Source organism: Manduca sexta, chromosome 24 (assembly GCF_014839805.1).
Source record: "Manduca sexta isolate Smith_Timp_Sample1 chromosome 24, JHU_Msex_v1.0, whole genome shotgun sequence".
Taxonomy (NCBI): domain Eukaryota; kingdom Metazoa; phylum Arthropoda; class Insecta; order Lepidoptera; family Sphingidae; genus Manduca; species Manduca sexta.
This window is the reverse complement of record NC_051138.1, coordinates 4546362-4690540: the sequence shown is the minus strand read 5'-3', so window position 1 is coordinate 4690540 and position 144179 is coordinate 4546362. Positions and strand designations below refer to the sequence as shown.

The window sequence follows — 144179 nt, the reverse complement described above, 5'->3', positions numbered from 1 at the left end:
GTTACGTCATTTCCTAGTTAAGCAATGGAATGCGTACGATTAATTAAAGATAGCCTACATGTAATGAGATGTACTCCAACTAGCTGATTAATATGGAAGTGTCGTGGTTAGTAGCATGCAACGATTAAGGTTTCGTACAATTTTTAACATGAAATAATTCGGTTATTTCAGTTTGGGAATTATGGTTGACATTTCTTCTTTCTTTATTTAATTTAGGGACATTTATTCATAACGTATGTCTGTTCCATCGTACCTTAATACACAGTTAATTTATAGTTGACGACATTTCTTTACTTAAACCATTTAATTTATCTAGTATTATTAGGCACGAACCAATATCTCGCGGATTCTCGATTTCAAAGTCAGATAATCCTTTCTAATTTTTATGGAGTTTTCTTAAAGCTTTTTCTGTGATAAATATAAACCAAATCTTTCTGAACAAAACCCAAGATAGAAAACACGTAAAAGCGCACATTTTGAAGACATAATAACATAATTGATTAATGAAGGTCAAGGAAGTGAGAGAAGTATGAAAATATCGTGTAAAGTTGAAATCCATAGTTTCTGCCTACCCCTATTCGATAGAGGCGTGATGTAAATATGTTTAATAACATAATATAGTACTATGCAATAATCTATGCAAATTAATTCACAGCTATCTATTGTTAAAGCCTACGGAATTAAAACCCATATAATTACGGCCAAGGGTGTTAAAGATACTATGATAACTGCAAAAAGTTTTTGTTCATATGCGCGAATACTTCTCGTGACCGCGATATGTAAAAAGCGACCTTCATTGCTTCGCGGATTGTGGGTGAACGACCTATTTTGCAATTATGGAGTGCGTTTATTAGTTCCGGGGATTATAAGGTTTATTTTTGCAAAAACTATCTACCGTCACATGATATCTCGTGCAAGTGTTAATACTGTTACGAATGATTACTTCTTTCCGACTAATTAAAAAGTTATCTACGTAAAGAAATACATTAGTATTCAGAATATTAATAATCGTTTTGTGGATATAATTGTCACGCAATGTTTTTTTATTAAATTATCCACCTATGATATTTCGTGTTCATAAATACAATTAAACGTATAAAGATATAAAAAAACTTAACCCTTGCAATAGTAGGCCTATCAAACAGAACAAAACAACTCAGAACAATTTGATGTCGATGTCGAGACGGTGCCCAAAATAATAGCACTTTAATGATAGGGTTTGGGATGTTAAGAGCGCTGTCGCAACAATTGTGTAACAGAAAGCGCTTGTGCAGTTCCAAGTTATATCTTTGTAGAAAGCGAAAATCTCGGCATCGTTTTCCAGAACATTATGACGTTTAAGATGTTAATACGAATGACTTTGTCATTTTCCTGGTTATTTCTTTGTGTTTACTTTATATTCTGGCCTAAAACGGCGTATAGATTTTACTGGTCATTTTGACTATCTATATCAATGAGTACACTGTTGTCATTTTCCTGGTGATTTCTTTATGTTTACTTTATATTCTGGCCTTAAACGTCCTATAGATTTTACTGGTCAATCTCCCTATATATATCAATCAGTACACTTTCATTGACCATGATGGATAGTTTAACAATTATATTTATTCGTTGCGTTACAACCTCTTGTATTATTGACAAATCCGCAGTCATACATTGATGTTAAAACAATTTGACATTAAGATATGATGAGTAATTGTCAGAGATTGAGCAATCATCAATGATTAAAACAAAATGACTGATTGATGATTGCGCAATGACGGAATTTTCTCAACGCCTTTGTATTAGCCTTCATATATTTTAAGAAGGGTTTAATATTAATAATTTTATAATATATCTATGATTCGACTGAGACATTCCATCACATAATTCATTTTTTCTGAACATGTTAATAGTAATCGTAAGAAGAAAATTTGTAACAACATAAAATAATGCTAAGAAATTTATTAAAATATGTGTTTACAAAACTCAATCGACTTGAGCAAGACATTTTTGAGAGTGAAGCAAGGATAAAGGCGGCTTGAAAAAGACATTTTGAGAGTGAAATCAAAAGATATTGTTATTATAAATAAAGTAATATTAAATAAACATTCATGTCACATCGGCGTTTTTTTAATGAATATATAAAAAATAAACTTACATTTTTTCCTTCAAGAAAGGGGCTTCCAATATCATTCGTTTTGTTGACAAATAAATCCGAGGTTTAATGATTTATTATGTCATATCTTAAAAAACGGTAAAAACGATATTTTCATTCCATTTCGACGCATTTTGATAAATTATTAAACAATTTATTTTAGTCAGAGCTACAATATTAACATAACGACATCATAATATTACAGAGGCTTACAATTAGGTTAGGAAACTAACTGCTTTTTATTTTTAACATCAAATGCTTGAAGAAATGCCTATCAATCAATATAATCATTTCATCAAACACGAACTTTAACTCATCAATCTATTTTGACGTTACTCAAAGATTCTGACGCAAACATGCGTATTACATTTTTTATTGAAATAATAATTTACACGCACCTCAGATCTGTAATTATATCGAAACAAGGAAATTGATGGCAATCGCAGACACGCTCCATACGACCTCACGATCCATTTAAGGGCGAGTGTGTTTAAGCCTATTTCTTGTCACATGCTATCAATGATATTCAAAAATCTGCCAATCAGTGGCGAAAGGCGAAATTTTCTCGACACAACTTACAGGTACATTATACATAAATGCGGTTTGTAAACTGTTCTAATGATAATTGTATATAAATAAATCAAAAGCCTTTCTTGCCAATTACATAATATATTCAATATATTTAAATGATAATTATGACATTCTATATAAAGGGAAGCCAGCAGGAATCGGTTTATATGGACTTCACCATTGCTGCCAATCTTAATAAATCAAACGATAAAAGATACATTCTTGACATTGACATGTCAGATGACGTATTAAATACAAATAAAATACAACTAGTATTGTAATTCGCGTAGCGTATATAAACATCTCAATTGGGACCATGTCGGTCTGAACTGTGTTTGTTAACGACAAATCTATTACTTTTTGAATACCATGGCACGCCATTGACCACGAAGGCAATTGTTACTTCCATTGTAGACAACGAAACTTCCTTTCGTCGATTCGGTCGCGTCGTAAACGAGTCAAGGTGATTTTAAATACGTAGTTGTAGTCTTAATGTCCAATGAGACCTTGTCTTTGTATGTATTTACATAATCGACGGCCTCGCTTCCAATCCTGTACATGTTCCATCAACATTTGAAATATATCTGTGCATCTCCGTTTCGACCTTTTGTTTGTGTTAATTTATATGCCAACATGTCATACAAATGTGTGATGACATATTGTATATATCAGTCGGCATACCTGAGTAATAATTTAAATTTAAATTTATTTATTAGTTAATTGTTTTGAACTTGAGTAGTGTAATATTTATTATTTGTATATCGCTTTGTATGTGGCTGTAGTTGATAAGTTTTAATATTTTCAATCAGTCTTTATTTATATTGGTTAATTTACCCGTTACGTGCGTTACATAAAAGAGTTTCTCGACTTTTTACTCAGTACAAATGTTTACGTCTCATTTTGTAATAAGAGGTTATTAGATAACTACGCGAGATGGCTCGTGTTGCTCAATTTCGAGTACATCTCAAGTTTCCAATTTATTTTTCAAACCGATTATCATAATATATATTTCGTATGCTTTAATGATCATTATATCGTCTGTAGTGTCTTCGAGAAAGTTCGCAATCGGCCGCAATTGGTCTTCGAATTCGGTTATCGATAATTAATGAGGTATATAATTTATAGATTATCGTGGGTCGAGATTTGTTACTTAGTGAACAAAGAAAATGAACTGCTGAATATGAAATTTATGTTAATGTTTCGTAACATTTTGATGATAGTTTAAAACATGATTTTTAAAGTGAAGTCTATAATTACAAGATGAAATTGTTTGATATGTTAATCAGTACAAATGACAATACTAATAAGTTTTTGTATCACTTTCTGAGCGAGAAACGAGTTCATTACCAAGTCTATGAACACTGTTAGTAAACGCGTCAGCCCTTTTCCTTAAGATAAAAAGTTGATATTAAATATTAGCTATAAATAAACGTGTGCATGTGCTGTCGGAAGGCGGAAGTTCATTGGCGCGACCGGTCTGCGCGCGCGCCTCCCGTACCCGTATGTTACACTTATGGTTATCAAATGTGTGAAAATTAAAAGTAAATATTATAGTATCAATTTGACGACGTGAAAAGAGAATTGGATAATTTAGTAGTGTTCTTTTGGTATTGAGACGGTATATTGCTGAAAAGAAATCTTGTTTATTAATTAGATACTGCCGTTTTCAATAAATAATTCTAATCCTGATCTTCAATCCCATTCAGAGAATGAACCAATCAAAATAACTCATTTGTAAGTATTAAACAAAAACTGTATTCTGATTGGTCCATTTTTGAGATAGATCGAAAAAGCGATTGGGATCGTTTATTGAAAATGGCAGTAATTAGTAATTTATAGCAAGTTTATTAAATGTTAGAACAACATCTCACTTGAAATTTTTCAGTTCCATCCAAAATGAAAAATATCGTAAATAAATTGTCTGCGATGTTAGATCTGAATCCGAAATAAAAACTAAGCTAAGATTATCTTGAGCAGATATTAATACCTAAACTTTTAGGCATCGTACAAGCCCTATCAACTTGTTGCCGAAACTATGCTTCTATGAAATTTACAGTTGCTTCAACAATTTAGCAACTGTACTGCTTGGCAACAAATTGATACCTTGATATTTTAGTTCATAACCTCCGTGAGTCGTTTCTTAGTACATTTTTTATAATTTGACAAACTTGGCAACCCTATTCGCAGTCGTCGGCCGTCGGCCGTCGTGTTTCCCGCGTCATGTGACGTACGCCGTTCCATTCATGGCTGACACACGTTTTTACATTTCATGATGTAACTCGTTTACTCGTGAATGTTAACTTTTAATTTTTACGCTCCTATCACTTTTAACACCGCCGTGCGATTATTATATCATTGTCCAATACAATGTGCAAGGAATTTTCACTAATGACGTTACATTTTTCGTCACTACCTTACGCAATTTGAGTATTTGACGTTGGATATGATGAAAAGTGATAATTTAAAGTAAATAGTAATATAGACTGAGATTTTCGAATCGAAAAGAGGATATGAGTTTAAAAATAGATTTTTAATTAATTTGGCATTATATTATGTATTGCCTCTTTGTATAGATGTATATTGGTAAAAATATAGCATGATTATTCTTTGCTAGTGCTTAAATCGAGATAGACATAAAATGAACCTTATTGATGTCATCTTACATGCGTACAGAAAACATTTAGCATACCTTCAACACATATTGCGTAAAAACGACAGAATTATCAACCGTTACATTTAGAAAGTAAAAAAAATTGCTTGGTCTAATAGATAAAATTGCCTAACTCTAGTTTTAAATAATGCGGTGCCAACTCGTTCAGTAATTCGACCCTAGTATATCGAAATATATCGAATTATATTTCAGCACTAGCGATAGTAGGAAATCAATGACCAAACGTAATAATAATAAAATTCTAATTTGCATGAGCAACGTGAAATTTTAAGATCGTAAACAAAACATTAAGGTTATAATTGGATTAGCTGAGTGAGTATTTACGTATCATAACCCAATTAAGGCGCGTTGGGGTAAGATCGTAGGAGGTGTAAAATCGTATAAATCAAATAACTCATAATTGTTTTATAATTTTTGTTTTCGGACAACACTACCTGCGACCCCATCTTGTTCCCTACGTTCCACTAGTTCACATAAGTGATTCTGTCAAGTAAATAATGTGTACAGTGCTAACAAACAGAATATCGGTATTTCGTCGTTCCCTGGCAGATCCGGATTAACCCCATGCAAGAATTTGCTTAATTTTAATTGAGTATTTACTGTTTTTAATTAATTTTGTAGCTATATAGTATCACAAAGCAAATAAATCTTGTGACTTGTTTATTCAAATTTGTCGAAACACTTATATTCCCTGAGATCCGATCTTTACACATACAATTATTTGTCGTTAAAGTACGGATTAAAATCGTTAGATCTAGCACTTGTAAAATATTGCAAGTTTTTGTCAAAATTTATACACGAAGACGTCTGAACTCATTAATTATGTATTTTTTTTTAGTTCAGGTGAATGGTCTATTTTGTTTATTTGTTATTTATTTACACGTGTACGTACTATTTCTTCGAATATTTTAAAATATATCTACAGTTTCACTCATATGAGGTAAGATCGTATGCCTAGAACTATTAAAAAAACAAAGTGCGCTTCTAAAAATTTCTTAAGATATTTATTAAATTTTTTGAATGTTTAGAAATATCTATCTAGATCAGAATATGCTCTTTTTATGGATTTTAGAATCCCTGTATCATAGACGGTTTTAGATAGTAGTCCGAACTATACCTGTGAAGGTCCTATCTTTCTCACACATTTCTAAAAGTATAGTACTTATTTAAAGCCTTATAAAAAATTAACTGTTATATATAAGGAATTCAAAAAATATATACCATTTAGTATATTTAATAACATATAGCTAAGTTAATAATTCATTATGATAACTTCTATAGAATTTTTGTAAAAAAATAATTCGAGAACACTGTTTAACACGTCGAAAAAGCGTCCGATTTAACCCCAACGCACCTTATTTAATTTCTCGTTGGATTTTCGTCCTTATAATTTATTTAACTCGACTTGAGAAATTCTGAGGAAATACATTGCGATGAATCGTGGAAATTGTCGTAGTAAATTGGACATAAATTTATGATAATTATAGAGGTTATGTTTCATTGGCATGCTGTTTTGAACACGTTTAGTTTTTGGCTGTGATTAATAAGTTTTTACAAGTTAACTAAAGTCAGTGCTCTATTTATCAGTGTTCCAATATTTTGTGTCGACATTCCTTTCGGAAAATTTCACTATTCGCCACTGGTTGGTATAGTCCGTAGATTCATAAAATTTAAATAATTCTTTAAAATTAAATTCATTACACTCGTAATTCATAAAACAAGCAAACTTTACAAAGTTTATAAATGTCAAAGAACATTCTAGAATATCCAACAGAGAGTTCAAAACAAAATGACCTCAATACGTGAATGTGCTCAGTGCCGAATAAAAGAATAGATACTTTCCACTCAGAATGCATTGTCATTGTTATACATAATATCTGTTTTCAAGAAAGTTGCAATGTTGGACAAACTTCAGTTTAATTGCATCCAAAACCAGACATTATATAAATCAGAAAGTATCTTCATATTGCAGTATAATTAATATTACACTAACCAATTTAAAAACAATTTGCTAGTATTAAAACATCGGTACAGAACATGAAAATATAAGTCTTATTATTTTGTTTATTTAAATTTTAACAGAACGGATTAATTAAGTTTAAATTATAGCGCGTCGAATTTTTGCTACAAAACAGTTTTTACATAATAACATTTTCGGGGCCGCGGCCTTCAGCCACTTTCGATAACTTTTATACACAATTTTATAATAGATTGTAACACTGAATAGCTATTATCGTTGCCGTTACGGTCGAAACGGTTTGCAATTATGTAGGCGCGAATGGAGATTCGCGTGTCCGCCATTATACGACCTTCAGAATATAGGTGACATTCGCTTACAATCATAGTAAACAATTAAGGAAATAATAAAAAATATATGGTTTTTTGCAATCACGCCTTTTTATATCACTCTAGTAGCGTTATACGTGATTAGGAACAATAGGAGACTTTCGACACATCAGAATCCATTTCTTTCCAGCACTGTAGAAGGTTACTAGGATGGTCTTGTCCTACTTTACCAAAGACCATACAGATCCATCTTATTTCCCAATACACTGGTCAATACTTTTGTATATGCGATATCGTGAGCCCATCTAATAGCCTTAACATCATGACCTAAAAGGGACGCGTCGAAGCATTCTACCGCGACGTGAGTAAAAACAAAACATCACTTACCGTTGCATAGTGCATCTAGGTTGCACGTGAATCGGCTGCAAAGGACATTGCAACAGTCTAGGGTAGATTTTATAGTTTTAAGGACTATAATGGCATATTTCGATAGTATAGATACTTTCGAAGGATCGAAAACTATGAAATATTTGGAATTCAATTCTGTAGCATCGAATTTTATGTTTGATGATTTGAATTTTATTTTGATAAAAAAGGTGCTAATAAAAAATATTATATTATAAAAATATGTCCATTGCAATATCAAACACTTAATAACTACAAGTAACTTTAGTACGCAGGCATATCTGTGAAATTAGCATGTACGATATTTAACAGAGGAATTCCAAACTATGCCTATATCCTAGGAAACTAGTGCAATGAAAATCAAAACCTAAACCTAAATTAAAATTCATTTCAATAATTAAGTAATTCAATTATAAATTCTAAGTTATCTGGAAACTAATGGGTATTCGCGTGTGTTTTCCGAAATCATGTTAATGTATGTATTACTGACTATGTATAATTTTATGTGACTACAGTATGTGAAATTAATGTAGCAGTTTGTAGCAAGGCGTATCATTCACTATAATCAAAAACATAGCTTATGTAAATGTTTTTCATTTAGCTAGCCGACAATAATGGAAAATTGTTATCGGTAAAATTACTATAAGTACCTTACAAATAAACGTTTTATCTTGAATGTTTAGTGAGAGATAATTCTGATTTATTATACAGGAATTTGTAGCATAATATTTTCGAAACAGTAGCATATGTGAGTACATAAATTAAGTATTATGTTGTAAGGTGACCGAAGACAGCCCGGTTCCTAACAAGGCCCATCCATGTTTTTGGTGTATTGTAACTTACTACGAATTTTTTATACTTATTTTATTGTATTTGATTTTTTTAAATATTTTTTCATGTAATGATTTTAAAATTAGGGTGGCTTTAAGGGTTCCTTTACCTTAGGAATTATTGCCATACCTGCATTCAATCGAAATTAATACTTTATAATTCTGTTTTGTTATTTATGAACGATTTAATTTATTTTTATTCTATCTTATAATTTATATCAGTAGTTGATCCTGTTGCGACCGCTTATTTTCATAACCAGACTTGTATGGAATGGGTAATTGTTTAATCCGCATACATAATAGTTCCGCATTGGTGTTGAATACCTTATAGTTTCTAATCCTCACACATAGAACGACATACAAGACTTAATATTTTCTATGTGAATAATGAACTAAATAGGACGTTTAAAAACTGAATTTTCTAAAGTATAAAGATACCTGTGTATTTTACATGCTTATTTTACTGTCAGGAGTATTTATTATTATCGAAAGTAATATTAAAGTTAAGCAAAATTAATATACAGTTAGACACAAAAGTAGCTGAACGAATTCGCTTCTACACATCGAGATATACTTTTTTCTTGATTTAAAATGAAGTTATCGCTTTAAGCGTATGGTGCTAAAAACACCATTGTTGATAGAAAAGTTTAAAGGCGATATGCAATTTTGAATTTCTTAAATTACTTTTGTGGCTGACTGTACATAGTAAGGAAATGACAGATTTCCGATATTACAACGTTGTACAATATCCCGCGTAAAGATAAGTTGGTACAACCAATTAAACTGGCCACTATCATTGCCACAGCACCTGCTATGAAAAAAAAGTTAAACCCAATGATCAAAATGTAATTGTGCAACACGATAAAATCACTTTTATGTTCTCACGGTCAATGACTAAATTACATTAACGTGCGGTCTTCCCGTTGCAAATTTAACGAAATAATCGATGCGTAAAAAATGCAATTAAATTAAATACGCGCTATATAACGCAATAATTATAATTTAATAATTACAGTTCGCATTCACGCCTTTGATGGTATTACCATAATTATATTGATCTTAGATAATTTAAATGATTATTCTAAATGCGTTAATAGGTGAAATCGCACGTGGCCGAGATGTTGGGTGCATGACCGTGAATCCGGTTTACGTGATGCTGTTTTGTTATTAAATTAAAAATCACGCAAATTTGAACTTAATGTCCATATTATCACGCAACATAGCGGATGCAGTCATGTATAATACAGATAATGTTTCATTGATCTTAATCGTGCAATTGTTAATATAAACGTTGTATTTCGGAAGTGATGTCGAACGTATTACTCATATAAAGTTCTATGAAAATTGATACTTGTATGTAGGGCTGTGTTCTGTTAGCAGTTAGTGGTTTGTCATTAATTAGGGATGTCGATTACGGAATGCGATATGCAGGCCTTTTTAGAATTTATATTATAATGTAATAAATTATTTTTACATAAAAATATATTTATTTTGTTTTGTTAAGTATGTATGTCAAAAAATATTTCAAGTACTGATCATATTAAAAAAAACAGGAATACATAAATTGATAGAATCGGTAAGGTATTTATAGTGTCAAATTCAAAGGTGCGAATAATGTAAGATGAATTAGTTTCGAAAGTATTATTTATGTGTTCTAAATTAAACATCGCTGATCGTGCTTAAAGTGTTCGTTTTGCTCACGTCTAGCATAATTCATATGAGTGCTGTTAAATATAATGGCTTATTTATCTAAAACGACGTGCGGTTGGACTTTGCTATAAACTACCCAAATAAGTATTCTAGAGATACTGAGACTTCGCCAACCAATTAATGAGCGACAAAAAAATGTTTTCCATTAAAACCCTAACATGTGACGGAATGTCAAAGATCTTGTTAAAATCCATACAATAGGCGGCGCGGGCGCACGTTGCGTCACGCTGTCGCAACCCGACGTGGTGCGTTCACACTTGATTTAGTTTCACAGTGGCACGCATACGCGTGATTTGTGAATTGTTCACAGCCAGCGCGGCCGCAGGCATGCGATCCGGCCGCTTTTGATCATTATTGACCTTATTCAACAATATATACGTTATTATATTAATGGAGCGAGATGAATTGCCTAAATATGCTGTTTAGTGTAAAATGGCTTAAATTGCAGACTTTATTATCTTAACAACAGATCTTGGATACCATAAAACATGATTTGTCTCAGATTTTAATTTGGCCTTAGCCAATAACATGGTATGATCGTTTACATTACTCCATTATGGTGGCGTAATATCAAGGCATTTATGGCACTTCTGTAAGTTTTGTTAGGACTAATACAACAGTGCCAAGTGTTAACTTTTTTAACCTATATATTGTCCGGGTTGTCAAAAATAGACTTTATTTCGTATCCGTTAAAGTCGCTTTCAAAGGGCTATCGGCAGCCGCTTTTCAATTGACAGTCAAGTGATGGTACAATTATTAAATACTAGGTTTTACTCGCTACTGTGTCCGCGTGAAAATGTTTTACCTTGATGAACGTTGTATATAAAAAGTTGCCTATGTGCTATTTCAGATGATAATCTACCTCTGTTCTAAATTTCATCCAAATTCGTTCAGCCGTTCCGGCGTGATTTAGTGACAAAGATCGAAACTTTCGCATTTATCTATACATATTATACAACAAAGTCCCCTTTTCTGTCTGTTTGCTATGGATTCCCTCAAAATTTACTGAAAAGATTTTTATGAAATTTGATATGGACATAGTTTAAGATCCTAAAAATTTAGGAATAGGTATATAGGGAATGGCTACTTTCTATCCCGGTAAAATATATAACAGGACTTTTATCCCGGAAAACTCATTTACGCGGGCCAAGCCGCGAGCAAAAGCTAGTATTAAATAGATCAACAAACATTTTGTATACTAATAACCTAGAACACATTTATTTAGAATATGATCGCGTTAGTACTACAATATTTATCTTAGTCCAAAATTTTAATTTGTTTCCAGTCATAATCAATCATGTTTTACTTTATAATGCAATTTGATAATGATTGTTAATGAAATATTTGGCATTAAGTAAATTAATTTTGTAATTTATAGTGTACATGATCACAGCTTAGACTAACTATCCGAATGGTTGGAGTAGAATGGACGCGATATTAAAATTTAAGCATTGAGCTCGAATATCGAGTATATCGCACTCTTAATAAAATAATGACGTATTACAAAAATGTTAATTTGTGGCAGTTGTCGGAAAACTAATTTTTGTGAGCTACCTTTTCTTTGAAGTCGCTAAAAAATTGAGCTTATTAAAGATAGGTAAAAAATGAAACCTATAGTATGAAAAAAAGGGGAAAAACTAAAAGGTAGCAAACAGAAATTGGTTGTTTGACGATTCCTACAAATTGGCAATTTTGGAATGTGTCATTATTTTATTAAGAGTGCGATATTTTCTTATAGTTTTGCTTGCTGTTCGCTATGGTGGTCCTTTCCGCAAAGTTGTCTTAATTATACTTTAAAGTAATTAATCCAAAGAATGATTCATTAAAGTTTAGCTCTTGGCGAAAGGTAAAGTTTTCCAAAAAGTAATCCGACACAATATATTATAGACACTAATTTGCATATATCCGGTGTGCAAGTCGTTCTAATAATGGTTAGATATATAAATTACGAAAGTGAAGCTGGCAGGAATCGGTTCATATGGACCATTTTCCACTGGCCCTTACTAATATAATGGCTAGATAAAAAGAATAAAAATTAGTGTGTGTAACTACATGAGATTAGAAAAAAAGTCTTTATTTTCATTGTAAATTGGAGATTTTTTGTATGAGATTCTGCATTAGTAGGTGTATGCTCCATCTATATTTGTAGCATCATAAAAAGTTCTAAGACGCGTTATTCTTATAATCAGTCGACAGCTCATGTCGTCTTTAAAAATTTTAACTTAACCTTACAAATCCGTTGATTTTAAATCATATTATTGGAATGAACGCTTAACATTCAAATCACCGACTATAAACATGTATAATCATAATTAATAACGACTCTGTCCCACTGCTGGGCACGGGCTTCATCTACTACTGAGAGGAATTAGGCTTTAGTCTACCACGCTCTGTGCGGATTGGTAGACTTTACATACCCTCAAAATTCTTATAGAGAATTTCTAAGTATGCAGGTGGCCTCACGATGTTTTCCTTTACCGTTAAAGAAATCGACAATTCACAAAGAATACACACATTTTAGAAAAGTCACAGGTGTGCGCTTGAGTTTTGAACCTACGGAGATTCATCTCAGCAGTCCGTTCCACAACCGATGAGGCCATCGTCGCTCATAAACGTGTGAAACATATAAAGCGATAACTTACGACCTACCACAACATAGTTTAAATAAGACGCGTCAAATAATTATGATAAATCTACCAAAATGAGTCCTTTAAAGTTCATTTTCAAGTGATCTGGATACACCTTTAGCAACGTTAATTACAATGTGTATAATTATCTTAACTTTATAAATGGAATATTTCTGATATTGTTTTTAACTTAACTAGGTTTGGATCGTGACTCCGCTTGCTGTCTGTTCTTAGTATAATCCACTATAACGATGTACCGGGATAGACAGTAACTTATATAATTTTCTGGTAATTATATTTTTATCCCAGAAAAATATGTGATGTGAGTAAATATTTTCGCGGCCGTCCGCCAAAATTAGTAAAACGTGGCCATAACAATAGAAATGTCACAACACAAACTTCACGTAAAGGGCTCATTTGTATGAGATTTTCGAAACTGATGCAAACAAATGCGGTCGGAATCGGAGAATCGCTCTGTTATACCGAATACTAAACAATCTCGGTTCTAAATCTTGACCCACGCATATATTACGGCGGACTGTTGTGAAATCCCTTTGACTTATTTAAAGGTCCAAAGGTAAACAATCAAATAGACAGTTGTATTATTAAAACAATTTCAAAGACCGTGAGACCAAAGTTTAATGTAAAATTTTCGGTGTTAAAATCAAGTCACACAATGAGGCTTTTGGAAAAAAATACTTGATCACCTAAGGCAAGAACCCCATCTTTACTCCACTTAAGGCTGCTCTTAAGATCCTCTCGTATTGTGCGAAATACGCAATGAAGGTCTTACTATTAGGTGCCGAACTATAAAAACAATGTTTGATCATTGTAACGAATAAAAAAATGAATATGAATAAGTGCACAAAAAAGGAAACCGCAATCAAGTGTGCCTTGTAAATGAACATTTAACAGTATATTACGATGATTACCGGATGAATTACGTGTCAGTCTATACATACATATTATGCTGTAATAACGTCAATTATATCATTTATTCGTGAATTAAAAGCAAAGGTTCATGATTATGTTCTCTGCATTAAAATAACACAAAAATGTGATTACTGACTGCCTCGATGGCGTAGTTGTATTGCATGTCCGGTACAATACCGCTCTGAGGTCCTGGGTTCGAATCCCGGGTCGGGCAAAGTGATATTTGGGTTTTTCTGCTCAGTATCAGCCCGGAGTCTGGAATTTGTGTCCGATATGGCGATAGGCTCGCCCCCTATCACATCATGGGACGGAACATACTTGGCGAAAAGTGGGTGCACTAGTTGCGCCTCTGCATACCCCTTCGGGGATAAAATGCGTGATGTTATTATGTATGTAAAAATGTGATCATAAAATAAAATATAAAACACGCACATAATTCCTAAATGATCAATTTTATTTACGATCATTTTAGATTATTATCTTATATAATTAAATTAATTGAAATTAAAAAAAACGCATTTTAAAAATCAATTTAACTTGGTTTTAAATTTTATTCACTTACAGTTTTAAAAGATTGCGTACATACCACAATAAAATTAGAAAATCGATAATGCATTCATAACGCCCTACAAACGGCGGTATTGCAGAATTCTCTATAATTGCATCCAAACCACGTGACATTGTGGACAGGCTGCAATACATTTTGTGACCACACGGTCTTAGAAAGCCGCCTTGGTATGTAGGGAACTACTTCTTAGACCTTGGAGTTGGTATGCGACCACAGTACCCTTAGTTCGGGGCTGCTATTACGAAACAGCGAAAGCATGCACATAAAATACACGCAGATTAGGTAATTTAGTATGAAGTTAAGGCTAAAGTTAAATGAAAACAATTTTTTGTAGAAATTATAATTTATAATATGAAATAAATCTCTGGCATATTCATAAATGGAATCCCATTCCCTCGAATAAATGGAAATAAATAAAGCCACAAAAATAAAATCAAAAATTAATAACAGAATTATAATTAATTAAAATTAATTCAATAGTTATGTGCTGACTTAACAAAATTGTACTAGTCTATTAGCGATAACCTAAGTATCCAGATTATAAGGATTTGCGCAATATTCACACTAAAGGGCCGAACTGGTTTGTTGGTTACGTTGGCGTATATATCGAGACTTATCGTCACAGTCTTATCAGCAGCATAGTTTCATCAATACACGAACTTCCTAGACATAAACACCGTCGCTTACCAACTTTGAATATTTAAGTTATTTCAATGCGTTTAATATTATTTATGTTTGTTTCATAACATTTCAGATTTCGATAATAGTATAGTATGTACTGTTTTGCGATTTTGGAGTTTAAAGTTCAAAATATTTGTATAAAAATTTTGTGAAATTTTTTAAGCTGTTCAACATGGTTGTATGTTTTTTTGCAGATTTATTAATACCAAAGAGCAATAAATATAAGAAATTATGTCTATGAAAGAACCTTAAATGTTTGGAGGTAGGATATTTCCCAAATGCTTTGAGTATTTGTCAACCATAAACTAAGATAAGTAGTAATTGATGCTTTATTGCAAACAGGAGCTGCGTATCTCACGCTATATTCTGTCGATATTAATCGCGCAGTCGACAGATAAGTGAAACTTATGTTTATTTCAGTAAGACTGTATTTACAACGACATAAACGTAAATTATTTCGGAATTAATTCGATATTATGAAATATTAAACATCTTTGTTTAAAAAATAAAAATCTTAAAATTAAAAAGAAACTCAAGTTGTAGATAACTTCATAACCTAGTCGTAATTGTATTTTTAGTTCTATAATATGCCAATATGTAGATAATGGTGTGGGTTATGTTTTTATATATATTTTGATTAGTCTATAATATAGGTATGTATATGAGCTCATTGTCCCTATAATTAACAAACTTACAATAATAGGATTAGATAATTTTATATAAAATTGAACCAATAGGAAATTATGAATGAATTCATTCTTAAACTTATAGGAAATTATGAATAAATTGATTCATATGCGACAAAAAGACGTTGCGAAATCTCATAAATCACAGTCGCAATATACGGAACACAACAAAAACTAATAAAATTTGTCACAGTTTACAGCCGTGTAAATAGCTTACCCATTACCATACTGAGAAAGCAGTTGCAACAACTGAAACGGTAAAAGGGACGTTGCGCAGGAGGTTGACATAGACGGGCGTAAGGCCGCTAACGAGAGCCGTTTCGAAATCTCTATTAGACGGATTGTGTTCGAGATAATCCTTATCGTTTGTACCACGTTTTGTATTTGTCTAATGGGATATTGCTTTCATTTTATTTACGTCACTGGATGTAGTACTTTCGTTTCGTCCAACACCTAACATTTTGATTTATTGTTACATTACTATTACAACCGAGTTTGCATTATTTACATGATATATAGTGATGTTGAGTTATATTCGTTGTACGTACTATCATGTTCCGTTGTAACGCGCAATAAATTTAAATATATTGACTTACAGTATGCACACACAGAATAATGATAATTTTTCTGTACAGTTGCACAAGTCAATCGCTCAATCATATTTGAGAAACATAACAACAATTAATGTGACCAGCGATCGGAGTGATGTTTTTTGAGAATTACATACAAGAATCTTATGCCTTTTGTGTTTTTGTGAAGCAATAATTGTTAAACATGCAAAAAATAGTTTGGTAACACGAGGAAGTTAACGTCATAAATAAATAGTGCGTGTTGTTTGCCGCCCGTGTGCATTCGCTTCACACGTGTGCATACCTCGTTGAACTATACAGCTGGCTGTTTAGAGTTCATACGTCCGCCTCCGACGCGGTCCTTACTTGAGGTCACATATCAAGTTCACACACTTGCCCGGACCTGTTCTACGTCAGCAAATTGAATGTGTGCAAGTTACGTAACAATCTCGTTTGCGTTTCCGTGGTTTTCCTTCCTAGTTTGCAGATAAAGCTCTTGCGAAATATTGCGCTATGTATCCTTTTGTCTCACCATATAATTATAGCTTCCTTATTTACCTACATTACTGATGGTAGGTCCGTCGTATGTGTGGAGCCCTTTGGATAGGTGCTACCGCAATGTCTATTTCTACCTCCAATCAGCAGCACGCATGCGCTGTTGTGTTCCGATTTGAAGGACATTATAGCTAGCGTAATTTCTATGTATTACGAGCCTCAGGATCTTATGTCTAAGGGTGACAGCGCAGTGGAGTACCACACAGTTGAAATTCTGTATAGTATTACTACGATCTATGGGCGGTTGCATGGTTTACCATGACGCGGGATGCGTCATTAAACTGGAATAAAAAAATAAAACAATAATTAGTTCGTATGATAATGAGTTACAGGCGTTGATTTAATAGTGATAATTACTCGAGATGAACAATTAAATCAATTCTCGTCATTAGTTCATTGTCTAGAAATTGTGTAATAGTCGACACTGCATGCCTCTGCCATTTACATCATTAAGATTTACCGTGAAGTTAGAATTTACAGCATTTTAAAAGTTGACAATTTCAAGTAAAATACAAGATAATTAAAATTCAAATTACATAAATACAAGTAATTGAAATAGATAGCAATTTTAAGCAATGAGTCTTGTTCGGACATTTTTGTTGAAATAAGGAAGTGTTTAGATAAGTTTGAGCTCTTTACGCCATAGTTAATTCTAAGCCGCGTTAATACTTAATTGATATTATTAATTGCAAAATGGTATTGGATGTTTATGGTCCAGCCACGCCTTGTGCAATTATGATGAAAATTCGCTCAGAGATAGTTAATAAAAGATAATGATTTATGTGAAAATGATCTGGTGGCAGCAAACAATTATAAGTTTTTAATTGCATTTACTTTGCGGTGGTTTTACGCTTTTACTATCTGTGGATTAGTTAAATATTGTAATAAAACTATTAATCGGGTTTTTATATTATTTTCTCCCAACGTTTCGAAGATTTTGCAACTTTTATAATCATAGTGAGTCTGTCCCTATGGCTATGAAGGTTGCAAAAATTGAAAATAGATTTATTTCAATGTATAAAATTCGCGTAAACATAAGAAATCATTATAGAAAACAATGATATCAAGTTGGAATAAGTTTTTAAAACAACAATTGCCATAAAAAATAGTTTTTATAACAATCGTCGTATTGTAGTAATTAATGTTAACTGATTTTTTTATTTGTCACTGTCCTTAAATTGGTACTAGTTCAGAGATCAGTTGTAGCTTTTTTATAATCGATTATTCGGCACTACGTGACATTATAACCGGTGTCATAAATGACTTATCCCTAGTTGGATGACTTTGTTTTATAACATTCTAAATACGAATATTTGTATTCTTTTATTATTCGTAGACGCAGAAACATCAAAATTGTTATGGATGACTTTTTCTAGATCAAGTTTTGGAGTAACCTTTATTTATTTAATGATTCAAGTTATGGGCCCTATTGTTACATTACGCTTTTGCCTGCGTATTATTTTTTTAACTATACGGCTACCAAAACTGCACTTCGAATACAACGCCTTTAATTGCAAAAATACGGATACGCCTCCGTAAACAAAATGGCTCCCTAACCTATTATTTTTAAGTACATATTTCGTTGTTCGTATAACTTTAAATTATGACAGTTCTATGATTTAGCAACAATTAAAACATTATTGTCCTTCTAATATAAAAGACAATCAGCAAAAAATACATTCGAAAGTACTGAAGGCCACGGAAGACCTACCGCTGAGTTTATTTATGTATCGACAGTTCTAGATATAAACGATATGTACTAAGTTACTTAATATCACCGAGTGATTAAAAGGTTTATTGTTCTTATGATAAAGTATCGTAATGTTTTAGACATGTGTGTAATATTTAAGTGTTTTATAGATGCTATGTGGTAGGTATTTTATATAGATTTTTAGGAAGAACAAAAAGTTTTGGCTATGCATTCATGAATTGTGTTTTTATTAAGGCTTTATGTTCCTTTTTATAATTATAACAAGGATTATAAAACAGTTTCTTTTATGTATGTCTGTATGTTATTGATTTTCTCAAAAACTACTGAACGGATTTTTGTAAAATTTTGTATGGAGATATATTAAGACCTAAGGAAGGTTACAGGCTGCTTTCTATTCCGGGAAAACATATAGCGGGACTTTTATCCCGGAAGATTCTTTCACGTGGGCGAAGTCGCGAGCAAGAGCTCTCATGTATAAAAATTTAAGATAATATGCATAGAAATCAAAACTCAAAATTATAATCGCGTGGTTAATTTTTTTAAATTTCGAATGCTGATAACATTTTTGACCACAGCACTATAATATAAATCATGTCAGTTACTAAGTAGCTACATTCTATTTCGTTACTATTTAAACGCATTAAAATAATATTGTGATATTTGTCGACCTTGTTGTTATAGTATGATATAATCAAAATGCGATTATCTATTTTTATGTTTTAATTCTCGTATGGTTGCATTATATTTTGATATAATTGCTTGGGTGTTACTGAATACATAAATATTGTGAACAAGAGCATTACTTACGATTTCATCACATTATACAATTTTATACGAGGTTATAATTCATTTTTTAATCTATATTCAAATTATTAAGTCTTCGTTTATTATTTTTAAAATTGGAACACAATTTATTTGCATTCCTTTGTTTATAGTTTTTAAATTAGGAGATCTAAATATTACATTTAATTAATCTATTATTATTTATAAAGAAGTGCACAAGTACCTAATTAAATATATTCTAATTTAATTTACAAGTAATAAAAGGTATAACAATTTAAAGTTAGGAAATTTATTTACAAAAAGCGGGTTCGGTTATCTCCAAATCACAAAGATCACGTAAAGTTTTTCAAATGATGTTTGTCCACAATTTTACTAACAAACCTTTTCTATTTGTCCTCAGGCTTTAGTGCTGTGCGCATGCGTTGCGCTCACGTCAGCGCAATTCAACCACTTCGGAGACTTTTCAGACTTCGCCACTAGCTTCGGTTCCAACTATAACTATCTCTCGTCTGCCGCAGCGAGAGACCCTAGGGCTAACACGGGTAAATATAGCATTGAGTCTTGATCACTAATAAGCCTTTTAGATTTTCTAAAAGACTGGCAGCTTTAATCCAGTATTTATGAAATTTTAAATATGGTGTCATATGTCAATGACAAGGAAGAGTATATAATATAGAGGGATAAAAAAAATCTTTTCAAGTCCATCAAAATCCATACTTGCAAATCTATCTATAATACAGTGTTATATCAACCAAAGAAAAAAGAGTTGATTAAACGGGTTCAAAAGGGCACTATACGGCCAACAATCCACGATCTCGTACGAAGGTCAGAGGACCTCACGGCCGATGTTTATCGTGATGATAGTTGCGAAAATAGTTTCGTTTACATATCGGACACTAGGCATAGCTCGCGGCTCTGCGCGAAAAATCCAAAAAAAAATGACCCTTTTTATGGTTAAAATACGTACCAAATTTCATCAAAATCGTTTATTGACCTTAAAGCGTAATCCAGTTGTTATAAATAAAATGCTTTATTCAACACGTAGGCGAATATAGTTGCACTTCTGATAAGTCAAGGTACATGACAATATTTAATCATTACTTAATTAAATTAGCTTATATAAAAAAAGACAATATATATTGAAAATAAAATAAATGAAAAATATAGGAAACAAAGAAGCCAGCTCGGGCTGGCAGGAAAAAGTTACTTCAGCATTATAGGACTATAGATTCCTCAATATTGACATTGACTTAAATTCTGGTTAAAATGCATTTACTTTAGCATTTTAGGAGTATAGATTCCTCAATACTGACATTGACTTAAATTCTGGTAAAAATTCAGTTACTTTAGCATTATAGAAGTATGGATTCCTCAATATTGACATTGACTTAAATTCTGGTTAAAATGCATTTACTTTAGCATTTTAGGAGTATGGATTCTTCAATACTGACATTGACTTAAATTCTGGTTAAAATGCATTTACTTTAGCATTATAGAACTATAGATTCCTCAATATTGACATTGACTTAAATTCTGGTTAAAATGCATTTATTTTAGGAGTATGGATTCCTCAATACTGACATTGACTTAAATTCTGGTTAAAATGCATTTACTTTAGCATTATAGAACTATAGATTCCTCAATATTGACATTGACTTAAATTCTGGTTAAAATGCATTTATTTTAGGAGTATAGATTCCTCAATACTGACATTGACTTAAATTCTGGTCACGTGAAAGCCTTCGGCGGGCTCTGAGTCAGCCAAATAGTTGGTTAGATTTCTTAAAACAATGTTGCTGTCGTAAAATCTTGTCTTGTTGTGACAGGCTCACGTTTTATTGTTAGATACAATGTGAATTTTAAATACATGGATTTTAAGAGTATCCTGTTCTTGGACATGTTTTTACTAAGCCTAGGTTAATATTTGTAAACACTTACATCACGCATTTATCTCCGAAGGGGTATGCAGAGGCGCAACCAGGACACTCACTTTTCGTCAAGTGTGTTCTGTGATGTGATAGGGGCGAGCCTATCGCCATATCGGGCACAAATTCCAGACTCCAGACTGATTCTGAACTTCTGCATTAATATTTGTAGTTTGTTTATTTTGACTATAACTTTACTAAACTTTTACCGTATTGTTCTTTATATATTTTTTAGTCTACAGTCACAATATGCTTAATAATTCTATGTTAAAAGATAGGTCTTAACTTGTCATAGGTTCGTAAATAATAGTACTTCGTAAGATTCTAAATAAATATTTGCTACAATCGATTCCACAACGTTGCTTTACATCAAACTTTTCTCCCATAGCGCAATATATAAACAAAGAAAGATTTTTTTTTAAATCTAGTAAATCTTCTTATCTTCAAATAGATAAACAGATTCTCTTCAAGCAAGCTTGCTATTACAATAAGATTGTATCGTATCGCATGCCTTTGATACATAGATAACTGTTTGATTTATGGGTAATGAAGTTGTTAGTTCACGTAATGATTCAAATTGCACTTCGTACTAAATCTCGTCGGACAACCTTGCAAGTCTGGCCTTATATGTGAAAATTGTACTTAATTACAAATTACAAGCCGTCAGTTTAATATCAAAATGTCGCTTTCATTCCAGATCTGAATATGATATTGATACCATTAGTTTTTATGATCAATAGAAATTAATAAAAGCTATGAAACAGCCCTTTAATTATAGCTGAAATTCTTAAGAAATTATATCTAATCACCCCAGTTTAATGGCATTAAATAGATGTGTTTATTACGGAAAAGCATTTGCATCATTACCTGTTAAGGACACTTTAAACACATTGATTAGTGAGTAGTAACATGGCGGTTTTAATAGGTCTAATTTAGTCGAAACACGTTCAGTTCAGGGCACGAAACCAGACTTGCTGGGCGTCGAAGCGTTTGGTCACTATCGGCGATAAATTATTCACAAAGATAACACATTTCACTTAAATGTTCCTATTTGTACAGTACCTGATCAGGGACATAAATCTGTTTTGGTTTTGTTTTTTCGTTTTGTAGATCACGTTGTTGGTACAAGAAATGAAATCCATTGCGAGGATTTTTAATTTTCTCGTCCGGTTATCACTACATAGTATAAAACAAAGTCGCTTTCTCTGTCCCTAACTTTGTATGCTTAAATCTTTAAAACTACGCAACGGATTTTGATGCGGTTTTTTTTTTATAGATAGAGTGATTCAAGAAGAAGGTTTATATGTATAATAACATCCATTAAATAATGGAGAAATATTGCACCCGTGCGAAGCCGGGGCGGGTCGCTAGTATTGTATATAATAATGTATAGCTTCCCTCTTAGATCTTTAAACAAAATATATCAATACCTATTTTAGTTTTACATAACAAATTGGCTCTTGTAAGTGCATAAGAAACGCGTTTATTCTAATTCAGGCATGACTCCATTTCTCATGCGAATGTAATATCTTAAGCAATCATTGCAAGTTACCCAATGGTAGTTGTTTCATAAACAAAGCAACTCCGAATTAGTCTACTCGTTTCACATAATATTTAAAATGTTAACTACTAGAGTGACCTTCGCAGTCGAGTCATGTTTAGGTTTCATTTCACAATGAAGGTCCGCCCATGGTAGTCACCTGTTTTGATATTTATCTACAATGTTTGTTCCAATTGTATACATTTTTTAAATCTGATGTAATCGCAATGATACATTTGTCTCTATGTCTGAAATTATATTCTTACACGGGTAATGTAAAATAAAGTTTGAACGTGATAAACTTAAACTACCAAGACAAGATAGAAGATAAAACTTAACTATCAAGTGGATTTCAATGGAATTTCGTATGGAGATTTTTTGAAACCCGGTGTAGGGAATAGGCTAGTTTTTATTCCTGGAAAATGTATAGCTGGACTTTTATTCCAGAAAAAATCATTTATCGGGTGAAGTCGCGAACAAAGGCTAGATTTACACAAAAATGCATATTTCGTCAATGATACCATTTTTAAGGGGGTTAGAGAATGAAAACTATTTAAATAGGTACGGGTGGGTAGTCTTAATACTTAGGGTTAGGTGCTGCATTTTCGAGATGACAATATACATTCAATTTCTCTGTTTTTAGGGTAACGATTAGGAACTTTATTCTGGTTGAAGTGTGCAAATTATACAAGAATATGTTTTTTAAAAACAGTATGAATTTCGGCCTAATAATAAAAATGTAAATTGGAGAATATTTTTACTATCCTATTATCGAAATGACGCTGTAATGGTAATTAAGATATAGACAATATTCTCAATACTATGAATATTTAAAAGGCGTGCAAGTATCTTAATTTCTTACTCTATCCACTACGTCTCTTAACTTAGAAACCTTAACAAACATATGTGCCATTGAATCCCAAATAAGTGAACTGTTTTGAGCAATAATTTTATGTAGAGCAGTAATTACAAATACTGAGAAATGTTTTATTATGCATGTAACTGTCATAAACATGATGGTTACATTTTAGCAATTATATTTGGCGGGTTGTGTAAGTATTAACAATTTCCTTCGGGCGCGGCTGACGTTAATGTTTGTGCAAAGAAGTGGGAGGAAGTAATACAGACGGCCAGGGATGGATTTAGATTAAAGATGCTTGAGACAAAAACTTAAGAAATGAATGTAGTGTGTTAGTATTACTTATATTTTAATTGTTTGACATTGAAGTATATTAGGGAGAAAGTATCTCATAGATAAATTATGACAACGATATGAGTGTTTGGAAAGTTAAATCATGTTTCTACATAATAATAATATGATAGGGATTCATTTCAAAAAAATAACAGAATAATAAATGTGAATAATAAAATAATATTTATCAAATGCAAATAAAAAATAAACAATAAACCTTATTTTGGCTATTTCAATTAAGATGTGTGCATAAAGTGGTTCAGTTTTTTTTGAGTTCATATCTGGATTGCACTGAAACTAATTGCAAATTGCCTGAAATATGCTTATGCACGACAAAGGCAGCCAATGTTTTTTTATTATTCGTATAAATATTCCAACCATTCATTTTTATTAGCCATTTTGTTGGTTATACGTTTAGTTAATTAGGTTTTCTTAGGAGTCGTAAAGTAGTCTATGGCTTCGATCTAGAATCTTAACAGTTGCAAATTTTTTATGTCACTATACAGAGATGAAAATTTCACAAAACCCCTCACTTCTCTATCCTCTAGATAGAGCTAGACAGACGTGTATCTAGTTGTATCTAGAACACCTTTTCGCCTTAAGATTTATATTATAATTTCAATTTTACCCTTTGCTTTTTCCAATTACTTTAATATCCTTCTCTTTTATTTAATCTATGTTTTAAAGTCTATATTAGCAGGTTCGATCTTGTATTAAACGAGAATAATTCCAACGGGAGCATGGCATCATTCCACTGTAGTAACATCAAATACAATCTAAGATCAATGAATTCATAATCATACTTAATTTGCTTTGTCAGATGAGTATAGGCAAGTTAGCTGACAACGTAATGTAAATTTACTTGTCTTGACTAAGGCTAGGGAAGGACAGATCCAGTTCCATAACAATTAATTAACCACCGTGCCCTCAAACAGATCGATATGCATTAATTGACATTAATAACTGTCTGTTAAATTAATTGTTCAGCCTTGTTGACATTGTTTTACTTATATTATGAAGAGTTATTTACTTGCGTTAAAAATTAAATTAATTGCTTTCTTTCATGTTTGCTAGTGATTATTTTTGTGTGGAATAGCACATAAATTTTAGACTGAACGAAAGATATCAAGCCCGCCATAGTGGCCCACGTAAGCGCCACGTTGCGGGATTAGCTTATGTATATTCGGTTTCGCAAAGCCGGCATTATTGTGTCGACTGGCGAGACTCCACTCTACTTACCATCAGCTGAAGTAGGTCACTTTGACGTACCTGTATATAAAAAAATATGTTTAAAAAGAATTATTTTGAGGCCACGTTGGTGTGAGATATGAACAGGAGGAAGAACTTGTTGGTATATGCAACGGGATTGTCAGCACCGACATATAGTCACAGGCCTTGTTTAATCACTTTGCCGCGTAAGGATACATTAATAGTTAAGAATTTAGGCTTGTATGAGCCACGAAGTCTATAATTCCTTTCTGATATAAATATTTATGACTAATCAAACTTGTTTGTTGCTTCCATTGTGATACTAAATTTCGGGTAAATATCAGATTTAGTTTATTATCCATATCAAGATAACAAGATAAGATTCTACATTTATTATTAACAAAAATACAAATAAAAATTCTAAAGGAAAAACAAACACTAAGAAGTAACTAAGGTAAATATTGAAAGCTATCGACGTTCAGTAACATTATAAAGTGTATAATTTAACTTTAACCAGTTTGCAGCCCATACCGTCAAATGTCTACGCTGGTTTCCAGCAACTATGTGTAAAGTAAGGGTTTTGTTGCATTCTAAAGTACGGAGAGGCACAGACGCCTTTATATTAGCCGCTGCGCCTGCGCCGCTTTTTGCTTTTAATTTGAAGGCGCACGTATAACAGGTGGTCTGCTTAGGTATTTATTTGTATCTAGGTACTGTTTAGGCTTTGGTAAGCTAGTTTACTTTTTAATTGGCATGGTTATTTAGTTTATATTTAGAGCGTATTTTGCGATGTTTTTTTAATCTGTTTCGACATTCGTATGTTTATAAAATAATAGATTTAAACATAATAAAATGTTAAGCTCTTTAATCCCTCTATAAATATAAATATCTTATATATTTAAATATCAAGATAATATATAAATCATACAATTCAAAGTATACGATTATAAATGACATTTAAATGCTAATGAAATAATCTTATATTATTGTTTGCATAAAAAAATATGAACCGTAGCCTTGATTTAGATAGGAACTTATAAACGACTATTATTAAAATTTTGCAAGCCTTTTTTGCGGTACATAATGGATGAAAACTGGGCCTCGAGGCACCATAATATGTTAATATCATAGACATTTACAAAAACTTTGTTCATTTGTCCAGCCAGTCCTATGTGCAATAAATATGCTAACGCGTAAATAATATTTGTCGAATAATCCATACGATATATAATTATAATATCAATACTCATATATAAACCTATGTTTGTAAGTTTGTAGAATTATGTTTTATGAACAAAGTTTTTACAATATCCATTATGTTTGACGCAAACTGTCTGTCATTTATGATATCAAGCAAATTAGTATAGGTATATTTTAAGGATTTTTTTACGGTAAAAACGAATCAGTTTTTGTTCTTCCGAGTAATTCCCAAGAGAGCTTCAGTTAATGTATTTAAGAAGTCTCTAGACATTGATGGCATATTTAAGTGAAAATTGTCGATGTTAAAAACATCTATTATATTTTTAGGCGAATGATAACAAAACTTATAGCTGATAATAGATTCATCAATCATTTACCTACAATTAAGGAAACTGTTTATTATTACTTAATTTATTTATCTTTTGATTCTTAGTGCTACTTAAAGATTCGAGTGGTTCTCTCATTTTGAATTATCTTAATTAAGCTCTATCAATAGTAATTCATGAATAAAAAGTAAAAATGACTAAAATAAAACGGGAAGCCGAAGTATTTCAAATTGGTAAATTTCGACTTTCATCATGATGATAAAAAATATATTACTAAAGCTAGTAATAGGAAAATTAAACCACAATTTCTCATGAAGTAACAACTAGGAAATATTAGTGATCAATATTTGGGTTAAACGAGTGATTTTGTTTCATACGAAGCCGATTAATATAATTTGCGGTGTAGTGTGGAAGTCTATAGGGGTCTACTTACCTTTGTAATGACAAATCATGCTCAGTCGAGTAAAAACCGAGGACGCACCATCCAGCCGGTAATAACCCTCTATTACAATTAGTTACTACTTTGATAATTAATATAAATATGTTATCTAACTAATCTATACTTAATAAATGCGAAAGTAATTCAGTCAGTCCGTCTGTCTTTTAGGGCTAAACCAATTAATCGATTTCGATGAAATTTGGTATGAATATAGACATCCTAGAATGAACATAGAGTACTTTTTATTCTGGAAAAATATATAGCGGGCCGCGGGGCCTGTATCCCGGAAAAACATTTTCACGCGGGCGCAACGGCAACCAAACGCTAGTAGTATTATAAATACAAAAAATTAAGAAGATGTTCGAACGGTTAGATATGAACGCTGTAAGCACTGAACGAATTTCGATGAAATTTGGCATACTGATAGAGTAAGTCCTGGATTGGTGTGGCTGAGATAGAGCTGCACATTGATTAACCTGCCTCCTTCAGAAATATATACTTCACTAACGGTGTTTGCAACTACTTTCGTCCAGTTTTAGATTCTTTAGAGGTTAATTTCAAATGACAGGTCTTAGAAATCAAAAGTCAAATCTTGTAAGTCATTTTATAAAAACATAATATCTTAATCGAATATTTTGTTTTAATAGTTTTTATTCGGTTAAGTCATTTACTTATTGGTACAACTTCTGATATCATCACTATTTACGATGATTATACTTTTTGTGGCAATTTTTCACTTACTAGATAAGTTATATCGTGTTACTTAGTTTTTCTGCTTTTGTATAATAGTTATTGATTTTTTTTAATAATAAATTTTTGTTACCTTTTTTCTTTAGTATTCTAATTTGATTGGAAACAACAGCCAATTCTAGACGTTTTCTGCTGCAAGTTTCGAGGGTGCATGTGTGACAGTATTTTATATATTAAATACGTATCGTAATATATTGACTATAATAATAAGGTCCAGTAAAAATAATTCGACCGATGAAAGATGCAACGTCTTACAATCTTTTATTATTACTTATACCGGCTTACTACGAAAGCCGACTTATTTGTGTATTTTTGCGACATTAAAACAGACGACTTGGATCTTCACCATATAAACGTCAGTCATTGTCAATAATAAATAATAATATCAGCCCTGTATTATATACTGTCCCACTGTTGGGCACGGGCCTCCTCTATAAGCCGACTACTACTGAGAGGGATTAGGCCTTAGTCCACCACGCTGGCAGTCATCAGTTTGGTATAAATTATATACGCGACAAATCACGTTCACTTAACACGAAACATTGTAAAATTTAAGTTTCAAAATAAAAGCGTTAGCATCACAGTCGTGGTTAATTTAATTGCGTATGTGGCGGTAACTGCACCAAGAATTACGGTTACAGACATTGCTTTGTTACATTTCAATGTCATGGCAAGATTAGGACATTAACAGCTGGTTTCTTTGAAAAGTATAACGGCGATAATAAGGCCGATTTGCCACAACATAAACGGCGTTAAAGCAAGAGGAATAAGAGTTACCACAGATAAAAGTAAAAGTAACTTTGATACTGTCAATGAAGATACCTCCATTAGTCTGGCTATTGATATATAACCCTTATTGTAACATAATAGAGCTTAAGTTTCATGTGGCTCTCTTTCGGAGATGTGTGTACTAAGGCTTGTAATTATAATAGGCCTTATTGATTATTAGTAAATAATTAACATAATAAGTGTTTTGACTTCTTTATTTTAAAATATTTTGAGAAAGTGTGAAAATTCTCTTTAATCAAACAACTAATTTCTTTGGGCTTCACTTTGCTTGAAATAAAGTACAGTGAAGCCGTTTTGCCGAGCTCCGATATAAAACCTGTCTTTTATTTACTTTAAGAAACGGTATATTATATTAATTATTTAAATAACAGATTCTCAAGTAAATTTATCACTGGTAGTATTATTTTTTGCCACTTTACAACATTTGTTAATTCGCTATTGTATGTTAATAGTTATTAATAGTCTTATTATGGGTACAAAAAATGGTTTTGCGAGAATTTAGGCGTGTTTTTCTTGTATGTGTTTACAATAGTAGATTAACCAAGTATAATTAGTAAGAGGTTTTATCAATGGAGAATGAGTGTTGGTACAATTTTTTTTAGTTACTGATAATGAAATCTAGCAAACCTGGATCTTCATGCCGATTTATATATAGTAGTAGTAAAAACTACCAATCCAGATGTTATCTACCACACAAGAGATATTGGTGGCGATAAGTATCTATAACCTTACCAGGAAAATAAAAATGCTCACCATGTTAAAAATATGGCGCTAATTTCTTGTACTGACAACGTTTCAAACAAAACAGCAAAAGTGGCGCCCGCAGAGACGATTTTTTATTTCGCTGGTCAGCTTATAATATCAAACCAATATCAATGAGATAACAATTGAAGTAAAACTAGATGCGAACAGTATGCGTAATTATTGTATTGATATTTCTATCACTTCGCTATAAGTAAGGATTTATAATATTTAAAAAAAAAAATTAAACCAATATTTCATATCACGGAGCGTGACCGCGAATATTGTTATTAAATATTGTTATTCGATACTCCAGACTGGAATTTCAGAGAGGTAAAAGGCATTAAGCACTAGAAAATGTAAAGGTCAATAACATACTGAAAGTAATGCGCCATCTAGACTCAAGTATTTCATACGTAAGATATATTTAAACAGGACCAATTTGATATTGCGTTAATAAATGAAACCACATACTGGTCTACACCTCTGCTAACAATGTGTAATCATAGATGAATGTCCCAATATTGTTATCAAAATTCCTAGTTTTATTTTTCTGTTCTTTTTTTTTATTAATTTTGTATATCAGTGCGAATAAGGCGAATACGTGTATTTTTGGAAGTGTGATGTTGCCGCTGCGACCAATTCTCTTAGAGTAGAAGCAAAATAATTATAAAAAAAGTTCGAATTGAGTTCGAAATTTATATTTTTTATATTATATTTACGGTTCGAGTAACTGAATGTCGCGTCTTATTTTCAAGAAGCTCCCTAATCGAATAATTAGCCTGTCATGGAACGGAAAATACACGGTGAAAAAAAAGTAAACGCATCAGTTGCGTCTGTCTCCCCTGCCCCTTCCCCCTGTCTCTTAGGGGATAAAGGGCATAAGTGGATATTAGCGTAGTTTATATATACTAATATTGACCATTCATAAAGTGGTTATGCGAATATAATGTCAGGAAATCGCTTTAAGTATTTGATAGTAACAATAAAAAATCACTACCTGTTCCGCTAATTAAAATAATGAACCATAAACTTTAACAAAATAAATTTTAAAGCAGTTCGATTCAACATTAGTGACTTGTCAACATTCAAACAAATGTTATGCAAGATAAGGTATATTTTTAAATGGCATGGACCTTTTCAAATGCCACGGTAGCTAGGGCAGGTTTTATCTGCCAAAAAAAAAAATGTAGCGTAATATAGTGTCACGAGATACTGGTTGAGTTTAGACATTCATCATTATATAGCAGCCTATACATATGTTAATATAGAAATTTATTTTTATATGAGAACGGCAAAGTGACACCAATGCACCTAATTGTAAGTGGAGTGGGGCCAAAAATGTCGATTGACGAGAGATGATTGCCCCTGGGCAGTCGACACAATTATGCCGGCCTGTTGGAGCTGGATATCTATTTATGTGATCAGTTTCACTCAAAATTGTTCAAAGGCTTCTAAAAACATCCGAACATAGTCACAAATATTCGTATTAATTATATTAGTAAGGTATTAAAGCGACAATAGCCTAGTTGGTTGTGGAACGGACTGCCGAGACGAATGTCCGCAGGTTCGAAATCCAAGGGCACACTCCTCTGACTTTTCTAAATTATGTGTATATGCTTTGTAAATTATCGCTTGCTTTAACGGTGAAGGAAAACATTGTGAGAAAATCATACCTGAGAAGCTCTCTATAGGAATTTTGAGGGTGTGTGAAGTCTACCAATCCGCACTAGGCGAGCGTGGTGATCTAAGGCCTAATCCCTCTCAGTAATAGAGGAGGCCCGTGCCCAGCAATGAAACAGAATATACAGGGCTGATATTATAAGATATAGCCCACGCTACCTACGACACCAATTTAATATCACTTCCGAATCAACAAACTCGAATATACGTAGATAGAAGTGCCGCAACAAACCAGTTCATAAATATTCAACGTTGATAAAGGCGAAAAATATCACACGTCAGGTTTTACGTGCTTCCTTTAAAAACTGCATGGCAACAAGAATATCCAGTCGCAAGGCCGCCTGCATACCACGAAGGCGGCGTGGATAACCATTAAATGGTTATGTTCACGCTAAGTTAGAGAGCGGGTAATAGACTCGTTATTGACCGTGGTTTCGAATGCGTTAAACTTACATCATTAGTCACAGAGAGATTTTTCTCACTCGCGTGCAATTGTAGTATAAAACACACATTATGCATTTATCTCCGAAGGGGTATGCAGAGGCGCAACCAGGCCATCCATTTTTCGCCAAGTGTGTTCCGTCTCATGATGTGATAGGGGGCGAGCCTATCGCCATATCGGGCACAAATTCTGATAATGAGTAGAAAAAACTGAAATTTCACTTTGCCTGACCCGGGATTCGAACCCAGGATCTCAGAGCGCTGTCGTACCGCGCATGCAGTACAAGTACGTCACGGAGGCATAGTATATCCACCAGCGAACATAGGCCTTCCGCAAGAGTAGTAGGCGCTGTTTAGAATGGTTAGAAACAAGTTTTTTATATAGTGCGGAAGTTGAAGGACAATAGCCTTTATTGTGAAATGCAAAGGATATTTTTCACAATACTAATTGTATCAGATAAAAAAAAACCGGTCAAGTACATTTACTCAACCGTCAGGAGTTCTGTATGTAATTAGCGATCGTAAAATCTAACGTTATCTCATATGGAAGTTAATTAGCTTATTTAAATTACGAAGGATTTGCGAAATTTGTTCGAAGGTGCTCAAAATGCAGTTCTTCCGTTGAATAAATATTGATAATTTTAAGTATTCTATCTATAGGTTCGGTGAAAAATTGTGTCAGTAAGGTTATTGCTAACTCTGGTAATAAATATATCAGTAAGTCAAAAAAGGCAGATCTGCTTTATTACATAACTAACTAGATTGTCTTATAGTTCTTACTGCTGTTTATCAAGCAAGAAAATGCATTTCTTATATACGTAGATGTATGAAACCTAAATAGGATGAAAGTTTGTTTAATATACATTCCAAGTCAAATAAAAAATTGCCCGCCTTTGACTTACTGCACTCTCGATTACCACGGCAGAATTAGTTTTGGAGTCTTCTTACTACTTACCTGATTTTATATTAGCTTAGCCTTACCACTTAGTACATATTATACCTGGTCGCTTGATTTTCTTTTGTTTACTAAATGTCTAGAAGAGGAACAGTCAGCCATAAAAGTAGCCGAATAAATTAAAAATTTCTGCACCAACTTCAAAATTAAGAAATCAAATCTTGTAAAAATTATTTTAGTGATGAAAAACGATTGTTTATACGAACACAAATTTAAAGGCGATTTTAAATTTTGAATTTGTTCAGATACTTTTGAGCCTGACTGTACAAGACATAATGAGAACACACGTGGGGATCTGGGAATTAGTCCCAAACATTAAATTGTTGTAACTCAGACAATTACCGAAGAATATATTGATAAAAACATCGAAATACATTCGAGTGAATTTCGCAACTATTTGATAACAGCAGTGACATTTATAAGAGACCCTAGCATTACGGTTATTACTTCATTCGTTTAACAATGTAATTGTCTGACGGACTCGATTAGTTTTACAATAGTTACAACACTATTCCACGTTTGCAAGCATTCGATATTTTGCTTCGATTTGACGGATTTAAATTACATGCCATTATTTTGTTAATATTCGTGTTTGTTTATGTTTTAGTTTAAATTGTTACCTTTTCTTTTTTCTATGTCTTTTTTAAATATTGATACAAAGAGTTATCTAGTAAATACGCAAATTCTAAAATAATATTAATACGTAATAAGATAATTCTTGCTTAACATGAGCAACATACCAGATTTAGGAAATAATCAGAATTCGTTGATTTATAAATAAAATTTTGACCGACACAAAACCATATCTAATTCGACACAAACGTACGGAATTGTAACAAAAGCAGATAATAAATCGGGCACTATTTGTAATGTTCATATTGCTTCGTTAAACTATTTGAATATCCTTGAATGTTGGGTCGGCTTGGAGCAATTACTGTCCACTTATTGGTCCCATTACTTAGCTATGTAACATCTCAGTATGGGCACACATAGCTATGCTACGCGAAGCGATAATTAACAAAACTAATTTCAAGACACTGCAGTGGCCATAAAGGGAAGCCGGTAGGAATCGGATTATAAGGGTCCATATAATCCGATTCCTGCCGGCTTCCCTTTATGTAGAATTTATGTAGAATCTAACAATCATTAGAACGGTTTGCAGACCGCATTCATGCATATTCGTACCTATACGCAGTGTCCCTTTCGGAAAATTTCACCTTTCGCCACTGAGACACTGTGAACTTATTCTGCGTAGATCGCACCGACATCAACATATTTATGTATAATTGTAAAATGTAGGTAGATATTGATTCTTCTTTTCGGACGACCTACAGCTCAGTCCGCCCCGTGATCATGAAGGCTGAAATGTTTGCAAACGTCGGAAGAAAATTATAATATAAAAAACCGCGAAAAAAAAACGATAATAATTAGTTTAATCTCGATGTCCAATTTCGCAAAAGAATCAAATCATTAAGAAAACTCAATAATATATTCGAAATAAGGTATTTGAACTATCGTATGATATGCATACTTATCGTCATTTTTATGACTGTTACGTTATGGTACACGAAGTTAACTAACAGAACTCTATAATATTAGTTGCATATCTATCGTATAGCTTTGTGTAAAACAAAGTATTACCTTAATATCTATGTCCGAATTGTTTTTGTCAAGTAGCTCTAATAGACGAACCTTCGCAAAGGTTACATTAAGGTTATCAGTACGACAGTTGAATAAACAAACATTGTACGTGTGTTAAAAGTTTAAGTGAGTATACGGCAATTAAAACCTTAGTTGAATTTATAGACCCATAAAACTAAAGCTTAATTTGCTCACTGTCTCTATATGTTTCATATTTAATTAATAAATTATACATGTAATTGTGTTTATACGTTACATTTGCTGCAAATATTATTATGGAGGCTAAAATGATCGTTTGCGGACAGCCGTAAAATTAATGTGCATTGTGACTGTAACAAATAACAGTTAATTTACATCCAGTTGAACTTTATAAATTAAATAAAAAATCAATTTGCAATTGTAATTTAATAAGTCTATATTTTTGAAATAAATTAATAGCATTAAATTCTCAATGTGCTCAGGCCATTACAAATGTTTTTATTTTAGACCCAGTTTGACAAAGCCTATATAATTTAATATTTCTATAATTAGGATACTGTATACGGTAGAAAGTAATTATTTGTTGATTCAAATTGTAATTGCTTGTGTAATGTATCTTAATTTGTGTAGGTAGCTAATATGCAATGATTAATAGTTTTTTCATTATACGGACTTCGAGGTCTTTGTATTTAATAGCTGCTTGTTAGCATAACAGTATTGAACTAATAATGTGAGCTTTGATTTGAGGAAAGTTTTACATTGAATTTAATATACAAAAGCGAAGATATTTATTTATATATAATCTAGTGGTGAAGGACGAATTCTTCCGAAAGGAAAGCCGGCACAGCACATAGGTACTAATAATATATATATAAATGCAATCTGCAAGTCCTTCTAGTGATAATTAGATTCTACAAAAAGGGAAGCCGATAGGAATCAGGCTTTATGGACCTTTCGCCACTGATATATTAAGCAATGAGGAGGAACAATTTAATGACCCGCTATAATTTTTGCTACCGTCGAGATAAACAACTTTTTTTTGCTAGTTGGTATTTTTAACTTGAAGTGTTTGTCCTCCCTAAATAACCTAAATAGGGCAACAATTTGAAAATGTCTGCGCCATGATATTGCAAAATCCCCTGGCTTCACGGACATGGAGACAATTAAGATTGACACCAGTGAACAGGGGAATGACAGGATAAAATTCAGCCTGTACTGTACAATGTAGTCTTCCTGCAATTTAAATCTCATGGTATTTCAGTTGAATATCATGAGATTTTAGTAGAAGGTACAATGTATTATGTTAATAATATAATTATACCATCTAGTGAATTGGTTAGGACTGCTTAACGTGCCACCTTTCTAGGAACTAAAAGTTATATAGAAAGCTTGTGAATGGCAATCGCAGTTAACATTTGCTGTGGTTTCCGGGATATTGTTTTGAAGTTTAGTGACTAAGCTTTTTGGTTTTCGTTGCCGAGTATTAAACACCATGAGGTTATGGATAAGTCGAAACCTTCACTGATGCTAATGTAAATGCGAAAGTTAGTAAACGTGTTTGGATGTTTTTTAGAAGTGAATTAACAAATTGCTGAATCGATATAAATATTTTTTTATATAGACATACTGTTACTGTAATTTTCACGTTGGTGAAACGAAATATATATTTGCTAAAGTTTCTAACAAATATATATTGAGGAAATATCTAGCGTTGTGTTCTATCTACCTATTTTTAGTACAATAGTCATATTTCGTTTTAAATTTTCATTCTTAAAAACTTAGAAAATAATTCTATTTTTTTTTTCGTCAACCAACCGGATCTGCAACAAAGGTCACTAATACTAAACAGTCTACAAGGATTGCAGTGTTATCGATGCTTTATTATACGGTTACTAATCGTCTTCAAGTACAGAGATCTAAGTAGGGCAATTTAAATTCCGCAAACAATAATTGTTCATGCACAGCGCGTAGTCTGAAGTAATTTTGCTTCAACTATCAGTTTATGTAACAAGATTCATTTGGATATAGTCGGAATATTCACGTATTTTCGGTCAAAAAATGGTTATTTGATTTTTGATTGATGGATTTTTATACTGCTTTGTATGACGAGACGAGCTTGCCGTTCGCCTGATGGTAAGCGATACGACCGCCCGTAAACAGTAGAAACACCATCCAATACCTTGAATTACACAGTATTGTTTGGTATTTCACTGCGCTCGCCATTCAGAGACATGAGATATTAAGTCTTATGTCCAGTAGTTACTTACTATAGTCCTTACGTAAACGGTGGCAACACCATCTAGACAATGGATGACTCTGAACTGCTCGTTTTCTAGGCTGAATGAAATAAATAAATATCACCAGCCCTTTATATAGTTTCTTCTGCTGCTCCTCTACTATTGAAGTGCTTTAACGCCTTAGTCCATAGTCTTCGCTCAGTGCGGGTTAGTAGACTTCATATACTTTCGAAATTCTTATTGCAAATTTCTCAGGTATGTAGGTTTTCTCACGATGTTTTCTTCATTGTAAAGCTAAAGATAATACACACATAACTTAAAAAAATTAAAGGTGTGTCTTGGGTTTTGAACCTGCAGACCGTTCGATTCCCGACTAAGCAATCGATCCTTAAAGGCCAGGCTGAGTATACTGATTATTTCATTACAATGTTAACATTTCGGCCCGTAATACTCTTATGAATTTCATGTTAATTAATATACTTTACTAAATATATTGCATATCGATGAAGATACAATATTTTTCCATACAAATTTATTACCAATAAATTCTGTTTTACGATCTTTAATGTTAATTAATAACGGACTGAGGATTCAATCGTGATCTGATTGTTTTCATTACGTAAAATCTTGCATAATAAGTCAGCTGATGTTTTTAAAATATTTTGTAGATATTCCGATTATTATATAAGTTGATAGGAAAATCACAATGCGAGACAATATTCTATTTTCGGTTGAGTATTATTACATAATACTAACAAAATTTCGTATAATTATAATTTTATATGAGATTTTGCTCATGCCGCAGCAAAACATCTTGCTGAGTGGTCACCTATGTACCTGTCACTGCCTTGACATGCAGTCTTGAGTTATTCCGAATAGCAGAACAAGTATTAAAAAAAAAATATTAAAGAATCGACTGTTAGGCGGTACGAAGTTCGCCGGGTCTGCTAGTTGTTTATAATATTAATTCTCTTTTTTACTCCATTATACGTTTGTACTTACGCATGTCTGACAAATAAATTATTCTTCTTTCTTTATTTCTTTTGTCTAGTCGCGGCATAATGTGACTGACAACTTGAGATTCTCAGTTTGATTTCCAAGTTGAGTAGCAAAATTTTCCATAATGAGGATGTAGAAGCGATAAGGTCGCATATTGTCAAACGGATTTGTTTATGTTTACATTTGTTTCCTTGCAGGACTAAGCATAGAATACGTACCTCTAATATAGCGTGCTGATTGGCGAATTGTGAGAATTTTAAATACCTCGTCCTAAAGTCAAACGTTCAGTATCAGCGGTTTTTAAGTAAAATAACTATTGTGTCAAATGAAAATTCATTTTTCAGTAATCCTTCATACTTAAAAAATCATTACAATAGTAGCTTTTCAATATGGCCTCGCTTGGCTGTACGATAGCTGATAAGGCTTATTCATAACTGTTAACTGAGCAATGTCAAATAAGATATTATTATTTGCTATTGTCAAACGAGATAAGATCATGACAATTGATTCAATTGACCGTCTGTTCGTCGACAAATAAATAGTTCCATGCATGAAGGTATCAATTGATAGTTTAATCTCATCTAGATAACGTTACGGTTTTTGACAAAATTAATATTTCTAAGTAGTTGTAAATTGATTTATCTAGCTTTCTATAGTTTCTTTGTAAATTCATTATTAAGTCTAATAAGATCTGAGATAATACGCAATTGAATAAAAAAATATTTAAACCGAAATGCTGACTGAAAAAATGATTTTGTGATTACGAATATACAATTATTGTATAATTTTTTATTTATGATTAATATACGATAGATATTGTGCTTGACTATTATCGGTGTCCAGGGAAAACATGATTTTTAGATTTTCGGTATATTTTCGAATACACAACATATAATCAAAGTCAATAAGTAAATTTCTCATTTAGGTTTTAAGAAATATTATTGATTTGTAATAAAACAAACTTAGGAACTAAATAAAGTGTATTTGGAAAGGAGGAACTTGACGTTATAAACATATTGTTGAGTCATTTAGAAAGGCAATACAGTTGGTAGATTAAATACTTTGAATAAAATTGTTAAATAAACTATTAGGCCTACAGGCAGTTCCTTCATGACCTGCAGAGCAAAAGTAGCAACTAAACAACAAGAACAACACAAAAAGTTATTTATTATTAAATTCGTGTACATATTCAACACTTATTGTAAGGAGTAACTTACCCTAACGATAAACATTGTACAATGATTTTCTGCCCAAAGATCTCAGAAAGTATATTGATACCAACGTCAAAACTAACAAGTCTAAATCTTTGAACTCTTAGATTGGAGTTCTTGGAGAGTCTTTGGAGTTCATATAGTCGAAGAGTGGCGTGTCGTCTACCTATAATACTGCCTACGCCAGTCAGTGGCTGTCACGCGACCAGTTTCAAAGACAATGACGCATTGCTACATTCCAGGTCCGGTGTTGTTCCCCCCCTCCCCGGCCGGCGACCCCTCTCAGACCAGTGGCGTGGTTGTCGGCGCTTCCGGCTATGGTTTTGTGCCGCCCGGCTCCCAAGGTAAACCCTACGGCCGGTGAACCTAGTCTATGTAGTTCGCACTAATATTGTACGTAATGTAACGCTAGCAAATTTTTTCATGGTTATTTTGTATTTTAGTTTAATTTATTTATCAGCTAGCAATAATTTATTTATTAGCGGAATTGTGTTACACTACGTATTAATATGTTATTCTATTTACGTGGAATGACATATTGACAGTATATTGTTAATAATTCTGTAGTTACAGTTTAATATGCATGGGTTGCATGACGTAGAAGTTAGAGCTTAACCAAATTGGGATATTGTTAACAATAAATATATCAAAATTGAACCAATGATAGCCGATGGGCGTTTTTTTTAACAGTTTTGTAATGTATTGTAGTACGTATTGATTGTTATTGTTATAAGCTGTAAATAGAGCCCATGTTAGTTTAATATTTAAATAAATTAAATGAATTCGATAATGTTTTATTTTTGCCCTTAGTTTTAAGTTGCACAATACGCATGTATGCACCGAGGCAGTAGAAAGTCTGTTGGTACTAATTCACCATCGGCAATTCATGCACACAATGAAATTTAAACTTTAATAATATCGCTTTAAATTATTAAATGAAGCAATACTGCTCGAGGCGGTAGCATATTTTTAGCATTAATAAGCTAGTCGTGGCGATGTACGAAGATAATACATTTAAAAAAATATATTACATTTAAAATTTTAGACGGACTGCTTTGATAGCTATATTTAGGTAAGAGTCAAAAAATCCCCTTTTACTTATACGTCCTTTAAAGTTATCCTTCGATTTGAATGCCCGTAATTAAAAGACGGATACGCCCTTGAGACGGAATAGGGATTTCCTGACAATTTATTATGGTAATCATTGATGGCAGCTAGTATTTAAAAAAGTAAACGCAAGAGACAAGCATCAACAGCTTACTCCGTAAGTTATCTTCGTGGCAAATTATAAGTTTTTTTTTACCTATTACCTATAGGTATATATTACCTCTTTTGGCGTATCTAACAATAAAGCATCTAAGTAAACGTTTTGACTTTTTTTACTGAACATCCTTTGAAACATTCCCATTATTTTGAAATGACCACACATTCCTTGTAAGTCAGCAGCGGACTTACAATTTTCTGGTAGTTTAGGAAATGTGTTTAGACTGTGAAGAACCCACTACCATCTCAATTTTTATCGTCTTCAAAATAAAACACGAATTGGGAAGATATATGACATTGCTTGTGTTTTAATATTTTTTATTAAACTTTATAAAGTTAGATTGTTTTTAGATCATAGAGGGTTTTGGAGTCGTATTTTTCCTTTTTATTACTAGAATTTTTTAAATTGCATTTTGAATATTAACCGGAAATAATAAGAAATGGCGATAGCAGTCTACAAATCGTTTACATACCATAAACACTATTATTTCACAAGCAATTCCACAGAATGGTCACTGGCTGTCGTGTGCAAAAATTCGTGATCAATCTGACAATAGTCAACAAAAGAAAATAAATAAATTGTATAGGGAAACGGCTGTCTGGTCAGACAAGGTCGCCTTTCGTTGCACGCTTGCCGGAATGATTTGTCGAAAGGCATTTTTTGGTAGCTTGGCCTCAGGAGTCAAGTTACTGCAGTAACAAAGGATATGGGTTAAGCTGCTACTCGCTACCCAAAGGCCTATTTTGGGGGTAGTGTTGATAAACAGTATAAAGATACGCCTTTATTGGAGTAAGACAAAGATATACTTATGTACCTATCCACATTTCACCGAGCTTCTTTGTATACTGAAGTCTGGATACATACCCAATGTTAAATTTAAATCCCTACCAATTTAATCTTTATGTGTATGATGTCAGAAAAATACACAGTCAACGCTACTCAACTAATCAAATCATAGCCCAGTTAATCTAATAAACCCAATAGTTGCCAATGAATTTAACGAAAAATGTAGGTATTATGACATTGCCGGCTTCTTTGCAGTTTATCAGAAAAGACCAGTGTTTTTATTCCTTATTGTTGTATAAAAAATAATAAAAGATATTAAAATATCGACTATTATCGAAACTGTAACACAAAAGTATATGCATAGGATATTACATATTTAAATGTAATTAATAAAGAACTTACTGCTGAACGTAATTGTGTTAAAAAAGGCCTATAACCATCGCATAATGAATATGAATCGATAGACTCTTCATTTGTCAAAATCGGTTCAGTAGGAACGAAGCTACAGTTTTAAAATGGAAACGTAGTAGGTAGTCGGATAAAAAGAGATGATTTATTTAGTCTATTATATCAAGCATTTCATGAATATTATAATTTGAATTTTATTTGATACATTTATTTATCTCCTATAACCGAACTTCAATCTTCGTAAACATATTTAGGACCTGTTCCACAATTTCTGAATAATGAAATTAATGTTACTTGTCATAAATATATAAATCGACCTAATACAAAAGTCACACTGTAATCTATGGTACCAAATAAATGGTCATAAAATGAGTACTACAGCAGTTGTTAGCGATAACTGTCAAATAAAATTTACTTGAAGCTTTTGAAACAGGTCATTAATCGATCAAGAATAAAATAAAATTTATTTCCTTCTAATTAAAATGTTAATTAATACTTCCCGAGAACAAATTTTTTGCAATACCTCAGGTTCCGGAACTGAACATTCTAAATTGTACGCGGATGAAACAACTGACAACTTAAAACAAGCGTGGATTGACTGGTGTGACCGCCTCAGGGCATTGTTTACGAATGATTAGTCAACGGTCATTCTGATACGTATGGTAATTACAATAAGGAAGTTTTGTTTCATAATTACGGTGATCGCACACTTGCTATACTGTGGCATAGTGAAGGATTCAAGTAGATGGAATAGATTTAAGGACCTGGTTTAATGATACTACATAATCATAGTATGTATCATTCTACAGAGGCTGTTGATAGGGAAATAGTTGATTGTAAAAAACAGATGTTTCTATAATATGCTTGAAAAGTTGCCCTGACTTCACATTAGAATGGGATAAGTACAGAAGGAAAAGAGTTTATTGAAAACAGCGGGTAGTAAACAAAATCCAACGTATCGTGGAGATTCTTATCAAGGTCACTGCACAAACACACTCGAGCTAAAGAATATCGTCCGAAATCATGAATAATGTATGAGGAAAGGATTAAAGGAACTGATATTATTAATTACAGAGCGGTGAAGGTAAAGAGCGAGGAAGTCCGGATTTATTTGCGAATAATTTATTCACATGTACCTAATGTGATCAATGTGCGGTCATATAAGATAGTATCAATCTATAAAGTAATCTGACTTGTGTTAACCTCTTGGACAGCCGATGTATTACTGGATGACCTTATGAGAATAATTTATTTAATGACTCAGTGTGATGCATTTTCCTAGTTCTTTAGTCCAAGATAATGTCCACTAGAATTCTATAGGTTATAGAATAATGTTGTCTACTAATGATAATTAGGATGCAGAAAAAGCGTTTAGTTATAAAGAAAATGATTCAGAATGATTTGATTCAAATTTGGCTATTAGCGCGCTACATGGAGAATTAATTTGTTTAAATAATATATGAGATTGGCTGGTGGTAGGAGATATATTTTATATCCGTCCGGATAGCAAGCCTGTACATCAGGTATTAAAATTTGCCATAGTGTCCCACGTAAGTGTCGCGTTCCGGTATCAGACTGTGTATAACCGGTTCCAACAGGCGGGTACAATTATGTTGATTGCTTAGGGGTAATCATCTTTCGTCAGTCGACATTCTATTGGATCCACTTACTATCAGGTGCTGTCTGTAGTGGGGTCACTTGTGTTCGTATAAAAAAAAGAGATTCAGCATACGAAATCTTTATAACACAAGTGTATGATTCACTACGAATATAAAATATAGGTCATGTTTAAAAGTTAATCATAAAAATGATTAACCTCCTTTTTGACGTAGGCGACTTCAAAGGCCAACTACTGAAATTGATCTTGGTTACTCACCCTGTAAGCTGTGACGATTGATTCTAAGACAAGTTGAGGTCCTTATCCCCAAAGGGGTATGCAAAGGTTCAATTAGCGATGCTACAGCCTACTGAGCTTATTTTTGTCATCTTATAGGCCAGATGAACTTTTCACCAAGTGGCACTTTCAGTCAAAATTAGTGAACGTATTTGGAATTGACTAACTTTAAATGGTCAGTTTCGGGATTGTACCCAGGGTCTCGATAATTTTAAAGCTTAGATATAACTGTGCAGACGATATTAAATTCAACAATGGTTTTTAATTTAGAAGTGTTGTTGCGTACTAGCACAAAATAAGTGATAAAATGAAAAATATATTTAATTATCCCCTCACAGGAAAGCAAAATGTGTGCTTACACATAATTCATAAAGGGCCTTTTTGATTGTGTTTAACGAAAATTTCTCGATGACTTCATTTATTTTCGGGGCACAGTGAACCCATTCAAACATTCAATTAGAGCACGCTTCTAATCTCCGGGGCGTTTTGGACAACGGTCAAACGCATTTTAATTATGAAATTGACATATCACAAGTCTACGGAAGGCGGGGAGTGAGCAGTCGCGCGTACATTTCATTATTTAATAAAACTGTTTAGGACGCAAATTAATTGGGCCGCCATCCGGCTAGCCTCCATCGTTTTAGTCAACCTTTTTGATATTTATCCTATGCATATTTATATGTTTGCTCACACAAAAATAAGAGGGCGTTGCGACGTGTGCATTTGTTAAATTAATTCATATTAGCTGGACCTTTTGTGTTTTTCAAGTTGAATAAATACAAACAAAATGTATATTGTTTTACTCAACTTTTTGTGAAATGAGTTTTGTGTTTATTAGGTTTGTCCTTACGAGAAAAGAGTTGTACGTTGCGATGTTTTATATCAAACTAAGTTCCAAATATAATATTATTCTAGAGAACCAACTCCACTTGTCACGTTTGGTTTTTGTGTAAATAAAAAATAAATTTAGTGTGAAGTCCGCCCGATCCATTGTCGTCTCTATTTTTATTTTAGACTACATGTATTTGAAAGAACAAAAGTTTAAAATTACAGAATTGTTTATTGCGATGTTCGTAGTTTTTTGTTTATTGGCCTTTTTAGAAGTATCTCTTAGAGAAACAATTGTTTTAAGTGAGGGTGGAAAAACGGATATGTCTCGGAAAGTTTCCGTTCAGTTTCCAACTTGAGAGTTTCATAAGCTTTTTTGCTGTGACAGCCAAGACATGTATTCTCGTTTTATAAAAGAATGTTTGTTTTGCGTCATCGTTGTTTGAAATGGATGGATTCGATGTGATGTATTACCAAAATTGTTTTACTTGGAAGTTCGAGTACTTAAACGTAACAGCGGAAACTTTGAAAATTGCTGATAGTTATCTGTTTTCAATATTTACTTTTACTAGATTGTATCTTTTGCGAATAGTTGTGCAATTTCCTTGTTAAATTTTGAACGACGTTAATTTCGATATATTCTTAATGAACATGGATGCTTGTCTGCCTTTAAACTTTGCACGTTTATGATACCTACGTACAATGCTTGCTCCGTTGTAGTATGAGATTTTATTGACAGGCGAAACGGAAGATATAGCGACAGCGATATTAATAATGAGCTTAAGAATTATGATTCGCTGAAATAAGGTGACGATAGAGAAGAATAAAGACAGCTTATCAATAATAATATAGGACGACTTTGCCGTTCGCCTGATAGTAAGTTATACGGCCGCCCATAAACAGTAACACCATCCGACACCTTGAATTACAAAGTATTGTTCAATATTCCATTGCGCTCGCAATCCTGAGACGTGAGATGTTAAGTCTTATTATGTCAAGCCGTTACACTGGCTACAATGTTCTTATAAACATTGCGGTGGTATGTACCAAGGCGGACTCTCACATATGAGAGACCTCCCACCAGCGAATATAGATGTCCCAGAAATAATTTTACCATCGTATTTATAATTATTATTCTTGTTTTTTGTAGTCGTGCATATTGCTTTTAGATGGCATAAAATAATAATAAACCTGTTTTTAATAGAGTCATAATAAGATTTGGAATTTTATAATTAAAAATATAATTTTACAATACTTACTTAACTAGAATAGAATTTAGGAAAGTTTATCTCAAGTTGCCTATGGAATAAAATATACCAATTATTATTTAATTGCCAGGTATTCATAGCTAGGCAAACGGCGATTCTAAATTAGCTAGCAACGTAAATCGCTCCCGCTGTCACCTTTTACTAAGCCGCGGCCTCGTGGCGGAAGTGACGCGTCTCGCCGCTGCGGCGCCACGCCGGAACCCGGCTGAAGGGTTGTGCCGTCACAAATCAAGTTATGAGAAACGCCACAAAAGGAAACTTTGTGCATTTCCGAACCGACGAGCGTGAAATCCGACACAACGACGACACAAGCGACTTTGTACCCTAAACTGTACAGTTTAAACATCTTTATCAGTCTAAGCATGCGTGGAGTACACTCAAGTTATATAACCCCAGTCGAGTGATTATTCATTTTGGTCATATTGAAAATGTTTTTGTTTCTAGCTTGCACCAAATAACGCTTGGTTTCACTAACAATTGCCTTCGGTGTATGACTTTGACGCTTGTTGTAACAATGGTTGTTTGTTCATTTTGTGGAAATGGTTATATATATCATTACGGTGTGGCATAATATGTACGTTAGAATTCTCCTTTTCAAATAATTTTACAAAGTCCATATTGGCTAGACTGTTTGTCTCTATAGGTCAAATTATAAAGGCATTAGTGTTTGGTCCCGACTAACGAACTGAGACGAAGGAGGGCTCGACGAATGTAGGTCAAGTCAAACAGATGTAGTTATTGCAGAACTATGACCATCGACTTAATGATTTTACGACTAAGCACTAAGATCTTTGGATAATCATCCGTATATTGTGGATGGGGTAACGTTGGTAACTTCAATATAATGCAAATAAAAAAAAACACGCAACAGCAACTGAAAGTCGTCGAACGAGAGACGAAATATTACATTTGAACAAAATACATCCATAGTTTTTTTATAATAAAAAACTGATTTTATTAGAAACTAAAATAAGAACTTTTGTACCAAAAAAAATTAATCATTACCTAAAATCGTACAATTAATAACTGGCCAGTGAAATTTAAATGCAAAGCAAAAAGTCTATTGCAATTTTAAGCTTTGACCTTGCTCTCGATTTACGTTTATATTATTTTAATACGAACATTGTGCGTAAAATAATTGGAAGTTAAAAATAGGTTACTGGTATCTTATATCACACAGCTATAAGTAGTTATTATTAATGACCACGGAATTGGCACCAATAAGTAAATATATTTTTAATGAGTACATACTTATTCTTGTATTAAGGTCTTGCTAAATGGGTACATTTAGAGCCGTCATGGTCATGGCTGCGACATAATGATACTTTGGGATTTGTTTCATCAGCTTTTAACATTGGTATAAACTGAAGAAGTTCAGGTTTTTATTTATTTATTTTATTGTACTTCATACAAATCATGTAACGGACTTAATGCCAGAGGCTTTCTCTACCAGTCGACCTGAGGTAGTTAGAGATAGAACATAGTAGGTGCACATTAATAAAAAAGTATATTTAGGGTAGTGCCTATAAAAATAATAATAATAATTTATGTTGCTGCAGACTTGGCTTTGGCCCGTCCGCACCATGCAACCCGGTCTATAAGCCGAGATTCAGTCATGATACAAAAAATAATAATAATAATAATATCATAAGCAGGTTATGAGTGTATGTATCAGGGCAATCAAAAAGTAGAATTTCTCTATAAGACTGTTCCCTAGATGTTGACATTGGTTGTCCATTTAATTAGTGAGTTTGCTTTAAAAATATCAAAATAATATTAGGAACCGAACACAATATCGCTTCAGGAAGTAGTGTGTCATAGTAATTTCTTGTATCTGCCATGTCCTATTATCTATAATAAAAAGTATGTTCGTAATAATTGTGCGTTTTGTTTCCAGGACCGGCTATACCAAGATTTGTCTATCGAAGATTGTATTATAGATAATGTATAATTTAGCTGAATTTTGTTGCGAGCGTTTGAATGGATGGGTAATGTGTACAGACTTATATTTATACATGCGTGAATGTATACAATTGAATCTATAAAAATCTGTGATAAAACTATTGTAGTTACAATCCAAAAATGTATATAAACTTGTAATGTAGCTAACGTTACGTTGCCTTGTTTGAATAAAATATTTAAATTGTGTTTGATTTATGTGAACATGTAAATCTAATCCTATGTAAATATAAACGCCAGCCCACTGAAAGCTTTGCTTTTTATTTCACACAAACCTCCAACAGATGGCGTTGGTTGTTGCGTTTAATGAAAATATTGGAGTATGGAGGCAAGTATATTGTTTTATGTGTCCTGCTACTATTAATAATGTGTAAGGCAGTGATAATGTATGGGTGCTTCTTAAGAATATATGAAAACACCGCTAAATAAGTTTATCTTATTATTAAATAAGGTGAAGCAGCTTCAGGGTACTAGGGTACAGACTACTTTTTATCCGTGAATAGTGCGATTTATTACGATGCAGCAGTTTCATGCTAGAGTATTAGTAAGTAAAAGCTATTTTATTATAGGTGACGAGCAACCACTGTATGAAAGGCAACATAATGTATTTTTTTATTGCTTGGAATGACGAAACGAGCTTGCTGTTCGCCTAATGGTAAGCGATACGACCGCCCATAAACAGTAGAAACACCATCCAACACCTTAAATTAAAAAGGATTGTTCGGTATTCAACTGCGCTCGTCATCCTGAGACATGAGATTTTAAATCTTACCTATTATGTCTTGAGTTACACTGGCTATAATGCCCTTCAAACCAGAACACAACAGTGACTACACACTTGCTTGGCGGCAGAAATAGATATTGCGGTGCTACCTACCCAGGCGGACTTTCACATATGAGAGACCTGCCACCAGTATATAGAATATGGTGTATGTTGTATATAGAAGGACTTCGGATGGACCATGCCCGCCTCAGACCGGCGTGGTGTCCATTCATAGGATTTTGATGTATCCTACTACTGCGATAATTTTTTAAAACGATCTAAATTATCAGATCAGACCTACACACAAATCATTTTATTTTTTAAGTTTAGAACACTGGCTCCTACTGGAAAATAACTCGCTACGCTCATGACATGGTGTCATTATGTTTTTTTTTTATGAGACAATGACTACCCTATCAGGCTGGCCTATTTATCACAGCAAGATGTAATCCTGTATACTCGTGGTATTTGCTTATTTAGGAGCACTGTAAACGCTGAACCAATACAACTGGCACGAATATTTGCGCTATAGGATACGTTTGCTTAGAGTTTCGTTTAAATATGTTTTTTTGTATAGACATTTTAAACAACGCTCATGCGTATTTGGAATTAAAACTCGGTAGCATATTAAACGCGTTAAACTAAACATATTAAATAGTAAAACCATAGAACAGAATCGTTTTTACGTACAGCATCGTGTAATTACTAGAGAAATAGATACTTAAACGTAATTATTAATTATTACTCGTGCTCAGCATTGAGTTTTAAGGCTATTTTAGACACATAGTTTAATTATCCTATTATTTTTTAAGTGAAACTTCTTTAGAATCTTTGTGATTTGAAACTCGATGAAATATTTGAAATTGCGTCACAATATTTGAAAAAGGAACAACGTTCAGTCCAGTGTTGCCAGGGCCCTTAAGTCGTAAGTTACATTTCGTTTCCTGAAATGTTACATTTTTGCTGCAAAAGTTACATTATTGTTTTTTTTTAATTTACGCGTTTTTGGGCAAGCATTTCTGTAGCTACGAAACCGCGGGGACTCGCGAAGTAGGAAATGTGCGCGCGCATACACAAGCACAATCAAGTTTTAATATATGCAAGATTCGTTTCATTTTGTCATGGCGAGCTATCTCTAAGTGTGATATGAAGTGAATTACTTTTTAGACCCGCCAGTTTTAGGTGCGTTTAATTTGGATGCGTTGAATAGAAATGCGTTCGTAATCTGTTTACAATAAAAAAATTGTATTACAAATCTTGTTCTCAAAAGTTACGAAAATTGCTTTAAATATAAAAATTACTTAGATGTTACGCGAGGGGGTCAAAAGTAACGAAAAATGTAAGAAATGTAAGCTTCTGGCAACACTGGTTCAGTCAGCCAGCATGCTACATTTTGCATCAATTTATTCTTTTACTAGCTTCCGCTCGCAGCTTCGCCCGCCTGGATTTCGGACTTCACAAATGGAGCCGGTCGCGAACGTTCGAGAATGTTCGTTTTACGAAGCTACTCGCTAGGTGATTCGCTAGCCTCTAAGTGCCAAGCAAGCCGCCTGCCTGTGCGTTCGCGACCTTATATATATACAAAAATAATCCTCACGCATGATGGCTTATTATTAGCGTATTTCATGTATAACTTTGGTGTTACTATACCGATTTCTAAGATTCTTTTTTATGGAATATTTAATAATGTTAACTTTTTTAATTAGGGATGACTGAGAGTGTTATAAACGTAACAGTAGACAAATATAATGAGAAAGCTTCGAACTGCTAAGCTATCGGGAGTTACACGTGTTATTGTGAGTCAACCATAAAAGATAGACATATGCTGTCGTGGGATATTTTTTTCTGCTCCTATTAATTGTAGCGTGATGAAAAGTATACTATAACCAGCACAGGAGTATGACAAATAATTGTACCAAGTTTCGTTAAAATCCGTCGAGTAGTTTTTGTTTCTATAACGGTTATACAGACAGACAGACAGACAGACAGACAGACAGACAGACAGACAGAGACAGAGAGACAGACAGACAGACAGACAGACAGACAGACAGACAGACAGACAGACAGACAAAAATTTTACTAATTGCATTTTTGGCATCAGTATCGATCCCTAATCACCCCCTGATAGTTATTTTGGAAATATATTTCATGTACAGAATTGACCTCTCTACAGATTTATTATAAGTATAGATTAGTATGTTTTTCATACATGTGATTGCGCCTGCGTATTACAAAGCTCTAGATAAAGCAATCGTTGATGCGTGTTGTATTATTTCAGAATTTTTATTTATGCGAATAATTTAATTTCACTAATAAATTAATTTTGCAACTAAGTTTTAGTATTATGCAAAAATAATCTTATATTTATCCTAATACTTCTGATATTATATATCCATCTCGATCTCTCGTAGACTATTTTACAGAAGTTTTGCTTCTGTCATGTGTGAATTGCATATACACACTTATTTTATATGAATGAATAACTAAACCAGTAAGCGGTTACCTGATGGTGTTGATAGTAGTCTCGTATTTACACTGGCTAAAATATCGTTTAAAATGGAATACAATCATCCTTACACTACATTAGAAATAAACAGTATCTTTATAATAACTGCTAATTATTATTTTGGTTCTTCGAGCCAGGTGAATGCTTGACTTGTAATTGAACCATAATCTTTACATCATTCAACACAATACATCCCATAGGATGGATTGGTACCATGACTGAAGCATGCATTTTAAACTGGAGATATCATCCCCCCAATCTCACCCTCTGAAGGCGTGTAGTAAAGGTAAATGAGATTTGCGCTCAGATGTAGTGAGATACTTCTATCGCTTTACCCGGCTCATTTCGTCGGCTAAACGAAATTCGCTTTGTATTGCCCTCGCATATTGGTCTGAAAGAATATCTATGATATTTATGTATAATAAATAGGGATGGATTGTATTTTGATAGTCTCTCAGTGGTACAGGAAGTCTATTTCCATTTATAATAATAATAATACTTTATTGCAGACCCATGATCCATATCACAAAAATGTAATTTTAATGTCAAACTTACTCTATTTAAAAAAGGAATAACTATAATAGTCTGGAGGTCATCTCCACCCAACGCTGATACGTTGCCGTCATCATCAGCCTATCAGCTAGACTCATAATAATGGAGTTCTTACTTGAGGCAACTCTCGCCATAAAGGACGCGGTGCGTTTTCGGTGTATCGCGTTAAATGTATCAATACCCACCTCCACAAACATTTCAGAAGCACTACAGTGGCGTTTGAGACCCATTAGATGCCTAAAGATGTTGTTGTAGGCTACTCTTATACTGCCATATGACTTTTTTGTATAATTAGTCCAGAGTTGACACGTGTAGAACGACTGGCAAAACGATCTAAAAAGTGTCAACTTCACGTCAGGTGATGATTTATAGAACTTCCTTGCAATCATGTTGCCCACAATACAGAGAGCCCTACGTTGACGTTCAATATCTGCATCGTCCCTTGCACTGGAAGTGACGATATGGCCAAGGTACTTAAAGCTTTCAACTGTTTTTACGGGCTACACATTACATACATTACATACATTTATACAAACAATGGTTAGCTTGCGTTGATGCTGCCTGTAAGTAGATAAAGAAGAAGGTAGTTTCAAGCATTTACTTGAATCATAATGGGAAATAAAAAAGTGTAAGTTACGTTTTAAATAAATATTATTAAAAAATATTTTAATTTTACAAGCTCTAATGCCATTACTACTCTAAGAAAATTCGTCGCAGCGGCAATAACACATTTTCAGTCAAAAATATACTCACGGACACGCCATGATCGCATTAAACTTAAAAATAATAAAAACAGAAAATTAAAACTGCAGTTTTTTGTAAAAATATTCATGGATAATTTTTGGCAGAATTTCATTTATTAACGCAATATTATTATGATCCTGTATTAATCAGTATTTTACTTTTAAGAGAACTGTATACGTAAGTATAAATCTGTACTGCGGTGGCCAATATAAAAATTAGAATAGCTAAGTGAATAAGTGTTAATATTTATGTCTTTTTATACTAAGCAATTTTATTACGAACTCAGTGAACAGTTCATTTATTGTACTTACCTATTTAAAATTGTTAACATATTAATATTAGAATTAATTTATTAACCCATGCAATTGGAATACTTTATTTAAAATAGGTTTAATTTGCATTAGCCAATGATGTTTCGAAATTAATTTAGAAATATAATATAATAGTAATATTATAAACTGCCATAGCTAAACACTGCTTTATCTTACTTTTTATAAATCGTTTGCTCACTATTACAAAGTCCTATGTTAATTTTTATTTATATCAAAGAAATGAGATTTAAAAAAAAATATGTGAGTAAAAAATAGAAAAAACTATAAGCCTTGGTTGGTATCTCCGTTATGTATCTTTCGAGATTATTTGGAATTTTTACTGAAATAAAAACAGAATTATGTGAGATATATAATTCAATATGCAGAAATAGAACATGGAACCTTGTAATAGTGTGTCAGCCAAAAATCACTCAACAAGCTAAAACAGAACACAATTGTCACACGCTCACAACCTTTTTAAGATGGTAAGTAAACGAAATGTAACCAAAGGCTACCGCAAGGCTATTTATCTTTAAATTAGATTTGGTATCGGATGCTCCTTTTCTCTTGCCTTTCCCATCTGCTTTGTATTCGATACGTTGCCATTATGAGCGAATCTGTCACGTGGATTGAACATCCACTACCTTCAAAGAGATACGCAAAATTCACAATGTATTTTGCTGACGAAATTCTTTTGATATTCAAATCATGGAGCGAATATGCATTCGGTGGCATTAGATGGCTTTGCCGCTGAAAAAATGTGTTAGTGAAGGTAAAACAAGTAAAAGTTTTTTTATTTTTTATTTGGGTGGTGGTTTTTGTATAAGATTTTAATTACTGTATTCTGAAATGTTTTGAGTTGCGAAAATTTTTAATTTTTACCAATTATAAATGCGATTTATCGAGCAGAAGACGGGATTTAGGGATTATATTTTGATAGGACTTATTGTTTCTTTAAATCTAATGGCAATGTTGAATGGGGGATTTGTCGTCGCCATCTTCAGTTTGATTTACAGTCCGCCTCCCAAGATCCGTTTAACGGAGTCCAGTGCGCAATACTGAAAATAAACGTGAGACAATTGATTATAATTCATGTCACTCACACATTCACACAATGACGACTTTAATCTTTCTTTTCTGCCGAGCGTATTCCGTCTCATGATGTAATAGGGGAGAGCCTACCGCAATAACGGACACAAATTCCAGACTTCCAGCTATTACGGAGTAGAAAAACCCAATATCATTAAAATTAAACAGTTTTTTGGATTTTATCACGGATTTTATATTTTAATTTTCTCCTGAAGTTTCAAAGACTTTGCAGACTTGGTGGTCACGGTGCGGGTGTTCATCCGCAAAGTCAAAGTTACAATATTAATGTCTAACATTCGTTTAAACATAAGAAATCATTATGCAACCCAATATCACTGCACGAGGGGATCGAACCCGAGACCTCAGCACAGTAGTCGTACCGTAATACAACTACGCCAGGGAGACAGTCGAATCAAAAACAAGGTAGAACAATAAAAAAAAGCAAATAAACTTAATATGTGTTCAAAGACATACCCCCTTATTCATAGACGTTATTTATCTAAGGACGGAGCATTGCTATGATAACAAATCTGTTTCTCAGCTTTGTTTATCTGACGGCTTGCTGTTTGTTCAGCTTTGTTTATCTGACAGCCAATTAGATTCAAGTTGTATCTCAATATTAGCCAATCACAACGGCCCTATGTCTACGCACTGCGAAGGCTGCCATGCCGTCAACACAGAAAAACAGACTTGTTATCACAGCCATGCTCCGTCCTTACATAAATAACGTCTATGAATAAGGGGGTAAAATTGCAATATGCACGGACGGTTAAATTATCAGTTGTTGAATAGCCGATGTTATCACAAAAGCATATTTCGTAGTATTTTTTCATATTTTATGTTTAGGGATGGTTTTAGGTGCGTGGATGGCGGTGACTTCCTTAGTGGCGTAGTTGCATTTGGGTGTGCTGAACGACAACGCTCTGCAGTTTTGGGTTCGAATTCTGAGTCGGGAAAGTAATATTTGGGTTTTTCTATTTCGTATCAGACCGGAGTTTGGAATTTCTGCCTGATAGGCTCGCCCCCTATCAATCATATCATGGGACGGAACACATGCAGCGAAAAGTGGATGCCCTGGTTGCACCTCTGCCCACCCTCTTGGGGATAAATTCGTGATATTTATGTCTAGCGGTGGTGCATACACTTTACCATATTACAAATCACCCGAATGCGCCTACTTTTAAGCAAAGGCAAGGAACTCAAAACTTTTAGAGCAAATTCGCAGTTCATTGTCTTTTAAATCAATATAGATGTAAAATTAACATATTGAGTAGGATGATCCGTGTATTCTGTGTATTTGTGGGTGCTTTTTTTATTGAATTAAGACTAAATAGCATAACAGCAGTATCCTAGTTGGGTGTGGAACGGACTGCTGAGACTAATATCCGCAGGTTCAAATCCCAAGGGCACACACGTCTGACTTTTCTAAAAATTATGTGTGTATTCTTTGTAAGTTATCGTTTACTTTAACGGTGAAGGAAAACATCGTGAGGAAACCTGCATACCTGAGAAGCTCTTTATAGGAATTCTGAGGATGTGTGAAGTCTACCAATCCGCACTAGACCAGCGCGGTGGACTAAGGCCTAATCCCTCTCAGTAGAGGAGGCCCGTGCCCAGCAGTGGGACAGTATATAATACTTATATTATATTATTAATACTAAATAGTACATAAATAAATACTTACAATGAAACTGAAGAGTGAATACTGAAAAGAAATATCTATATTAGTGGAAACTTGTAATTACTTATATAGATAATAAATTTACCTAATGGTACAGTAGTTAGTTAATGATTGAGAGACTATACGTTCGATTCCCGGTTAGTGCTCTACTTGTGTACAAGTTATTCAAATATCCTGTCAGTATCTCATCCAACAATTAGTGGTATGTAATTATATATATATTTTCGGAACGATTTGCAAACTTTGTATAGTTGCATTTTAATAAAAAAAATACTGTATGACTTTGATTTGGCATTGAATTTAACTTCTTGGTCCTTCTCACCTATTTTCTTGTTACAAGGTCAACAAAATCGATTAGAAATATTTTCAGGATTTCTTTTTTATTCGCCATTAGGCATCTTCTTCTTACACTTATCTCCATACACAATTGTTAAAATAAAATTAAAAAATTTAAATCAAATTAATGTGACGATTGAGTCAACCCCATATGTCATACGCACAACTGTGTTGGGTCCGCAGTACGATTTTGGCTGTGCAGGAACCCTTTCCACTGGAACGTAGGAATAATCATAGTCGTAGTCATATCCATATGGACTATATCCATATCCGCCGGAACCATTACCTGCACATAAGAACACATTTCAATGATTTAGAGCCTTATTCTCTATGCCACACGGTATTTTGATATAGCATAATAAGCACTAACGCGTCGTCGCGTTTAAAACAATAGAAATTGGTATAATGAATATCATTCCACGCAGATTTCTCGCAGATAACACGGCCGAGTTATGAGTTTTTACTGGTGGTAGGTCGCGCATATGTGAGAGTCCGCCTGGGGTCGGTACCATCGCAATGTCTATTTCTGCCGCCAAGCAGCAGTGTGTAGTCACTGTTGTGTTCCGGTTTGAAGGACATTGTAGTCAGTTTAACTACAGGACATAATAAGACTTAACATCCCACGTCTCTGGATGGCGAGTGCTGTGGAATACCTAATAATACTTTGTAATTTAAAGTGTTGGATGGTGTTTCTATTGTTAATGGGCGGTCATATCGCTTACCATCAAGCGAAAGGCAAGTTCGTCTCGTTATTCAAAGCAATATAAAATTATAGAAATTGTCGGACAGAACATCATTCCACGCTAATGTCACGAAGATAATAACAACGAGTTATGAGTTTGAAACCCTCCTTGAAATCAGCCAGGTGCGCAGGAGATATTATAGTACACAAGTGTGTGCGCAATACACAGGTGCACTCTCTGATCCTTCACTCTCATTGTCCGATGAGACGGCAATCACGCATGACCAGAGAGAGATCAGGCGCAGGACCAACGTGTTTTCCGAGGCACGGGGGTATCACACCGCCAACTTCCTGACTTTGAGCTGCGACTGAGTAATTTTTAAGATGGAAAAACCCAGTCACCATTATTTTGGCTCGACCTGGTATTTGAACCCAGGTCCTCAGCGCGTTAGCCCTACTTGTACCATGTATAACTACAACTACGCCACCGAGGCATTCGTTATGAGTTTACACTGACATAGAATAAGGTTCCTTATAATGATTACTGATTAAGGTTGGTAATAGTTTATTTGTACCGGATTATTGTTATAATAAACTCCAAACATTTCCGCAGGTGACAATATTATATTGAATGTATATTGGAATTAGATCTTTAATTCGTACTAATAAAGGTTAGACTGCACTAAATATTCCATGACAATTACTTCATTTTTTCGGAATAAAATAGCACGAGTGGTGAAGAGTCCATATAACCCGATCCCGGCTGACTTCCCTTTCGTAATTGATGTAAAATCAACGACCGATCCAACGATCATTAAAAAGATTTTCAGACCGCATTAATGCTTTTTATTAGTACCTGTATGTTGTGTCGGGTTCCTATGCGAAAAATTTCATCCTTCGCCACTAAATACCACATTATATTAATAAATAATTTTGTTTATTCGTGTGCCTCATTTTACCCATATCTAATCAGCGGTTTTACAGTTTTGAGTAACAAACATCACCACAAACACTTCCATTATTACAATTGTAGGATTACAAATAACTCATAATAATATCACACATTACCTATTTGATTGACATTGTTTATTTCTACATTAACACCGCCCGGTGTTCCCTTGCTGTTTTCGGTACTCTTAGTTTGCCCACCTAAAAGAAAAATAAAAATAAATTAAAAGGATATTCACAATGAAATTTTAAATAATGGTTCAAGAGATGGTGGTTTTTATACTGTTCATGCCACTAGGAAGCCCTTGTTGACATAATAATCTTAAAACAATAATTGAGCATATTTTTTAAATAATTGTGTGTAACGAAATAGTTTTTACCAAATATGAATTTTACGTTTTTTTTGTTTTAAAACACTTTTTATTAATTAACATATGGCCAAATCAACATGAGACGGAAAAAAACGTAAAAATATTTCGTAATAACTATTTCGTTACGCACATTTATTTTAATACTCATGTACATTTTTTACCGGCACAGTATTCTGTAACTTTCAATTGCTATCAAAAGATGGCGTTAGTTATCACTGTCATGGGTGCGAGGGAGCCATAGTAAGCTTATGATAAAACATAATGAGCTGGAATATTCAGTGCAATCTAAATTAGGACGTTATATAAATAATTATCCAAACCTCTGGCGAGATCTTATTATGGTTGGAATATGAGAAAATGTTTCCAGCAATGTTTAGTTTAAAAAGAGGTTAGGCAGCCTACATATTCTACTAAGATACAAAATATTATCATTATTATAAAAAGATTTTTGGCACTTTGTTTACCCGATTTTCTTGACCCTCCTTTGTTGCATGGAATAGAATTTCCTTAAATAAAAAATATTATTAGTAAAGTTATAAATTGTTAAACTACGCATTACACATTATGTCATGTTATCAAATGTCGCAAGAAGTGACGTATGAATTAAAAAAAAAAAAAGAAATATTTTGAAATACGAGCTCGCGTCGGTTTTTCGAATCAATATTTTTTTATTTAGAAATCTATAATATAATAATAATAATACCAGCCCTGTATTATATACTGTCCCACTGCTGGGCACGGGCCTCTACTACTTAGAGGGATTAGGCCTTAGTCCACCACGCTGGCCTAGTGCAGATTGGTAGACTGCACACACCCTCAAAATTCCTATAGAGAATGTCTAAAGTATGCAGGTTTCCTCACGATGTTTTCCTTCACCGTTAAAGCAAGCTATAATTCACAAAAGATGATAACTAGCGTGATGGCCTAAAGACCTAAAACTATTAATAAAAGAGATCAACTCCTATAATGAGAAACGTAATAATATAAAGTTTATACGTTTCCATTAGTGCTATTTTATTGAGTCTTCACTTACCAGAAATAAAGGCGACAGTTAAAAACAATATCAGTATACGTATTCTGTTGTGGCCCGTCATGGCGACAACTTTGAACTGATGTACCTACTCCGTCGATCCGCCGCTGTTTGGAAATTTTACTGTGGTATCGTGAACATTTATAGTATGTTATTATTGAAGTCGTGATTTAATTTTTAAAAGCTTTGGTTCACGTCCTTGGTTGTCGAAAATGGTATTTGCGCGAATAGTGGATAGCCCTATTTTTCTTTCTTTTTAAAATCATTTCTATTTTTAAGGTCACCAGCTTTTGCTTAGTCTGTCATTGTTTAAAAGTTCCGGCCTCATTTTTTTATAAAGGAATTTAAAAAATATACTAATAAATAAAACAAAATAAAAATCAGTAAATAGTATTATAATGAAATTTGTTTGTGCGCGGTTCTTCTGATTGAAGCTCTTTGTGAAATGTGCTCTACCGGTTTATTTATTAATTTAAATAGTTGAAAGGAGTTAAAACCCGCCATAGTGGCCCATGTAAGTGTGTCGCGTTCCGGGATCAGTGCATATCCAGTTCTCTCAGGCCGGCATAATTGTGTCGACCGCCGAGGGGTAATCATCTCTCGTCAGTCGACATTCTATTGGACCCCACTCCACTTACCATCAGGTGCAGCTGGCTCACTTTGCCGTGCTCCTTTATAAAAAAGGTATTTTTTCACATCAGTCTACCTAAAGGTACTCCTCCTCCTAATTTATTCGAGTACAAAGCGATGTTTTATATGTAGTTATGAGAAGGTTATAAATTCATGAAATAAATAAATATGTTTGATACATCAACCACCCCTAACGTACTATGTATTTATTGAACATTGGTTTATTATATTATAGCTTATTGATAACAATTCCTCGTGACGATTTGACTAATTTATTTGCTGTATTAAAAGCAATTAACACAATTTTATTGTCTATGTGCAATTGTTATCGCATACACGAGTTGTAATAAAAATAATATTTGTTATTCGTTGATATAATATGAAACTTATAGAATGTGTATTTCTTCTAATAATTAATAATACAGCTTCGGTGGCGTAGTTGTATTACGGTACAACTGCAGTGCTGAGGTCTCGGGTTCCATCCCCGGGTTGGGCAAAGTTATATTGGGTTGTCATACTTATTCTGAGCCCGGAATCTGGAATTTGTGCCTGATATGGCGATAGGCTCGCTCTTTATCAGTTCATGGGACAGAATACCCAGTGGGTGCACCAATAGCCCTACTGCCTCCCCCTTCAGGGAAAAAGGCGTGAGTGTGTATATAAAAATAATTGGGTGGTAAGTCTTATGAGAGGTACCTTTTTGACGCCAAGCGGCTGTAGATAAGCAATGTTGTATTCCAGTTTGGAAGACCTTTGAGCCATTGTATATTCTAGGACATTTAACCAATGGAATAGCATGGGTTCTTGCTGCTTGAGGTCCGAATTTTACCGCCCCAAGGAATCTGGGTAAAGCAAAAAACGAAAGAGTATTCAACAAAACAAAAATAAGTCTCACGCGCACCCTCTAGTCAATGGTTCGGGTACTAAGAGTAAAAAAATAAGGTTTTATAATACGCATTTTGTCCTAACAACAATCCCACATCCCTCCCGCCGCTACAATTTCGTTATGGGTACAGACGTATAAGTTAACAGATCCCACTCAATTTCAATCTCAAGTGCCTTATTAGTTGACAGTTGACACGTTGTGACATCAACGTCAGCATCTTAAAATCGCGTCGTTGCTAATTAATAAGCAAATGTCGGCAACTGTACTTGAAATCTTACTAATTTGTAATAAAAAAAAAAAAATATGTCGGAGTTAAGTTTATAAAATAGGGCCGACTCAGCTGAAAACGGGCGTTCAAGATTTATTTATAAAATAAAAAGTTTGGTATCTTAAATCTTTACTCAAAGGTGAGATCAGATTAGTGTATTAATGCGGTCTTAAGCATTTAATATCTCAAGAGTCTCTAAATCGTCAAACATTGTGTCGTGGCCTTTTCATTCATTTTAAATCTGGAATCTTCATCTTTATATTGTTTATCGACATATATACGGCAGCGTTCTTGCAGTCAATGAACTGCTTACTAAATCTTATTATTTCATTTATAGAAAGAAATACAATAATTTTTCGTAGATTTCCATTTCTATAAAACTTATTCATCTGTTAATATTATTTATTTATATTGACACGTAACAGGAAAATGTACCCATTTTTAAGGACATTGCCCGCGCGGAGGACTGAGAGATTTAGCATGATCCAAGTGAAGTGCAGAAAATCAATTATTTAAAATAGGTGTTACAAATAGGTAAGTATATAGAACCCGACGATCGAATTTCGACCATCAGACGATCATTACAAAATTATCTATATATAAAAATGAATCCCTAGTTCCCTTGGTCACGCCATCACGCGTGAACGGTTGAACTGATTCCACTATTTTTGTTGTGTTTGTTATTGTCAGGAGAAGGTTCTTATGAAAGGAAAAAAATCAAAAAATTGCGCGAAAAATGAGAAAATTTAAGAAAACAACGAAAATATTAATTTTATATAACTGTTAATTGTTTCAAATAACTGTCAGCGATTGACAGAATGTGCGCTGCAAATTCATTATTCAGACGAGATAACGGCTGCCGGTCAACTAGTATAAAATAAAATGCTTTATTCATCACGTAGGCGAACATAGTTGCACTTATAAGTTAAGGTACATGAGAATATCTAGTTATTACTTAAATTAAGTCGTTTATATAACTACAGACATTTAACATTGAACATTATAAAGCTGAAAGAGTACATAGTAAACAAGTCAGCTCGGGCTGACAGGAAAGAAGAATTAAAACGATGTAAATAATCCTAAAAAAAAGCGGCGATAGCCTAGTTGGGTGTGGAATGGTCTGCCGAGAAGAATGTCCGCAGGTTCAAATCCCAAGGGCACACACCTCCGACTTTTCTAAAAAATCATGTGTGTATTCTTTGTAAATTTATCGTTCGCTGTAACGGTGAAGGAAAACATCGTGAGGAAACCTGCACATCTGAGAAGTTCTCTATAGGAATTTCGAAGGTGTGTGAAGTCTACCGATCCGCACTAGGCTAGCGTGGTGGACTAAGGCCTAATCCCTCTCAGTAGTAGAGGAGGCCCGTGCTCAGCAGTGGGCAAGTATATAATACAGGGCTGATATTATTATTATTATTAAATAATCCTAATAAAGACAAAGGATAGAACGCGTCGCGATCCTCACCAGTGAAAACGGTAAAGGCCCTAAACCAGCTAACCTACTAACCTTTCACTAGCTTCCTATGCGATGACTACCTGAAGAAGAAAGACAGAAAGAAACTCCGGTTAACTAGTTATAATAAAACCTGTGTACCTGGCAGTGGCGAGTGGTGATATTTTGCGAAAGGGAATCCGACGCAACATATAGGTACTAATATTCAAAAATGCAGTCTGTAAATCGTATTCTGGTGATAATTAGATTCTACATTTATGTCTGCCTTGGTGGCGTAGTTGTACTGCATGCGTCGTACGACAGCGCTCTGAGGTCCTGGGTTCGAATCCCGGGTCGGGCAAAGTGATAGTTTTTCTGCTCCATATCAGCCCGGTGTCTAAAATTTGTGCCCGATATGGCAATAGGCTCGCTCCTTATCACATTATGGGACGGAACACACTTGGCGAAAAGTGGGTGCCTTAGTTGCGCCTCTGCATACCCCTTCGGGGATAAATTCGTGATGTGAGAGAGAAAGAGAGAAAGAAAGATGTCGTTGAGTGATCTAATTGATCAATACATCCAATAAACATTGATTGTAGAACCAGAAGCGGTGTGGTTTTAAATAACTATAATTTATTTCACATGTTCAACATTTAAAAAGGAACATTAAATAAACGTAAGAAGAATAAATTATCAATTTTAGCTGCAGAGCATGTAATATTATTATTAAACAGATCTTTCATAACATCTGGATAATCTGTTATCGCTAGTCAGCCGAATTATAAGATAGGTAGTGGACATCTCAGCATAATATGCTCAATATTTTTGTATTGGAAATGTAGGTGACGCCATCTACCCTCTTAATCTTTGTGCTTTTTATCATACAATATTAAAAGGTGGATGGGTTTATAATAGGGTATTTTACCAATATTTGTTACATTGATTTGTGCATTTCTAAACGAATTCAAAGAAAGAAGGAGGTTCTCAATTTTTATTATTTTTGTTACCTCAAAACTTTCGACTGGGTGAACCGATTTTGATGATTCTTATTTATTTGAAAGCTAGTACTTCCCGTATGGTTCCGTATAATTTATTGTCGTTCGACCTTTGACTTCGAAGATGCATCAGAAAACTCTTAAAACGAAGTCGTCAACTATGATGTCCTCAATGTATATTGATTTTTACTAAAAAAAAAGCAAAAAATAAAAACTTTTTGACAATAAATTATACCGCCTTCAAAAACTAGTAAAACCAAAAAAAATATTGATAATTACCTATATATTGGTTACCAATTTGGGGTCGGTGACTAATTAAAGTTGTTATTTATACATCAATAAAACCTACCTTTCTTATATTTATAAATAAAACAATTTACAAGGCAATTAATAAATAACTATTTGAAAATCGCTTTTCCAATCAATTGAATACATTGTAAGTAATAATATGTTAACTATATAGTGACGTCATGATTGTTGTGATTATTGTTTCCCACTTTCGGAGGACAGAAAATTATATAAATTTCATAAAATTCCGTCAACCGTGAATTGCATTTTAGTTAACTAATTAAAACTGGTTAGTACGTTTGGTCAAATTGTAACAGAAGATTTTCAAATTTTATGTTTTACTAGCTTCCGCCCGCAGCTTCGCCCACGTGGATTTCAGACTTCAAAAATGGAGCTGGTCGCGAACGTTCGAGAATGTTCGTTTTACGAAGCTACTCGCTAGGTGATTCGCTAGCCTCTAGGTGCCAAGCAAGCCGCCTGCCTGTGCGTTCGCGACCTTATATATATACAAAAATAATCCTTATAGTATGATTCAGTATTCACGCGTGATGGCTTATTATTAGCGTATTTCATGTATAGCTTTGGTGTTTCTATACCGATTTCTAGGATTCTTTTTTATGGAATATTTAATAATGTTAACTTTTTTAATTAGGGATGACTGAGAGTGTTATAAACGTAAGAGTAGACAAATATAATGAGAAAGCTTCGAACTGCTAAGCTATCGGGAGTTACACGTGTTATTGTGAGTCAACCATAAAAGATAGACATATGCTGTCGTGGGATATTTTTTACATAATTTTAAGGAGAACATTTCCGTCATACATGATTTCTGTGTAGCTTTAACCATTAAGGTTGCACACGCGACGGAAGCTTAAAAATGGAGTAACTTCTCCCGTTTTCCCAACATTTCCCTTCACTGCTCTGCTCCTATTAATTGTAGCGTGATGAAAAGTATACTATAACCAGCTCAGGAGTATGAAAAATAATTGTACCAAGTTTCGTTAAAATCCGTCAAGTAGTTTTTGTTTCTATAACGGTTATACAGACAGACCGACAGACAAAAATTTTACTAATTGCATTTTTGGCATCAGTATCGATCCCTAATCACCGCCTGAATTTATATTTTGGAAATATATTTCATGTACGGAATTCACCTCTCTACAGATTTATTATAAGTATTTATTATAAGTATAGAAGATAGAAGATATAATGAAAATTATCAAGGAAGACTTGATCGGATAATTAATTTATTTATCAATGTAAAGATAAAATTGGTTATCTTCCGATTCAGTTCATTCATTTACAGCATACAAAACCTTCAACTCTACTGATATATCAACAAAGTAGTTTTCAATTTAAGTCGAATATGCAGTGTTTCGCATTGGCTGAGGGGATGAAGTTCCTTCCGCTATTTGGTACGTAATTCGCCCCCCCTGTAATTAAATGATATAAAGAACAGCCACTATTAAGGTGTGAAAAATTTAATACTAAGTTCTCAATCCTAGAAGTCATTTACGTTATTTGAGTTTGAGCATAACTCTTTAGTCCAAAGACCATTAAAATCCTACGGAAAGTTTAGATAAATATATGAATACATTAAGACAGATATGTCTGTAAAGATGGCTGGATGGATGGCTGGGAGCAAGACTGGTGAATACCTATCAAATTCCAATAGATATTATCTTGTTTTACTATTTATATCCCAAAGTCTTGCGATTTAGTATAAATAGGTTGGATAACAAAAATTAAACTTGTGAAGTGATTGTGGTTAATAAAAATAATAAACCACGAATTATTTTTTTAATTAAAATCAATTGGGCAATATTAGCACAGCGGCACAGTATAGCAGTCAAATCATTATTGCGGGGAAAAAGAAAGAAAGAAAAAGAAAGAAAGATGTATTTATTGCTGGCATTAAAACACATAAAAAAACAACAACAACAATACGAACTACTACTAATACTTACAATAGAAAATAATAATAATAAATAAATAAACAAATACCAGCAATGGCACCTCTCATTCAGCTGAATGCTGTTGTACCAGGTAAGTGGTACTGCAGCGCTGATTTTCGATGAGAGGGCCAGGAGACGTGCGGACGCATAGTCGGCTTATATATTTTACAATATTGGGATTATGAATTTATTATGTTATTTATGGCACGAGCCGAACATAACTCACAACGCTCACAACCGGGCCCGGCGGCGAGTTGCGCACACGCTCCGGCGCGCAGCGTATATTAGTCTTAAATTCGATTGCTTAAATTCACTGTCCAAGTAGAAAACGAAACTAAAACAAAATATATATACCTAAGTAATGGTCATTGTACAATAATAAATTGTGTAACTATTAACTGTGGGGGTACAATACACGTTGAAATAATGCCACACGCCACTCATTAACAAAAGTACCACTATGCAGCAATGGGATTAGTCATGGCGGCCACTATCACTGATCGTGAAACAACATCCACCTCGCCGCCCGGACGAATACGTGAAGGTAGGTAATTAACAATATAGCTGTATATTAATTATACAACTTTAGCAAATATTGTTTATAAAGATGTTTAAATGTATTTACATTATTTTTAGACCGACATGGAGGAGGAATGTTGTTCCAACAGTGCGTGGCGGCATACCTAAAGGATCCCCGAAAGGCAGTGGTCCTGTGATGTGGAGTCATCATTGGATTAGTTATAGTTCGCGTGCCAAATCTGAAATGGTCTTGTCTCCAACATAGTTTGTTATAAAGGTATTTTGGCTTTTTTGTCTTTACTATACCAAAAGTAAACTGGCCAGGTGTAATTCTCGCCTTGCTGCCATGTTTAGTATGTTGCCTTCATTTAAAAACGGCGTAACATGGCTACGACTGGGAATACTGAAACAGAACCTAGCGCACGCGTTTTGCACACGCTGTATTAGTTTAACGGTCCGCGATAACAAGCAAGGCCCGTACACTGTATCACAGTAATTCAAACGTGATAGAATTAAACTATCTACAAGCCTCCTTCTTATATCAATACTAAGATACTGTCTGAATTTATATAATATTTTGAGTCTGTAGAAACAGTTTTTTATAACATTGTTTATATGTAATTCGAAGTGCAGTTCCTGATCGACAATGAGTCCCAGGTTGCGCGCAGGGAACGGTTTATTAAAATAAAAAAAACACATTTATAATTGCTGAATAATGTATTATGCGATTAAAATATACCACCACCAATGATTATCAAACTAGGAAAAAAAAATATGTAAATGAAGTGCAGTAGAGTCATAACTCGATGTCCGTAATCCTCGCATTATGTGTTCATGGCATCGTATATCGTATTTTCATTATCTTCAAAGATCGTTTTCGTTTGATGCCAGAAGAAATCTGAAATAACAAATACCATAAATATATTGCAGTTGAATTCATACTTTAATTTATATTTTATATCGTGTTTTTAAATTGGCTCAATGAAGATGGATTTCTGAAGTGTGAACAGAGTTGGCAAAGCTTTTTTTTAGGCGGACACGGCAGTGACTCCCCAGCATCTGATAGTGAATGGAGTGGGGTCCACTGTCCCCTATTTGGGTACAATTTCAACGGACAGAATAATGCCGGCCTGTTAGAACCGGATATATCGCACTCCTAATAAAATAATGACCCATTCCAAAATTGCCAATTTTTGGGAATAGTTGAAAAACCAATTTCTGTTTGCGACCTTTTAGTTTTCTCCCTTTTTTTCATGCTATAGGTTTAATTTTTTACCTATCTTAAATAAGCTCCATTTTGTAGCAACTTCAAAAAAGGTAGCTCACATTAATTTGTTTTCCAACGACTGCCACAAATTAACAATTTTGAAATAGGTCATTATTTTATTAAGAGTGCGATATACAGCTGATCCCGAAACACGTCACTCTTACCCACGTAAGACTGACGTGTACGTGTGTGTAGTGCCCACGCACTATGGCCGGTTTTACCACCTTCTGTACGGTGGTCTCGATCCGAGCGAGTACAAAATAAAAAAGAGTTTTTAGATGATGCTGGAGGTCCCATGGTAGAGAAAATAAAATTATAAAAAAATTGAATTAAAAATAAAATGAAAACTTAAATAATGCCCGACAAAATCTTTTAAAACTAAATAAAATGTTTTTTTTTTCGTATCTTTAGCCTTACTATAAGTACTTAGTAATATTTGACACAAACGCCCTAGTTATTATTTCAATTTTGGTGTTCGTATTTGTTATCTATAAATATCAATTTCATTATTTTGTGTTTATCTCTGATAAAAAGTAATGAGATATCAAGCTGTTAAACATAATATCGACAAGAGATAGTTATATAACTAAGAGAAATAAAAGCAACATTTAAATGTTTATTAATTCTTGCATACATTACAATGTTGACCTAATTAGATTAATAAACTACTTTTCCTTTCATCCCAATTAAATAACGTTGTTGCAAATACATAGATGAGGTCCCCTCCTTCTGCCGCGTCTCCTTGGAACTGCGAAGAACGAAGGAATTTATAGTATGGTTTATTATGTACAGAAATGACTTAAAATTCATGGTTAAAGGGTGATGGAAAAATGTAGTATTATGTTTATTGGTGGTGTTACAGCAGTGTGCAAGTACTGTTTATTCTTTTTTAATAGGCGTTTGAATGATATAAAGTAAGAAACAATATTTTTTCTGTAGTGAACTGAGAGTGTCGCTTATAAAAGAGCAAGTCTATTAAATTGATGTTTTCTAGATGCCTTGATACAAATTTAGGTATTCGTAAAATGGGGTGCTAGGTCAGGAAACCTCCTCGTTGGTGCACCCTGGACAACGGCGCGTCGATCAGACCGATCAGGCTGATCTGCGCGCCGGTGAATATCCTGACAAATGTGCTGGTTGACGGTCGTCGCCTCTTGCGATGGCCGCCGTGTTGTCAGTGCAGAGAGATTGGCCCATCTCGGGCGGCCCCCGGTTCTGTCCCGGAAGTGTCGACGGGCTCGGTGTGCGCTCACCCCGCCCCGAGCAGGCAGTGGGGGGGACTCTTTCTCCCATTGTCGCCGTCGCAGATCGTAATCTGGTGTGGAGGTCTGTGGATATGTTTCGCGCTCCCGCTGGACCGAGGGTCTTGGCTTAACCGCCCGGACCGCGAGGCAGAAAAACCTCTATAAAAAATCACCCCGAATTCCAAGCGGCGGCGAACCGCGAGGGGATGCATGGCCGATAGGTACGTTACTTACTTTGCGAGGTTGCCTACCTCGGTTCCGTCTGGGGAGGCGAAGATCGACGGGCGAAAGCCTGGAGATGGTGAAGTTTTGCAGGAGGCAAAGGGCGCTAAGCGCAAAGAAGTTGTGGCCGATGAGATCGGGCCCATAGATAGGCATTGATTCGGAGTCGAGCGGCAGTGTCTCCTCTGTCCGGAGCGGGATGCTCTGGAGGAGGCACTCCCGCTCAAAGAATTGTCTCTCACTCTGCACGAGTGATACAGACGAGCTGGTACCCAAGGCGCAGACCACCGACGGCCGAGGGAGGGGGCGTCCTCCCACGGTCGGTAAGTACGTAGGCCTCAAACATGCGCAGAGGGAACGCGACCGACTCAAGTGCGAGGAGGCACGCCAAAAGGCGGAGGAGGAGCTAGAAGACCGGCTCAAATTCGTGAAGTCGCCGATGCCTCCGCGTTTGGATGAAGAAGAGGACCGCCCCGTCACAAAGGAGGACTTAAAACAGTGCGAGCATGTGATGCGCTCCATTGTTCACAAGTCGGGCAACCGAAAGGGAACGTCCCAGACAGCTTTAAACTGGGTGACCAACAAAATCACCCAGTACATACAACAGCCGGAGTCCGCCGTCATCACTCGCCTCGAGAGTGAATCGAAGAAGTGGCAAGAGCACAGTGCCCGCCTCGAGGCGAATATAAAAACGCTGCAGGAGGAGAATGCTGCTCTCAAAAGACGCCTCGAAGAGCTGGAGGCGTCCAACAAAGGGCCGTCAACGGAGGAGATGCTGGCTATGGTGGAAGCCAGGGTCCAGGCCAGGTTAGAGTCGGCCCTGATGGGGCTAGCCCAGAGGCCCAGCTTGGTCCACGAAAGGAAGGCCGCCTCGGGGGACACACAGCTCCCAGTGACAGGAGGAATGGTCGGAGGTCCTCCCCCGCCAAAATCCAGGAGGGAGAAAGGGAAAGGAGTAGGGAAGAAAACAGCCCCCGCTCGCCTTCTCGCCCCAGTACCCGGACCCTCCTGCGCGCCGCCACAGGCTGTCGCGGGTCCTTCTACGGCCCCGGCGACTGCGACAGCACCGCCCGAGAAGAGGAAACCCGAGAGGAAGAAGGCGGCGGCGACGACGGCGCCCAAGCCGAAGGCCCAAAAGGGCAGGAAAAATGGCCCTCCGGCACAACCCGCTCCGGAGCCCCGCCTGCTGCCGCCGGTACCGGCCTCCATGGACACGCCGTGGGTCGTGGTGGCCAAGAAAAACACCAAGAAGAAGGGGAAGACCGCTGCAACACCAGCGGCAAGCACGCATCCACCGCAATCTACACGTCGGGCGGAGTCGAAACTGCGACCACCACGCTCTGCGGCCGTAGTGATATCCTTGACGCCGGCGGCAGTAGCGAAAGGTCTTACCTACAAGGGCGTCCTCATGGACGCACAGAGTCGTGTAGACCTCACCGGCCTGGACATCACCAGGCTAAGGCCGAAGTTCGCGGCCACGGGCGCCCCGATGTATGAGGTGCCCGGGGCCAATTCAGAGGAGAGGGCCGACTCCCTTGCCGCGAGGCTGAGGGAGTGTTTCGGTGGGTCGGAGGACGTGAAGATATCCCGGCCCACCAAAACCGTCGAGCTGTGACTGTCCGAATTGGACTATACCGCAACACCTGAGACGGTCGCAGCGGCCCTCGCCAAGGCCGGTAAGTGTCCGCCAGAATTAATAAAGGTCAGGCAAATTCGTCCCGATCGTTCGGGAGTAGGATCGGCGTGGGTCCGCATGCCGATTAAGGCGGCCCAAAAAGTTAGGGGGGTGGGCCGCATACTCATAGGCTGGACCGCGGCTCGGGTGACTGTACTGGAGTCGCGGCCAATGCGGTGTTTCCGGTGCCTGGAGAGCGGGCACGTCCGGGAGCGCTGCAACTGTGCAGTAGACCGCAGCCACCTCTGTTATCGCTGCGGTCAGGCGGGTCACAAAGCCTGGGAGTGCAAGGCCCCAGCGAACTGCGCACTCTGTGCGGCCGCCGGCAGGCCCACCAGGCACCGGCTCGGGGGGAAGGCATGCACTGCCCCCTCCCGTCGTAACCGGCGCCGCCCCCAGCAAAGAAGGAGTGTCGCCGCGGCTGAGGTTCTGTCCCAGCCGCAGGCGGCGAGCCCACCGAAAACAGTGGCAGTAGCCGAGATGGAAGTGGAGCAAATCGCCCATCAATAATGGACTTCAAGTTCCTCCAGGCGAACATAAACCACTGCGCCCGCGCCCAGGACCTGTTGTCCCAAAGCCTAGCGCAGTGGTCGGTACACGTGGCCGTGGTCGCCGAACCGTATTTTGTCCCGCCCCGAGACAATTGGGTAGGGGACATCGACGGGTCCGTGGCCATCATCAACCAGGGTGCCGCTGGCTCCCCGCCCTTCGCAAAAGTCGAGAAGGGCCAGGGATGCGTCGCGGTTCTGTTGGGGGACCTGTGGATAGTAGGAGTTTATTTCTCCCCCAACAGACCCCTGGGCGAGTTCGAATCTTTCCTCGTTCGACTGGGGGCCCTGGTTGAGCAAGGCCAACTTTACCCGGCGATCGTCGCCGGCGACTTCAACGCGAAGTCCGCGGTCTGGGGTTCGCCGGCGACCGACGCTCGCGGTAGGGTCCTGGAGGAATGGGCGATTTACGTCGGCCTGGCCGTCCTGAACAGGGGGTCGGTGAACACGTGCGTGCGGCGCAATGGCGGGTCCATAGTGGATCTGTCGTTTGGGAGTCCCACCGTCGCACGTCGTGTCCAGGGCTGGAGAGTCCTCGTGGGCGTGGAGACGTTGTCGGACCATCGTTATATTAGGTTTGACGTCTCCGCATCCCCGAGTATCCGGCCCAATAGTGTAGGTGGACCGAGTGCCCCTCGACAGGACGGCCCGCGGTGGGCGTTAAGGTGCCTCTACAAGAAGGCCCTAGAGCTGGCCGCTCTGGCAGTGTCATGGCGTCCCGAGCCTGAGGGTCCGATTCGAGTCGAGCAGGAGGCGGAGTGGTTCGGGGTTCCAATGTCGGATGTTTGCGACGCCGCCATGCCCCGGGCGCTCCGTCGTCCTCCGCGGCGGGAGATGTACTAGTGGTCGGTGGAGCTAGCGGAGTTGCGCGCGTCTTGCGTGGCTGCGCGCCGCCGATTCGCTAGGCATCGCCGCCGCCGCATTCGTAGTAGTGACCATGAATACCAGGAGCGGCACCTCTACGGCCTCTACAAGGAGGCGAAGAGAGCGCAGCGGGTGGCCATTCATAGGGCCAAGGTCGCGGCACGTAGGGAGTTTCGGGAGACTCTCGACGCGGACCCGTGGGGGCGCCCATACAAACTAGTGATGAACAAACTTCGTTCGGCGGCGCCCCCACTGTCGGAGAGTCTCAGGCTGGATCTTTTGGCCAACGTTGTCGCGACCTTGTTCCCGGCCACCGAGGATACCACTCCTCCACCGATGGCGCCACCGGAAGTGGCGAAATCGTCGTCATCAGCAGGGGGTATTCCAGAGGTTTCGCCCGCGGAAATGCGGGCGGCAGTGTTTCGGCTGCGGGGCAAAAACACCGCCCCGGGTCTCGACGGCATCCCCGGGAAAGCCTGGGTGCTAGCCCTCGAGCACTTGGGGCCGCGGCTCCGCAGCCTATTCTCCGCTTGCATGGTGCAGGACGTCTTCCCGGCGCGTTGGAGAACCGGGAAGCTCGTCCTGCTTAAGAAGGAAGGGAGACCCGGAGAGAAGTCGTCGGCCTACCGGCTCATCGTGCTGCTCGACGAGGTCGCCAAACTTTTTGAGCGCATTCTACACACGCGCCTTGTCGAGCACCTCGAGAGGGTCGGTCCCAACTTGGCCGACAACCAGTTTGGTTTTCGGGGCGGACACTCTACCGTCCACGCGATTCTGCGGGTCAAGTCTCAGGCGGAGGAAGCAGTGGCCAGGGGTAAAATAGTGATTGCTGTTTCCCTAGACATTTCCAATGCGTTTAATTCGCTCCCCTGGCCATGTATTAATGAAGCACTGCAGTACCACGCGGTACCGCCCTATCTAAGGCGTCTGGTGCACGCGTACCTTTTTGGCAGGTACGTAATGTATCCAGGCGCCGACGGGTGGCACCGGAGAGCGATGTCGTGCGGTGTCCCACAGGGGTCGGTTCTAGGCCCTCTCTTGTGGAACATCGGGTACGACTAGGTGCTCCGTGGTGCCAATCTCTGGGGCGTCGGCGTGACATGCTATGCGGACGACACGCTAGTCACGGCCACGTCTAAGACCTTCCAGGACGCCGCGATCCTGGCGGCGGTGGGCGCCGGCTACGTAGTGAGCCGAATCAAGCGTTTGGGTTTGAAGGTGGCCCTCGAAAAGACCGAGGCCATTTGTTTCCACGGGCCTCGGCTGGGGCCACCGGCCGGTACCCACATCGTGGTTGAGGGGGTGCGGAGACCCATCGGCAAAACGATGAAATATTTAGGTTTAATTTTGGATAGCCGATGGGACTTCCGCGCCCATTTCGAGAAGTTGAGGACAAAGTTGTCCAGGACGGCGGGCGCTCTTTCTAGCCTGCTGCCCAACCTGGAAGGTCCTGGTATCCCCTGTCGAAGGTTGTACCACGGGGTCGTGCGGTCCATGGCGTTGTACGGCAGCCCAGTATGGGCTGACGCCCTGGGGAGGCGTTGTGTCGCCCTCCTGCGGGGCCCGCAGCGGGTCATTGCGCAGTGGGCCATACGGGCGTACCGACGGTCTCGTACGAGGCGGCTTGTCTTTTGGCCGGATTCCAGCCCTGGGATCTGGACGCCAAAGCTCTCTCCGACACATTTCATTAGAGCGAGGAGGCGTTCAAGAACGGGCAGCGTCCGGCCCTGAAGGATGTGGAGGCCAAAAGGGCCTCCTTACGGCGAGCCGCCGTGGAGGAGTGGCGTCTCAGGCTGGAGGCCCCGTCAGCGGGGCTTCGGGCCGTCGCGACAGTGCGTCCTGTCTTTAAACAGTGGCTAGACAGGCGCCACGGCGCGGCAACATTTAGATTCTGTCCGCCTTAGTGAATTTTTGTGCATGTTTTTCACATCTTTCGGTTGACCCCGGGATGGACGGCAGTGTGTTGTTGGCCTCATACTGCCGTAGACACCGAGGGCGTCCTTCGGTGCGCGGGGGCTTCTGAGCCCCCCCATCGGAGACGGGCCGCAAGGCGGCACCGCGCAGGGGCGGCTGCGGTCGCAGACTTAGACACGTCAACGTCAGAGGAAGCCCGCAGCCGTCCCAAATGCGCCGAAGAGGGCCACCGCGGAGTTTTAGCTGGTAGGCCGTGCATAGGCTTAAGTTGTATGTAGGGTTAGGGACTCGGCCCGGCGGTCGCCCGAAGGTCACCATCAAATCCGGGCGGCTCAACGCCGGGCCTTAAGGCACGGTTACCCCAGCATAACCGCTCAGTCGCCCCCTACGAAGGCTGGGCGGTAGTAATAAGGAACTTTCTCCGCGAAATAAAAAAAAAGGTATTTGTAAAATAATCTAAACAAGTTGTTTATCTATATCTATACTTATAATAAATCTGTGGAGAGGTCAATTCTGTACATGAAATATATTTCCAAAATAACTATCAGGGGGTGATTAGGGATCGATACTGATGCCAAAAATGCAATTAGTAAAATTTTTGTCTGTCTGTCTGTCTGTATAACCGTTATAGAAACAAAAACTACTCGACGGATTTTAACGAAACTTGATACAATTATTTGTCATACTCCTGTGCTGGTTATAGTATACTTTTCATCACGCTACAATTAATAGGAGCAGAGCAGTGAAGGGAAATATTGGGAAAACGGGAGGAGTTACTCCATTTTTTAAGCTTCCGTCGCGTGTGCCACCTTAATGGTTAAAGCTACACAGAAATCATGTATGACGGAAATGTTCTCCTTAAAATTATGTAAAAAATATCCCACGACAGCATATGTCTATCTTTTATGGTTGACTCACAATAACACGTGTAACTCCCGATAGCTTAGCAGTTCGAAGCTTTCTCATTATATTTGTCTCCACTTACGTTTATAACACTCTCAGTCATCCCTAATTAAAAAAGTTAACATTATTAAATATTCCATAAAAAAGAATCATAGAAATCGGTATAGAAACACCAAAGTTATAAATGAAATACACTAATAATAAGCCATCATGCGTGAATACTGAATCACGCTATAAGGATTATTTTTGTATATATATAAGGTCGCGAACGCACAGGCAGGCGGCTTGCTTGGCACCTAGAGGCTAGCGAATCACCTAGCGAGTAGCTTCGTAAAACGAACATTCTCGAACGTTCGCGACCGGCTCCATTTTTGAAGTCCGAAATCCACGCGGGCGAAGCTGCGGGCGGAAGCTAGTAGTACATAATAATATCAACACAACTTACTCTTCCTTCTTATTGTAGTAAATTCAATCTTATTTGGTAATTTTTTATGACGTGTTAAGAAGTTTTCCAACTCTTTTATAATGGCTCCTTCAGATATCAAGACGTCATTTATTGCACCAACCACGTCGCAACCTGGTTTCCCTCCTGGTTTGCCTCCCGATCCACTACTTGGTTTGCCTCCTGGGCTGCTTTCTGGTCCACTGTCTGGGCTGCTTCCTGGTTCACTGCTTGGGCTACTTCCTGATCCACTGCCTGTGCTGCTTCCTGGTCCACTGTCTGGGCTGCCTCCTGGTGCACTGCCAGGGCTGTTTCCTGGGCTGCCTCCTGGTGCATTGCCTGGGCTGCCTCCTGGGCTGTTTCCTGATCCACTGCCTGGGTTGTCTCCTGGACTGCTTCCTGGTTCACTGCCTGGGCTGCTTCCTGGGCTGTTTCCTGACCCACTGCTTGGGCTGCTTCCTGGTTCACTGCCTGGGCTGCTTCCTGGTTCACTGCCTGGGCTGCCTCCTGGACTGCTTTCTGGTCCACTGCCTGTGCTGCTTCCTGGTGCACTGCCAGGGCTGTTTCCTGGGCTGCTTCCTGGTGAACTGCCTGGGCTGCCTTCTGGACTACTTTCTGGTCCACTGCTTGGGCTGCTTCCTAATTCACTGCCTGGTGTGCCTCCCGATCCGCTACTTGGTTTGCCTCCTGAACTGTTTCCTGGTCCACTGTCTGGGCTGCTTCCTGGTTCACTGCTTGGGCTACTTCCTGGTTCACTGCCTGGGCTGCTTCCTGGTTCACTGCCTGGGCTGCCTTCTGGACTGCTTCCTGATCCACTGCCTGTGCTGCTTCCTGGTCCACTGTCTGGGCTGCCTCCTGGTGCACTGCCAGGGCTGTTTCCTGGGCTGCCTCCTGGTGCATTGCCTGGGCTGCCTCCTGGGCTGTTTCCTGATCCACTGCCTGGGTTGTCTCCTGGACTGCTTCCTGGTTCACTGCCTGGGCTGCTTCCTGGGCTGTTTCCTGACCCACTGCTTGGGCTGCTTCCTGGTTCACTGCCTGGGCTGCTTCCTAGTTCACTGCCTGGGCTGCCTCCTGGACTGCTTTCTGGTCCACTGCCTGTGCTGCTTCCTGGTGCACTGCCTGGGCTGCCTCCTGATGCACTGCCAGGGCTGTTTCCTGGGCTGTTTCCTGACCCACTGCTTGAGCTGCTTCCTGGTTCACTGCCTGGGCTGCTTCCTGGTTCACTGCCTGGGCTGCCTCCTGTGCTGCTTCCTGGTTCACCGCCTGGGCTGTTTCCTGACCCACTGCTTGGGCTGCTTCCTGGTTCATTGCCTGGGCTGTTTCCTGGTCCACCGCCTGGGCTGCCTCCCGGTTCGCTTTCTGGACTACTTCCTCCACTATTACCAGTTCCGTTACCGCCTGATTCATAAGTTGTAGCACCTGAACATAAAGTATTTACGGAATTTAATAATGTCCATAACACGATTTAATCACAAACTATTTTATAGATTTTCACAAAATATTATAATATTTTTAACTAATAGTAAAAACCATTCATGAATTTTAAGTGGTGCAATTCTCTCTGGCGGTTTGTGATTTCCTATAATTGACTCTCTTTCCATAATAATATCGTAGTTACTCGGGATACTCTTTTCACACGGACGCCGCGGTATGGGAGAGAAACGACGTGGTTTGTCTTTTATGACAGAAATCGCGACGAAATATGATGGCGGAGGTAGAAACCGAGAAAATTATTAATGAAATATGAGATTAACTCGAATCACATTTAATGGGGCATCCAAATTATAGGAATAAACATAAAAAGAAAGTAGTGTGGCGAAAAATTTCAAGAAATGCAGTTTGTTATACAGATATGTTACAGTGGATAGGAAAGCGAAATGAAATCGACGGATAAATTTCGTTTATATTTAGCTTTTCGAGTAGGTACGCTTCGCTATCGCGGTTTGCCGCGTCGATATGCAAAAGGCGTAAGAACGACTATTTTTATTGTTAACGAAGGAAACCATGACCATAATGATCTGATCAATGATCATGCACTGGATAAATTATTTTGCAGTGTCCAATGCAAATTTAAAATGGTCAGAATACAATGTTTTTAATACGAAGGACAGTGGCATTGTGAGTATTTTTGAGTGGTGGAGAACACAACATCAGATAATCCGCTTGCTTGACTGGCGAGATATATAATAATAAAATATGTTAAATTTGATTACAGTCAAAGACGTAAGATGTCACGTGGAATAATTTACACGGCGATTATCAAAATAATGAAGTTATTTGTAGATAGATTATTATCTTTTACCATTTACTGAATAGCTGCATTAATGTGAGAGAGTCCCTACTTATGGTAAAAGACAAATTTTAAGTTATATATTTTAATAATTATTGCCAGTGATATACAATAGAAAATAAAATAAAAACTCACTTGATGCGGCTGCACCCGATGCTTTTCCGCCTTTGCCACTGGATTCTGCAATAAATACATTTAATACAATAACACTTCAGAATTGCAGTTTTGTCGTCGTTATAAAAATAGGTACATCATTGGCATAGCGGCGACTTGACAAATATAATAGTCAGTGATAATAAGACCGAGGTAAGAAATGTTGATCATGTATTATCCACTTTCATTATTTATTATTATTTTGTTTTATCAATGATATGGGGAAGTGACTTTATTGTATCCGATGTTAAGTAAAGTGAAGCCCAAAAAAATATCTACTGGCAAGAGATAAATACATCAATCATATTATATTGAACCTTATTTTTTTAACATCTCTCCTATATTACGTGACTCACGGTGATACTTTTTCTAAAAGATATGATAATTCGTTATCCTCCCAACAGTATAAAAAACATAATAATATAAGTAAATATCGAGCATAATACAATAAAATTTAGCTAATTTTCGCGCTTTGCGCTCAAAAGGTTTGCTGTTACGAAGCGTTTAGTTTTTTCCAATAGCCATTTGATAAGAAAGTGATGAATAGACATAATACTGCCGAATACTAATGTATTTACCTGCTGAAGCCGCTGAAGAAGCCGAGGCGTTGCCTTCACCTATAAATGAAATCAAAGTGAATAACTTTATTGTTTTTAGGTTGATAATAATATATTCTTTTAAGTTTTTAGAAAAGACACAATCAATAGTAGTTTGTATTAACTAAAAAACAACGTATTTTAGTAACGTATATGATAAAATGTTTTTATTTACATTTTCTCCGTTACGGCAGTAACTCCAGCATACTGATCTTGCAGTGGATGTCTTCAGCGCATTGTTATGTGTTCAGAAAATATATCAAGCAAATCTGGATTTTCGAAACTATCCTTGAACTGCCTTGCTTGTATTTTATCTCCCTTTTGGGCTTTAGGCCTATGAATTTCGTGAGTATCAAATCTTACCACTATTAGCTGATGCTACACCGGAAGAGCTAGCATTTTGGCCCGAAGCAACTGTGAAAACAAGAAATTTAATAATATATTAAATCACATTAAAATAAGTGGTCGCCTCGAATACCTACATAATAGTTACAAACTTTTCTTAGAAAAAAAAAGAAAACTTTTTCCATTACCAATTTTAAATTTAAAGAATAAGTATCGCGATCTCAATGTGCTAGAAATGCACCTCTAAAAATTAATTAACAATCAGCGAATAGAATGGATGACTATCAATACGTGAACATATTATTTATTATTGTTATGTACAGGTTATTTTAATCTAGAGTTATAGTATCGACCATCATTTATATTTTTAACTGACTTCAAAAAAAAGGAGGAGGTTATCAATTCGACGTGAATTTTTTTTTGTTTGTTTGTTACCTCACAACTCGCTCATTTATGAACCGATTTGGAAAATTCTTTTTTTATTATGAAAGAATTTCTCTCCAGATTTGGTCCTATACATTTTTTTCGGTAGTTCTTCGGTAGTTTGGTTTTGAAATAAAAAAAAAACTAGAATAATTATGTCGTCCAAGAAAACGAAATCGCGAATTTAGCTTTCCTGTGACGTATTTAGTTATGTTTTTGCATTGAGTTTGGTTGACTGTACTTCTCACATACTTATACATATAGCGTAACACCTTTTCCCCGTGTCAGGGGTAGGCAGAGGAGACATTTCATCGCGATAGTCGTACTGTGTGTGAAACATATCAGTTGTGTTTTTGGGTTGGGTTTAATTGACTCTACTTCTTACATACATACATATATGTATATAGCATCACACCTTTTCCACTTTTTAGGGGAAGGCAGAGATGTAACACCACAGCGCGATAGTTGTAGTATGATCAAAATATATCAGTTGTGTTTTTGCGTTAGGTTTGCTTGAATCTACTTCTTACATATATATATACATATAGCATCACACCTTTTCCCCTTTTCAGGGGTAGGCAGAGGTGTAACATTTCAGCGCGATAGTCGTACTGCGTGCGAAACACATAAGTTGTGTTTTTGTGTTGGGTTTAGTGGACTCTACTTCTTACATACATACATATATATAGCATCACACCTTTTCCCCTTTTCAGAGGTAGGCAGAGGTGTTACACCATAGCGCGATAGTTGTACTGTGAGCCAAATATATCAGTTGTGTTTTTGCGTTAGGTTTGCTTAAATCTACTTCTCACATACATATATATAGCATCACACCTTTTCCCCTTTTCAGTGGTACTCAGAGGTGTAACTCCTCAGCGCGATAATCGTATCGTGAGCGAAACATGACTATGCGAGACATTGAGACGGTCTATTTTATACTATTACAAAAAAGCAAAAAATAAAAATAATTTTAACAAAAAATTAAACCGCCTTCAAAAACCAGTCAAAACCAAAAAATAATTTCACATAACAGTTATATATTGGATACCAATTTTGGAGTCGGTGCCTAATTAAAATTGCTAGTTAAGCTAGATAAATACACTAACAAATATACGAAAATAATGTACTGCCAGCGTACAAAGTCAGCAAGTCAGATCCTCACCGGAGATGAACGCACCGCCGCAGCACAGCAAATGGAAGCTCTTAAGGAAATATTTAAATTTGTGATCTGTACACTACCCAAATTCTTCCCTTGTTACATATAGCTGGTCAAATGTGGGTATATTACCCTCCCTGCCCCGAAAAAAGAGGAAAGAAAAAGATGAAACACCATACATGTGCTTGGTATTACATCTTTCACTGTGTATGTTTGTTAGTAGAAACGCAAACTTACTCCGTTTAATTCATTTGAAAGAAATGTAGCTCATAGATGGACTATGCAACAAATATAGCTAACTAGCAATTTTAATTAGGCACCGACTCAATATTGGTATCCAATATAACTGTTATGTGAAATATTTTTTTGGTTTTGAGTGGTTTTTGAAGGCGGTTTAATTTTTTGTTAAAATTATTTTTATTATTCCTAGTAACATATTTTTATCAAGATTACTACATTCTAATTCCCAAACCTAATATTTAAAGTATTCGAATATTTCAGTCCCTAATAACGAGAATATTAGAATAAAATCTCATACCTGCTGTTCCACTAGCAGCTGCGGAACTACCACTGCCTGAGCCGCCTCCCGTTCCACTGCCTGGGTTGCTTCCCGATCCACTGCCTGGTTTTCCTCCCGATCCGCTACTTGGTTTGCCTCCTGGACTGTTTTCTGGTGCACTGCCTGGGCTGCTTCCTGGTTCACTGCCTGGGCTGCTTCCTGGTTCACTGCCTGGGCTGCCTCCTGGACTGCTTCCTGGTCCACTGCCTGTGCTGCTTCCTGGTTCACCGCCTGGGCTGCCTCCTGATGCACTGCCAGGGCTGTTTCCTGGGTTGCTTCCTGGTGAACTGCCTGTGCTGCCTCCTGGACTGCTTCCTGGTTCACTGCCTGGGCTGCCTCCTGGACTGCTTTCTGGTCCACTACCTGTGCTGCTTCCTGGTTCACCGCCTGGGCTGTTTCCTGACCCACTGCTTGGGCTGCTTCCTGGTTCACTGCCTGGGCTGCTTCCTGGTTCACTGCCTGGGCTGCCTCCTGGTGCACTGCCTGGGCTGCCTCCTGGGCTGTTTCCTGACCCACTGCTTGGGCTGCTTCCTGGTTCACTGCCTGGGCTGCTTCCTGGTTCACTGCCTGGGCTGCCTCCTGGTGCACTGCCTGGGCTGCCTCCTGGGCTGTTTCCTGACCCACTGCTTGGGCTGCTTCCTGGTTCACTGCCTGGGCTGCTTCCTGGTTCACTGCCTGGGCTGCCTCCTGGACTACTTTCTGGTCCACTGCCTGTGCTGCTTCCTGGTGCACTGCCTGGGCTGCCTCCTGATGGACTGCCAGGGCTGTTTCCTGGGCTGCTTCCTGGTGAACTGCCTGTGCTGCCTCCTGGACTGCTTCCTGGTTCACTGCCTGGGCTGCCTCCTGGACTGCTTTCTGGTCCACTACCTGTGCTGCTTCCTGGTTCACCGCCTGGGCTGTTTCCTGACCCACTGCTTGGGCTGCTTCCTGGTTCACTGCCTGGGCTGCTTCCTGGTTCACTGCCTGGGCTGCCTCCTGGTGCACTGCCTGGGCTGCCTCCTGGGCTGTTTCCTGATCCACTGCTTGGGCTGCTTCCTGGTTCACTGCCTGGGCTGCTTCCTGGTTCACTGCCTGGGCTGCCTCCTGGACTGCTTCCTGGTTCACTGCCTGGGCTGCCTCCTGGACTGCTTTCTGGTCCACTGCCTGTGCTGCTTTTTGGTGCACTGCCTGGGCTGCCTCCTGATGCACTGCCAGGGCTGTTTCCTGGGCTGCTTCCTGGTGAACTGCCTGTGCTGCCTCCTGGACTGCTTCCTGGTTCACTGCCTGGGCTGCCTCCTGGACTGCTTTCTGGTCCACTACCTGTGCTGCTTCCTGGTTCACCGCCTGGGCTGTTTCCTGACCCACTGCTTGGGCTGCTTCCTGGTTCACTGCCTGGGCTGCTTCCTGGTTCACTGCCTGGGCTGCCTCCTGGTGCACTGCCTGGGCTGCCTCCTGGGCTGTTTCCTGACCCACTGCTTGGGCTGCTTCCTGGTTCACTGCCTGGGCTGCTTCCTGGTTCACTGCCTGGGCTGCCTCCTGGTGCACTGCCTGGGCTGCCTCCTGGGCTGTTTCCTGATCCACTGCTTGGGCTGCTTCCTGGTTCACTGCCTGGGCTGCTTCCTGGTTCACTGCCTGGGCTGCCTCCTGGACTGCTTTCTGGTCCACTGCCTGTGCTGCTTCCTGGTGCACTGCCTGAGCCGCCTTCCGTTCCACTGCCTGGGTTGCTTCCCGATCCACTGCCTGGTTTTCCTCCCGATCCGCTACTTGGTTTGCCTCCTGGACTGTTTTCTGGTGCACTGCCTGGGCTGCTTCCTGGTTCACTGCCTGGGCTGCTTCCTGGTTCACTGCCTGGGCTGCCTCCTGGACTGCTTCCTGGTCCACTGCCTGTGCTGCTTCCTGGTTCACCGCCTGGGCTGTTACCTGACCCACTGCTTGGGCTACTTCCTGGTTCATTGCCTGGGCTGCCTCCTGGACTGCTTTCTGGTCCACTGCCTGTGCTGCTTTTTGGTGCACTGCCTGGGCTGCCTCCTGATGCACTGCCAGGGCTGTTTCCTGGGCTGCTTCCTGGTGAACTGCCTGTGCTGCCTCCTGGACTGCTTCCTGGTTCACTGCCTGGGCTGCCTCCTGGACTGCTTTCTGGTCCACTACCTGTGCTGCTTCCTGGTTCACCGCCTGGGCTGTTTCCTGACCCACTGCTTGGGCTCCTTCCTGGTTCACTGCCTGGGCTGCTTCCTGGTTCACTGCCTGGGCTGCCTCCTGGTGCACTGCCTGGGCTGCCTCCTGGGCTGTTTCCTGACCCACTGCTTGGGCTGCTTCCTGGTTCACTGCCTGGGCTGCTTCCTGGTTCACTGCCTGGGCTGCCTCCTGGACTGCTTTCTGGTCCACTGCCTGTGCTGCTTCCTGGTGCACTGCCTGGGCTGCCTCCTGATGGACTGCCAGGGCTGTTTCCTGGGCTGCTTCCTGGTGAACTGCCTGTGCTGCCTCCTGGACTGCTTCCTGGTTCACTGCCTGGGCTGCCTCCTGGACTGCTTTCTGGTCCACTACCTGTGCTGCTTCCTGGTTCACCGCCTGGGCTGTTTCCTGACCCACTGCTTGGGCTGCTTCCTGGTTCACTGCCTGGGCTGCTTCCTGGTTCACTGCCTGGGCTGCCTCCTGGTGCACTGCCTGGGCTGCCTCCTGGGCTGTTTCCTGACCCACTGCTTGGGCTGCTTCCTGGTTCACTGCCTGGGCTGCTTCCTGGTTCACTGCCTGGGCTGCCTCCTGGGTCCACTGCCTGTGCTGCTTCCTGGTGCACTGCCTGGGCTGCCTCCTGATGGACTGCCAGGGCTGTTTCCTGGGCTGCTTCCTGGTGAACTGCCTGTGCTGCCTCCTGGACTGCTTCCTGGTTCACTGCCTGGGCTGCCTCCTGGACTGCTTTCTGGTCCACTACCTGTGCTGCTTCCTGGTTCACCGCCTGTGCTGTTTCCTGACCCACTGCTTGGGCTGCTTCCTGGTTCACTGCCTGGGCTGCTTCCTGGTTCACTGCCTGGGCTGCCTCCTGGTGCACTGCCTGGGCTGCCTCCTGGGCTGTTTCCTGACCCACTGCTTGGGCTGCTTCCTGGTTCACTGCCTGGGCTGCTTCCTGGTTCACTGCCTGGGCTGCCTCCTGGACTGCTTTCTGGTCCACTGCCTGTGCTGCTTCCTGGTGCACTACCTGGGCTGCCTCCTGATGCACTGCCAGGGCTGTTTCCTGGGCTGCTTCCTGGTGAACTGCCTGTGCTGCCTCCTGGACTGCTTCCTGGTTCACTGCCTGGGCTGCCTCCTGGACTGCTTTCTGGTCCACTACCTGTGCTGCTTCCTGGTTCACCGCCTGGGCTGTTTCCTGATCCACTGCTTGGGCTGCTTCCTGGTTCACTGCCTGGGCTGCTTCCTGGTTCACTGCCTGGCTGCCTCCGGTGCACTGCCTGGGCTGCCTCCCTTGGCTATTTCCTGACCCACTGCTTGGGCTGCTTCCTGGTTCATTGCCTGGGCTGTTTCCTGGTCCACCGCCTGGGCTGCCTCCCGGTTCGCTTTCTGGACTACCGCCTGATTCATAAGTTGTAGCACCTGAACATAAAGTATTTACGGAATTTAATAATGTCCATAACACGATTTAATCACAAACTCTTTTATAGATTTTCACAAAATATTATAATATTTTTATTTTTATTTTATTTTATTTTTATTTCCTGTAATTGACTCTCTTTCCATAATAATATCGTAGTTACTCGGGATACTCTTTTCACACGGACGCCGCGGTATGGGAGAGAAACGACGTGGTTTGTCTTTTATGACAAAAATCGCGACGAAATATGATGGCGGAGGTAGAAACCGAGAAAATTATTAATGAAATATGAGATTAACTCGAATCACATTTAATGGGGCATCCAAATTATAGGAATAAACATAAAAAGAAAGTAGTGTGGCGAAAATTTCAAGAAATGCAGTTTGTTATATAGATATATTACAGTGGATAGGAAAGCGAAATGAAGTCGACGGATAAATTTCGCTTATATTTAGCTTTTCAGTAGGTACGCCTCGCTATCGCGGTTTGCCGCGTCGATATGCAAAAGGCGTAAGAACGACTATTTTATTGTTAACGAAGGAAACCATGACCATAATGATCTGATCAATGATCATGCACTGGATAAATTATTTTGCAGTGTCAATGCAAATTTAAAATGGTCAGAATACAATGTTTTTAATACGAAGGACAGTGGCATTGTGAGTATTTTTGAGTGGTGGAGAACACAACATCAGATAATCCGCTTGCTTGACTGGCGAGATATATAATAATAAAATATGTTAAATTTGATTACAGTCAAAGACGTAAGATGTCACGTGGGATAATTTACACGGCGATTATCAAAATAATGAAGTTATTTAGATAGAGTTATTATCTTTTACCATTTACTGAATAGCTGCACTTCAAGGAGGAGGTTATCAATTCGACGTGAATTTTTTTTGTTTGTTTGTTACCTCACAACTCGCTCATTTATGAACCGATTTGGAAAATTCTTTTTATTATGAAAAAGAATTTCTCCAGATTTGGTCCTATACATTTTTTCGGTAGTTCTTCGGTAGTTTGGTTTTGAAATAAAAACTAGAATAATATCGTCCAAGAAAACGAAATCGCGAATTTAGCTTTCCTGTGACGTATTTAGTTATGTTTTTGCATTGAGTTTGGTTGACTGTACTTCTCACATACTTATACATATAGCGTAACACCTTTTCCCCGTGTCAGGGGTAGGCAGAGGAGACATTTCATCGCGATAGTCGTACTGTGTGTGAAACATATCAGTTGTGTTTTTGGGTTATTTAATTGACTCTACTTCTTACATACATACATATATGTATATAGCATCACACCTTTTCCACTTTTTAGGGGAAGGCAGAGATGTAACACCACAGCGCGATAGTTGTAGTATGATCAAAATATATCAGTTGTGTTTTTGCGTTAGGTTTGCTTGAATCTACTTCTTACATATATATATACATATAGCATCACACCTTTTCCCCTTTTCAGGGGTAGGCAGAGGTGTAACATTTCAGCGCGATAGTCGTACTGCGTGCGAAACACATAAGTTGTGTTTTTGTGTTGGGTTTAGTGGACTCTACTGGGTACATACATACATATATATAGCATCACACCTTTTCCCTTTTCAGAGGTAGGCAGAGGTGTTACACCATAGCGCGATAGTTGTACTGTGAGCCAAATATATCAGTTGTGTTTTGCGTTAGGTTTGCTTAAATCTACTTCTCACATACATATATATAGCATCACACCTTTTCCCTTTTCAGTGGTACTCAGAGGTGTAACTCCTCAGCGCGATAATCGTATCGTGAGCGAAACATGACTATGCGAGACATTGAGACGGTCTATTTTATACTATTACAAAAGCAAAAATAAAATAATTTTAACAAAAATTAAACCGCCTTCAAAACCAGTCAAAACCAAAAAATAATTTCACATAACAGTTATATATTGGATACCAATTTTGGAGTCGGTGCCTAATTAAAATTGCTAGTTAAGCTAGATAAATACACTAACAAATATACGAAAATAATGTACTGCCAGCGTACAAAGTCAGCAAGTCAGATCCTCACCGGAGATGAACGCACCGCCGCAGCACAGCAAATGGAAGCTCTTAAGGAAATATTTAAATTTGTGATCTGTACACTACCCAAATTCTTCCCTTGTTACATATAGCTGGTCAAATGTGGGTATATTACCCTCCCTGCCCCGAAAAAAGAGGAAAAGAAAAAAGATGAAACACCATACATGTGCTTGGTATTACATCTTTCACTGTGTATGTTTGTTAGTAGAAACGCAAACTTACTCCGTTTAATTCATTTGAAAGAAATGTAGCTCATAGATGGACTATGCAACAAATATAGCTAACTAGCAATTTTAATTAGGCACCGACTCCAATATTGGTATCCAATATAACTGTTATGTGAAATATTTTTTTGGTTTTGAGTGGTTTTTGAAGGCGGTTTAATTTTTTGTTAAAATTATTTTTATTATTCCTAGTAACATATTTTTATCAAGATTACTACATTCTAATTCCCAAACCTAATATTTAAAGTATTCGAATATTTCAGTCCCTAATAACGAGAATATTAGAATAAAATCTCATACCTGCTGTTCCACTAGCAGCTGCGGAACTACCACTGCCTGAGCCGCCTCCCGTTCCACTGCCTGGGTTGCTTCCCGATCCACTGCCTGGTTTTCCTCCCGATCCGCTACTTGGTTTGCCTCCTGGACTGTTTTCTGGTGCACTGCCTGGGCTGCTTCCTGGTTCACTGCCTGGGCTGCTTCCTGGTTCACTGCCTGGGCTGCCTCCTGGACTGCTTCCTGGTCCACTGCCTGTGCTGCTTCCTGGTTCACCGCCTGGGCTACCTCCTGATGCACTGCCAGGGCTGTTTCCTGGGCTGCTTCCTGGTGAACTGCCTGTGCTGCCTCCTGGACTGCTTCCTGGTTCACTGCCTGGGCTGCCTCCTGGACTGCTTTCTGGTCCACTACCTGTGCTGCTTCCTGGTTCACCGCCTGGGCTGTTTCCTGACCCACTGCTTGGGCTGCTTCCTGGTTCACTGCCTGGGCTGCTTCCTGGTTCACTGCCTGGGCTGCCTCCTGGTGCACTGCCTGGGCTGCCTCCTGGGCTGTTTCCTGACCCACTGCTTGGGCTGCTTCCTGGTTCACTGCCTGGGCTGCTTCCTGGTTCACTGCCTGGGCTGCCTCCTGGTGCACTGCCTGGGCTGCCTCCTGGGCTGTTTCCTGACCCACTGCTTGGGCTGCTTCCTGGTTCACTGCCTGGGCTGCTTCCTGGTTCACTGCCTGGGCTGCCTCCTGGACTGCTTTCTGGTCCACTGCCTGTGCTGCTTCCTGGTGCACTGCCTGGGCTGCCTCCTGATGGACTGCCAGGGCTGTTTCCTGGGCTGCTTCCTGGTGAACTGCCTGTGCTGCCTCCTGGACTGCTTCCTGGTTCACTGCCTGGGCTGCCTCCTGGACTGCTTTCTGGTCCACTACCTGTGCTGCTTCCTGGTTCACCGCCTGGGCTGTTTCCTGACCCACTGCTTGGGCTGCTTCCTGGTTCACTGCCTGGGCTGCTTCCTGGTTCACTGCCTGGGCTGCCTCCTGGTGCACTGCCTGGGCTGCCTCCTGGGCTGTTTCCTGATCCACTGCTTGGGCTGCTTCCTGGTTCACTGCCTGGGCTGCTTCCTGGTTCACTGCCTGGGCTGCCTCCTGGACTGCTTTCTGGTCCACTGCCTGTGCTGCTTCCTGGTGCACTGCCTGAGCCGCCTTCCGTTCCACTGCCTGGGTTGCTTCCCGATCCACTGCCTGGTTTTCCTCCCGATCCGCTACTTGGTTTGCCTCCTGGACTGTTTTCTGGTGCACTGCCTGGGCTGCTTCCTGGTTCACTGCCTGGGCTGCTTCCTGGTTCACTGCCTGGGCTGCCTCCTGGACTGCTTCCTGGTCCACTGCCTGTGCTGCTTCCTGGTTCACCGCCTGGGCTGTTACCTGACCCACTGCTTGGGCTACTTCCTGGTTCATTGCCTGGGCTGCCTCCTGGACTGCTTTCTGGTCCACTGCCTGTGCTGCTTTTTGGTGCACTGCCTGGGCTGCCTCCTGATGCACTGCCAGGGCTGTTTCCTGGGCTGCTTCCTGGTGAACTGCCTGTGCTGCCTCCTGGACTGCTTCCTGGTTCACTGCCTGGGCTGCCTCCTGGACTGCTTTCTGGTCCACTACCTGTGCTGCTTCCTGGTTCACCGCCTGGGCTGTTTCCTGACCCACTGCTTGGGCTCCTTCCTGGTTCACTGCCTGGGCTGCTTCCTGGTTCACTGCCTGGGCTGCCTCCTGGTGCACTGCCTGGGCTGCCTCCTGGGCTGTTTCCTGACCCACTGCTTGGGCTGCTTCCTGGTTCACTGCCTGGGCTGCTTCCTGGTTCACTGCCTGGGCTGCCTCCTGGACTGCTTTCTGGTCCACTGCCTGTGCTGCTTCCTGGTGCACTGCCTGGGCTGCCTCCTGATGGACTGCCAGGGCTGTTTCCTGGGCTGCTTCCTGGTGAACTGCCTGTGCTGCCTCCTGGACTGCTTCCTGGTTCACTGCCTGGGCTGCCTCCTGGACTGCTTTCTGGTCCACTACCTGTGCTGCTTCCTGGTTCACCGCCTGGGCTGTTTCCTGACCCACTGCTTGGGCTGCTTCCTGGTTCACTGCCTGGGCTGCTTCCTGGTTCACTGCCTGGGCTGCCTCCTGGTGCACTGCCTGGGCTGCCTCCTGGGCTGTTTCCTGACCCACTGCTTGGGCTGCTTCCTGGTTCACTGCCTGGGCTGCTTCCTGGTTCACTGCCTGGGCTGCCTCCTGGACTGCTTTCTGGTCCACTGCCTGTGCTGCTTCCTGGTGCACTGCCTGGGCTGCCTCCTGATGGACTGCCAGGGCTGTTTCCTGGGCTGCTTCCTGGTGAACTGCCTGTGCTGCCTCCTGGACTGCTTCCTGGTTCACTGCCTGGGCTGCCTCCTGGACTGCTTTCTGGTCCACTACCTGTGCTGCTTCCTGGTTCACCGCCTGTGCTGTTTCCTGACCCACTGCTTGGGCTGCTTCCTGGTTCACTGCCTGGGCTGCTTCCTGGTTCACTGCCTGGGCTGCCTCCTGGTGCACTGCCTGGGCTGCCTCCTGGGCTGTTTCCTGACCCACTGCTTGGGCTGCTTCCTGGTTCACTGCCTGGGCTGCTTCCTGGTTCACTGCCTGGGCTGCCTCCTGGACTGCTTTCTGGTCCACTGCCTGTGCTGCTTCCTGGTGCACTACCTGGGCTGCCTCCTGATGCACTGCCAGGGCTGTTTCCTGGGCTGCTTCCTGGTGAACTGCCTGTGCTGCCTCCTGGACTGCTTCCTGGTTCACTGCCTGGGCTGCCTCCTGGACTGCTTTCTGGTCCACTACCTGTGCTGCTTCCTGGTTCACCGCCTGGGCTGTTTCCTGATCCACTGCTTGGGCTGCTTCCTGGTTCACTGCCTGGGCTGCTTCCTGGTTCACTGCCTGGGCTGCCTCCTGGTGCACTGCCTGGGCTGTCCTCCTGGGCTGTTTCCTGACCCACTGCTTGGGCTGCTTCCTGGTTCATTGCCTGGGCTGTTTCCTGGTCCACCGCCTGGGCTGCCTCCCGGTTCGCTTTCTGGACTACCGCCTGATTCATAAGTTGTAGCACCTGAACATAAAGTATTTACGGAATTTAATAATGTCCATAACACGATTTAATCACAAACTCTTTTATAGATTTTCACAAAATATTATAATATTTTTATTTTTATTTTGTTTATTTTTATTTCCTGTAATTGACTCTCTTTCCATAATAATATCGTAGTTACTCGGGATACTCTTTTCACACGGACGCCGCGGTATGGGAGAGAAACGACGTGGTTTGTCTTTTATGACAAAAATCGCGACGAAATATGATGGCGGAGGTAGAAACCGAGAAAATGATTAATGAAATATGAGATTAACTCGAATCACATTTAATGGGGCATCCAAATTATAGGAATAAACATAAAAAGAAAGTAGTGTGGCGAAAATTTCAAGAAATGCAGTTTGTTATATAGATATATTACAGTGGATAGGAAAGCGAAATGAAGTCGACGGATAAATTTCGCTTATATTTAGCTTTTCGAGTAGGTACGCCTCGCTATCGCGGTTTGCCGCGTCGATATGCAAAAGGCGTAAGAACGACTATTTTTATTGTTAACGAAGGAAACCATGACCATAATGATCTGATCAATGATCATGCACTGGATAAATTATTTTGCAGTGTCCAATGCAAATTTAAAATGGTCAGAATACAATGTTTTTAATACGAAGGACAGTGGCATTGTGAGTATTTTTGAGTGGTGGAGAACACAACATCAGATAATCCGCTTGCTTGACTGGCGAGATATATAATAATAAAATATGTTAAATTTGATTACAGTCAAAGACGTAAGATGTCACGTGGAATAATTTACACGGCGATTATCAAAATAATGAAGTTATTTGTAGATAGATTATTATCTTTTACCATTTACTGAATAGCTGCATTAATGTGAGAGAGTCCCTACTTATGGTAAAAGACAAATTTTAAGTTATATATTTTAATAATTATTGCCAGTGATATACAATAGAAAATAAAATAAAAACTCACTTGATGCGGCTGCACCCGATGCTTTTCCGCCTTTGCCACTGGATTCTGCAATAAATACATTTAATACAATAACAATTCAGAATTGCAGTTTTGTCGTCGTTATAAAAATAGGTACATCATTGGCATAGCGGCGACTTGACAAATATAATAGTCAGTGATAATAAGACCGAGGTAAGAAATGTTGATCATGTATTATCCACTTTCATTATTTATTATTATTTTGTTTTATCAATGATATGGGGAAGTGACTTTATTGTATCCGATGTTAAGTAAAGTGAAGCCCAAAAAAATATCTACTGGCAAGAGATAAATACATCAATCATATTATATTGAACCTTATTTTTTTAACATCTCTCCTATATTACGTGACTCCCGGTGATACTTTTTCTAAAAGATATGATAATTCGTTATCCTCCCAACAGTATAAAAAACATAATAATATAAGTAAATTTCGAGCATAATACAATAAAATTTAGCTAATTTTCGCGCTTTGCGCTCAAAAGGTTTGCTGTTACGAAGCGTTTAGTTTTTTCCAATAGCCATTTGATAAGAAAGTGATGAATAGACATAATACTGCCGAATACTAATGTATTTACCTGCTGAAGCCGCTGAAGAAGCCGAGGCGTTGCCTTCACCTATAAATGAAATCAAAGTGAATAACTTTATTGTTTTTAGGTTGATAATAATATATTCTTTTAAGTTTTTAGAAAAGACACAATCAATAGTAGTTTGTATTAACTAAAAAACAACGTATTTTAGTAACGTATATGATAAAATGTTTTTATTTACATTTTCTCCGTTACGGCAGTAACTCCAGCATACTGATCTTGCAGTGGATGTCTTCAGCGCATTGTTATGTGTTCAGAAAATATATCAAGCAAATCTGGATTTTCGAAACTATCCTTGAACTGCCTTGCTTGTATTTTATCTCCTTTTGGGCTTTAGGCCTATGAATTTCGTGAGTATCAAATCTTACCACTATTAGCTGATGCTACACCGGAAGAGCTAGCATTTTGGCCCGAAGCAACTGTGAAAACAAGAAATTTAATAATATATTAAATCACATTAAAATAAGTGGTCGCCTCGAATACCTACATAATAGTTACAAACTTTTCTTAGAAAAAAAAGAAAACTTTTTCCATTACCAATTTTAAATTTAAAGAATAAGTATCGCGATCTCAATGTGCTAGAAATGCACCTCTAAAAATTAATTAACAATCAGCGAATAGAATGGATGACTATCAATACGTGAACATATTATTTATTATTGTTATGTACAGGTTATTTTAATCTAGAGTTATAGTATCGACCATCATTTATATTTTTAACTGACTTCAAAAAAAAGGAGGAGGTTATCAATTCGACGTGAATTTTTTTTTGTTTGTTTGTTACCTCAGAACTCGCTCATTTATGAACCGATTTGGAAAATTCTTTTTTTATTATGAAAGAATTTCTCTCCAGATTTGGTCCCATACATTTTTTTTCGGTAGTTCTTCGGTAGTTTGGTTTTGAAATAAAAAAAAACTAGAATAATTATGTCGTCCAAGAAAACGAAATCGCGAATTTAGCTTTCCTGTGACGTATTTAGTTATGTTTTTGCATTGAGTTTGGTTGACTGTACTTCTCACATACTTATACATATAGCGTAACACCTTTTCCCCGTGTCAGGGGTAGGCAGAGGAGACATTTCATCGCGATAGTCGTACTGTGTGTGAAACATATCAGTTGTGTTTTTGTGTTGGGTTTAGTGGACTCTACTTCTTACATACATACATATATATAGCATCACACCTTTTCCCCTTTTCAGGGGTAGGCAGAGGTGTTACACCATAGCGCGATAGTTGTACTGTGAGCCAAATATATCAGTTGTGTTTTTGCGTTAGGTTTGCTTAAATCTACTTCTCACATACATATATATAGCATCACACCTTTTCCCTTTTCAGTGGTACTCAGAGGTGTAACTCCTCAGCGCGATAATCGTATCGTGAGCGAAACATGACTATGCGAGACATTGAGACGGTCTATTTTATACTATTACAAAAAAGCAAAAAATAAAAATAATTTTAACAAAAAATTAAACCGCCTCCAAAAACCAGTCAAAACCAAAAAATAATTTCACATAACAGTTATATATTGGATACCAATTTTGGAGTCGGTGCCTAATTAAAATTGCTAGTTAAGCTAGATAAATACACTAACAAATATACGAAAATAATGTACTGCCAGCGTACAAAGTCAGCAAGTCAGATCCTCACCGGAGATGAACGCACCGCCGCAGCACAGCAAATGGAAGCTATTAAGGAAATATTTAAATTTGTGATCTGTACACTACCCAAATTCTTCCCTTGTTACATATAGCTGGTCAAATGTGGGTATATTACCCTCCCTGCCCCGAAAAAAGAGGAAAGAAAAAGATGAAACACCATACATGTGCTTGGTATTACATCTTTCACTGTACATGTTTGTTAGTAGAAACGCAAACTTACTCCGTTTAATTCATTTGAAAGAAATGTAGCTCATAGATGGACTATGCAACAAATATAGCTAACTAGCAATTTTAATTAGGCACCGACTCCAATATTGGTATCCAATATAACTGTTATGTGAAATATTTTTTTGGTTTTGAGTGGTTTTTGGAGGCGGTTTAATTTTTTGTTAAAAATATTTTTATTATTCCTAGTAACATATTTTTATCAAGATTACTACATTCTAATTCCCAAACCTAATATTTAAAGTATTCGAATATTTCAGTCCCTAATAACGAGAATATTAGAATAAAATCTCATACCTGCTGTTCCACTAGCAGCTGCGGAACTACCACTGCCTGAGCCGCCTCCCGTTCCACTGCTTGGATTGCTTCCCGATCCGCAGCCTGGTTTGCCTTCTGGTGCGCTTCCTGGACTACTTCCTCCCCCATTATCAGGTCCATTACCGCCTGATTCATTTGTTGTAGCACCTGGGCAATAAAGTGTTTACGGAATTTAATTATGTTTTTAACTATCAATAAAAACCATTTATGAAGAGCGACTATTTTTATTGTTAACGAAGGAAACCATGACCATCATGATTTTAATACGGAGGACAGTGGATTTGTTAGTATTGTTGGCGGTGGAGATTACAACATAAAATCCGGTTGCTTGACAGGCGAGTTATAGAGTAATAAAATATGTTAAATTTCATTACAGTCAAAAGACATACGATGTTGGGTGGAATCATTTTTAAAGCTACTATCGAAATAATAGAATTATTTGTAGATAGAATATTTTCCGTGCCATGGCAGGCTGCATTAATGTGAGAGCGTATCTACCAATGGCACAAAACATGTTATAACTTATATTTTGGATACTTGCCAGTGATATGCTATAAAAAATAAATACTCACTTGATGCGGCTGAAGCGGATGCTTGTCCTTCGCCGCTCGTTACTGCAATAAATACATTTAATACAATTAGATCCTAGAGTTGCAGTTTTTTTATCATTATAAAAATAGGTACATCATTGTAAAAAAAAGTCACTTGGCAAACGTGAAAGGCAAAGAAAACTCAATGGTGGTCTATCTTAAGAAATTTTCACACAAGGCGACGAGTGTTGAGCATGACTGCTTTTTGAAGAGTTATATATATACATTTTGGTAGATGAAGTGTCTGTAGGAAATTGTGGAGCTGTGTACTCCCGTGGTTGAAAAAACTATTGGGACTATTACTGCTTTTTGAAGACGCGACATTCGAATCAGGGATGTTATGGATATGAAATTTCGGATATGGATATGGGTATAAAATTATATCGGTTTCGGATACGGTTACGGATATGAATTTATTTCTGATTATCCGTTAGTTTCGGATAATTTCGGTTACGGATATTAGATTAAAGTAAAATAAAAATACTATGTAATACAGTAGGGCGACTATTACTAACTATCGTTCGTCGTCATCATCGATTATTAATTATCGATGCACTAATGGGGGGACATGGGTGTTCGGAAAACCTCTGTGTTTAAATTAGAGATGAAGTTTCAATGAAGTAGTCCCACCTCCTCTCTGTGAAAAGTTTTTGTCACACTGTTTACATTTTGCACAATTACCTTCAACTTAATAAAAAAATGTCCAAATTAAAGTATTTTTACGCATTTTGTCTTTATAAATCAACTTAGTACGTAACACACCGCTATTCCTTCACTTTATTAAATAAGTACCTACTCCTAAATAAACAAAATTACTATTTATGAATGAGGTTATATTATGACTAAAAATTACAAACAAACTACATATACAAGATGGCGTGTGAGCGGTGAAACAGAAACCTGTCGAAACATATTATCCGTAACTTATCCGAAACTTTTTAACGGATACGGTTGCGGTTATGGATATATTTTTATTTCGGATATCCGATAGTTTCGGTTACGGTTACGGAGCTCCATAACATCCCTGTTTCGAATAAATTTGTCTTTAAGATTAATGTATTTGGAGAGATTCTCAGCTATTGTGTATTGAATGTTGTCAGTGTTCGGCGTTGCTATATCTAGGATGTAAGCAAACTTTTTTTTTCAATTAATATAATATCTGGTCTATTGTACTATATCGTCCTGTCTGTAAGTATGGCTCGTTCGAAGTAAAGTTTATGTGTCAAGTTTTCTAGTATTACTGCCGGTGAATACTTGTAATAAGGTGTGGATGAAGCTATAAGTTTGTACTCAAGGGCTGGTTTGGTCCAACTACTCATGTCTGTATTTCTAGTCTGTTTGGACTATGATCTTGCAAGCGCCTATGATGTGCTGAATTGTCTGCGATGAACTATTCGATATTCTATGCACATCATTTGGAATGTTAGTAGTTTTTATGATATACTTTTGGTAGTTCCGCGTCTCTATTACCTAGTCCTGTATAGCGATCATGAACCCTTCAGTTTCAGGAAAGAGTTCGCCTCGAACGAGCCACTCGTCTGACACAGCTTTATGGACATTAGGTTGGTTCAGATCGAGACGATGTCTACCATGAAGCTTTCCAGGACCACTTCCAGATTTTGGTTAGATTATCTACTTGCGTTTCATTGGGCTGGGTACATTTATTAAACAAATAAAGTGTGTTAACTTGGTATCATTAAACACTATTACTATATGTAGTTGGGAGTCGTTTTTTTTGTTATGGAAGTAAAACCTGAGGCATGTTATTTGTTTACTATGAAGATTATTGATGTCAATGAGGCCTCTACCACCTTCCTTACGTGGTATAGTTTGCTTTTGAACACAGGCTTGGACATATTATTATTTTATGTAAGACATGGCTAAGTGGCTTCACTGTATCCGATCACAAGTTAAGTGAAGCAAAAAAAACGATAGACACAGTTCTATAAGAGACACCATCATATATTGAACTTTGCTTTTCTTAACATCCCTCCTATATTACGTTACTCCCGATGATGCCTTATCTTAAAGATATGATACTTCGATACCGTCCCAATAGAATAAGTAATATAATAGTGTAAATAAATTTCGAGCATAAAGCATATCGCTCGAACGGTTTGCAGTTATGAAGCGTTTACTTTTTATCCAATAGCCGTTTGATAAGAAGGTGATCAATAGACATAATATTGCCGAATACTAATGTATTTACCTGCTGAAACCGCTGAGGAAGCCGAGGAGTTGTCTTCACCTATGAATTATATAAAATTGAATAAATTTATTGATTTAAGGTTGATAATATATTCCTTAAAATTCCAAGTAAAAACCACAATTCATAGTTGCTTGTATTAATTGCATAACAATATGTTTTAAAAAGAAAATATGAGTTTCGTTTTTGTAAATTCCTCCTTTTGACACTAGCACCTACATATCGATGTCGCAGTGGATTTTTTCAGCGCATTGCTATGAGTTCAGAAAAGTCTTAAAAATCTAGACTGCCGAAAATGTCTTAGAACTGCGTTTCTTGTATTTTGTCTCCCTTTCGGGCTTTAGAACTGTAAATTTTGGTGCGAAAAAAATATCTTACCACTATTGGCTGATCCTGCGCTGGACGCCTGAGAATTTGGTCCAGAAGCAACTGTAAAAATAGGAAATAGGTAATAATTACTAGTTTTTAAATCACATTAAAAAAAATGTCATTTCGGATACCTACATTAAAGTTAGTAAGCCTTCTTTGGCAAAACAAAAACTTAATACTTTACTATTGCCAAACCTATTATTCGAAGTATTCGAATATTTATGGTCTATATAAGGTGAAAATTTTACTCAAACCTCGTACCTGCTGATCCACTAGTATCTGCCGTACTACCAGAATTGTCTTTTCCACTGTCTGGGCTGCTTCCCGATCCGCTGCCTGGTTTGTCTTCTGTTCCGCTTCCTGGACTACTTCCTCCCCCATTATCAGGTCCATTACCGCCTGATTCGTTTGTTGTAGCACCTGGGCAATAAAGTGTTTAAGGAATTTAATTATGTTTTTAACTATCAATAAAAACCATTTATGAAGAGCGACTATTTTTATTGTTAACGAAGGAAACCATGACCATCATGATTTTAATATGGAGGACAGTGGATTTGTTAGTATTGTTGGCGGTGGAGATTACAACATAAAATCCGATTGCTTGACAGGCGAGTTATAGAGTAATAAAATATGTTAAATTTCATTACAGTCAAAAGACATACGATGTTGTGTGGAATCATTTTTAAAGCTACTATTGAAATAATAGAATTATTTGTAGATAGAATATTTTCCGTGCCATGGCAGGCTGCATTAATGTGAGAGCGTATCTACCAATGGCACAAAACAAGTTATAACTTATATTTTGGATACTTGCCAGTGATATGCTATAAAAAATAAATACTCACTTGATGCGGCTGAAGCGGATGCTTGTCCTTCGCCGCTCGTTACTGCAATAAATACATTTAATACAATTAGATCCTAGAGTTGCAGTTTTTTTATCATTATAAAAATAGGTACATCATTGTAAAAAAAAGTCACTTGGCAAACGTGAAAGGCAAAGAAAAACTCAATGGTGGTCTATCTTAAGAAATTTTCACACAAGGCGACGAGTGTTGAGCATGACTGCTTTTGAAGAGTTATATATATACATTTTGGTAGATGAAGTGTCTGTAGGAAATTGTGGAGCTGTGTACTCCCGTGGTTGAAAAACTATTGGGACTATTACTGCTTTTGAAGACGCGACATTCGAATCAGGGATGTTATGGATATGAAATTTCGGATATGGATATGGGTATAAAATTATATCGGTTTCGGATACGGTTACGGATATGAATTTATTTCTGATTATCCGTTAGTTTCGGATAGTTTCGGTTACAGATATTAGATTAAAGTAAAATAAAAATACTATGTAATACAGTAGGGCGACTATTACTAACTATCGTTCGTCGTCATCATCGATTATTAATTATCGATGCACTAATGGGGGGACATGGGTGTTCGGAAAACCTCTGTGTTTAAATTAGAGATGAAGTTTCAATGAAGTAGTCCCACCTCCTCTCTGTGAAAAGTTTTTGTCACACTGTTTACATTTTGCACAATTACCTTCAACTTAATAAAAAAATGTCCAAATTAAAGTATTTTTACGCATTTTGTCTTTATAAATCAACTTAGTACGTAACACACCGCTATTCCTTCACTTTATTAAATAAGTACCTACTCCTAAATAAACAAAATTACTATTTATGAATGAGGTTATATTATGACTAAAAATTACAAACAAACTACATATACAAGATGGCGTGTGAGCGGTGAAACAGAAACCTGTCGAAACATATTATCCGTAACTTATCCGAAACTTTTTAACGGATACGGTTACGGTTATGGATATATTTTTATTTCGGATATCCGATAGTTTCGGTTACGGTTACGGAGCTCCATAACATCCCTGTTTCGAATAAATTTGTCTTTAAGATTAATGTATTTGGAGAGATTCTCAGCTATTGTGTATTGAATGTTGTCAGTGTTCGGCGTTGCTATATCTAGGATGAAAGCAGACTTTTTTTTTCAATTAATATAATATCTGGTCTATTGTACTATATCGTCCTGTCTGTAAGTATGGCTCGTTCGAAGTAAAGTTTATGTGTCAAGTTTTCTAGTATTACTGCCGGTGAATACTTGTAATAAGGTGTGGATAAAGCTATAAGTTTGTACTCAAGGGCTGGTTTGGTCCAACTACTCATGTCTGTATTTCTAGTCTGTTTGGACTATGATCTTGCAAGCGCCTATGATGTGCTGAATTGTCTGCGATGAACTATTCGATATTCTATGCACATCACTTGGAATGTTAGTAGTTTTTATGATATACTTTTGGTAGTTCCGCGTCTCTATTACCTAGTCCTGTATAGCGATTATGAACCCTTCAGTTTCAGGAAAGAGTTCGCCTCGAACGAGCCACTCGTCTGACACAGCTTTATGGACATTAGGTTGGTTCAGATCGAGACGATGTCTACCATGAAGCTTTCCAGGACCACTTCCAGATTTTGGTTAGATTATCTACTTGCGTTTCATTGGGCTGGGTACATTTATTAAACAAATAAAGTGTGTTAACTTGGTATCATTAAACACTATTACTATATGTAGTTGGGAGTCGTTTTTTTTGTTATGGAAGTAAAACCTGAGGCATGTTATTTGTTTACTATGAAGATTATTGATGTCAATGAGGCCTCTACCACCTTCCTTACGTCGCATAGTTTGCTTTTGAACACAGGCTTGGATATATTATTATTTTATGTAAGACATGGCTAAGTGGATTCACTGTATCCGATCACAAGTTAAGTGAAGCAAAAAAATTTCAACTGGCAAGAGATAAATATATCGCCAAACGATAGACACAGTTCTATTAGAGACACCATCATATATTGAACCTTGCTTTTCTTACCATCCCTCCTATATTACGTTACTCCCGATGATGCCTTATGATAAGAAGGTGATCAATAGACATAATATTGCCGAATACTAATGTATTTACCTGCTGAAACCGCTGAGGAAGCCGAGGAGTTGTCTTCACCTATGAATTATATAAAATTGAATAAATTTATTGATTTAAGGTTGATAATATATTCCTTAAAATTCCAAGTAAAAACCACAATTCATAGTTGCTTGTATTAATTGCATAACAATATGTTTTAAAAAGAAAATATGAGTTTCGTTTTTGTAAATTCCTCCTTTTGACACTAGCACCTACATATCGATGTCGCAGTGGATATTTTCAGCGCATTGCTATGAGTTCAGAAAAGTCTTATAAAATCTAGACTGCCGAAAATGTCTTAGAACTGCGTTTCTTGTATTTTGTCTCCCTTTCGGGCTTTAGAACTGTAAATTTTGGTGCGAAAAAAATATCTTACCACTATTGGCTGATCCTGCACTGGACGCCTGAGAATTTGGTCCAGAAGCAACTGTAAAAATAGGAAATAGGTAATAATTACTAGTTTTTAAATCACATTAAAAAAAATGTCGTTTCGGATACCTACATTAAAGTTAGTAAGCCTTCTTTGGCAAAACAAAAACTTTATACTTTACTATTGCCAAACCTATTATTCGAAGTATTCGTATATTTATGGTCTATATAAGGTGAAAATTTTACTCAAACCTCGTACCTGCTGATCCACTAGTATCTGCCGTACTACCAGAATTGTCTTTTCCACTGTCTGGGCTGCTTCCCGATCCGCTGTCTGGTTTGCCTTCTGTTCCGCTTCCTGGACTACTTCCTCCCCCATTATCAGGTCCATTACCGCCTGATTCATTTGTTGTAGCACCTGGGCAATAAAGTGTTTACGGAATTTAATTATGTTTTTAACTATCAATAAAAACCATTTATGAAGAGCGACTATTTTTATTGTTAACGAAGAAAACCATGACCATCATGATTTTAATACGGAGGACAGTGGATTTGTTAGTATTGTTGGCGGTGGAGATTACAACATCAAATGCGGTTGCTTGATAGGCGAATTATAGAGTAATAAAATATGTTAAATTTCATTACAGTCAAAAGCCATACGATGTTATGTGCAATCATTTTTACAGCTACCATCGAAATAATAGAATTATTTGTAGATAGAATCACTGTATCCGATGTTAAGTGAAGTTCAGGTTAAAAAAATGTCGACTGGCAAGAGATAAATATATCGCCAAACGATAGACACAGTTCTATTAGGGACACTCACCTCCCTCGCCATCGTCATCATCGCCAGTCGGGCCTTCCTCGCCATCGTCATCATCGCCAGTCGGGCCTTCCTCGCCATCGTCATCATCGCCAGTCGGGCCTTCCTCGCCATTGTCATCATCGCCAGTCGGGCCTTCCTCGCCATTGTCATCATCGCCAGTCGGGCCTTCCTCGCCATCGTCATCATCGCCAGTTGGGCCTTCCTCGCCATTGTCATCATCGCCAGTCGGGCCTTCCTCGCCATCGTCATCATCGCCAGTCGGGCCTTCCTCGCCATTGTCATCATCGCCAGTCGGGCCTTCCTCGCCATCGTCATCATCGCCAGTCGGGCCTTCCTCGCCATCGTCATCATCGCCAGTCGGGCCTTCCTCGCCATTGTCATCATCGCCAGTCGGGCCTTCCTCGCCATCGTCATCATCGCCAGTCGGGCCTTCCTCGCCATCGTCATCATCGCCAGTCGGGCCTTCCTCGCCATTGTCATCATCGCCAGTCGGGCCTTCCTCGCCATCGTCATCATCGCCAGTCGGGCCTTCCTCGCCATCGTCATCATCGCCAGTCGTGCCTTCCTCGCCAGGCTCGCTTTCTTCATCACCTTTGTTGATATTATTTTTATACAGTTAATGTTATTTTTATATCAATGCTACATGAAGCATTAATAATCAAAATATATCAAATTTGGTATATATGCGTAACATATATAGACAAAGAAAATATAATGAAAGCTCAATACAATAAGTGGAAATATTAACAAGTAAATTTATACTATTATTTACCGATTTACCTCAACGGTCTAGCTATATTTGCCCATAATACTATTGTATTTCAGTTGTAATGAGATAGGAGCAAGATATACTGCCGAGCAATAGTATTTGACTTGTTTTTGTTTTTTATGATATTTAAATATATTTAAATGCTGATTTCATAAAAGATCTTTTTTATATTATAGCTGTGAGATCGTAAATCCGACATAGGTCATTACTGCTATATTATTCTTTCGACGTGATATAATGCGAGCTATTATGCACTCTAACAGCTATTGTTTAAATTTCTATTCCTATAAGATGTAAAATCATAATACTCCATATTTATTCAAATAGTTTCTTACTAGCTGACGCTGCGCTGGCTGCAGAGGCAGTTCCGCCATTTGTAACTTCTGAAAAAAAAATAAGCTTAGATTTACAGTTATTATTATTTAAAGCAAAATAAGCAAATAATTGTCGACTTTTTTTTGCTTAATTTGCTACTTTTTATATTCGGTTATTAAAGTCAAATTTACCAGTTACTGCTGAGGCAGATCCTGCAGTTTTACCACCACCGCCATTCGTTTTCGCTGAAATATAAGTATGTTCGAGTAAATACGTATATTATTATCATACATAACTATTCATTCAAGAATTTGAAATAATTTTAGAATTAAAACCTAGTTCTGTTTCACTTACACTCGGCCTCTGCATTTGCTTCACTCTCTTCAGGCGATTTACCCCCATCTAGATATAGTTTTAATGAGAATTATTAAATATATTATACACGTATATTTTTAAATAACTTACGTCATTTATCGCAATTAGTGCTATATATTCCTTTCAATGAGCTGAATTGAATCACCCAGATACGTTTTAATTGCCAGCGAAATACTTCGTATTTTTACTTATATTTGTTTTCGAGAATGGTATTATTCGTGACTTAGAGCTTGACTCTAAATAGTTATACAGACTGGAGAGCCTTCTTGTTATAGATTTTTTTATACAAGCGCGGAAAAGTGACTTCACTGCACATGATGGTAAGTGTAGTAGGGTCCAATAGAATGGCGACTGACGAGAGATGAACACCTCTCGACAGTCGACACAATTATGCCCGCTTGTTGAAACTGGATATACACAGGCCGGAACGCGATACACTTACGTAGGCCACGATGGCGGGTAATAGATAGATAATATCGTTGCCACCGAATATCTATAACTACTGAGGGATAGTATTGGCCTTCTAATATAAGCCTTATAGAGCTGTTGGTCTTTTTGTCTGAATGGATACGAGTCTTACCATCCGATGTAGATGACTCGGCACTTGCTGATGCTTCATCTTCATTGTCTTCGGAATCTAAAAGAAATATATTATTATACACAAGATACATGAAGAATGCAAATAATAAGTGGAAACCGAACTAAGTTATTATTGGGGCCTTTATTATAAACTGAAAATATGATACAAGCATTAACAAAAAAACAATAATTACCGTAATCGGTAGATGTTGCTGAACTTGATGCAGACGATTCGCTATCATCATCACTTGAATCTGTAATTATTAATTGCTTTCATTTTCATTAGCCCTTAAATCTTTTTCTAAGGTTTATTGATTCTCCCCTATAGTTTGATAATACACGCATGATTTCCTAGTATCGTCAGTGTTCATAGGCGACATAAGTTTTGATCACTTTATATTGAATGACATATCCAGAATGCAAAAATGAAATATACAAAAAAATATTGTTGTTGGTCTCCAAAAAAGTAAATAACAGACGTGATCACATATTATGTTGAAAAAGTTTGTAAACAAGCAAGACTTCGTACCATCCTCAGATTCCGCCGATGCAGCAGCTTGACTGTCACCTCCTCCTTCAGTAGAAGAAAAAGCTAGAAAGAAAGATATTGCATTACAAAATGCATTATTTTCTTCCGTAAATATATATTATAATCAGTTATATAGGTCCACTTTAATGGAATTGTAATATAAAAATATTTAATAAAACTTTTACCAGACGCGTCTGCATCCGAAGTTGATCTTTTATCCCGACTGTTTAAGGCTTCTGTAAATAGATGAATATAATGTAAAAAACTTGTTCTTCATAAAGGTATAAATGATTTTTTAACATTTACATTCAAAATATTTCTATTGTACAGCACATAATATAAAACAATAAAACAAAGAAGGAAGGGAAAAGAGAGGAGAAATAAGGGGAATGCAGAGGCACGACCACGGGTGAGCCTATCGCCATATCGGGCATCAATTCCAGACTCCGGGCTGATACTGAGCAGAAAAACTCAAATATCGCTTTGCCCGACCCGGGATTCGAACCCAGGACCTCAGAGCGCCACCGAGGCAGTCAGCAAGTAATATGATAATAAATAAAAGATACCTGAAAACGTATTAAATGCCGCTGCAAACGCTCGAGCTATCGGGCCAGCTGTGGAAAAAATATTTCACGTCAAACAAATAATATTAAATTATTAATCAAAGCTGGATGCAGATTTTCGACAGGTCTTTTTGGAAATCTTTGGGGGAGGCTTTGAACATAGGTTCAGCAGTGGACTTTGGGTGACTTATGATGATGACGATAATTTTCCATTACTGTTCTATTTCACACATAACTATTGACTAGCGTATATTATCATAGAGTAATAAAGTTCGTCTCACGTTCTAACATTGCGATCAAGACGTACATCATCAGACGAGCTAACTCGCCTGGTCATTTAGTTTTTAAAACAACTTACCATCGGCTTCGGCCACAGCATCGGGATATAAAGGTTCTGTTTCTGAAATGGAATAATTAAATGTTGTATATTATGTTCTTACACTAATTTTATAAAGTGCTCTATAATTATCTCCCTCAGTAGTAGAGCAGTGGGCAAGTACATAATACAGGGCTGATATTATTATACTATAATTATGGATACAAGAGGTAGACAGTAAGATATAAGATTATTGCTAGTCATAATTATAATTATATGATGGCCCATTTGTCATAATATTGGTCACAAATCCTAAGCCCGTGTTATTTATGTGGTATTGTCGTAGTATTGTTGACTTTTTGATAGTTTTATACCATATTAACGGAGATAATAAAATATTATTTATTATATTTTTACCTTCTTCTACATTTGGAACACTGCCAACTGTAAAAAAAAACACTTTTAATAACACTGATTTTAGGTATAAATTAGTAGTCCTTCTCCTTTAATATATTTAATCTTTTCCCATGTATCCAACTCATTATTAAAGAATTTGTACTTTCGATATTACTTTTAGTAAAAGTGTAAATGCCTAGTTAGTAAATTATGACCTCAGTTTTTATTTCGAGGTATACAATCTCTATGTTGGTACTTACTTAAAATACTTTGAGGTTACTTTGTGGTGAGACTATTCATACATATATAGTCCAAAAAAATCAAGTTTTCGTTGTTAAAAAAATGAACATTACAACCCACGGAAGCGACAAGAACATTATCTCTAAAATCGTACAAAATTAAAGTCAAAATTAGAGCTAGTCATCCGTGGCACAATTAGAAACAAAATTTCAAATCAATAAATTCAATCTAATAAAATAATGGAACGAAGTATAAAAAATATGAGAAATACTCACTGCTCGAGCACAGAAGCCCTAAAGGCAATATTAGTAGTATTGCTAATATTCCTAGGTGTCGTGTCCCCATGTTTGCTAGAACCACAGGACTGATGATGGAAGGAACGGATCGGGTATTTAAAGGAGGAAAACACATAAAAAAGTAATAAATAAAATTCGTGATGATTAAGTTATTTTATTAAATTTATTAGCTATGATCGTGATTTTGATAACTTAATTTTATTGAAAGCAAATATTTATTTTCTATGTTATAAAGTTAATAGGTCACGACGAAAATAATAGTTTATTGCGTTATTTATTGACTACTTAACGTATAAAAACGTAAATTACATTACACATTATTTTGTTCGATTTACGCGAAACGACACGAACTCCAGTTGGGCCTTTTTAAATTTGTTCTACAAATATAATATTTCCATGTTGACAGTATCTAAAAAATACAATTATTGATATTGAAGGGAAAATTATTTAAAAGATCCATTACACGTTTATAATCCTGGGAACAAGTAAGTACAATTTATATCTTTAATCAGTTTCAAGCATTAAACAATATACAAGGTCATTTTGACATTGCGTTACTAAATAAAACCACATAATTATCTTCTTGAAAAAGAATTTGTCGCAGCGACAGTATCACACTTTCAGTCAGAAATATATTCACGCACACGCCATATTCGTACTGTATTACAAAAGTAATTAAAAAATATAAAAATAAAAATGGAATTTTTCGGAGAAATAATTCGTTATTTATGGTAAATTTATGGTATAATGTTAGCAGAGCTAAAGACTAATATATGGTTTCATTTATCAACGCAATGTCAAAATGACCATGTCTGTAAAATTAAAAAAAGAAGCAAAGAATATTTTTAAATACGCAGTCTATTATTGGCAAAAGCAAACTGTTTCCAATAAGCACGCCAAATTGAACATTATTCCCTTCATAAGGCTGTATCGACGTGATATGAAGGTACACATCTTGGTTTTACGACTTCAGAAGCGGCGTTTTCAATATATCGCAACCATTTTCCGTCCAGATTTCCTCGTTTTCGCCGTCATGTGCACATTTTTACCATAATTTCTCTATTCATACAAACATATTCCATGCTTTTTTAAATGGTAAAAAAAAGGAGGTTTCCTTCAAGTAAGTGCAGATGGCGACACCGATGTGTGTACTACAAGTGTTCTTATATTTGCTAATCTAAGAGTACAATACACGAGTATAATTTTAAGTGTTCATCAGTGCCTCTATAAATATTTCTAATGCTACGTGCCATTCCCTAGGAACTTAGATGATTTGGTCATAAAAATGAGCGTTTAATTGTCATTTAAATACAGGAGAGGTTGGGAATTGATGGGATTTTCAATAAGATAGTAATTCCGATTCTCCGAGCTTGCCCATTTGTGCTTAGTATTTATTTTATAGTGCCAACTACATATTGTATTTATCAATAAATTATCCGATACAGTTATTAATTGTAAGCTGTGCGCAGTAGATTGAAGAATTGATAGGACAAGCTGCATATCTGAAACAAAATGGTATAGTAAGGAACTAAAATGATTTTGATTTAAATAAAAAGAATTATCCCTGACTACAAATATAATTTTACAAATATCAAACCATCAAAATGCCCGGTACGACTGACAATTACCAGCTACCTCGGTATGTCAAACGCTTACCGCCTTATTACAAAAATATAGGTTAATACTGGGTTTAAACCAAGACTAAAAAGTCTAGGTTTGTTACGGTATTAAAGTTAGTATTCGGACTTAAATTCATTCTTATTACAAATCCAAGACCAACCGAGGATTATCTAGTACCGAAGATAGTCCCTGATTTAATTAGTATCCACAGAGTATAAGCAAAAAATTACCGTAATCCATTGATTCATTCACTCCGCGTTTGACGCACCGTTCCTTTTAACACAAGTATGTATAAAACGAAGGGCAAAATGTTTAATAAAATGTGATTTAGATAATGATGATGATGCTAAATATATACTATTTTGCTATTTTAATATATCTTAAAGCTGAATAATTTAAAATGGCTTGGTTTTGTTTTTAATTCACTGTTGACTTGTTAAGCTAGCGTACAATGGAATGAAGTGTGCGGCGCGCATATTTGAACATTATCAAAATGTTTACATTTCGGTTTATTTATGATTTTGATCAATAGCACTTCAAGTAACATAAAGAAACGTTGTTCTTTGAAAACAATTTAGGCACGGCAACAGCATCACAAGTGTAATGTTTTTGTTGTGGAATCACGTACGTTACGTATATTTTAGTTATACCAATTAAAAATGGAGCAATAAATCAAAACAAACGAGGCGAATATTGGACTTTTGAAGAAAAGGTTAGTTAAAAGCAATCCTCTTGGTTATGAGCAGTGTAATAAATTAAAATGTTATTCAATTAGTACAAATTTCCTTCTTAATCCAAAAAATACTACGTTAACTTTTTTCCGAGTCGGTTTACATATTAGATAATAAATCAACCAAGACGAGTACCAATATGTTAAGATGAAAAGAATGAAAAAAATAACAAATAAGTGAGTAAATTTTGCTGTTTTTGTAATGAATATTTAGTTACCATGACTTATGTAAAATGTACCTATATTTGTAAGACTAAACAACTCACTAACGAAAACTACGGGGTCTATTGAACCGCAGATTTGTTCCTAACATTTTTAAATCTTCTAAATCCATTAAATCAATCAAATTTATTTCCATTTTTTCTATTTAGTTTATATTTGTTTCTCTAAACACAATTATCAACTTTCAAATTTGATGTTTCGAGGTTAGTACTGGAGTTAAACTAGGGGTCACGGCGGTTTAACTTTAGTACCACAGATAGTCCTCGGACTAGCGATAAACTCAGTTTTGTAATACCATTTTTCTTAGTCCATAGTTTAAACCTGGTAATAAACTCGGTTCTATAGTTAGTCTTCGTTTTGTAATAAGGCGTTTAGTGTTTTTATAGCAAAAGGTCACAAATACCCTCATAAGAATATTTTAATCCCAACAGTACTATAATTTGTAATAAAAATTAACAGTATAATGCCGGTGAGGAAAAACCACGGTTATTGGAAATGAAGTTCGAAGCAAAAAAGCACCTTGCTTTTTTGCTTCAGCTCTCTTTATTGTATGGTCCAGAATCTAGATCTTCCAATTTATCATTACAATAAATTAAAAAAAATACTTACGCCACAGAAAGTGTCCAAATTCATCACCAAGTAACCATTAGCGGAATATACAAAGGGCTTTTGGGCTCTGGTTAATAATATTAACAGCATTTTTTTGGTCTTTAGTTCGGAATGAGGCCAGTCGGCAGAATAAATTGCTCTTTCGAATTTTTCACTCTGTGGAATTAATTAATTTTTTTATTATATTATTCCACTATTAAATTATTGTGGAATAATTCGCCAAATAACTTGACGAATAATTCGTGCACGAACATAAATAGACATGTTATGTTTTGAACTACGTGTAACAAATACATTCGAATGAGCGGTAATTCGGGAATCCGAATAATTCGGAATTTTTCGTCTGTACTTGGCAAGCATTTAAATCAGGGTAAATTAATATTTAATGATATTACAAAAGAGTTATTTTATTTTATTAAACAACGACTGTCATCGATCTCAAAGTCTTTGTTCTGGCAAACCTGATCAAGCCAAAATTTCGCAAGGTCAGAAGAAACTAAAACGATATTGCCATAAAATGTATACTTTAATCGGTATAGGTACATTATTTTATAGATTAAACAACATTTTTCAAGAAAGTCATTACAGCAATCCTAAAAATTATTTCAGAGTTGAAGTCATTAAAACAACTATCACTTACATGGTCAATTAAAATTTGTCCTATAATGCATTGGACAAAAACTTCTACGAGAAGGGATAAAAAGAATGATACATAACGTACGGTCATGTAAATATCCCCAACAACCTAGAAATTTCGAAAACTGATTAAAATGTAAATAAGGTATATTTTTAAGTAACAGGTAAGTAGTACTTAAAACTTGTTTTTAAATAATTTCGCATATCTCTTACCGTAGCAGTAAAAGCCGTAAGGCAAATGAAGACGGATCCAAAAATGTATGTCAAAAGCATTGCGTCTCCTAATAGGTCATCCAATTCTGAAGTTATCCTTAAATGAAAAAAAAAACGATAAGTTTTGTAATCTTCTAATTACATAGTGAACATTGCTGACAATTTTTACACTTTACTGGTGGTATGTCTTTCATATGTGAGAGTCCGCCTGGGTAGGTACCACCGCAACATCTATTTCTACTACCAAGTAGTGTGTATAGTGACTGTTATGTTCTGGTTTAAAGAACATTGTAGCAAGTGTAATTACTGGAGATAATAAGACTTAACATCTCATATCTTAGGATGGCGAGCGCAGTAGAATAGCAAACAATACTTTGTAATTCCAGGTGTTGGATGGTGTTTCTACTGTTTATAGGCGGTCGTATCGCTTACCATCAGGCGAACAGCAAGCTCGTCTCGTCATTCAAAGCAATAAAAAAAACTTAATAATAACTTACTCGGCCAAATACTGGTGTCGTTTTATAATCACTTTTAACTTCGATTTTATATTCTCATGTAATTTGTCAACGTCCTTGTTCTTCGTTATTGTGACTATATCTTCAGCAGTTATTAAATTTTCCATACTATTACCAAGTATTTTCAATTCCATGCAAATATGTCTTGTATAAGAAATGTGTATCATGTTCGCGAAAACATATACGAAAATAACCACGGCTGTCATGAAACTTTCCCAGATGTATGCAGGATAATACCATTTGACCTTATCAAATGGATACCACGCATCGAAAGGATATAAATACTGGTCTTCATTACCAAGAAACTCCGCTTCGTACAACATAATAATACGAGGAAATAAATCAACGATCACAATTAGTATCAGAGTGTAATAATATTGAAATCTGACGATTAACCTCGTTGTTTTCGTATATTGCTGTAGAATCGCTCGATGGTCTTTCGAATCAGAGACAACATCCCATAGATCGTAGCGAAAATGTCTCAAAATTTTGTCGTACACGCTCCTGTGAGAATATATTTTGGAGTATTTTATCACGATCATAAGACAGACGCCGAAGTTCGGAGCTATGTTGATGATTTCAAACCAATCTTTGAACTTAGTCAGGCAAAGCGTGGCGAACAACTGGATGGCTGTTAGAACGACTAAGAAGTAAGTTGTACGATAAAAGAAGAAAGCAGTTTTCGATCGCCCTATGAAAGGATAAGCAAATATTTTCTGACCTATATTATTAACATAATCCATTTCGAACAATAATTCTTGTTTTAAACAGTCTACTGTTTTTACCATTTTAGAAAACGCGTCTGATCACTTCGAGTGCAAGGAGACAATTGCTAAGTTGATTGAAGGTTTAAATTACAAGACTAATGACATCTTTGATTACAAATCAAAGATCAGAAACTAGAGTTTGTGTGTCAATCATATTACTACGTAATGACTACTTTCCGTAGACTTCTGCTTACTTTATAAGTGTGCGTTTGCATGATATTGACTATATTTACGGGTTATATTATTTTTTATTTATATACTTTTGCCCACTGCTGAGCACGGGCCTCATCTACTACAGAGAAGGATAAGGCCTTAGTCCCACACGCTGGCCTAGTGCGGATTGGTAGACTTCACACACTTTGGAAATTCCTATATAGAACTTCTCAGATGTGCAGGTTTCCTCAAGATGTTTTCCTTCACCGTTAAAGCGAACGATAAATTCACAAAGAGTGCACACATGATTTTAGAAAAGTCAGAGGTGTGTGCCCTTGGGATTTGAACCTGCGGACATTCGTCTTGGCAGTCCGTTCCACACCCAACTAGGCTATCGTCGTTATTTAATATCGCTTATTTTTTTATTTGATACTGACATTTTTGTTCATTTTCAAACAGGATAAGGGAGATTGCGTAATGATTTATATGGTCACCATACAAAAAATAATAGCATAGCTGCATCTTTTCGCCCGTTTTCTGTGAGACTTCTACTTAGAAATTGGATGTCAAATTAGGGGTGACACACGACCATTCGTCGAGCTGACCTATTAAAGCGAGTACAGCCTTGCTTAAGGGGCTAATACAAAATCTAATAAAAATAATGAAAAATTTGTCGCCAACTTTAGCGAACTGAGATCAATACGTATTTTTGCTCAACCATTAGCATACATTAGTAAAATAAGCCGATTTATTACCAATATTCTATTTAACCATCCGTAATCCCCATTACATAAAGCCGTCCCTCGACATTGTAATTTAATATTGACAGAAATAGGTCAAGTAGTTCTCAAACGTAGCGCTAGCTTATAATTTGCGATTGTTCGCAAATCACAGAAGGCCCTCAACAATGCCGTTTCGAGTCCTTTGATGCATGAGTAATATGGATTAATCCGATGGGAGTATGTCATCCACTCCATGCTAATACGCGATACGGCTTTCTGGAGCTTTGAGATTCACTTTAGTTATTTGTTAGGGGCATATTAGCGGCTCGTTGTTTCGCACGGGGATTTATATTGTTAAAATTGATTGGTTTTTGGATTACATTAGTATACAATCTAGAAATTATTGAACTATAGAACCATATAGTTAGTGTTGTTTAATGTAAAGAAAAATATATCATGAAAAGAATGGTAAAGTATCACGAAGAGAGAAGAGGTTTTGATTAGAATTTCCTAGGTTTCTGAGTTAACATCTGCTCTGTGAGAGAGACGACAACCTTTATTATTAAAGAACATCCAGGTTATTACATAGATATGGCACTAAAAATGTAAGAAAACAATAAAACAATCATTAAAGTATGATTTACTAATAAACGAAGAATATTATTCACTGGCATCTTTCAATATTGCTTCAAATACTTTTACAGCATACGCAAACATTCTCATGATATGGGATTTAAACGAAAATATTACATCATTACGAGAGAACCGAGCGCGCCAAATGTTCGTTCAAATTGAGAATCCAAAAACGCATTCGTCTTTAAACGAAGGAAGACGTAAAAGTCTTATTTTTTTCATTCGGGGAATGTGTTTAGAATCTATATAAATGCGTTCATACTTTATACATCCAGTGTATGTAGAGCTATCCGTTTATTGACAATAGGAACTGAATATAAGAGGTGAAGGGGTCATCATATTCTGGAAATTTGTCACGTGCGTCGTTTGTTGAGCCCTTTCTTTGTATTATTATTCACACGCAATGGGATATTACTTTTATTATGTCAGATAGATCGGATATATGGTTAGAGTTGATAATATTGTATTTTATTTAAATGAAGGTGCTTGAGAATATTAATTATTTTCATAAGTACGATAATAGATATCAGATTTTCTTACAGCCCCGAAATATTTAGCATTTTTTTATCGCAGTTATGGACGATGTGAGTATGCTGCTCGATAAACTTAGGTGACCTAACCCAAAAAAGACGATTAGTCGGAAACAAACAAGATTTGAAAACAATAGAAAAGGCAGTGAATTGGACGGTCGCGGCAAAAGTGAGAATCTGTTCCTGTTCAATAATGTTGTCTTTTTCTCGTCGTAGTGTTATAGAGCATGCTTTGGAAGGTAGTTTTTAACAAAGTCAGAATATATATACATTTTGAGTTAGGTCACTTTGTTCTAAGGGCAATCTAGCACGATACAGATCTTTGAATTACTAAATACTTCGTGACACCTCACTACGCTAGTCACTCTGAAACATAAGATGGTAAATCTGTTAATGCCTATGGCTGGCTACAATGTCCTTTAGGAATATAACATTGCATACACATCGCGGCTGAGTGGTAGAAATAGACATTGCGGTAGTATTTACTAAGAGACTTGCATACGAGAGAACTATCAACGATAGATATTATCCAAGTAATTAGTATTGCTCAAAGTAATATTAATCATGAAAAGTTAAAGAATGCATTTAGACATACGACATTTATACTAATATTATAAAGCTAAGTTTGTTTGATTGAACGCGCTAAGTTTAGGAACGTAATAAAAACGTAATAAAAAATGTATTATAAACATTTCTATATAGATCTCTATGAAGACATCACAAAGAAATACAAAGATGGTTATGAGTACACCTCTCGAACTCACAATGCCGATCGTTTTATTTGAGCTACGGAGCGTCACACGTCAAATTTCACATCTTGAATGGCTTCCACCCCACAGTGGAATCTTTATAAATAGTTCGGCAAGACGATGTTTAATTTGATGGAAATCGGTACCTCGGTTCACTGCATACCAGGAAGTCAACGGATTGTGAGGATGTGAATGGGATTAAATTTACTAAACTCTGATTAATGTGGGTACATCTTAAATATGGGGTAATTAAGGAATCCCTTTTACGAAGCATGTAGTATGATAAAGGATTATTATTCTTAATGATTTCTTATGTTTACGCGAATGTTAGACATTAAAATTAAACTATTTTTCGGATTTTACCGCGGATATAATATTTTAGTTTACTCCCGACTTTTCGAAAACTGCAGCCTTCGTGGTCGTGGAGGGACTGAAGTGATGTTCATCCGCAAAGTCAAAGTTACAATATCTACCTACATTTTACAAATATACAACTTTTTAAATTTTAGCAGTTATTGGTCCGATCTACGCAGAATGAGTTCACAGTGTCTTGAAGTCTGGCAGCCGGTCTTTTGGGTTCCGATTTAATTAAACGTAGAACTGGATCCCAGGCTTGTCCAAGCTTCCAACCAATTACTATTCTTTTCAGAAATAATTATTGTTAACGGTTTTTCGATAGACAAACATGATATTTATAAGACATTGTAAAAAATATTATTTTTAATGCCACAAATAAAACTAGCATGGCGCTTATTTAAAAAACAATACAATCATTGTATTGTTTAAGGAAAATTTGCTGTAATAACAGTTTTTGCGGAGCCCTAACAAAGCGAATGTAAACAAAGAACCCTTAAGTTGTTACAAGTGGCTCATATTGTACGAACACTTATTTAAGCTCCAACAAACGATAAGTACGTACATTGTACTAATTAAAACTGAGTCTGAACGCTTCTAGTTGTAGCATTAAGCAGCAACAGTACACTTTAACAGTAAATAAAGAAGAAAATTAGTTTCAGTTTCCCTTTGTGGAAGGCACTCGAATATTTTATTCAGTGAAGATTTCTTCATATTTAATGAGCTCCTTAGTGGAGTTTTTTTTACATTCACCACTCGGTGTCGTCTGTCTAATGAAAAGTAGACTATACAAATGGAAGTGAAGTGATGAAGTCTAGTTTGTTTTAGTTGAGAGTTTTTAAAAACGCAGGTAAATGTTGCCGGTTTTATTTTACAACGTAATTATTTGCCATTCAGTACATTGCTTTATAAACCACATATAATGCTATTTGTAGCACTATCTTGGTATTCCTGGTAGCTACTAGATGCATTAATGAATAGCTAAATTGATGTAGAAGTAAATTATTGTACAAGTTCAGAAAACGAGCAAACAATGACTCATTCCTTTTTTAAACCGTAAAGGTCATTCTATTCTAGCTAACTGCCACATAAAACAGATAAAATCAGATCTAGATCACTTTAAAAAGAAAACAGCTACATTAGACAATATCAAAAAGCGAATGCACGCTACGAAACAGTTTCATTACTTATTTTAATAGCCAATAAAGTTCGGCCAATTTATAGATACTATTACGTGTGGGGAATCATGCGGGACCGTATCCTTCATGAATAATGGGCGGGACCTTTAAACTTTAATAAGGTCCTGGTGCATCGCTGTGAGGAACGATGGCAGTTTTACAATTTTCCCTTAGTTCGCCGAATATATTGTACGTACGCGCGAAGTATTTCAGCTTTGTTTGGTGATGTCTTAATTAGTTTGGAGTTTAATTGGTTTTCTTAAGTGCCTTTTAAATCGTTTGAAATTTTATTAAGTACTTAGTTTTTTTCGTACTACAGAGTTCGGTTTGATTTTTTCGTATCATTAGGCTGTAAGAGTACAATGAAATCGGATTCATTGGATATAAAGAATGAAGTATATTTTGATTCGTGATGTAGGAACGATCAGTTTTACTTAATTAATTGATTGTACCACTAAAACGGTAGGTTAGGTGCAATAGGTTTTCGTGGCTGAAGATTTTTTGTGGATTAGTGTACAACAATTAGTGCGGGGAAGAGGAAATCTACTTTAAAACGTTATACTACTAATATTGTTGTATAATACAGCTAACTTAATAAGTAATAATACTACTACGACCTAAAAAAGAAGTTACCAGAGAAGGCCGAAAAATTTATATTTCTGTGCCCAAAAAAGTTCCATACTGATTTTTAGTGCTTTCTAATGGTTGGTACAGTAATGTTTTGAATGTTCGACAAAATAATAACACTACTAATTATAATCGATTAATAATGATTCGTAGTTGTAATATTATGGCGGACGCTAACCATTTACTAATTAATTTAAAACAGAAACCCCATGCAAAACAGTGTCTATCTGACCATTTGACAATCAAAATTGGCTACTATGGTAATATGCCCCGAACTGAAATGTCATTTAGCAAAATTAAATTTTAATACAATGTAATTAATTGAAAATTATTATTAGATAATCAACAAAAAACCAAACAATCATACCAGGTGCCGTAGCCAAAATGTCTCCCTACAATCATTAATCCTAAAATTATATATGAGAATGACATATTCTAGCGATAAAGTTATCGTTAAGATATTTAATTCCCATACATTTTTCTGTTTATTAGCGTTTTCTAAAAAGCCATCTTCGCTACGGCCTCGTTTTTATCCCCAATTCACATTATCACTAACAACTGATACCATCAATTCGCCCTTGTATCAATTGTAGTGGAAACATCAGTCAGAACAATAACAATAAACAAGCTAACAAATTGCTATTATACCGTGTAAGGCGTTTATATATCGTCTTGAGTTATATCCTGAACTGAGCGACAGATTGCTAACATTAGAATAATGAATCGCTCTAGACACTGGCCCAAGGTGGATGAACCTCCGATAAACTTCATATTATGTTACTTTACTATAAATTACGTTGAACGGCGAGACTTCCTTTGATATATTTTTAAATTATTGACTTGTTATTCGAATTTAATCCTTTTTTAATAATGGATAGTTAGAAATCGGCTGTAGGCGTGTTATGTATAAATATTTCTCAAATGTATCATGTAATCAAATAGTGTTTACGTTATATATATTTTTTTATCTATTTCTTTAAACTTGTTATTGTACATCTAGTAGTGAAGGAAAGTAAATTTTCAGTCCCATCTGTCTTTTTTGTTATCTTAATTCGATCTATCAAATAATATATATGTAGTATGAATACTCATGTAGAGGTTTGAGTAAATAATGCGGTACCCTATAAAATTATATCTAGAGCGGAGATAATGAATGTTATAATCTTAATTTATATATAATTAACGCTGGAAGTTTTACTTCAAGACATAATGTGACACAATGTAGTAGCCGTACGCAATACAAAGACTCACTAAAAGTTCCAATAAATATAATAGGTCTTTGATATTATTTTTCTATTCAAAATTTTATGAAGATTATTCAGCTATAAAATTATTTAAAGGGACAATCACAAAAATAAAAATATTTAATACTTAACATCTCACGTTTCAGGATGGCGAGCGCAGTAGAACAAACAATAAATACTTTGTAATTCAAGGTGTTGGATGGTGTTTCTACTGTTTATGGACAGCCGTATCGTTTATCATCAGGCGAATGGCAAGCTCGTCATTTAAAGCAATAAAAAAGTCGTAAGTACAGGTGACACAATGAATCGCTACAGTTTTGGGACTTTTATATATATATGCGAGCAACATATAGTCATAACTGGCGAAAGACCGGTAATACACTGAAAATAAACCCCAACTCAATAAATGAACAATCCCAAGTATTAAGGAGATATGATAATTAATTGTGGATAGTGGCGACCCACTGCGGTCGCCGGTAGAATTCATCGCAGAATTGAAAGCCGACTTCGTTCGGGACAAATTGTTTGGTTGCCGTGCTACGGGGAGACGTGGGGTTGGGTCCATACGTCTATTTACTTTGTTATGAAATTGTGATTCTTTTTATTGAATGACGAGACCAGCTTGCCTTTCGCCTGACGGTGAGCGATACAACCGTCTATAAATAATAGAAACACTATCCAACACTTTGAATAATAAAGTGTTGTTTGGTATGCCACTGCGCTCGTCATCCTGAGACATAATATGTTAAGTCTTATTATGTCCAGTAGTTACACTGGCTACAATGTCCTTCAAACCGGAACACAATAGTGACTACACACTGCTGCTTGGCGGCAGAAATAGACCTTGAGGTGGTTCCTACCCATGCGGCCTCTCTCATATGAGAGACCTACCACCAGTAAGAATTTTTTATTAGAAAATAAGGAAGATGCGGAGGTAAAAAAGAAAAAGAACCATAAAAGTAATACAAATAATGATCATTATTTAAGACCCAATTATGGCGGTAAGTTTGGGACAAAACGGTTGGCTTACCCCGCAAACGTATGAAATGATATAAAGTTACGAGGAAACAAGTTCGCTACAGAAACAACTTTACAAAAGTTTTAATTGTGTCTCTAGCTAGTTACAAAATACGGAACGATAAAAATTATGTAGTTTTTATTAAATTATATGAACAACTCCATAGATATAGTTATGTAGAAAACACTATCCCCCAAATTAATTAAATCATACCTGTGAAGTATAATGAATGTCCGGCAGAACAATGGACGTGTGGTCATCCTTTTCGGGATGAAATTCAATAAATTCGGACGAGGGGCCCCTCGGTCCGTCAACTGGAAACTTTTGAATCGCCGTCAGCGTCCATCGAAGGGGCATCCTTTTGTCCGACAAATTGCCTTATTTCGTGGTCTACCTAATAAGGGCTTTCCTGAAACTATCAATTCTACATTGTAATTGAGTCTGCGCTTTGTAGTCTTTGATCTTTGCATAGTATTGTCGTGTTTGTTTCTGCTTTGTTTGTCTCCAAATTTGATGTTTTCGTGAGATCGGATAAAGTAAATATAGCTGACTAGGTTTTGACAGCGAGTTCTTGTGGTATTTCTTGTTTTAGGCGATGGCGTTCATAAAGAAACCACATTTAGTTACGCCTTTAGTTCATAAGTATGCCTAATAAATTCTATTATTTATACATATATAATTGACCAGCTTTTGCTCGCGGCTTTGCATGCGTGCAGGAGTTTTCCGGGATACATTTTTTCGCGATACTTGATATGTGTCGTTATATTATGACCAAATTACACAAAATTATTTTAAATTGTAGCCTATGTGTTATTCTGATGTATAACCAATATAACGGTAAAGTTTCGTTCAAATCCGTTTTTTCGTGAAAGAGGAACAAACATACATCCATCCATCCTGAAAATTTTTCGCATTAAATTTATCAAAAACTCTAAATAAACCTCTAAAAGACACTAATTCTTAAAATGCATCTCTTGTACGCAATATTATTTATGTTTTTTATAAATATAAAATCTACAAGAACAAACATGAAAACATTGTATATTGGGACTGCTGTATCTGATATTGCCAACGTGGTCGCTATTATGCAAATTTAATGCCATTGGAATATTTATTGGACGGATCGAATTTGTAATTAGATATCTCCGTTTTGTCAGTCTCAATTCCTCTGGGAAATCGTCTTGGTTGAACTTATCTGACGTGACTGCGATTATCAAGATTTTGGATGTTTGCTCTTTGATTTGTCTTTTCTATTTAGTTTGTGAGTTTGTTAGCCATGTTTAATCTTTGAAAATACAGAACTGGTTCTAAGAATTTATTTTATTCTAAGATATGATATTAAGCTATAATAGTATGCGGGCTGCTAAGACTGGGATGGTTGGCGTTTACTTAGGGAGGCCTACGTTCAGCAGTGAACGGAGACAGGCTGATTGATTGATTGAATATTATCTACTAATAGCATTGACTATTTTTAGTTAATTATAATTGGGGATAAGGCATCCATCTAGTAGCCCTAAGCGAAGTTAGTCATTAATAAAATTTATGTTAAAAATAGTCTGATACTTAACTAACTGATGTTTTTAAGATTACTGGTGATAGGTCTCTCGTGTATGTACGCTAGCTTTTTGCTCGCGACTCCGCTCGCTGGAAGGAGTTTTCCGGGATAAAAGTCCCACTATATATTTTTCCGGGATAGAAAGTAGCCTATAACCTTCCCAGAGTCTTTAACTATCTCCATACCAAATTTCCTACAAATCCGTTCAGTAGATTTTGATTGAGAAAATCAATATCGTATCGGTCGTATCGTTTACCATCAGTCATCGTCTCATCATTAAACTGAAGTGAAAAAAAACATTGGATAATAAAAAATTTTGGTTCTTCATCTCTTTCTACATAACCCGACATACTGCAAACCCCATATATACCTATACTATTATATACAGCTAAAGAGTTTGTTTGTTTGACCGCGCTTATTTCAGAAACTACTGAACCGAATTTGATATTTTTGCACTAATAGCAAGCTCCTAATAACATTACTTCTTGGGGTTACTTGTATCACAGGAAAATATTCGTCCTGGAAAAACTTTTTCACGCAAGCAGAGCCGCAGTCAAAAACTAGTAAAATATAAATATTTATACCTAGCATTAACCAAGTACCAATAAGCTGTTCTCGTTCCGACCATTCATGTAGTCAAAAGGGAGTTTATAACTGTAAAGTTCGATGGCTCTAATTGGCATATTAGCTCAGTAATTGGGTCCGGATCAGAAGGGTGTGTAGTCCTGTCTAATTAGGGAATTTCATATTGACTCATCTTTGTTTTGAAGCTGGTCAGTGAGTTTTACACACGAGCGTGTAGAATTTAATGCAACTAAAATATGAATGACCGCACAATTTTACAATTAATATTTAGTTCCAGATTCTAGGTTAAAATTGAGGAGAGAAATGCAGTGTCAATTTGCCTGGCCTGGGAATCTATCCTGGGACGCCACAGTTAAAGTACGCTATTACTAGAACAACAATGGAATAAAAACCGCTGTTTTACATTATTATTATTTTGATCTAAGTCGGAATATTATCTTATAAAATATTGCAAAGAAATTGTACATTATAAACAATAGTCTACCTTCTTTCTATAACTTTCGGTCCTTTAAGCGGAGCGTGAAACAGCAATTATGCAGGTCGGCATGACTGTGTCGATCGCCGTTAGACACCTTTATTGGTTTTCACTTCGCTTAAAATCAGGTGTAGTTACACTTTGCCGAGCTACGATCAAAAACAAAAAAAAAACACGGCTCTTTTATACACAATATGTATGGTTAAATAGGTGTTGCTCGGGGCTCGGGTGCGTGAATGTTTTTTTTCGCTACAAAATTGCTTTCAAAACTGGCTATTCATAGCCACTTGTACTACGCCAGCACCATCAATTAAAAAGATCAGATCCAAGGGAATTAAAAAATCCATTAATTCCCTTGGATGCAAATTACAGGAATCAAATATATGTGTCAATCCAAGACATGATCTATCCGTGTGCTAAATTTCATTTAAAACTGTTCAGGTGTTTCTATGTTATCTTCTATCATTCAAACATTTTTTTAAACTTTCATATCTATAATATTAGTAAGAAATAAGATTACTCGGTGTTCTTTCTTGGCAGTGTGTAGAAACAATGAGTTGTACAATGGCCAGTAGGTGAGATGAGGTAAGTGTACTGCGTATTGTTCCAGGGACTTATCCCGATAATCCTGGAGGGTCTTCGCGCGAACACCGGGCGAAAATCCATTGTTAATGAGTGAGGGTAGCGATATAGCTGACGATTGCGATATGAAAAATGATTTCTTTTGAATGTGTGGAATTTTTGGATATTGGGGATACTCTATGTGTGCGCTATGTTAAAAACGGCTCACAAAACGCAAACTTAAAGGTTTAGGGCAGATGTACCTTCTAAACTTTTTTTATGGGCCACAAAGACGTCATAGTTATTGTGTGACAATGGAAAGCCATTAAGTTACTTATGTCTAAACACGCAATTTTAAATTAATATTGAAATAAAAAGTATTCACAATTTAAATTTTATAACATTAGTATCCACTTTAAGTCATCTTGGGTAAATTTCTTAATGGTAGTAATATTTTAGAAGTGTGGTGGTAACTTTGTTTGAGCTCGGTGGTTGAGGTTGTCCATAGCTGGTACAGAGAAATACACGAGAACCAATGAACACGTGAAAAGGAACAACTTAAACCAAGAGTATTGGCAATTTCATAACGAAGGGGGACAGTGACCAAGATAACACCAAACAGAAAAAAGTTTGTACATAATAATAGCTTTTGTTTGCATCTTCACCTGCATAAAGGAGTTTTCCGGGGTAAAAGTTCCTATATAAATGTTCCCAGGTTATAATATAAATAATAATAATAATATCAGCCCTGTATTATATACCTGCCCACTGCTGAGCACGGGCCTCCTCTACTACTGAGAGGGATTAGGCCTTAATCCACCACGCTGGCCTAGTGCGGATTGGTAGACTTTACATACCTTCGAAATTCCTATAGAAAACTTCTCAGGTATGCAGGTTAACTTACGATGTTTTCCTTCACCGTTAAAGCGAACGATAAATTCACAAAGAATTCCCAGGTTTCCCAGTTTTCAATTCCCAGGTTGTCTATAACCCTCTCAGGGTCTTAAACTACCTCCTTACCAAATTTCATAAAAATTCGTTCAGTAGATTTTGAGAAAATCTATAATATATAGACAGACAGAAAAGGGAACTCTGTTTTATAATATGTATAGATGTAATAAAAATATGTTGGAAGCGGAACGGACTGCCGAGACGAATGTCTGCAGGTTGTAATTTTAGGGACTTTTGAAGTTATGTGAGCATTTTTGGGAATTATCGCTTAACGATTAAGGAAAACATCGTGAGGAATTCTGCATACCTGGGAAGTTCTGTATATATAAGAATTTATAGCCTAATACCTCTTAGGAGTAGAGGGAGCCCTTGCAGCAGCGGGAGTATTTAATACGGGGTTAATATTATTATGAATGTTATTTTCTAAATATATATATATATAAAAGTATACCTTAAAATCACCAGTCTAAATAAAAAAATAGTATTATGTAAATAAAAAAACAAAGTAAAAAAGGATGTATTGTTATTGAGTTACGATTCAAAGAGGTAACGTGTCCCACTAAGAAAAATATCGCGTATCATCCCACAAAATATATTTATTAACAACATTAACTACATTACTTCAACACTAATATTACATAATCGAATCCATTTGTCCAATAACAAAAACATCACGTAAATTTTTCGTTTGTTCAAACCGATTGGTCTATTGAAATACACATCATTTTTTTAAAGCCCATTGCCACAGACTACAATTCATTTGAAATATGACGCAGTCGTCGCCATCTTTATTCAGACGTGGCCAATGGGCGCGAACATATCCGATTTATCATAAGGTCTGTTGGTTAGATTCGTAAATATTTCAACCGTTATGGCGGCCATCAACATAATGCTATGGGGTTTTACAAAACGGTAAACAAGAGGTATTGCTGTTCCGTGAAGTATTTGCGGATATGATTGTTATTTATTTTAATATGTATGTCTAGTTAATATTAATATGTGTGCTGTTATTTTTTTTTGTCAATGCATGCTGTGACACCTTAAAATGTTGTGCTTTTAAACTTATTATTACTGTTATATTTTATTGAAGCTATTTATAATGTAACAACTACTGGTTGTCCTAATTATGAGTAAATAAATAAATATTGTGTTATGCTCGTATGATTATTTAAAATATCTTTTTTGTACAGAAATATATGACGAAACAAGATGCTTGACTGTTTTGAACCGTGATTTTTTATCTTCATAATATTTAGTTATTTTATAATTAACTCGCTTTTGCTCGCGTCTTCGCCCGCGTAAAAGATTTTTCGTAAGAAAGTAATTTATTTCCTTTCCAATGTCTTAAACTATCTTCTTACCAAATTTTAACGAATTTCGTTGGGAAGTTTTGAGTTTATCGCGTTCAGACAGTCAGAGGCGGCGAGTGACTACGTTTTAAAATATATTTTTAGAACTTTTTAAGAGGAACAATTCCGTCATACTTTATAGCGAAATTTTAACCGTTTACCGTAAACGCAGCGCACGCAACGGTAGCTCTGAAAAGGAATATTATTCCCATGTTTATGCAACATTTTTCATTAATGCTCCGTTTGATACATTGGCTATCTAAGACTAAAATATTTTTTTCTGGAGAAAAATAATAAGGGGATCTTTAATAGAACAATAGAAACTGCGAGCAAAAGCTAGTTTCAAACAACTCTAAAACATGTACCACAGCTTTGCAATCGTCGAACAAATTTATCGTGATTGTTTTAATTTGTAATCCAATAAATATGCTAAACAAAGGGCGGGTTAAGATAGCACCGCTATGATATTGTATTTAGCTTTGTGTATTGTTAACAGTCAAAGAATATTTGATAAAATCGCTAGTTTATTGTTCGTTTACGTAGTTTGAATTTGGAGTTAGTGTTAATGTATGATAAGTGTGTTTTATTTGCATAATAAAATTATACACAATATGTATTATGAACATGTATTGGTTATGGTATATGTTTTTGTGAATTAAAATAAAATTGCCTCACGGGTTTTATCGCGACAAATTTGTTTGTGTTTAATCCCAATATTGACTCAGTCTGCAATCTATGAAACATTAGGATTATACATTAAAAAATATCGCGAAAAATGTGTGTGCTATGCTCGTAGTTTCTCTAAAGGTTAAAGTTTGTAACGAGCTTATCCGTAAGGGAACCAAAGTTAATGACATAGGACACAGGATTAGCAAACTGGATTGGCCGTGGGCAGGGCATATCTGTGGATGAACTAACAATCGATGGGGTAAACGAGTTCTTGAGTGGACTCAACAAATGCATTGTAGGACGCCCTCCAGCTACCTAGCTGGTAGACACACAGATAGGCGTAGGTACACAGGTAGGTGGAGCGACGATCTGCGTAAGGTTACTGACAAAATCTGGATATGACAGGCCGAAGATGAGGTAAAATAGAGCATATTGGAGGAGGCCGATGTCCAGCAATGGGTAAGATATAGGCTGATAATGATGTTCGCGCAAAAATCCGTAAAGGAAAAGGAGTTTTATTTCAATATATTGAGGTAGTTATAGTCAGTAAGGACTGATATAGCTATCATTTAAAGGTATAAATTATCAGAATAGTAAAAAGTGAGATCGAAGACTATGGTACACAGAAATGTAAATGCCTGTATGTTTCGAAAAAAAAAATTGAGATACTATATTAGTGAACGTACATTTATTTATTGTTAAAATTAAATAAAACTACCCCTTTATAACATAAAATAAACCAAGTGGGCTTTTTGAAAAACACAAAAATAACTAAAATCACAAGCGAACGAAACGTTTTCCCGTGACAAACAAAGATAAATCTTTTTTAAAGTGCTTCAGCGAAGTGAAAAAAGGAATCTACGTGTTCAGAAAAATGCACGCAAATTCAAAACAAATTGCTGTAGGTGTAAATGGAGCGTGGTGCATTATTGCAGAAACCGTTGGCGGACTTGGAGGAAGACAAGACAGGATTGTACAGGAGGTACGGAATAATATTTTTTCAATATTAACACCACCAATGAGGTTATATTTATATTTTTGTCCATAGTAAGTATATGTGTCTCCAACCAGGGTGTTTTAATCAAAAGGGACAAGTAGCGGTTAGCTATTGGGTTTTATATTAGGTCAGCCGAAAGAAATAACTCAAATGATTCCATACTTGATTGCTAAAATTATGGCGGTCTATCTTGCTCATTGTATGCTATAGACTGGCATGACTCTCCGAGACGAACCACTAACTCAATTTTATATTAAACCAATAAAATGAATATCAGTAAACTACCCTAGAGCTCTAAAAAGTGTTCAAATTGCAGTAGTTTTATATTTAGTAATTTGTTTATACACACTCCTGCCTTTTATCCCTGAGGAAGTAGGCAGAGGTGTAAAAATGGCACCCACTTTTCGCCTGTGTGTTCCAACCCATGATTTCACAGGGGGCGAGCCTATCGCCATATCAGGTATAAATTACAGACTCAGGGCTGATAATGAGTACAAAACCCCAATATTACTGCCTAACCTGGGATTCGAACCCAGGACCTCAGAGCAGTGTCATACCGCATACGCAATATGTCTACGCCCCCAAGGCAGTCTAATAAGTATTTTATCAACCTTTTAGTAAAATTTTATATTATTTTAATAAATCATTTTAAGCAGCCCTTTTGTCTTCGTATTTTATTTTGTGCTCCGAGTCAGTGCAAATTGTTCCGATACGTCACCTGAGCTACATAGACTATCTGACAAAGCGTTATAAATAGATGATTGTTCAGTCTCGTACGCTGTCTATTTTCCTCGCTTTCCAATATTAAATTGTATGAAAATATTTAACAACTACGACAACCTTTGTTCTTTAAAAGCATTAATATTACACGACAAAGGGAAGGTTGAAAGTCTGTACAAGTGTCTAATTATATGATTGTATTTTTGTTTAATTTGTTGCCGTTTGAAGGAGTTACTGGTTACCAGTTGTAGTAGGTCTTTCATATGTGAGAGTTTGCTTGAGTACTCACCGCCGCAATGTCTATTTCCGCCGCCAAGCAGCAGTATGTAGTCACTGATGTGTTCCCGTTTGAAGAACATTGTAGCCAGTGTAACTATTGGACATAATTAGACTTAATATCTCAGAATTGCGAGCGCGAGTGTTTCTACTGTTTATGGGCTGTCATATCGCTAACTATCAGACGAATGGCAAGCTCGTCTCGTCATTCAAAGCAATAAAAAAAACGTTAATACATAAATACGCTAAAGTGCATTATAATATATGCAGTTATCCCATAGGTACTAACACTGCTTACCCCATACTGGAAATCAAACGGCGTTTTCTGATTATTCCGCCCCTAACTTATTTACGCTATTTATAAGGTAAGATTACGTTATAAGCTGAAAATTATAACCCAATCCGCTGTTTATATCTCAAAAATAAACCCAAAACTCTCGTAACGTTTAACGTAATGAGAATAACCATAAACATTTCTAACCACAACCGTGCAGAAGAGGGCTCAATGGAATCCAGCCCCAGCGGCCAAATTAGACATTATTGACTGAGTTATTTAAGTATACGTGCATTTTTGGTTATTGTTGGGGCTTATATACCTGTAATCCAATGAACTCTCATTATGGACCGTTTGGGGTATAACGTTATTTGCCGGGGCTTTACCTCAAGCCTCCTGATACCCCGAATAGCACGAATGATAGACAACGCAAAACATCTGGGGTAACATAACATAATTATTAAAAATTGCTTTTAATGTAAAGGAAAATGTTTTTCATTAGACGGTGAAGATTTACGCTCCGTTTTATGAGATTTCTTTATTTTGTTACGTGAACGCTTTTTATTTTACTTTTATTGGGAGGGAAGCGGAAGATGGAAAAAGAATTGTTCTAAATATCCTTAAAATCACGTACAATAGATAGAGAAAGTGTGGTAAATGAAGTAAAAGATAATCGTTTTTACAACTACTTCATTTCTTTAAAAAATGTACACGAAAAGGAGCATGATAAAATTTATTTAACAATCGCCGCTTGGCTACAAGTTCTTACCGTTAACATTAAGACAATGACGAGAAATTTCAAACTCATAATAAACTAGAAATTTTCTTCCAAAGCTTTCTTACAGATAATTTACCTTTAAAAATTTTACCTCTAATTTTAGCCGGCTAATAGACAGGGAAGCGCAACATTTTTCTCCCGACACACTGCTACTAAAGACTGGAATAAAATTTAACTTCCTCGCTAAGCCGGGAGGCGGGAGGGAAAGAGGGCCACGCTAGCCGCATGTTTACGACTTCTATAGGGAAATAGCATTGTACAACTAAATGGAAAAACTTTTATTCCCACACATGCGAGTGATATTAGGGATATTTTCATATTTTTCTCTGGCGGCCGATGAGTTTTTTATGTTTATGTCGTCGTAAAGTTGCTACTCGCGACAATGTTACACCGATGTGTTTACGTACTATTATATGAAATTTTCAATGTAACGAGCATTCGCCATATTTATTGCCGAGGCATGATATCGCGCTACAAGTTTGGTTTAGATATATTTTATTATGTAATGCTTATCTGAAACTGTTATTTACAACTGCTTTACTACAATTTTATCACGGAAATTTATGTTGAAAATGTTTGTTTATACCATAATTATTAATAAAAAAGTAATATCAATATTCATCAGTACGATTTATACATAAAAAATACTATTTACAGTTTTTAATTAACGCATTCAACAGATTTCAATACCTGTTATTTCACAGTCTACGTACGTTTAATTCCTCGCCAGACCTAAAATAATCGGTGATATTGAAATTAATCTCACAAACAGAACGCCCCTAGTTCTTTGATTCACAGGGTGGTGCGGACCCAACGGTATTACAGTATCTATTGACATACGCGATGGCACTCGCCAACCGCTTTAATCAATACATCAAACAAAACTTAGCCACTGCAATAATAATTAAAACCGAATGATTATGGAATATTTGACGAGGACCGAAAGGGGATGCCTGCCCGCGGGCAATCCGACTATTGCGTAACAGGCATAGTTTAGTAATCTCTCCGTGTAATCCTAAAGATGATTGCGTCCCATTTTAGTTTACAAAAGGTAAGCCTTTAAGGAGAAACTATTGGGGAATTTTGATAGGAACTTGTTAGTGTTTGCGATGTAAATTTTCGTATGTAATATCATAAAGCCCGTTGATTGGTGGAAGTTTCAAAGGGATGCGAAGTTTGAAGCCGACACAGACGGTCATTTTGCACGTTTCGGTTATGTGCGTCAATATTAGTTGATATTGCTTTGCATAGGGTATTACCGATAAATATTTTGATACAATAAACACAATGATTGATCTGAAAAGTGTTGTTTGTCTTAAATTGTATGATGTTAAGTAAGAATAATGATTTGTTAAGTGTACGCGAAAGTGAGACATTGAAATATGGCGGATTGTTATATTATTATTTTCTTCCGATGTTTCGAAGACTATGCAACGTTTAATAGCTAAAACAATATAAAACTTTGTGTAATTGTTAAATGTAGGTAGTTATTGTATTTATGACTTTTCGGACTATCATCACCTCAGTCCCTCCTATGCCCATGAACGGTATAAAATTTCCGAAACATCAGGAGAAAATAATAATATAAAAACCCTTTTATTTCAATGTTAAGTAATAAAAATGTACTATTTAGAGTTTTAGAGTTACAAGGCACTGTTTTAATCTTGGTAAAGAACTTTTACTGAAGCATAGACATGAGCAAATGCTAACTTATATGGTAGTTAATCTACAAGATGACATAACTGAATCTAAAGCTAATCATATAAAAAACACAACAGTTGAAGGACAACAAACTTCTTCCATAACAGAAACGCAAACAGCAAAATTTATAAAATATATTCTTTTTTTTATTATTTAACAAAGGCATAGCACAGAACACAATCATTATAAAGAATACTTAAACACTAAATTACATTAAGACTAGATTGTCTCCCTTAAACCTATGCCCTAATTGAAGTTAAACTACGGAAACGACTCTACAAAAAACAATTAACAATATAAACATCTGCTTATACTTAAGTGAGTTATATAAACAAAAATTGTATAAGCCAAACACAAAGCAGCTTGAGGCACGCATTTCAAGCCATCAGAAACTTTGCATTAAATTGTTATGGCGCTATTTACCGTGAACTATTATAAGTGGCGTCTAGAGGAGACCGGTTTGTTATTATAGCTTATAATATTTTTGTTTGCTCATTGCTGATGCTCCTGAAATTGCAGTTTATTCCTGTGGGATATTAAAACCACCCGCCGCGTCTCGTTCCATGCAAAACGTCTCGTTTCCTGTTTATCGAATGCTCTAGACTTTTGCTATATTGTTTGCTTTATACATTATACGGAGTTCTTCGGAATGGCGATGTTTTGAAAGACTAGTTTATAAAGTGTATGAAATGTTTTACTATATTTGTTAAGTTTTAGTTCTCTGATGCTTTTAAGTAACTGCTAATAACATCTCTATTTTCAAATTGATAGAGTTCAGCTATATTTTTTATAGCGTGAATACCTGATTTCCAGACATGATAAAGCGTTGGTAGTGGATTTTATAGTCAATGAGATTGCAAGCACAAGTTTTTTATTCAGGGAACCGAATCTTGAACTTCTTGTTGCTCTACGCTGTGCAATAATAATTAGTAACACTACTGTATGAAATAAATTAAAGTAGAATACAGAGTTGTATCTTCACAAATAATAGGATTTAATTTCAATGGCATCTTTTGAAATAAAAAAATCATAATGGCGGAAGTCTGCCCAAAAACGTTGAAGACGGAAGCGGATCGTTGAGGGGGAAAGACCGAAGCAAAAAAATGTTGTGCTATAATTCCAAACAAAACTGTTGAGGATACTTCAAATTTGGAAATAGCTATGTACGTATACTTATATTTACACAAACATCGCTGGATCACTCTTATAAGGTACAATAATATATTTTTTTGCACAAATTAAATTGTATCAATACATAGAAAACAAATTCTCGTTTTCTGCCTGTCTGTATGTTATCGATTTTTTCAAAATCTACTGAACGGATTGTTATGGAATTTGGTATGAAGACGGTTTAAGACCATAGGAAGGTTATAGGCTACTATCTATCCCGGAAAATATATAGTGGGATTTTAATCCCGAAAAACTCCTACACGAGGGTGAAGCAGCAAGCAAAAGATAGTATTATATATGTCATATAAAATAAAATTTCCGTAAAATTTTCAATTATTCCGAATGAAAGAGTATTTTCTTTTCTTAGCAACATGCAAATTTTTAATCCAATTTTTCCGATATAAGTCAATATTATAGGACCTTGTAAACAAGCTAGGAAAATACTTTATTATATATAGTGCCCTATCCTGTATCTTCAGAATAAGATAATATTAAAAAAATATCAGCACTGTATAATATACTGTCCAATTGCTGGGCCTCCTCTAGTACTAAGTAGGGTTAAGCCTTAGTCCAGCATGCTGGCCTAGTACGGGTGGCAGACTTCACATTCCTTATAGAAAATACAGGTACTGTAGGTACCAATGGATAACTTTGAATTTTTGATCTTATAACACTCAGGATTAATACAAATACTCTGCCTGCCTGACTGCCTCGGTGGCGTAATTGTATAACGGTACGACTGTAGTGCTGAGGTTTCGGGTTCGATACCCTGGTCGCGCAGTGATATTGGGTTTTTCTATTCAGTACAAGCATGGAGTTTGGAATTTGTGCCCAATATGGTGAAAGGCTCGCCTCTTATCATGTCATGTGACGGAATGCATACGGTGGAAAGTAGGTGAACTAGTTGCGCCTCTGTCTACCTTTTCGAGGATAGAAGGCTTGTGAGTGTCATATAAAATTCTCATATAATGTATGACGTATATAATTGTCTCGGTGCAGAGAAAACACCCACGACCCACGCTCATAAATGGCGACCAAAGTCTGCTGCGCTACAAATGTTCATTATACAATAAAATTAAACCAAAAATTAAATAAAAAACTATATTTCTAACATTGTGTTGCTTTAAGTAATAAAAACAATTAAAACAAATTCATGAGACCTGTGCGCAATTAACATTTTCCGCAATGGTTACAAATTTTAACAGCAGAAAATTAAAAAACCCGTCTCAAAAATAAATTTATACGCATGAAAACATGCCGAAATAATTACTTAGAACACAGTACTGTTTATTAAGACCACCAAGAGGGTCCATTCGGCATATGCCTGCCGGAAAGTATTGTAAAAAGGCTTTGTAAGTTACCCTTTCAGCAACGTTCCGCGTTGAAATGCCCTTTTATTCGTCAAGGGTACGCACGTTTCGAAAACATGAGCCCCACGAAAACAGATACCGGTTTAAACAATGCATGTTTTGATAATATAACGCTTTCGACGAGGGGCCGTGGAGAGCTCTGCACAATTGCCGAGAAACGGTTAAATGTAACCTCTCATTTGTGCATGAGCATTTCTTTTTGTGGTTTTATTTGGTTACGATTAGTTTAGAAATATGTAGTATAATAATAATAATAATATCAGCCCTGTATTATATACTCGCCCACTGCTGAGCACGGGCCTCCTCTACTACTGAGAGGGATTAGGCCTTAGTCCACCACGCTGGCCTAGTGCGGATTGGTAGACTTCACAAACCTTCGAAATTCCTATAGAGAACTTCTCAGATGTGCAGGTTTCCTCACGATGTTTTCCTTCACCGTTAAAGCGAACGATAAATTCACAATGAATACACACATGATTTTAGAAAAGTCAGAGGTGTGTGCCCTTGGGATTTGAACCTGCGGACATTCGTCTTCGCAGTCCGTTCCACACCCAACTAGGCTATCGCCGCTTTCATGTAGTATAATTAATTAAGTGGTAATTTTGGAAGATTCCGTCTGGGTACCATTACAATCTATCTCCGAAATACTTATCGGCGTGTCAAAGTTTTTGTATTATTATATTTAATAGACAAAAAGTTTCGTCAGTCGTTTAGACAATGTAAGTGTTAACGTGTACCGTATTGGGATAATGTGCATGGTGCAGTAGTTCATTCCTAATTCAAGTTCTGGGTGGTGTTACTGTTAATGGAAAATTGCGCATACGTCAAGCCAGTGGTTTACTCGTGTTATTCAGAAATATATAAAACTGATTTTGAATGTTGAGAGATGTTTACCACAAAAATCAGAACGCGATAAACATATTCTATTACTATTTACTATACTTTGTCTCCACTCAATTACAAATGAGGGAAAGCCAAATCATCCCCCATATGTCCATACGTAAACAATCCAAACAACTAAGACAACGTCATCCGCACCTCATCAAAATATCACATTACAGAATCACAAATTCATTCCGGGACGCCAATTATCCGTGAGCGCTCATTTTCCGACTCATTCCCCGGTGTAATGATCACGTGGTGATTTTGACAGTTGCTTCAACCCCACTCTGCCGTTGTTACGTGGATGTTACACTTGCCAAACACTTTAGAATTCGTTTGACAGATGTAGGAGATTATGTTATTTAAATAATAGAATATAAAAAAAATACATTGTGTGTATAATAAATGAGTAGTAAGAGTTTGGATAAAAATTTAAAATCGATGTATAATTTATGATTATTGTAATAAAAAAAAGTTTAAATACATGAAGTTTCGTACAATAGTTGACTTATTCAAGAATAAATTTAATTGCCAAAAATTATTGTAATTATAATGAAAAATATATGAAAATAAATTCTAATGCCCTGTCTTTCAAATCTGCCCTTCAAAATGACAAAGTTCGAATTATTAAAAATCAATCCGTAAAATTTAACACCAAAATTTTTTAAATATCGTTTGTTAGCTGGAATCGATGTTATACTTATTTAAAAAGATAACCTAAATGTACACTACACTAAGTTCTCGGTCACTGATCCCGGCACACCCGTAGAGTGTGAACATTCCTTAGGGAGGTGATCCGGGAGATTCGAATGCAAATGTCACTCGTTAACATGCATTGCGCGAAGTCGGCCGTCTAATTAGGAGAACTACCTTGACACCAATGCAGATATCATTTTGCGAAATTGCTACGAAAATGTTGATATTAGTATGTCTTTGCTGCAAATGGATGATCTTTCGTGTTACTAAAGTTGAAATTATGTTTAACTTAATAAAGTTTTGTATTCATATCATAAGAAGATTTTCTTCGTGTAACCTTCATATTTTGTATACAGAATTTAAAATGATTTGAATATGCGAACAAAGATAATTTAACACAAAACTTACAACATAAAATTACCTATAGCAAACCACGATTTGTATTAGAGAAAGCGATATATATAACTAATTTAAAATTTATTGAAGTGGCAGTTAGGGGACGCAGTTAAATTAGTTCTTCAAGCTTCTGGAATCGACAGAGCAAGTTCCACCCGCCACCCACATTCCCTCTGCTCCCTATTCACTGGCGAAACGGGCATACATTAAAAGTTTTCCGGCAAAATATCAACATATTACCAGACATCTAGAAAAAACGCCATTCAGAGCGAACCATTTTAATGATTATGCGGCTTCGTTGTTTAGACGAAAAACCTTTATAATTCCCATTTGATGTGTTCTAGGGATAATGAAATGGTATTTTATTCATTGCTTTCAAAGTATTTGCATTCGTTGTTTACAATATTAAATAGCGTATTGGTTTACGATTCGTTTGTTTGATTCAGTTATTTGGAAATATGATTTTGTTGAGTGGCTTTAAAAAGATGATGTAACATAAGGTTCTTTATTCTTAAAAAACTTAACAATGTATTTTTAACAAAAGAATAATAAAAACCTGTTGTATCAAGCAATAATAATATTTCACTGTCTGTATCTTTTCTTGCAAATCAAATATTTTATAACTCGCAAGGAAATATTTTTAAAATGAAATCTATTACCTTCTTTTTAATGCGAGTCATATTTAAGTCTATCGCAGAGATATTTTCTAATACAAATAAATATATTTGTAGGGTGTAAGTAAGACTTATTTTTGCAGAATCCTTATCCTAATATTCCTTCGTAGAAACTTGAAGTCAAATTTCAATTCTTAAACCAATTACAACGCCTTCAGGTACAATGCCTTCATCTTAGACTCAAAGGATAATCTTTTGCAAATGTGATTTCACATCAAGTAGACCCGTTATTGGCAATTTCACAAATTTATTAGTTTTCAACGAGACCCTAAGTGCTCTTATGCTAACGTATGCGTATTCAACTGCTTCGGAATAATTGACTTTACAACCTCTCTCGTGCGAGGCGATACCTAATATGTTTAAATACGTCTTCCAAACTACATAAGACATTATTTGCTCCTGTTCACATTAACTTAGGAATATATACCTGCATCAAAATTAGATTGGAGTTTTAATGTTTTTTACTATTACCAACGCTTGTCTTAATTTTAGGTTATATATATCTTCGAGTTCCTAATTAGCTAACATTTTATAAACCTTATTATCAGCTGAATGCAGTCCACTTTCAATAGGTCCGTCTGAGAATTTTTAGAAGACGTGGAGGGGGGTAGCCCCGCCTCCCCTCCCTGCCTGTTCACCAGTGGATTTTATGTGGCCGATGATGATGATTATCAGCTACAACAACACGCTGTTTTATTTTGAACGCGAATGTTAAATAGAGCTCTTTATTACCAAAGAAAGGTATATTAAACTACAACAATACAGATGAAGCCATCTTTACACAATACAGTAATACAAAGGAACCAACCAGCGTACGTGACCTCTGACGTCGCTTGTAAATTTCAATAAACGAGGACATCGCTCAATATACTAGAGGTCACGGTATATTGTGTATATCCTCAGTTAGAATGCATAATTAAGTTATGGAACATAAATGAAGGGTCTGGTACAGGTAATTAGTTTACGAGTCAATCTATCTCAACATTGTCGGTAGGAAATAGATAAAATAGCGAATTTACGAACAATTACATGTGTTTGTAATTAAATTTGAAATGCCATTCGGTTCTTAACTAGCTTCGTAATGGTAATGCTTTCCAAATTGGTTATTTGCTGTGTAGTAATGTCTTCGACATTTTCATTACCGTTACGGATTGGTTTACGATCGGAGAAAATTGATTGTTTTCATGTCGATTTATTTTTTTTTCTCTCAAAGCGGCGATAGCTTAGTTGGGTGTGGGACGGACTGTTGAGACGAATGTCCTCAGGTTCAAATCTCAAGGGCACACACCTCTTTTCTATTATTATGTGTAAATTCTTTGTAAATTACTGCATCCTTTAACGGTAAAGGAAAACATCGTGCGTAAACCTACATATCTAAAAACTTGTCTATAGGAAATTTGAGCATGTGTCAAGTCAATCTCCACTTGGCCAGCGTAGACTAAGCCCTAACCACTCTCAGTAGTAGAGGAGGTCCGTGCCTAGCAGTGGGGCAGTATATAATACAGTGCTCATATTATACTATTATGTAGGTATGACTATTTTCTATACTACTATTAATCGGCTATAATAAATTAGTGGCCCACCTGGGCTTTGCATAGGTAGAATTAATAATCTATAGCCAGATGTCTTCTGGTGGTCCGATCGCTACTAAAATTCATAGGATCACTCGTTGGTCTAATCTGATTAGCTAAAAATTTCATTATCATCGTTCCTACCATTCTGGAGTCCATAGAGAACATACATACAAATATTATTTTTTATATATAGATATGAGTGTTTTCACCCCCTTTTCTATGATATGTACTCCACGATTATGTATTTGCCTTAATTTGTAAAACCTATATTTTAACAATTGTGGAGTGCAATAAATTAAATTTATGAATAGATTTGATCATGGCTCCTAAAATAGACAAAGTTCAAAATTTAAATTTACGACACTGATTCTAATTCACAATAACAATTTCAATTTAATTAAATAAATCAATTTGTCTAACAATTTTCAATATATGCAGCAATATGAGCATCCTGAACGTTAGCGCTGGACCCTTTTGCCAATTATTATAATTAACTATAAGAGGAAGTGACCTCTTGGGCTTTGTGCGAGGGGCTAACTTCGTAATACCTCGCCCATTTGATGAGATTGATGGCAACAAGACAACCGACTTAAGTCCATATTACTCTCAGAAAGTTTACATAAAGTACCATAAGTGACCGGGTCATAATCTCTTTGTTAGTAGGAAGTCTTGTATTATAATTTAGGTATGTAGTTTAGCTCTTAAGTATTATGTATCAACAAATTTCTTGTATTTAGATAGTTTGTGCATTTATAAAATAATAGTGATATATAAAAAAGGTTGTACGACATTTAGCTGGCTGTATAATGATTTTAATGGGTAGGTTAAAATTTTAGGTAAATCATATCAGTCGCAGGATGCCCACTGCTGAACATAGGCCTCCTCCAAGATTTCCATATCGATCTATTGGAAGCGGCTCGCATCCGGCGACCTTTATGAAGTATATAAGTATATATTATCGTATGTAAGTATATGTTTGTGTTACTTCCTTGGCTCAGCCTACACACTCAGTTATACTACGATTATTGTATTTAAATAGTAAACAATAAAATAAAATAAAAGGAGTACGTGCGACGCGGAGCACGTTATTAAAAATCAACATTTCATACTTTACAGCTGATATCTCTGTACTATGCAATCGATTTTTTATATCTGAATATTACATTCAGTATGTACTTTGTAACGTAAAATATCAACACTTCTATAAAATATATTTTATTCATTCGCATTCCATACAACAATGTAGTCTGCTGCTAAAATAAATATAATAAAAAAAGTATAAAACCGGCACCGAAAGTTAGCAGTTCCAACAATCGTAACTCTGGTTGGCGAAAGTTCTGCGTACGTAGTGAAACTTAGTCATTATTTCGTCTTCCACTTTGCAGACTCGCAAATATTTGCCCGATGAAGTTGGTTCATTATTGTTTTTATTTACCGTTTTATCATGTCGAATGTGATTGAGTCTAAACAAGAGAAATGAATTCGGCGAATGCACCGACTCAAACATGCCGTCAATAAACCGTTCGCCGATCAATGTTGACTTCTTAAGTGGAAAACTTAGGATTGGATAAGCAAAAATCGCTTTCTATAAATGTCGGTCTAGACGAGTTATTAAAATTTTATTTTCGTTGCATTTCGTAATGTATTTCTAATAAATGCTGTTTGTGGTTTTATGATAACAAAACATGCATTTTTATTGGGAGTATTTTCTGTGAACGGAGAGTAAAAACAAACTATTTTCTTAGTATTATTCTGAGTGTTGTAGAAGCTTAACATTTGTTTTCATCTATACTCATTTTAATTCCATATTTAATATAAAATTTACAATAACTTAAGCAATTCATTAAATTTTCATGTAATCTGTTTGCTTTGTCAAATTCGAATGAAAACTGATCTACGTAATGTATAAATTCAACAATGATCAAAGTTGCTAATTTATTTTGGAATACTTGAATAATTTTATTTTCTCTTGTCTTTTTGAAACTTAGGTTTATTTTTCAAATGTTAATTTGGGTTATATAATGATAAGTGATCATAAACCTATACTATCCATATACAATCATGATATCAAAATAACAATGGATAGATGGACCACTTAGTGGAATATATGAAAAAACAGGGCATCTAAAAAGCAAGAGCTTAGCCTTTTACATTGTTGACGAATACAGCGTCACTTGAACACACACAAAATTATAATTTCCCAATGAATACATTCGTAAATTGATCAACCCTTTTTTGTTTTAATTTGTATTTTTAATGAAGTCAGTAAAAATATCAAGAATGTAGTGTAAATGGGTACTTATAAAAATGTAGTTTGAATTTATATATACCATAAAAGTTCTGATGTCGACAAAAATCTATGCACAACAAAGCCCCGCCTGTTCTCAACGGCTGTGCCTGCCCTTTGACGCCATGCAAGTGACGTGACATTTTTATTTTGTAAACTACCTTCACACGTGTTTGAGTCCCAACTACCTGTACTTCGATGAGAATTGTGAAAACACACACATATCAAGCCTTTATCCCCGAGGAGGTAGGCAGGGTTGTACCCAGGCTACCACTTTTCGCCAAGTGTATTATATCCTATGATTGGTAGGCGTGCCAAAACAGGAAAATCTGTTGGAACAGACAACGCGCACATAGAAGTGCTCAAACTCATTGATGAAGAACACCTAGTTGCACTGGTAAGCTTGTTCAACCTTATTTATAATACTGGACAAATACCTGATGATTGGTTGAGGTCGACTTTTGTTGCACTCCCTAAGAAGAAAAACGCAAAAAAATGTGAGGAATATCGCACAATTAGCCTCATGAGTCAAATCCTAAAGCTTTTTCTATCCATTATACATGAACGGATAAAAGCTAAGTGTGACGAACAACTCAGTGACAGCCAATTTGGATTCCGAGCTGGAGTTGGCACAAGAGAAGCCTTGTTCTCATTACAGGTTTTGGTTCAAAAATGCAGAGATATGCAACAAGACGTCTACCTATGTTTTATAGATTACGAAAAGGCATTTGACAGAGTACAGCACGATCGTCTATTGGAAATGCTCAAAGACATAGGACTAGATGGAAGAGACATCCGCATAATACAAAACCTGTATTGGAACCAAAGAGCTACGGTCAGGATTGACGGCGAAGAATCCAACGAAGTCAACATTAAAAGAGGAGTGCGGCAGGGTTGTATCTTATCACCGACGCTTTTTAATATATATTCGGAGGCGATCATGACAGAAGCTTTAAATGATCTAGACTGCGGTGTTAAAGTCAACGGTCGTCTCATTAACAATTTGAGATATGCCGATGATACAGTACTCATAGCGTCCACAGAAAAAGAGCTCCAGAACATTGTCGATCGAGTAAGTGAGTGTAGTGAAAGGGCTGGCCTCAGGATGAACATACACAAAACAAAGATAATGATAGTTTCCAGTAATTGTGACCTAAAGCCATATGTAACGATATCTGGTAAAAGACTAGAACAAGTTAAAAAATACAAATACCTTGGTACCTGGCTTACGGAGGAATGGAATAGCGATATTGAAATAAAAACTCGCATTGAAGTCGCTCGCAGTACCTTCGGTAAGATGAGAAAGGTCCTTTGCAACCGTAGTCTTAAAACTGCACTACGTATACGCATGCTCCAGTGTTACATCTGGCCAATGCTTCTATACGGATGTGAGGCCTGGACCATCAAGGAAAACCTCAGGAAACGTTTGGAAGCATTCGAGATGTGGACTTATAGACGTCTGATGTCGATATCTTGGACTCAGAAGGTTACCAATGAGGAAGTCCTACGGCAGATTGGTCAAAACCGCAAACTTTTGAATACTATCAAAAAAAGGAAAATTGCATATTTGGGACACGTACTAAGACATGACAGATACGCGTTCCTTCAGCTCATAATGATGGGAAAAGTGGCAGGTAAGAGAAAAATCGGCCGAAGGAAAAATCGTGGTTACGGAACATCCGCGAGTGGACGGGGATTGCAAGCGCTGAAGAAATATTTCGCCTTGCAAAGGACAAGAGAAAGTATGCTGAGCTGACCGCCAATCTTCACTAGTTGGAGAGGCACTACAAGAAGAAGAAGAAGATTGGTAGGGGGCGAGTCTACCGCCGTGTCGGGCACAAATTTCAGACTGCCGGCTGATAGTGAGCAAAAAATCCACTTATTATTCTGTCCGACCCAGCGTTCGTACCTGGGACCGCAGAGCAGTGGCCGTTACGCGCATGTAATACGACCATGTCACCGAGGCAGTCAATAACTTTTCAATACCAGTAGAAGTATCTTATTTGTTATTCTACACCTAAATTAATAGTAGAAGCCATTCAACGGTTTGCACATTCACTTTTTTCAAACATCCAAATATCACAAAAGTTTCATGTATTTTTATAACACTAGCAATATCTTTCTTCATCCGATTTATAGGTACAACATGTACATCGGATGAAGAGAGATCAATCGCTCTTAAACGATAATTATTATTGTTGTTTCATCCAAATTGTCTTTTTTGTACTTTGTAGTTTTATGAAATTATTTTTTTCTTTCTTTTGCCAAGCCTCATCAATAAAACATCGATGCCTGATCGTATCTCCAAATTTAATATAACGACATAGTTTATCAATATAAATACAAATTATGAAATACTTTAATAACCTAGCAATGCCTTTTAAGAAGATAATATGAAATGCTATTCAAATTTCTAGACAAAGAATGTTCAGAGAATTATATTTTGAAGAAAGGTCTTTGATTAAGTACAAAATCATTAATAACTTATGTCTCCAGAGTTATTAAAGTAATATAACTAAAGAATGAACTGTGCCCTTTAGCGCGAATTTTTAAAGCGAAAAAACTATTTTGTAACGTAGTCTGCATTTGATTCGACTGAGTTATTTACAGTCATCTTTGAAGAACGTTAGAAGACGCTAAAATAATATTACTACAGACTTATATACTTAGTAAAGAATCTTTGGCAAAGGTTTTGGCTCAAAAGTATTTTAAAAGCATGAGGGCAAATGTGTAGGTACCAATGAAAGTAGAAGTATGGAGCGACATATACGACAAGGTTCTTTAATAGATTAAAATGCTATGTTATACATTACATTTTAAACAAAATAATAGGAGGTTTTGTGTTCTTTGAAGTCTGTAAATTTATGTTTACCCACGAGACTACATATTATAGTAGGTACAATATTTACATTGACTTAGAAAAGTACAGAGTGGTATTCTAATTAACTTAAAGTAAATAATCAATACCGCCACACTTTATTGATCAATGAAAATAAACAAAACCGTTTATTTTCTTATTTTACTGACTTACAAAAATAATTTGCTTCAAATAAAATAAATATTTTTTTTAACGTTCATTTCAAGAATATAAAAACGTCACATCAAACGAATTTACAAGTAAAATAAAACATATTTTTAAAATACACATCTAAGAATTACTTTTACAAAAATAATAATTTCAAAATGTCAATAACACGTGTTTGAAAAACATAACTTGAAAGAATGGCACATTTGGGACTAACATTGATGTATTATCGTTCATATGGTACTGAGCAATTAATATAATGAAGCTATTAATACTAAGGGGTCAAAAGGTTGCTCAAATTATGTTAACTTAACTCCTTTGTCTTTCTCAAGCCGTAATAAGTATTTATGGTGACGCTTCTCGTTATTTAGTGGCGTCTTTGATTTAATGTTTTTAGTTAGTTTCATTCTCACTGTACTGGTAAAAGGACTATTCTTTTCTGATGACACTCGCGTATTCGTTTTTGTACGTCATGGTGATTGAGGAAAAATATCATTTGTAAGCTTGTTTAAGTACTTATTTTTTTATATTTCAGTAATGTAGAATTTACTACGGTACCGGCATATTAAGATGGCTGTTTCAGTAGATTGCATTAGTGAGGTGAAATCTCGATTCATTATAGAAAAACATATAATAAAACGGAAGCCGCATCTGTACATTTTTAGACTTACAACTAGCATTGCAAGGGATAGCTGATTAAAAAGTTTCAATAAAACGACAATGAAAAATAGTTCTTATGCTTAAACATATGAACAATTGAAGACATTGAAATATAATAAAAATTCGGATTTTATCGCTTTTCGAAAGAAAATTATAATATAAAAAACAACTATAAAATCCGAAAAACAGTTTTATTACAACGAATATAAAAATGTTTACTTAATATATTTCAATCAACTGAATATTGCAATGAAAATGAATATACTATAATTTATTTGTACACAAGAAATGAATTTATAGGTACAAAAAGAGTCGGAAAAAAGGATGCTACAAAATGCCATGTTTAATCAGATTCATCCAAACTACTATTGCTATTTAATTCATTTTACTGCACGTCACTATTAACAATAATGTAAAGCAATTAGTTCCTTAAGCGTTGTTATAAATTAACACAAAACTTGATGAAAGGACAAACGTCAAAACTGCCATCATAGCGCCTAACTTTAAACCGTATTCGTTCAAAATAAAATATAACTGGTGCAGTGGTGGTAGGTCTCTCATATGTGAGAGTCCGCCTGTATAGGTACCACAGCAATGTCTATTTCTACCGCCAAGCAGCAGTGTATAGTCACTGTTGTGTTTCGGTTTGAAGGACATTGTAGCCAGTGTAAATACTGGACATAATAACACTCATGTCTTAGGATGGCGAGCACAATGGAATGCCAAACAATACTTTCTAATGCAAAGTATTTGATGGTGTCTCTACTGTTAATGGGCGGTCGTATCGCTTACCACCAGGTGAAGAGCAAGTTGGTCTCGTCATACAAAGAAAAAAATACAAACAGCCTATTCCTCAGCTTACGAGCTTGATTAGTGTGACTGCATGAATCGCAATATCAAGTTGGTAGTTAGTTTGCTTGCGGTTATAACCATAATAAGTATCTATTGTAAATCTGATTGACAATAATTAACTACTCGCACCAAACATCTATCACTAACCGATGCGATTAATGGCCTCATCACAGACAAATGAATCGTAACGTCCATTACCAATACGATATCGGATTGATAAATAATGCAATAAAACAAAACTTGAACAAATAATCTCAGTTTATTTGTTCACGTTTAGTTACTTTGTTTTCTGTTGTCTTCGAATCAAAGTAAATTCGATTTCTTCTCGTACGTCAAACTGTAACAAATAAACAAGGATTGGAATTCAGTTTGGTGGAGCTGCATAGGTATAACATATGCGTCGCAGGTTTGGGACGGGGCGGTCCTAACGAACGGCGTTCGTCTTACGAATACCTGATCATGTCAAGTGGATTTTTAGTTTTTTTGTTTTTGGGAAGTTTGTGTATGAGTTTAACTGTTTGAGTTCTTTTGAGCGTGAAATACAATATACGGAGTTACGGTGACCATGAAGGCTGCCTTCGAAACGTAGGGAGAAAATTGAAATATATAAACCGCAATAAAATCTGAAAACTAGGTTTATTTCGATGTCTAACATTCGCGTAAAAATAAGAAATCATTAGTATTAAAAGTTAAGGAAAACTTAACTATAAAATATAATTTATATTATTATATTGAGGTGAATAATTTTTTGTTTATACAAAGTTTATTCATCCAGAGATTACTGCCCACATTTTGAAAATTCTATCACTAATAGTTAGATTTAAAAAAATATATTTTTTTAAATATGTTTTTTTATATGGGATCATAATAGAATCTTAGTTTTCATTTAAAGTATACAATAAAAAGATTAAGAAAACAATTGTTTGATATAAAATATAGGTACAAGAGTCGTGATGTCAAACAATTAAGTATTAATATTTTATTCGTTAGTCTAGTATATTTACAACGAATATTTTTTCTTATTGATAGTTGCTTCACAACAAAGAATTTAAGATCAAAGCAAAAAATTAATATTTAGCTGACATTCTCTTTTACGAAAAGAAAATTTAAGAGAGGTAAAAGACGTTCTTAATTACTCTCAAATTATAATAAGCTTTGATATTAATACTGCATTATTTTCAGCGAATTCTGCGAAGAAAACTAATTTATCAAATGACTATAGAACATCTAATTACATATTTATTTTCCTATGAATGGGGCCTCAGATGTTTGATATCGATGAATACATTAATTAATGCAAGGCAATCGCAGTTCGAAATTTCAATTTTCTAAGTAAATTTGCATGTGTTTAATTATTGAATGCTTAAATATTCATTTTCTTGTATAAATGTTAATGCATTATTAAAATTACTATGTTTTTTAAGTTATTATGGCTGCACGTTTGTTTGTATATATTGGTATAAGTTTTTTATATAAAAATGTGTGTACTTCTATACTAATATTATGAAGATGTGAAGTTTGTAGATATATAGGTTAATTAGATATAATGAACAGCAGGCCGGGCCCGTTTTTACGTAATATTGGGAAATTAAGTAGTTTATAGGAAGCAGTATTAGTTTCCGTACAATTTTTTATATAACTCAAGTAAACACAGGTGTAAATGTTGTTAATTGTAGAGTTGTTTCCGAAGTTTTATTTTCAATTAGGGCATAGGTTGTGGGAGATAATCTAGTCTTAATGTAATTTAGTGCTTAAGTATTGTTAATAATGATTGTGTTCTGTATTATGCGTTCTGTTAAATAAAAAAAATCTGGAAGTATTGAACCGATTTTTTAATTCTTTCCCTAATAGGAAGTTATATTAGTCCTGAGTGCTATAGGATACATATAACTTGAACTGAACTGAACTTTATACCGCGCGGAGACACGGGCAAAAGTTAATGAGGTATAATTTTAGCCAATGCAGTTCCTAGATATTGACGATCGACATCCAAATTGAGTTATGAATGCAGTGCGATTCCATGCATATTATTTAATTAATCAGATCTTTAGTTGTAATAGTTAAATAATCATGCATTAATCCGTTTTGGATAAACAAACAGAAGAATAGTCCAAATCCTGGATTACTACAAACACAAATTTAAAAAATTGCGGTTTCTTAAAAGTTTTTATAAATTCAAATTTATTTCTCTTTTCATTCGGGCATGACGAAGTGTCCCCACCACACCTGATGGTAAGTGGAGTGGAGTCCAATAAAATGTTGTTGACGAGAGATGATTACCCCTCGATAGTCGATACAATTATGCCGGTCTGTTTGAACCGGATATACACAGGCCAGTACCGGAACACGACTCACTAACGTGGGCCACTATGGCGGGTTTTAACACCTTATGTACACGGAGGTCGCTTTTCGAGCGGATATAAAATATACCACTAGCAAACATTTATGTCTTGCATGCCAATTTGTACTCAAATATGTACCAACTAACTTCCTGTCCTTTCAAACTCTGATATTGCTTTAAAAAGGTCTCC

The 144179-nt window shown here is 36.6% G+C and overlaps 4 protein-coding genes and 1 long non-coding RNA gene across 56 annotated transcripts in view; 2 read left to right on the top strand and 3 right to left on the bottom strand.

Annotated features, from left to right (window-relative positions):
- Positions 1-47636, top strand: part of LOC115443899 — a 52004-nt gene extending 4368 nt beyond the window's left edge. The window contains exons 3-5 of the mRNA XM_030169492.2: positions 20123-20264; positions 39222-39323; positions 47325-47636. Coding sequence (XP_030025352.1) covers positions 20123-20264; positions 39222-39323; positions 47325-47371 — 291 coding nt within the window. The 3' untranslated portion in view covers positions 47372-47636. The remainder of the gene's footprint in view (positions 1-20122; positions 20265-39221; positions 39324-47324) is intronic.
- Positions 47637-52311: 4675 nt separating this feature from the next.
- LOC115443898 lies at positions 52312-58534 on the bottom strand. 2 transcript variants are annotated; one of them, XM_030169490.2, is made up of 6 exons: positions 58403-58534; positions 57834-57875; positions 57119-57199; positions 55533-55654; positions 55036-55056; positions 52312-53320 (listed from the first exon to the last, which is right to left on the bottom strand). In XM_030169490.2, the coding sequence occupies exons 1-6, from the start codon at positions 58461-58463 to the stop codon at positions 53273-53275; spliced, it is 375 nt and encodes a 124-aa protein (XP_030025350.1). In that variant the 5' UTR covers positions 58464-58534; the 3' UTR covers positions 52312-53272. The 2 variants fall into 2 exon arrangements, with proteins under 2 accessions (XP_030025350.1, XP_030025351.1); XM_030169491.2 differs by lacking the exon at positions 57834-57875 and having other exon boundaries at positions 58403-58532.
- Positions 58535-65047: 6513 nt separating this feature from the next.
- LOC115443897 lies at positions 65048-65661 on the top strand. Its single transcript, XR_003938675.2, has 2 exons — positions 65048-65397; positions 65490-65661. It is a non-coding gene; the product is annotated as an uncharacterized LOC115443897 (long non-coding RNA).
- A 409-nt stretch (positions 65662-66070) lies between these two features.
- On the bottom strand, positions 66071-104727 carry LOC115443893 (fibroin heavy chain). Of its 50 annotated transcripts, none has more exons than XM_037442285.1 (38): positions 104631-104727; positions 104137-104163; positions 103762-103803; positions 103407-103454; positions 103026-103076; positions 102841-102903; positions 102506-102565; positions 102313-102369; positions 101712-101759; positions 101549-101602; positions 101378-101425; positions 100274-100864; positions 99707-99865; positions 99455-99505; positions 99079-99117; positions 96956-96997; positions 96372-96530; positions 96120-96170; positions 95745-95783; positions 93518-93559; positions 92925-93092; positions 91113-91163; positions 90733-90771; positions 90137-90181; positions 89054-89170; positions 86470-88944; positions 82855-82986; positions 81297-82709; positions 81090-81152; positions 80865-80945; positions 80361-80660; positions 79953-80192; positions 77854-77904; positions 77473-77511; positions 76877-76921; positions 74455-75870; positions 67308-67387; positions 66071-66273 (listed from the first exon to the last, which is right to left on the bottom strand). In XM_037442285.1, the coding sequence occupies exons 1-37, from the start codon at positions 104698-104700 to the stop codon at positions 67326-67328; spliced, it is 8478 nt and encodes a 2825-aa protein (XP_037298182.1). In that variant the 5' UTR covers positions 104701-104727; the 3' UTR covers positions 66071-66273; positions 67308-67325. The 50 variants fall into 50 exon arrangements, with proteins under 50 accessions (XP_037298182.1, XP_037298180.1, XP_037298186.1 ...); XM_037442283.1 differs by having other exon boundaries at positions 81090-82376; positions 82521-82709; XM_037442289.1 differs by having other exon boundaries at positions 81090-82316; positions 82521-82709.
- Positions 104728-105135: 408 nt separating this feature from the next.
- LOC115443892 (odorant receptor 4) lies at positions 105136-109986 on the bottom strand. 2 transcript variants are annotated; one of them, XM_030169484.2, is made up of 5 exons: positions 109179-109986; positions 108682-108778; positions 108473-108577; positions 107833-107988; positions 105136-106153 (listed from the first exon to the last, which is right to left on the bottom strand). In XM_030169484.2, exons 1-5 carry the CDS (start codon positions 109982-109984, stop codon positions 106100-106102), a joined length of 1218 nt encoding a protein of 405 aa, XP_030025344.1. In that variant the 5' UTR covers positions 109985-109986; the 3' UTR covers positions 105136-106099. The 2 variants fall into 2 exon arrangements, with proteins under 2 accessions (XP_030025344.1, XP_030025345.1); XM_030169485.2 differs by lacking the exons at positions 105136-106153; positions 107833-107988 and having other exon boundaries at positions 108378-108577.
- Between the last annotated feature and the right edge of the window lie 34193 nt (positions 109987-144179).

Bases quoted from the DNA above. Each gene is read 5' to 3' on its own strand.
- LOC115443898 (XM_030169490.2), bottom strand. From the start codon at position 58,463: ATGACGGGCCACAACAGAATACGTATACTGATATTGTTTTTAACTGTC. The intron at 55,655-57,118 runs GTAATGTGTGAT...TCTTATGTGCAG, and splicing joins AAACAATGTCAATCAAATAG to GTAATGGTTCCGGCGGATAT. The intron at 53,321-55,035 runs GTAAGTATTTAT...GTTTATTTTCAG, and splicing joins ATTCACTCTTCAGTTTCATT to TATTGCGCACTGGACTCCGT.
- LOC115443893 (XM_037442272.1), bottom strand. From the start codon at position 104,700: ATGGGGACACGACACCTAGGAATATTAGCAATACTACTAATATTGCCT. The intron at 96,531-96,955 runs GTGAGTATTTAT...TTTATTGCCCAG, and splicing joins ATCCGCTTCAGCCGCATCAA to GTGCTACAACAAACGAATCA. The intron at 95,784-96,119 runs GTAAGATATTTT...TATAATTCATAG, and splicing joins CGCAGGATCAGCCAATAGTG to GTGAAGACAACTCCTCGGCT.
- LOC115443892 (XM_030169484.2), bottom strand. From the start codon at position 109,984: ATGGTAAAAACAGTAGACTGTTTAAAACAAGAATTATTGTTCGAAATG. The intron at 108,779-109,178 runs GTAAGTTATTAT...TTTTCATTTAAG, and splicing joins CGACACCAGTATTTGGCCGA to GATAACTTCAGAATTGGATG. The intron at 106,154-107,832 runs GTAAGTATTTTT...ATTTTGTTTCAG, and splicing joins ATTTGGACACTTTCTGTGGC to ATATGCAGCTTGTCCTATCA.